At 46.0% G+C, this 140230-nt stretch overlaps 7 protein-coding genes and 1 pseudogene across 13 annotated transcripts in view; 3 read left to right on the top strand and 5 right to left on the bottom strand.

Moving 5' to 3' along the window:
* Positions 1-3183, bottom strand: part of LOC142884866 (uncharacterized) — a 3359-nt gene extending 176 nt beyond the window's left edge. The window contains exons 1-7 of the mRNA XM_076020819.1: positions 2572-3183; positions 2264-2425; positions 2071-2192; positions 1826-1991; positions 1527-1642; positions 1347-1457; positions 1-1213 (exon numbers count right to left, since the gene is read on the bottom strand). The exon at positions 1-1213 is cut by the window's left edge and continues 49 nt beyond it. Coding sequence (XP_075876934.1) covers positions 1-1213; positions 1347-1457; positions 1527-1642; positions 1826-1991; positions 2071-2192; positions 2264-2425; positions 2572-2836 — 2155 coding nt within the window. The 5' untranslated portion in view covers positions 2837-3183. The remainder of the gene's footprint in view (positions 1214-1346; positions 1458-1526; positions 1643-1825; positions 1992-2070; positions 2193-2263; positions 2426-2571) is intronic.
* A 465-nt stretch (positions 3184-3648) lies between these two features.
* LOC142884888 (profilin-2-like) lies at positions 3649-8271 on the bottom strand. 2 transcript variants are annotated; one of them, XM_076020862.1, is made up of 3 exons: positions 7847-8271; positions 6746-6938; positions 3649-5607 (listed from the first exon to the last, which is right to left on the bottom strand). In XM_076020862.1, exons 1-3 carry the CDS (start codon positions 7973-7975, stop codon positions 5510-5512), a joined length of 420 nt encoding a protein of 139 aa, XP_075876977.1. In that variant the 5' UTR covers positions 7976-8271; the 3' UTR covers positions 3649-5509. The 2 variants fall into 2 exon arrangements, with proteins under 2 accessions (XP_075876977.1, XP_075876978.1); XM_076020863.1 differs by having other exon boundaries at positions 3649-5249.
* A 2098-nt stretch (positions 8272-10369) lies between these two features.
* On the top strand, positions 10370-33867 carry LOC142884864 (TSC22 domain family protein 2-like). 2 transcript variants are annotated; one of them, XM_076020817.1, is made up of 4 exons: positions 10370-12803; positions 23456-23530; positions 31139-31190; positions 31790-33867. In XM_076020817.1, the coding sequence occupies exons 1-4, from the start codon at positions 11083-11085 to the stop codon at positions 32225-32227; spliced, it is 2286 nt and encodes a 761-aa protein (XP_075876932.1). In that variant the 5' UTR covers positions 10370-11082; the 3' UTR covers positions 32228-33867. The 2 variants fall into 2 exon arrangements, with proteins under 2 accessions (XP_075876932.1, XP_075876933.1); XM_076020818.1 differs by lacking the exon at positions 23456-23530 and having other exon boundaries at positions 10371-12803.
* Positions 33868-34026: 159 nt separating this feature from the next.
* LOC142884880 (UAP56-interacting factor-like) lies at positions 34027-38501 on the bottom strand. Of its 4 annotated transcripts, XM_076020851.1 has the most exons (11): positions 38298-38501; positions 37957-38103; positions 37701-37861; positions 36215-36369; positions 35924-35996; positions 35643-35698; positions 35477-35551; positions 35056-35182; positions 34843-34885; positions 34656-34750; positions 34396-34537 (listed from the first exon to the last, which is right to left on the bottom strand). In XM_076020851.1, the coding sequence occupies exons 1-10, from the start codon at positions 38368-38370 to the stop codon at positions 34698-34700; spliced, it is 963 nt and encodes a 320-aa protein (XP_075876966.1). In that variant the 5' UTR covers positions 38371-38501; the 3' UTR covers positions 34396-34537; positions 34656-34697. The 4 variants fall into 4 exon arrangements, with proteins under 4 accessions (XP_075876963.1, XP_075876964.1, XP_075876965.1 ...); XM_076020848.1 differs by lacking the exon at positions 34656-34750 and having other exon boundaries at positions 34027-34537; XM_076020849.1 differs by lacking the exon at positions 34656-34750 and having other exon boundaries at positions 34027-34537; positions 37701-37858; positions 38298-38499.
* Positions 38502-38588: 87 nt separating this feature from the next.
* On the top strand, positions 38589-44807 carry cpdp (CPD photolyase). 2 transcript variants are annotated; one of them, XM_076020824.1, is made up of 10 exons: positions 38589-38749; positions 39558-39925; positions 40020-40168; positions 40258-40440; positions 40557-40715; positions 41113-41311; positions 41575-41727; positions 41819-41940; positions 42295-42454; positions 44206-44807. In XM_076020824.1, exons 1-10 carry the CDS (start codon positions 38730-38732, stop codon positions 44352-44354), a joined length of 1662 nt encoding a protein of 553 aa, XP_075876939.1. In that variant the 5' UTR covers positions 38589-38729; the 3' UTR covers positions 44355-44807. The 2 variants fall into 2 exon arrangements, with proteins under 2 accessions (XP_075876939.1, XP_075876938.1); XM_076020823.1 differs by having other exon boundaries at positions 38628-38759.
* Positions 44808-47555: 2748 nt separating this feature from the next.
* Positions 47556-53655, bottom strand: LOC142884876 (neuromedin-U receptor 1-like). The gene is made up of 4 exons (XM_076020840.1): positions 53513-53655; positions 50534-51240; positions 48682-48918; positions 47556-47884 (listed from the first exon to the last, which is right to left on the bottom strand). Exons 2-4 carry the CDS (start codon positions 51219-51221, stop codon positions 47619-47621), a joined length of 1191 nt encoding a protein of 396 aa, XP_075876955.1. The 5' UTR covers positions 51222-51240; positions 53513-53655; the 3' UTR covers positions 47556-47618.
* Positions 53656-55350: 1695 nt separating this feature from the next.
* Positions 55351-68922, bottom strand: LOC142884283 (sodium- and chloride-dependent GABA transporter 2-like; annotated as a pseudogene).
* Positions 68923-86191: 17269 nt separating this feature from the next.
* Positions 86192-123063, top strand: ephb3a (eph receptor B3a). Its single transcript, XM_076020816.1, has 15 exons — positions 86192-86483; positions 93464-93528; positions 96761-97433; positions 100538-100693; positions 103542-103877; positions 105770-105894; positions 107008-107164; positions 107714-107822; positions 108169-108221; positions 109296-109418; positions 110167-110414; positions 114754-114969; positions 115359-115508; positions 117662-117855; positions 120730-123063. Exons 1-15 carry the CDS (start codon positions 86426-86428, stop codon positions 120839-120841), a joined length of 2775 nt encoding a protein of 924 aa, XP_075876931.1. The 5' UTR covers positions 86192-86425; the 3' UTR covers positions 120842-123063.
* The last annotated feature ends 17167 nt before the right edge of the window (positions 123064-140230 follow it).

The following is a 140230-nucleotide window of genomic DNA, read 5'->3' as shown; positions in this document are numbered from 1 at the left end:
GTGGTTGAAAGGATACTGTGCGTTGCCCAGAGTCACGTTGCGCTTGGCCCGCAGGTTCAGGTTGTCGTGGCCCTGAGACGGAGCTTTGTGGGGCATACTGAACCACTTGCTGAAAATACCTTCCATGTGGACGTGAAGTCTGGTCAGGTACGTTTGAGTAAAGCGGCTGTGGAGAATTCACAGGTGGTGATAAATAAAGACTTGGATTCATCGCGTACTGGGGAATCAGAATTCTGCTCAACTGTGGCCTAGACGCCTCTGAGGGAGCCTGGTTGTGAACATTTCGCAGAGGGTCAAAGTTCTGCCCGCGAAACAGTTGTCTCAAAGCATGAGCATCTACATAGCGTAGCGCTTCTTGCCCAAGATGTGAAGGCTGGATTCGAGCGGGCTTGTCGTGATTTGACGTTTGTGACGCAATTAACCAATAAAACGGATTATAACGATCTGTGAAACCGGGTGCAGGATTTGGCTGTTCAGTTTGAGTGGCAGGACTGCCCCCTGGTGGTTGTGTCTGCTCTCCATTTCTTGCGGGAGAGGCTTGGGGCTGAACAGGTGGGGATGCTACTTGAGCGAGAGATGGCAGCCCTGTATAGATGAACGGTGCGTTTCCAGGCCAAGCAGGAACAATGTGATGGTGATGCTCATGAAAAGCAAGTTGGAAACAACAATTGCCAGATCCAGATGAGCAAGACTGAGCGCAATACACAGGCCGCATGGATGAGGAGTCTTGGGCAACACCACCGTTTTGCTGCATCGTGGGAGGTGGATCAGAAACCGGACCGGGAAGTGGCTGTTGGTTGACAAGCGGAAGCAGAACCGCCTGGGCTTGTTGAAAGAGCGGTGCAAAGGGAGCAGGCTCAGAGTGTGAAGGGTTTTGGGAATCAGTTGGTCTAGTCAGGGAATCAACGTGTGGGTAGAGGAGGTACTGCTGCTGGTAGGACTGCCCAGACGGCACATTGCGCTGCACGGAGTCTCGGGGTGCCACAGGTGTTTTCTGAGAGACTAGGTTTACTGGCTGGGTGGGTGGCATGAACTCTCTGTACACCTCCACCTGATGAAAGCCACCTTGAGTGTGGGGGTTAACTGACTGGTAGCCTTGGCGCCAAGCCTGCTCCGCGTATTGTTGCGCAGGTGTTCCTGGCAACATTCCTTCAGGAGTTGATAGTCCACGATCTACTTGGAGATATCCAGAGGAGAGTGCTGGTTGACAGGGCTGTAGAAGCAGAGGGGGTTTAAAGAGTCATTAAATCATTTTTTTCTTCTTCAAATAGAGGTTTCATAGTCTAGCCTCTGAAGCAGCTCCCCAATCCTGTTTAGTCATTACACAGTAGTACTAAAGTGCTCACCCCATCCCAGTTTTGACAGCTAGTGGGATGATAATTCAGCTGCTTCGGTACTGGACATGAAATGTTAGCTTCCATAGTTCCTCCCCGCAATTCCAGGATGTACTTTTCATCCTAAAAGTACAAACAAAAGTGTGTCATTTCCTCGGGTACAATTGGAACAGACTGAATCTACTGCCATACCTCTTTTTTCAGGCAATGATCGTAGGGCACGGTGACGTTCACAACTTTATCAACTTCAGTTAAACCAAACCGACACGTCTTTACCACAGTGTGCAGTGGCTCCCAGAGAGCCGACACTGTGAGATGATTAAAGAACGAAGGTCAAGACTCCATTTGTTTAAGACAAATCATATGCAATCCTGCACTTTACATACTTCAGGCTAATTTACATTCAAAGTTGTTCTCAAAGAGTTCTTTTACAGTTTAAGGGATGGGCACACAGGATCATATTTAAAAAAAATATAATAGTCAAGCCTTACTTTTAACTTGGATTTCAGAACTAGACAATCCCCAGTTTAGGTTTATTTCAATTTTCTCAGGATGACAGGTGAATGTTTGTGTGTTAGCTGAGGGCGGCCTCATCATTGGACACGACATCTTCACTGGTAGCCCCGACAAGCGTAGAGGAAGAACATAACAGTCCTCCTGCAATGCAGCAGAAAAGCAAAAACGTACTGGTATGCAAGTGCTACTTTCCATACAAAGTATTGAGGGTTGGTCCTACCTCAACAGCAACAAAGCAACCATCATAAGGTGCAACCAAGACTAAATCCCTCTGCATGGCTTTAATGGTGTAACCACAGCTTGATGGCAACGTTGACAGAGGCAGCGGGGACAATCGCTTTCCTGTTGAACAGTTTTAATTGGCAGATTAAGAAAGAGAAAAAGCAGAATCTTAAAGAAAGGTGAATACTTACCCCTCTCCACAGACAACAGCATTCGTGGGGTATCTTGGATGTTGAGCCTCATGGAGTTTGCTGTACATTCAACCTTTGGTTCCATGGTTAGAATTTGTTGAGCAACTGCATTATTCATCCTCACAGTGTCGAAACTCTCTTCATAGTTCTTTGCAAATATACCTTTTAGAGATTAAACATGTTGCACAAGAAACAACTGCTGTTGAGTAGACATTTTAAACAGCAATTAACATGCCAAGAACTTATGTTCTATTTTGCATAATTTACAGCACATTTCCTTAAAGAAAGAAAAGAAAACATGTTCATACCCATGTCCGCTTGATAATCCGTGTCACTGTCCAGCAAACTCTCTGGGTCAGTGGATTCTTGTTGAGAGCTTTCCAAGATTAAAAGCTTCCCATACCACATCCGATCAGACCGACTATGGTTCAGTGTCAAGTTTTGCTTGAATGTATCCAAAGCTTTAAGCTTTGGCAGTCTCGCACAATGATAGCCAGCAATCAAAAGAAGTCCTAAACATAAACCCTTACTGGCCCCGCTGCACGCCATCGAACCGAAGACAGAGAAGAGCATCGGCGGAGGGCCTCACAGAACGCTTTAACTGCAAAACTCCTCTGTGCCGGCCGTCTCTTAAGACTTGGCACGAGGTCTGGAGACTAATTGAGCATTGTGAAACACCTGGGCACCAGGGCAGTCGCCAATTGTCCAAATGCACTGTGGCTAATTAGTTTCTATTGCCACAACCTATTATGGACTTTGCCATATCATGCAGCAGAAATATGACATTTAATGGAGGTCAAGCTTGTTGAAAAAAGTTGTGATAAGTTTGATAAGAAGGGCAGAATTTAAAAGTGATTGCACTTTTGCATCGTTTCTTCAAGGTCCCTAGTGCTTAATCCAGTTCTCTATTTATGGATATACCAGCTATGTGTCATCAGCCATAATCAGACAATATTTCTATTCAGGGGAAATGCTATGTATGTCCAGGTGACAATTAAAAATATAAATGTATTCAAATGTGTGACACTTCTCCGAGCACTCAAAGCACTCTCTACATTTGCACTTTCTGCTGGTGGTGGTAAACTACATGTACAGCCATGGCAACTGGCACACACTGATTGGGATTGACATAGGGACTGGATTATGACAAAAACAAACCTGATCTCAAGTTATTGACTTATTTGGAATATCACAGGCACTACATTTGTTGAATAAGCACTCAAGACACGTGACATGCTTATCCAGGAAAGAAAAAACTGGTTAGAACTTTATTTTGAGCTGCCCATAAACAAAAGCAGTCTCATCCATCATTGTGGCATTTGAAAGAACATGTTTTTATGGCAGAATTTCAAACTTGAGGGAGAAAAAGACAAAATACCACTAGGTTGCTTTTCTCTTCTTTAATTCTGTACATATCCAACAAAGTCTGGAGATTACAGATGCCAAAAAATTCCTTTTGGAGAGTGCCATTGATAGTTACTTCTTGCCGGGGCAGCAGTTAAAAAACCAACTTATTAAGTAGCAACAGATCAGATCAATTTTATGGCACAGAATACACATTACTTTCAAAAAATGTTCACAAGACAAATTACAAATGTTCTTATTCCAACCAACACCATTTTCATTGTTAAGTGTACAGAACATCTTTTTTTTCCTCTTTAAATATACTTCTACGGACCATACTATGACAATTTGTGAATACACTTGATGACTAGAGCACAAGGCAAATTACACCAAGATGTTGAGTTCAACATCCCAACTTCACTGTCCAAAGTGTATTCATACTGTTGTAAAACGACACTGCAGTGGGCACTGCTTGATGGGTATGAAGTTAGCAAAAGAATTAGTGAGTCAATGTTTGCATGGCATTGAAAGTCAAGGAAGCGGTTAAATCTGTAGTCATGAGGTCGTCTATGATACACAGATGACAGTTGACGTGATCGGCAGACTAAACTCTCACTCTCATTCTCTGGTGACAAAATGCCCAAAATGAGAGATTGGGGGGGGGGGGGGCTGACAATAAACAAAAATTGCTAAAGACTTTAAAAAAAAAAAAAAAAAAAATACAAATACAAATACAAATAAAAAAAAGATTGACATTTTAGTAAAAGCTGATTGATGTATTAAGTGGCAGAACGCCGACTGCCGAACTCCCAGATGTGGTAAAATATCACAATCAACTCAGCAATGCCAGCCTTACACCATACTCATTAAAACAGCTCAACACTGTCAACTTTTTAAACCACATAAAGCTACAACAGCAAAAAGCAGGTTATGGCGGGGTGGGCAGGGACAGAGGTGCACAGCATAGGGCCTTGTCAGTGAATAAACTCTGAATTTCGTTGATGGAGACTTGTAGACTGAGGCAGACGAGAAGATGGTTTTGGCTGGAATATTACAAAGGGACAGATAAAGAGAGAGATAAAACGCATGCAACTTTTAAAAATGCCCACATGCTGATGGGAGAAGGGAAAGAAACATATTTTAATAATAACAATGCTCACAAAGCATAACTATGCAAACTGTCACCACTATTACATGTGTACTTCCCTTGGATTAACAGTAGCCGGTTTCCAAGTCAAGAGGGAGGCAACTCCAAATGGATGTTACACTTTTATTTGCATTCCTTTATTAATAACACTTCCATGAACATGTGAATGCCGCAGTGCAAAAAACATGAGAAGTACAATGTTAAAGTGGGGAGGGTTTCTCTAACAAAGGGGAAATCAAGAGGAAAAGTGTAATTTGAAGAGTTGAGAAAGCTGCTGTATAAAAGTCGACTTGGGGAGGAAGTAATATCGTTTGCCATCTTATCCTGGGAGTAGTGTCAACACAATGCGATGAGTGGGAGTGCGCTGCTATGCTGATGGATGGGTGGGGAGGTTGCTTTAATATCCAGCCTTCTTCAGGTAGTCAGCCATTGAAAATGCTTTCTTGTTAAGATTTCCACCATGGACCGCCTCCTTCCCCATGACTAAAACCAATACTGGAGCACACACAGAGGGGAAAAAAGAGGAATGAACAAAAATTGAAGAGTCTCCCTCCCTCCCTTCCCCCGCCACCACAATGGCACAAGGGCAGGTGGAGGGGGCAACGGTGACACAGTATCTTACCACACTCTTCATTGCAATTAAAATTTTCATTTTGACAGCTTGCAGAAGAAATGTTAACAGCAATATTTCTTTTTCTTCTTTTTGTCCCACTTTTTTGTTCCCCTTTTAATTTTCTAGAAGAGCTCGTGAAACATTAAAACCCTGAATCTCTCAAGTATTTTGCCATTGAGTAAGCCTTCTTATTCAATCCGCCTCCGTGGACCCCTTCTTTGCCCATTACAAGAACCAAAACTGTAAGAGAAAAAAGGAAAAGATAGAAAGGGACGGTTAAGAAACTGAAAAGAGGGGGAGGTTTAATAGAAATGCAAACGCCAGAAGAATCAAAGGTGACGCACACAGCCACCCACTGACACTCTATGTAATTCATGAATTTAATACTGAATTTCCTCTTTTATAGTACATTATTATATATTACATTATTGTATATTGGAATTCAGGTATTCCAACAGTCACTATTTCAAAGGCAGAATTTAAAGACCCAAGACTCCGAGTGAGGAAACACCTCTGCTGCTTCTCTTTTTCACTTGATAAAGGATTCAGGAAGCAAATCACTGATAAGTGCCTCCGACGCTTCGTCTTTATTCGTAATTGTTTGGACGTTTATATTTTAATGTTTCTCTTGTAATTGTTTTTTTTAATCTATTGTTCTTCACTATGTTGTATGCTGCTGCCATTCTTGGCCAGGTCATACTTATGAAAGAGGTCATGATGTCAACGTATCTCATTAAATAAAGATAAAGAATAAAGTTAAAGACTGAGCAGGTGTTCCAGAAAGAGGGGCAACGACCAATACAGTCGTCCCTCCAAGTGTTTGCAGTGTGACTAAAATTTAGAGAGTTTTGTCCTTTGGACTTTCCCCATGCACAACATAACAAGTGGGAAGTAGTTGGGAAAGTTGGACAGAAAAGAGAGCAGGAGGGGAGGATGAAATGATTTTTTTTTTTTTTTTTTTAAGGGGGGTGGGGGGGGGGGTGTTGTTGGGCACTGAGGACCACAAAGGCAAATGGAGCAGGCAAACCCTGGTTTCACAAACATGTTCCATATAAATTCAGAGACTTGTGTAATTTCTTTTCATTATGCAACTTGTTTAACATACACAAGGTGTCACTTTGCCTGGTAAGATGTCGAATCTTCAAACAAATCACAGTAAATTACAACACACCACGTTCCATGGTCTGTCAACCTTCCCTTCATTGATTAAAATGCTGGCCAAAATTTGTACGGTAAAAGCATCCGTGAAGCAGATTTAGCATATTAATATCATTACCATGACAGCATATCATAAAGTTTTTACTCACAATACAATATATCTCTGGTCAATTACCAACGCAGAGGTCATTTTCATTTCCATTTCACGAACACTCGTTACCTTTTCCAGCTTTCCCCACAGAAACGTTGTATGTCGGTTCTCCTCCTTGGCTCTTCGTCCTTATGTCCATCGTGAAATCGCTGTCATCCAGGAGGCTGTCTCTCAGCACCGAACACTTCTTGGAGCCCAGAGTGAGACCGCTGGTGTAAAATGACTCCCTGTCTTTACCGACCAGCACATCAATTTCTTGGGACTGAGGGGGGGAGAGAGAAAAGACACGCGGGCACGCACGAATGGTCTCGTCATTCAGATTTAATAATACTAAACCTGTTCGAGATTCAGGCATTTGAATTATCCCGAGAATGGTTTGACAATTAAAAATAAAGTCAAATGCACTTAGTGTGAAAGACAAACGCATTTTTGTTCGTAGTTAGGCATTAAACAGCAATTTAACACCCGCAATTCTATTGATCCAGTCTTGTTTTCACATTGCAGGCCTTGTTTGCAGTGAATAGATGCGAAGTGACGTTTGTACAACGGGTTCATCGTATTCCGTCTTCCCATCAATTTGGGGGAAGGGGGGCAAAAACAAACCTCGACCCAAACGGGCAGGGTTCGATGATTTAATAAAGTGCCAGTCTGAGTTGCCCCCCTGTCTCTGACCACAGGCAGCCGACAAAGCAGCAGCCGCGGCAATGGCAGCAGCTACAGCAGCATAGCGGTGGCAAGTCCAAGCCGCCTCACACACAAAAGCACGCTCGTTTCACAGGCAGACGCCCCGTCTACGAGAGCGCCACGGTTCATTCAGACAGAGGCTCTGCCGCTTTCAAGCGTTTCCCACTTAACGTTAAAATAAAATACCCCCCAATAGTTCGGGCCTATTGAAAGAAACCGTCCACACGAGGTCTCTGTAATCCCGCAGCGTGCCCCGCCGCCCCACGGCTGCGGGAGAAGCCGACAGGCCAGCCCCGATGCGGCGCCTGCGAGCTAGCTGCCTAATGCTAGCACCGGGAACCGTTAGTCAGCTAGCGGCTCGGGAGGCGGCGGGCGAGCCGCTACTCATCCTGCCGAGCGGCTGCGTGGGCGACGCACAAAAACAAACAAGACATGCGAAGAGCCCCAATATTTTCACGCGCACCACCCTTACATACGTCTCCTTACCGTGATATTGTTAAAAGTGCCGCCGGCGTGCGCTGCCCAGACATATTTGGCGTCCATGTACCCAACAATGGCGCTATCCTGACAGCTGCCATCGGCCATCAGGTTTTCCACGTAGCTTTGCCAAGACATGCTCAAGAAATTGATGCTAGGTGACTCGAGTTTGTTTTTTGTTTTTGTTTTTGTTTTGTTTTTTAAAGGGAGGGAATAGGGTTGTAAAAAAACAAAAATAAAAGACGATAATCCCTTAATCTTCGGAGTTGAATGGACCGGCGAGCGAGAGCCAAACGGGCAGAGGCGGCGACGGGCGAGTTCGAAATCCTGGATCCGAGCCGCACTCCGACGTCGAGCAGCGCCAAGGCTGGGGCAGCAGCGCAGAGCCAGAGGAGTGAGGCAGCGGCTGGGTGTAGTCCCGATCAGATCACTCCGCACAATAAGCACCCCGCCGCCTTTATTGTATATGGACATTATATGGGCGGACGGACAGACTAAAGCAACAATCTGGATTGTTTTTTTTTTTGTTTTTTTCCTCCCCTGCCCAGAATCGCGAAGTTTAAACGAAAAGACAATGTGGTGAGAAATGTGTTAGGCACATTTCAGGAGTATTTAAACCTAGAACTTGTTACTGGCCGGACATGTCATAGTAAAATTCCCTGAAGAGATTTTATTTTCACCTTGGTTTAAAAGAGCTTACGCGCTTGAATATTAACCTCTCATTCCGTAATAGCCCGTGTACCCATCTGTTCAGGGTTTTTTTTTTTGTTTTTTGTTTTTAATTTTTTAAATTATTATTATTATTATTATTATTATTATTATTATTATTATTATTATTATTATTATTATTATTATTTAAAGAAATGGACTTCAGCGATCTTTGTTCCACTGAGTTTGAGCTTTAATGATTCCTGAGCTGTGGAAGCCGCTTGGGTCTTTGATGTGAAGTCTGCTAAATCATCTAGAATCTCTCATAGTACTTTGATTTGTCAGGTACTGTGCAAATCGAGGTATCAACAAGCTCTTTTATATGTGTGTACTGTATGTTTATTATTATTTGGAGTTATGATTCATAGTATCCACAAGGTCTGGTATAGTGATTTTGTTTTTAAATTTAAATATGCATATATAATTAAAAATATATATTTTAATTTTTTTCAAATCAGTGCATTCATGAGTTGCTCCATTAGGTTAAAGATTCATGAATCTCACTCAGTCATTTATTATTGCTGATGAGGGTCTCAAACTGCAGAATCAGAATCCTTCCCACACGGACCCAAAGTTCAGCCTGATAGGAAATAAACATGTCATATGCCTGAAACAACACTGCCAGTTGCTGTGCTCGTGGAATAGATATGTCCGTGAAGGATCTCAGTCAGCAAGGTCATCTAGATGAGAGGCGAAATGTCTTCAAAATCGCAAGAACAAGTCCAGTAGCTCCAACTCAACCCTTCCACATCTCATGGAAGTAGCGTGTAGGAACCTAGAATAGGTTTGAGAATAAGTGTAGATTGATTGATAAGGATAGAGACAGATAAATAGACAGACAAAACACACTTACTGAAAGACAGCAGTGTGGTAGAGCAGAGCAGTGAAGACAGGGAATAGAAGATAAAAGCAAGAGATAAATGTATTTGAATTTGATCATTTATTTCCCTCTGTGTTGATGTTTGGTGTTATTTGAAGGAGTCCACACAACAAAAAAGCTTTTAAAAACATTTCAAATCCCCTTTCTTCAGACAATATGATGAACGTTGTCAAGTTGTTTTTTTTTTTTTAACTGCCACATAAACATTTTAAGGGTTATTGATCTCTTTTGTAACATCTTCCAGAGTTTATCAAATTGCAAAAAAAAAATCAGAAATTATCACTGGCCACAACAGGCAGTCTCAATGTTGGTTTGGGCGTACTACTACTACTACTACTACTACTACTACTACTACTAATAATAATAATAATAATAATAATAATAATAATAATAATAATAAATGACAACCAGATATTAAATACAATATTTATTCGTTTCAGGAACAGATCTAATTGATTTAATCGATAATAAATGAATGATTTATATTTCCAGCCTGGTGTGCCAAACAATTATTATAGTAGTATTATAGTATAGTATTATAGTATTTAGCTCCGTCAGATTATTGATATCAACGTAGTGTGGTACTGCAATCCAACTGCAGCACACAAAAGAAGCACCAGAGGGAGACAGAGGAAAAGAGGAAATCATACCGTCAGGCGCTCTGTTTGGGGTCCATTGAAATGGAATATATGCGAAAAAGGTTGGGGGGGGAAAGTAACATGCGGGAAATTTCTATTATGTTTTACAAATCCAACAAAATGTTCCTGTCGTTAAAATGTTGATCATCATGCAAATGTATTCAACCGCCTAATTTCTTACCCGCGAGACGTTAACTTTTACGCTGGTTATGAAGGCGGCTTAAAGTAGGATTCTCAAACGCCTCCTACGTACCATATCACCCTTGCGCAGCGTATCCACTCCACTACCCACGATGCAGCGCGGTCGGATACAACATAGCCATCTTGTCAAGAGTGGTTGAGAGAGAGGGAGGTCCATGTAGACGCAGTAAAGAGCCCTGCTTGTTTCGAAGCGTCATATTTCCCTTTGCTTTTCTCTACCGTTGAAGATGAACTAAGGGTCGCCACCGAACAGGAACGTCAAGCCGGCGAACTAAGCGAGGACGGACTCGTTTTGGGAATGTGTCTCGTACTTCTTGTTTCGACGTAGCGGTGGTGGGGGGGAGTGTGCGGCAGCCAGTTGGCTTGACTTGCTAGCTAGCTCGCCCGCTCCGTGAGTGGAGGGCTGCAGGCCCTCCTCAGCCTAAAGTAGCTCCCGCAGCTGGACAGCACGCTCTGCGACAGCGGCCGCCTGACAACCTCTACAGCCGGGACGATAGCAGGCCAGCCGGACCGCCCGAGTCCCCCCCGGATCCGCGACCGCGACGGCCGCTCGTACCCAGAGTGCGAAAGTCGCCTTGCCGGACGAGACGAGACGAGACGAGACGGAGGGCGGCGTTGCGTTATGAGCTCATGAAACGCAACAGGAGCCCGACAGAGAAGAAGAGGGATGGCGTAGATTCGCCTTGACCACAGGTAGCTAGTGCTAAGTAAGTATAAATGACTGTGCTGTCTAGCACGATCTGAGCTTCCGGAAGGTCGTCCCTTTTCTGACGGAGGATCAACGGAGCCATACGAGGACTCGTAACTAGGCTGTCAACATGTCGAAAATGCCGGCCAAGAAGAAGAGCTGTTTCCAAATCACGAGTGTGACTCAGGCCCAGGTGGCGGCTATCGGTGCCGCGGATGATACGGAGAGTCTGGAGGACCCGGACGAGTCACGGACTGAGGATGTGTCCTCGGAAATCTATGATATGTCGCGAGCTGAGTACGACCCCGCGTGTGACAGGAGCTCCTCCGAGGAAGCCCTCAACAATGTCGGGGAGCTGGAGGCGATCGGTGTCACGGCATCGTCGCAGCACATACCTCAGTTGTCTGCGATATCAGGCAACACCGTCGGGGAGTACCGAAAGATCGGAGTGCCTGGATCAACTCAAGCGGGTCAGCAGTCACTTGGGATGGGTATAGGCCCCGGGTCACCCCACGTCAACCAGCCTGGGGCAATTCAACAACAGTCCTCTCCGGCGTCTAACGCTGCTGCAACAACCGGTGTGTCCCTAAACACGTCTCAGGCTGGTCCAGTGACCAGTCCTGCCCCCCCTGCTGCTGCGGCTGCCTCCTCCACCTCCACGGTGAGTTGCACGTCACGCTTCAGGGTCATCAAGCTAGATCATGGTATTGGAGAGCCTTTTCGAAGAGGCAGGTGGACTTGTACAGAGTTTTATGAGAAAGACTCGGAAGGTTCCGCCGTCAGCAGGACTGTAGATAACACGAGACACGCTGGCACCACGTTGGATTCCGCTGCCGACAGTGGGATCGGGCACACAGGGGGGTCCACTGTCGCCTCGTCAACCCATTCAGGTCAAGGCTTGGGCTCTGCGGCCGACTCATCTCACTTGTCGTCCCGCATAATTTCGGTGGAGACGGTCCCGCAGCAGCAACAAATCCATCAAAACTACGGCGCCCGACCGCAGAGTGTTAGCGGCCTGTCTGCACAGGGTGCTATTTCCAGCAGCAAGCTTCCGGCCATGCCACCTCAGCCGACAGTGGGAGGTTTCCAGTCCCCACCGCAGAACCTGCTGCCTGTTGGACAGAACGGCCTGCCACAATCTGTTGTTCACATGCAGAAGTCCCCAGTTATGCCTCCCTCAGTCCAGCAAATGCCACAGGCTCCCCAGCATCAGCACCAACATCAACAGCCCCCCATAGGCCATCACTTGACAAGCCAGTCGGAATACTATCAGCAACAGCAGCCCACCGCTGCCTCTGGAGGCCCCCCTGTGCCAAGCCAGGTTGGAGATGCTGCAGGTGTCTCAGGGCAGCAGGCCGGAGCAATAGGTGGCATTGGAAGTTCCCTAATGGTTGGTGTTTCCACTCTGCAGCAGCAGGCTGGAAGTCAGTACCCAGTGGCTGGGCAACCTCAACCCCATGGCCTTCACTCTTCACCGCCCAGTGTACAAAATGTGCCTGCCATTGCAGCGAGCTCCAGTGTGCCCGCCACTGTGCCCACTGCTGTGATCAGTGCCTCCAGTGCAGTCATGCCAAATGTGACGACCTCCGGTATGCCTCCAGGGCAGCAGGCCCTCAGCAAGACTTCAGTGACTTTGGGGGTGCAGGGTCTCCCATCAGCTGGATTCGGACACTTGGAAGGTGTCGCCGTCGTTGGTGGAGGGAAGCCAGAGGGCCTTGTCAACGCACAGTCTCCTGTCTTCTCTGGGAAGGAACCTGCAAAGCCGCTCATGCCAGAGAGCCTTCAGCTCACCACCCCTACGGTCAACAGTCTCTTTGGGATCCAAATACCTGTTGACGGGGATGCTGACAGGTAAACCATCTGTTAATCCTAATGAGGTGTTAAAAATGCATCACAACTGTTGTTTAGCATCAGCCAGTATCCACGTGATCAGAGTGTGTTTGTGCAGTGTTTGACCAGATTGTCTGTTTCACAATGTCGTGGGAGGTAAAAACCTAAAGAGTTTTTGTCATTTTAGCTTGAAACTATTTTGTTTTTGTTTTGTCAGTTGAGTTCAGGGTGAACGTGCATCAGAGTTTCAGGGAGAGCGGCGGAGAGAAGGAAGAGAGACGTAGCGTACAGGAAGGAAATGTATGTTTGTTGTTTCTTGTTGGGGCCTAACGAAGTCCCAGCTCTACCTACACAAACAACAGTTTGTCAGCACAGCACTTTCATGTTCGTGTGATTCTTAGAGTTCATATTTGAGTTGCGTGTGAAGGCGTTTGGTTGCATGTTGTAACTACCTCTCTCTCTCCTGTCACCGAAGCTATTGAATAACCCACATGCGTCACTTCCATTCAAAGAGTTGTGTCAGCTTTCCCCTGCTCTCAGGCCTTTTTCAGACCACCTTTAACTCATTTACACAACACACCTCAAGGAATAATAGATTTTTTTGTTGTTGTTGTTGTTTTTTCTCAATATTTGCAAGTATCCGCTCCTGGTCCCAGCAGACTTTCCTCAGGAATGAGATTACAGGGGTTTAAAGAGTTTCAACCAAAGAAGTTATTTTGACTCTAAACCGCACAACTTGAGCAACGTGAGCTTCAGATGACCAAAATCTACATGCAGAATGACTGTCGGGCAACTGTTCAAGACAGTTTCCCCTCTGTTATCAGGATAGACTGCTCATGTTTATTTGCAGGGAACACACTCAATCTGTTATTTCCTCCAGATTACCTTGACTTTACATGAGCCACTGTTTGGATTGTATCATTTTGTCTTAAAACTCCAAGATGTGTTTTTGATTTGTTGGACATGTTGCTGATCTTTCTGGGCCTCAGCGTTTGAGTGTTTTGTGCCACTTGAAGTTGATGACACACTTGAGCGGAAACGTTGGTGTCTGAAATCTCTTGGTGGTTTCTACTTGCGTTGTTGAAACAGAATGTAGACCAGACAGGATATGCAGACTGCAGAGCACTGGCACAACATTACTTCTTTTCTTTTCACGTGTGGGTGTGTGGAAAACCTCCTCACGATTGTTTAAGAATGAACTGTGCATAAGGGAAGTCTGACAGTCTGTTTCTAATGTTTTCTATTTAAACCTTGCTTTTTAAAAATATATTATTGCTAAGAAGTGGAGTTGTGTATTTTGACCGCCAAACAGCGACAGGGGCATCTGTGATGCTTAAAATCATTGAAAACTCTCTGAGGCTTTGAATTTAGAAAATAAATCTCTGAAATTGCAAAAGAAGTGACAGGTGGACAACAGCTCGTGCAGTTGTTGCAGAAGAGAGAGACAGGACAAAATTTGCATCATTCATGGCTGTAACTTGTGGAGTGACTTAACACCACCAGCTTCCTCTGCAGGTCGGTTGAGCTCTCCCTTAGGGTTAGGGTGAGAAGTTCAATCACCCAAGAGCAACCTGCTCCTCTGCATCGGGAGGAACCAGTTGAGGTGGCTCGGGCATCTGGCTAGGATTCCTCCTGGGGAGGTGGGTCAGACATGCCCAACTGGGAGGAGGCCCTGGGGCAGACCAAGGACATGCTGAAGAGATTATGTCTCCTGGCTGGTCTGGGAACGCCTTGTGGTGGCCCCGGAAGAGCTGGTGGGAATTGGCTGGGGAGAGGGCGGTCCCGGTTTCTCAGTCAAGGACACTGTCCTCAGCCCACACCAGGAGAAATAACTTTATTTTTGTGATACCTCTCTCAAGTGAAAATCAGCTATTTTGCACAAATCTGCAAAAATAATTTGGATGCAGACACTGAGCAGCAGGGATGTTTTAAAGTCAGATACTTATGCATTGCCACTCCTATATTAAACCACATTTTTCAGTTTTATTCTGTTCATTGAAGTCATGCAAAGACAGGAACCACATGTTTGTAATAATGGTCCGGAACAGCCATAAGATGTTAAGTTGGAATTTAAATCTTGGATTATATATTTAATCGTGTCCCTCTGGTGTTTATTTGGTTTGGATCTACACCTCGTGTTTCAACTGCAAATGTGCAAATTGCAAAGAGCTGCCGTAACTCCCGTCCTGGTCTAGATTAGAAGACAGCTTTAGTTCATTGTTGATCAAAACATTTGTCTCTGGCTATTGTCTCCAGTGTTTGCTGTTTGGTGTCAGCCCGGCGTGAAACATAAACTGGCACCAGAGAGTCAATAGGGTGCTGATGAACGACCGGGAGCGAGCGACTGAGCCAACCTGTCCTACCTGGTGGAAAAAGAACATACAGCATATCTATATATAGCATGTGAGAGGACTGATAGTAGCATGTTGTCTGTCATGACAGCCGAGTCCTATCAGACATTGAGCAGTAGTCTCTCCCCTGATAAGGGACCTGGCGGTCGGGTGTGTCAGCTAACTGTGCTCTCTGTCCCGTCATGTTTTATTTGACAGTACAAGCGAACCATTGGATGATCTGTTTGGGTCGTTTGCATGTGGTTTGAACACCCCTCCCCCCAATCCCACTGCCAACTGCCTCCTTTTCTTTTTCCTAGTTTAATAACCTTTTTGTTTTTGTTTTTGTTTTTGAGAGCCAATGGTGCTTTGGGGGCACGGCCTGCCGAATAGCTGACAGATGAGGCGGAACAGCTGCTCATGTCCAGATGAAGTGTTGAGTGATGTTTCTTTTTCGCAGTCATCTTCTTTCCCCCGCAGATACTTTGCCTCCAGGTTCATTTTGCCTTTTAACTGCATGTTTTTGTTTTTGTTTGTTTGTTTTGGATGACCCATCAACTCAATCCATGTACAGCATGGCTAATATCTCACAATTCTTATGGTGAAGGTCATGGTGTGAGCCCAACTCGTGCATTACATATTTGTCTATAATGTACTTTTATTTCATTGTTGTCTTTGGTCTGTTTAGCTGAAGCTTGTACATTTGTGTCAGGAGCCCCTCTGCTGTTTGTTTGGTGCCGCTTATTCCATTACTTAAACGGCTCCCGTGGCCTTGACTTGAATCTCGTCTGAGTGAGTGAATCTCGTGCACATTGGCGTCGACGCATTTGTGAAGCCACGTCGGCAGATCCTGAACTTCAGGCTCTTCAAGCTCTCCGTTGAACTACTCAACCTCTCAGTTATTTATTGTCTTGTGCAGCAAGTTAGGGTTTTTTGGTTTATTTATTTATTACATAGACCTTAGCAAACAGGTTGTTTCTGAGTTCCTGATGATGTCTGCACTACAGGCATAATGTCCATTAGCTTTTCCTGAAACCCAGTCATTGTGGGCGATGGTGTATAAGCTGTGTGTCCAGCCACGCTCCTTGTTCTTAAAAGCATGTGGACGCACCCATGGTCCGGGAAAACAAATTGACAGTTTACCAAAACCCAGGAAGCACCAGGTGGAAAGAGGAGCATTGTGTTGCTGTATTTACATTTAACACTGCCACATACACATCCAGGAATATTCAATTTGTGTCTTTGGAAATGTAATTGAATATTTTTCGAGCATTGCTATTGCGCTGTTTTGTTTGTCGATTGTAGGGTTTGAGAATATTTAAATGTCACCTGAGGCCTGTGGAAATGTTGGCTCAGATCACTTGACAGTGGTGAAGAAAACCTTGTCATGGCCTCAGTCAGCGTGATGGCTCTGTGAGGGCAGCGCTCTGACTTCAGCGGTTGGCTGCTTCTGCTTGATGTGCTGATATAAAGTAAACATTTACAACCCTTTTACAGTCAATACCTTTTGTAGTGAAAGTATTTCCACCCAACTGGAGGTGCTGACTGTGTAGGAGCAAACTTCTCCGCCCCACAGCCATCGGCAAAAATTGCCTTGCACTCAACCATGTGACTCCTCGTGTGCGCAGCCCAAGTGTTTAAATTTGCAAAGTGATGTCATTTGGTCAACAAAGGCCTCTGCAGTCACAGATATGTTTCCATTTGTGAGCAATGCGTCGCGAGAATCGCCCTTGCCACTCATGGACGCACGCGCGCCTATCTCCACGTCTTGCACAAGCTGGAAAACCACTGTCAGGCCCATTTGCTAATGTTTGCCCCTTTTCTACCTCCACCCTGTGTTTTTCCCTGCTCGTAATTAAAGCAAAGTCCTGGAGATAGAGGCTGCAGATTGAAGAAGCTGGTCTCATGCTTAGAATGTGATTCACTGGGCTTAATGTCTCCCACATGGCCTCCACAACTGGAGGTGTAAAATAACATTAGTTTACTGTCTGAGTTGGCTTCCTTCCCCCTCCCCTCCCCAACTGCTGCAAACGCATTGCGTCTGCAGCGTGTAATTAAAACCATGCCAGGGGAGGTATAGTTGGTCATCTCTCCATATTGCTTTCATGAAATGAGACCCCTGCAGGAGAGCGGGGGGTGGGGTGGGGGCGTTGCCGCTGCCCATGAGATATACTGCACTGGATGTCTGCAACTCCGAAACATGAGGCTGGTGTGAGGGGTGGGCGGATCAAGGGGCGTGGCTTTAGAGCTGGATGGGTCCGTATAAGAATATACTGTGTGTCAGAGTTAGAGGTCGGAGAGGAGCTCGCAATGAGCAACTGAGCCGGGACATTGTCCATCACAGACAGCAACCAGTCTTGGAAAGATCTGGAATTGTGTAGTGTGTGCTATATGTGAGGGAGGGGGGGCGCTCCCTCTCCTCCCTCCCCACCCTCAGCTCCCTCTCCTCCCTTCCCTCCCTCCCCCCTGTTTACTGCTGTATCCTGTTTTCAGTTCCACCTTCTATTCATTTTATATTCCTCCGCTCACTCCCTGTTTCCGCTCTGGGGCTCTCTGGTGGTATCACATGACACGGGGTGGGCATGCTCTGTCCAGAGGGCCTCCCAACCCTAGAGGTACACAGATGTTTGTCTATGTTTGTTTTGTTTTTGGAACCTTGATGGTAATTAGACTACTGAATGTGGCTTCCTGTGAAATCTGTGCAGTGGAGGAGGTTGCTCGGCTCGCTGTTGCTGGTTATTTTCAAAATTCTATTTAAAGTGTTTTTTTTCCCCAACTTTGTGTATTTTTTAATCCTCATTTTTTCATTTTCACTTTTTAAGCATTTCCACAGATTAACATTGAGCAGTGTGGGAGTTTTCCCCTACTATTTTCTACTGCAAGTGGAATTTGCATGTAACTTTGTGTTTCCAATAGAAATGGGGTTTGTTGCATCCAACACAATTTCAGTCCAGAAACGGCCACTTCCATGATATTGTCTTTAGCAATACGTCCTGTTTTTCATTCCTTATTTGCCAAAGTCACATGACCATGCTATCAGTTAATGGGGTAAATGTAGATATAGGTGGACCTATTTATTGCAACATGCTTTGGAATAAGTCATTCTGACGTGTGTCTATCAGTGAAATGTTATGAAATTTAACAGCTGCACAATCTCTCAGCTTTAAAGAGACTATAAAACCTTACAAACGCACCCCAGTGGCTGCATTTGTTTGAGCTGGGTGTGCCCAATAAAATTGCAACTGTGCGTATTTTGTGTTGGTGAAAGGATCAAGCTGTTTCCCCATGCCATGAATCCTTTCTCAGCAGTGCGCGTGTGTGTGGTTTCCTCCAACTAGTATCAGACAGAAACATGTACATTTTTTCCTCTGCTCCGCCACTGCTCAAACATCCATGTGTCACAGTCATCACCTCCAGCCCAGGTGCCCGGGGGCTCAGTGATGTTTCTGAGCCTTACCTTCTCACTCCAAAGATTTTAATGGCTCGCTTTGCACCGGGCTGCCGATAAGTGTGGCTAGGAATATCCTTGTTATCTTGTTTTTGGAAAGTGGTGCTCAGCGTACTTGAAGTGTAACCAAAGGTTTGTTCTTGTAACTTTATATCTGTTGCACAGATGGGGACAACACATCATTTTTGTTGTGTCCATCAGCATGTTGGGTTCTTGATTTAAGGTGCTACATAGATAATGAAGATAATCAAGGACGCGTCGCAATGCCACAATCGCATTGGCCGCTAAAATGCAATTTCCCTTTAACCGACCAATGGGAGAAGTGAATCACTCGTAAACTGTTGGTAAAGGTTTGGCTTTAGTTTCTCTGTCCGACTCTCCTGTGTCTGCCCCTTTCCCCCTGCAAATGTTACTGTTGCACAACTGTTGCTGAGCGTTAACTTTAAATAAAGTCCGTCTGGATATTTTGATGCCAACAACAGTGGTGGCTTGTCACAGCGGTGCATTATGTAAGAAAGCGGCTTGTGTTTCAGTTGCTTGCACCCCTCTAGTTCTTGGAAGTACCTCGGCAGTACCCTGAAAGAGGGCAGGAGCTGCAGGCCGCAGCTAACAGGTCGAACTATGTTCCTGTGGTCGCGGACGGGATAAGGTTCCTCGGTGTCCCGACGCCAACCTTTACGCATTGACGTCCAAGCTCTCAATATCCGCTGGTGGCTGGCCTGTAATCTGGCTGCTGCTCTGAGAGCTGACTGTACCCAAAAGCCGCTGAAAGAACGTCCCACGGGACCGCTGGAATTTAAATGGTTTTGACCTACTTCTTGTCCATGGCAGATGGATGGTGCACAGAACCTGAAGCAGCAGGAGCTTTCAACAGCCTCTCCCCTCCACCACTTCTCCAGCCAGTACGACCAAGAGGCTTGCTTACGCTGAATAAAAATCACTCGAGACAACAACCAAGACCGCCGTTTGTTTGCTGCACAACTGCAGCGCTGCTGTTCAGACTTACAAGTTGTGGCTTTTACACACGGAATATGTAGAACGCCCCCGCCCCCACCCCTCACCTCCGCTGCTGCCTCAGAGGTGGCGCAACGTCAACCCTTTCCCTCGTGACACCTTCACACTCGGCAGCGCGCTGGTTGGAGCAGCAGATCTGCTTTTTGCTCAGTGGAGCAGAATCGGCGTGCGTCGTGAAAACGTCTTTGCTCACTCACCTTTTGAGTTGTAACATTTGATGAAGAACTTGGAAGAGCCTTCTAACGCTGCAATATAACTCTCTGTTCTAGCGTTTCCAAATGCCGCCCTCTCTCCCTCTCTTTTCCGCTGTATTCTGTTTTTTTGTCTGAGGTCTTGTGTTCAGCCTTGCGCTCCTTCCTTCATGACCTGAGGCTTCCTGTGGTCTGCCAGTTAATAACGTTGGTCTAGTTTGTCTCGTCAACGTGTTCGAGGCGAGCCTGATATACCTGCACTGGACCTTCCCTGTTCTTCTAAAAATACAGTGCCAGAGCCGCAGGAGAACTTCTCCCCGGGTGAAGCTCGTTCAACAGTGTTGCTGTTTTTGCCGGTGCGCAGCGAAGTAGCCGTAGCAGGAGCGGATAAATGGGAGGCACTTTTTCAAGACGCGGGTGAAATCTGGCGTCTGGAGGCATTTTCTTACCTCTCATAAAGTTTGTGAAGCGGCCCTGGAGGGGGTTTAATTACTGCTGTAGCTTTCTTCTGCTTTAACTCAAACCCATTTACATTTTCGGTAAAGGTCCTGTTGATTTTAACTAGCATGAGGCACCCATTTTTCAATAGAATTGAACACGTGTCTTTCATATACCTTCAGATTGCCAGTGGTAACAAATGCTTGTTCATCTTGTCACCTGTTGCAGTGGGCCTCTAACACTCACTGGCCCCAGTGTTCATGAGTACGCCACTGGTGCAGCGGGGAAGAGTTGAGATGTGCTGCGTCGTTGTCGCGCTACCCCTCCTGCCCCCTGTCTCCCTCTCTCTCTCTCCCTGTCTCCCTATCTCTCTCTCTCTCTCTCCCTGTCTCTCTCTCCCTGTCTCCCTCTCTCTCTCTCTCTCTCTCTCTCTCTCTCTCTGTCTCTCTCTCTCTCCCTGTCTCTTTCTCTGTCTCTCTCTCTCTCCCTGTCTCCCTCTCTCTCTCTCTGTCTGTCTCTCTCTCCCTGTCTCTTTCTCTGTCTCTGTCTCTCTCCCTGTCTCCCTCTGTCTCTCTGTCTCTCTCTCTCCCTGTCTCTCTCTCTCTCTCTCTCCTTGTCTCTCTCGCTCTCCTTGTCTCCCTCTCTCTCCCTGTCTCTCTCTGTCTCTCTCTCTCTCCCTCTCTCTCTCTGTCTCTCCCTCTCTCTCTGTCTCTCTGTCTCTCTCTCTCTATCTCTCTCTCTCTCTGTCTCTGCACCCAGCATTGAGCCGGTCTTGGTTTTAAAGGGTTTGGTCAGAGCTAGACTAAGAGTTGAGTATGATTTCTATAATTTAACGGATAACGTGAACTCTTTCAGTAAGATATGGGCTGTTGGAGGGGTGTTGTGCTCTGTGGGAGAAGAGAATGGTTTGTCTTTACATGTCTGATTAGCTGAAATTGTTTTATTATTTGTAAATCCTGTAGTGGTTCAATAAAGTAGATTCCAATCTCTCTGTCTCTGTCTCGCTCTCTCTCTCCTTGTCTCCCTCTCTCTCCCTGTCTCTCTCTCTCTGTCTCTCTCTGTCTCTCCCTCTCTCTCTGTCGCTCTCTCTATCTCTCTCAGAGCTTCTAATTGTTTGGCAGAACGGGACAAACCCTTCGTCCTCAGCGGCACCCCGGTGACATCAAGCAGCAGGAACGCGCACATAGGTTGCTTGTGTCTGCTGACGGGTCACACGGTCGCTTTGGGGCAGATTTGGGCAGTGTCTGAACATGCGCAGCCTCCTGCTGTTTTTCGGCTGGGAGGGTCAAAACAGTGGAGGGGCATTTCTCTCCCCCCTCGTCGTGCGTCGCGCACGGACAACGAGGACGACTCTGACACGTTCCCCCCACAAAGACGGCCTTTCACGGATGGTATCGACGCGTTATATTTTGGACGCACAATGGGAGCCTTTGAGAGACGGGAGCTTGCTACTTGAAAATAGGGAGCGATGACTTGTTGGGCTCCAAACCTCATTCATGAGGAGTTGCGCCGTGAGCTCTGAGTCATCTGACCAAGCTGCTCCCCGCCGGCGCCCGGCGTCGCTTTATTTTGGCTGTGCAAAAAAAAGGGAGGTCTATCCGCGGAGGTGCGCTCCTGCCACACGTGTGCACGTTGTTGTTTTTTCTGCAGGTTCCTCTTGCGCAACCGCCCGCAAAGTAAAGCAAAGCGCAGTCATAGGAGGAGGCCTGTGAGAGTGTTTGGTCATGAGGTAATGTGACAAAGGGAGTTTGTGCCAGCGATTTCTAGGAAAAGACTTTTTGGCCGCTATAAAATTCACACATGCAGTAAATCAACTCCTCATTCCTGCGCGGTGTGCACGCGCCGCACCCACGCAGCTCCTCCTGCCCTGGCCAGGCGATCTTTGTCGGGTCTATGTTGTGTATGTGCACTCGAGCTCGTGTCGGTGTGTATTTACATTTGTGCAGATGAAGAAGAGAAGGAGGGAGTGAAGCATGGAAAAGATTAAACGAGTAAACTTTTTTCTTAGTGTGTGTGTGTGTGTGTGTGTGTGTGTGTGTGTGTGTGTGTGTGTGTGTGTGTGTGTGTGTGTGTGTGTGTGTGTGTGTGTGTGTGTGTGTAAAGGGGTCATTGTGGGGAGTTCCTGCCCCCCTTCCTGACTCTGACTATACCCTATATCCTTTTTCATAGAACACAATGTACTTTTTGCTCACCAGGAACACACAGAAGACATTTCATAAAAACCTCACAGAGCAAAGTGAATGATTAGATCTTTGAATTCTACATTTTTGCCAAAGTCTGAACTCTGAATGCTCTCACTAGTATAAACACATACTGTAGGTTTGGTTGTAAAAACAAAAAACAAAAAAAAAAGAAGCTAGCTAAGCACAAACTGTGGCCAAGAAGTTGTCGGTGGATGGCCTGGGGGAGGCCCTTGAAGTTTATGAGGCAGTCCGACCTTTGAACTGACTGTTTCCTTGTTGTGATGCTGGAGTTTTAAAGTTAATTCTAGTTGTTTTGTCTGTAAAAACACAGGATAGAGAAAACTGACCAAAACGCCACAAGCAGTTTTGCAGCTTCATTTCATTCTTACAGAGTTACTGTGGTGCTAAAGAAGCTGTGTGTGATGTCACACACACATTATCTCACTTTCAAACACAAACCACAAACCAACCAAAAGCAACAATGGACGTTGTCTTGTGTGCACGTTATTGCAGCGAGTGGACGTCTTCTCTTGGTATTCAACTTTGACCTTTATCATCTTGTACCCCTGTAAATTACAGTTCAGGCTAAGCCTTTAGCATGCTGTGTTGTCTTTCTGTCCGCCACCACTAGTTTATGGACAGTTTCAGGTGCAGGAAGGGGCCAGCAGCTCTGAAGGCAGCAGCATCTGTTTCATCAAGGAGCTAATGCAGATCAGGCGGTTATAAACAGAGGGTTAAATATGCCGTTTTCCGCAGGCCTGTGAAGACTTTTGTGCTCCACTGGAGTCTGCAGGCAATTATCAATCTGAAAATGGGTGTCATGTGGGCCCTTCAAATATTTTTTTCACTCACGTGGTCTGAAGTCTACACTCAGGTGTCAACGCCTTTGACAGCCTTAGTTCAAACCCTCCATATGGTTCATGTAATGGGTGTTTGCCACAGCTGGACGGGTGGTGAGGACGTTGGAGGGAGAGCAGCGTGCTGAGAGCATGTCAGCAGCGGAATCAAACCCCAGTCTGCTTTCACTGTCTCAACTGTGATTTCTTTCTCCTCTGCGTGGTTGACACAGGAACCCCTCCAAGGCTTTCTACCAGGCCTTCCAGTCTGGCAGCAGATTAAGGGACTCAAAGGCCCACAGTGATAGGTACGGTACAATACTGGATTGAGCTGGATGGGCCTGCAAGAGTGTAACAACATGTGTGCAGTGTTCAGCAGCAACAAGCTTTGCTTTCTTTTTGTTCTTTTTTTTGTTTTGCACTCTCTCTCTCCACGTGCATGGACTGAGTTTGAAAACAAAGCTTGGCAGCCAGTGCAGGATTGGCCAATTGGCTTCTTAACAAGTTCTCCGTCTCTGTCTGTAATTTTTCTCCCAGCCTTTGTGTTTTCTTTGACACTTTAACAGTTCATTTTGTTCCCTGTCACTCAAACGTTTTGATCACTGGACTGTTGTTTCCATTCGTTTTGCCATTTGTTGTTTTATGTGAGGGCTTAACGCCGAGTTCACCGGGTGCAATCGGTGGGGCCTTATGAAATCCAAATTTCCAAGTCCTCCAATGTTTTTATATAAGATTCTTCTTGATTTCACACAAGGACTTCAGAGTGCCAACTCCACAGTTTGCAAAACAGCATCTACCTCATGTAGCAGCCCTTTGGACTTGGCTATGTGTTACATGGTGAACAGTGCTTTATTTTATTTATAGATTTTGTTTTTGCAGCTTCGTCCAGCAAACTGATTTTCAGTTAAATGACTATTTAATGTGTATCAGCAAATTATATTTTTAAGACATGCGCAAAGCTAAGGAAATAACACTGCTAGTTTCTTAAAAAAATAAATTGACTGTGAAAGCGCATGCTGCCTACACCAGAAGATTTAATCAGCAGCCTGAATCTGACCTGTGAGTGGTACTAGGAAGGACAGCAGTCATGGCAGTGGCCTGGATAGCTGTTCTGAAGCTCAGCAACCTCGGCAGTCGTCGCCCTCACTCTGCCCAAACCTCAGTGAAGCCAAAGTTGGACAGGCTGTAGATACAAAAACCCATAGTGCAGGTTAGTCAATGTAAAGTCACCCCCCTTCCCTCACGAAAATTCTGTTTCTTTTAACATTGAAATCCTGTTGATCAGGATCAATCAAGAGTGATTCAGGAGATTAAAGAAAGCTTAGCTTAGCAGCTAACAGGCAGCTGGAGCTACAAGTAGAAGAAGCAACGACCCAAATGGAGAATGCAGAGAACTTGATGCCCTCTGAGATGAGTATAAATTCATGATTCAACGGTCTTCGCATTGTTATCGACATGTCGGTGATCATATTTGCTGCAGGTGCTCGTTGTGCACTGTGGATGCTGGTGCCGCTGTCCGGCCACACGCTGCACCTCTCGTCCATGTGGTGAATGCACAGCGCCGAGATTACCGAGGGCTTTCACCTCGCTGATAACCATCTCCCCACACTGGTTTCAGTCCCTTTCTGTCCAATTGATGGCGCTCGGTGTCATTTTTCAGAGCCTGAGGTGTGTCCTCTGATTGATAAATGACACCTCGGATGTTCTGACTTGTGCTGAAGCGCGTCGACGTGCGAGAAACCTGCAGGACAAGCTGGTGCCTTCACCATGTTTATGATGCCTTTTACAAGAATGGAAAGGGGAAGCTCGGAAGCTATCTGGGTGACAGGAAATGAAACTGGTTTTAGAGAAATATGTACAGCTGACACACCAGCTACTGAGGTACTTCTCACACATGTACGCACACGCAAACACAAATACACTGCAATTTTAGCACATTCGCAAACTGGACAGCCTCCATTCCGACATGTGGGCTGACTTTATGGTTGTTATTGGTAAACTAGGGTATTGGCCTTCACTATTGCTCACCTGCTTGTTAGCAGCCATTTATTGCTTTATTGATTGATTGATGGTCAAGTGTTTTTCTTCCTCTGCAGAAGGCAGTGAAAATAAGTGTTTGCACCACGGCGGTGTTATGAGGCCTGTTGTCCTGTTGATTGGTGCTGCAGACGCATCTGCCCAGAGCTGCTCACGTTCCTGGGACGCTGGAGCTTTGTTTGAGCCGGTGGCTACCAGATCTTGGTGACTGAGGTTTTTTTCTTGTCATCAGTCCTCTATGACAGTTTTTTTTCTTCTTTTTTGAAGTTTGAGTAGAACTGTTGGAGTCATCAGAAAAAAATCTATTCTTTCTAAATTCCATTTGTGAATGTAAGCACAAAGAGGAAAAAAACCTAATGCCTGGAATTCTTGCTCATCCATGCCGTCAAGCGCCAGCAGAAAACGTTTTCAGTCGGTCAACAGATGCTATTAAGTCCTGCCCCTTGGACCAATTGGCTGCCACTGGGATCAGCTGTCAGTGAAACATCTGATTGTTCCGCTGCGATCGAGGCTCAAGGGAAGTTGAGTTCCAAAGAAATGCACCTTTCCAAAAGTCTCTTGACGCCGAGGGAAAGCATTTATTCCTTGTGCTCGTCGTATCCTACGCTGTTAAAGGTCACCGACTCGCAGACGTGGGAAAACTTATATGACTTGACTGTAAGTATTTTGGGCCTCGCCAGCTGCACTGTGGAACTATGTTGGACGCATTGCGTAAGATGTGCTGTCAGAGCGAGACGCCCAGCGAAGACGTCCTCGCGGCTCGCTTGACGCGGCCTCTGGCGCCGTTCGCAGTATGTCTTCCCCTCTGTCATTTTCAGCCTCATCAATCTTCAATCGACGTTTGTCTCAAATGACACGGCGCGGCCTATAAAACTGTGGGTTGGAACATGCGGCCGTTTGTTGGCGGCCATGTCTTCATCTCCTGTGTTTCAACGCTGGCAGCGGCAAAAATTCTCACCTGCTTCTTCCTCACTGAAACATTCTTGTTCACTTCTTATCAAGTGTGACTAGTGTGTTAGTTTTTATTAACATATATATTCTTTCACTTCATTGCAAATTGGCGTCTTGATTTCTGAGAATTTAAACAAAAATCTATAGCCGCTGGTTTTTGCTTCATCACAGACGAAACTGAAAACTTCAATATCAAAGAACTTGCATGCTCCACCTTGACAAATTAACAATTCTTGAAGTGCAAAACTCTGAGTGGAAGACTTTCTCCTGAAAGTTTGACCTACTGGTGCACCTGTTGTCCCTGGGCGTTGGATCCAGCTTCACCTCTCAAGCGGGGAACTTGCATGGTCACGTCTCAGACGGAGATGGTTAAACTTGCTCACGGCGACCTGCAGCTCTCAAATGCACCTGTAACCCTGGTAACTGACTGCCACGTCTTGTGGAAATGGGTTATCGGCCCTTCCTCCTGCTCTGGACCTAAACTCTGCCACTGCGCTAATGGACTTTATATTGACATTCCTGTTTTATGGCCCGCACCATATTTAAAATTCCAAACTCTACGCGGAGCTTATAAACGCCCACCGCTTAATGTGGAAGGTGAAGTTTACAGAGGCATCGGTTGCATAATCAGTAGCAGAGCATGTCCAAACCCTCATTGGCATTCTGTTTCGTGTCAACCCACCCCACCCCCACAAACCCCCCCCCCCCCCCCAGGCCTACGGGACTTGACTTTAGCCCTACTTACTTTAGCACTTCTTGTGCGTACTGTTTGCATTGTGGCCATAGGAAACAGGCGGGAGGAGCTCCATTATGCGTTTGCCATGTTTTTCTCTTGAGAGGCAGGCTCCTGGACAAGGTCTTGGCTCCGACTTGAAATCTGGAGACTTAAGCAAGATCATGTGCAGCGCTTTCAACAGGCACGCTTGCTCTCGAGCCCCTAAAAATGCGACTCACTGATGCTGCGGTTTCCAAAAATCTCCCCCTTCAGTGCCAGTTTTTTCTTGGAAATTCTACGTGGGGCACCAGATGTTGTCCTAATATGGTTTGGACTCGATGTTACTGCTGCTTCCTTCGCTGTGAGCAGGACATTGTGTAGCCGAGAAGCCGCCCGAACCGCCGGGACGACAAAATCATCCCGGCGCTTTCAGAGCTCTGGACAATCCAGAGTCTTGGCTCCAGCCGCAGTGAGACTCTGTCTGTGACGCTGGTGCCGCACTGTTGATATTTTCCAGTCTCCATAGTTATAAGCTCATCACTGGCCTGTCACATGTCCCAGCAACAATGCACGTGGGCGTTTGTAGGCTTTCCTTTCCTTTTATTGTTTGTGTCAGCCCATCCCATTGTTTTCACAACTGGAGCGCCCCGAAGGAGCAGCTGGACAGAAACTGTCGTGATGTCAGCGAGGTGATCTGGACAAAACAATGTAAATCACAGAATCACTGTCGCTGCAGCAGAAATGTTTGTTTAGTTTCGCCAAAATTTGCAGAAAATGAAATCACGACCACTTAGTTGTTTCTTTCAGTTCACAAGATTAAATAAAAGAGTGATTTCATGATTCGTCTTTGAAATTGTGTTCAATGTGGTCAATTTTAACGACAATTTCTTACTGTAAAATGAAGGTATGAATTTCCTTTCCCGTCTTTTGGTAGCAATGTCCAGAAACACTTCCTGAACACTAACCCTCATCTCAAATTTCTCCCATCTGTCCATATGTCTTTCCAACTCTCATTAGTTAAATTAACCAACACAGATGAACCAAATCATCTTGAATCCGTCTAATTTTTGTTTTTATCGTCGATTGCTATTGTTGCTGTTGTGCACACGTGAGTCCTCCGTTTACCCTAAAAGGAGAGAGCCCACGGCTCCAACAGCTCCAACAAGTTGAGCAGCCTGGTTTGAGAGCGTCACTAAACATGGCGTCCGAGTGCCTGACTCGAACACTGGTGGTGAAGCCACGTTGCGTCTGCTGTGTTGTACAACTGCACGGCGCGGTGTTGCTCCTCCACCGTCTGGAAATTTCTTATGACTTGGCTCGAATAAAATAAAATGAAAAATTCCCGTGTCCAGTGGGGGGGGAGACAGTCGCAGAAGATGCCTCGCCCTCATGAAACACTGGGGTTTGGCCGCCGCCGCGGTGCTTTTACGACGTGCGGGTTATGCAACCTGTCTTGAAAGGGTCTCGTACGTCGGAGCACTAATGAGCGCTGTCTTGATGTCACGTGTGCGCCTGTGCAAGCCTGAGTGACCTCGTGGTCGCGGGCGTCTGCTTTTCCTCACACACATCAAAGGCGGCGCTGCGGCTCTTCAGCAGCGGCGCTAACATTCCCGCGTCAACCCCGCACGCCGATGACAATCTAGCGGGAGCTTCCCTCACCCTCGCACACATGAATCAGGCGGCGTTGAGGAGCAGAACACCATGTCCTCAGCTGGAAGCATAATAATGACAAGGGCCCATTGGCCACGCGCAGGTAGTTTCAAACCAAAAGCGGGACGATCGGTGTGAGCAGCGCCCTCTGCTGGTCTCGCCTTTCACTGGTGAGGCACTTTAGTCTCAACAGCATGTGTCTTTTTTCCATTTTTGGCGGCTATGGCCCCTGAAACAGAGAGTGACATTTTTTTGCAAGATAAAACTGATGCTAATTTATGATTTGATGTTGCTTAATGGACGTTGCATTCTCTTCTTGTTGGCCACCAGAGGGCGGACGGGGAAATTTTTCTTTTGACGTTTTCAGTGGATTGAGTAATGATGGTCTGAGGTGAGTTTCAGTTTACTTTGGCAGTTGACATGTGCAAGTTTTAGTGAAAACAGTTGACTAGTATGAGGCAGCGATGGGAACTTGTTTCCTCTGTGGCCCCTGATGTTGCTGAGGTCCAACATCTGTGAATAAATGTAACGGCAATCAACAACAAATCCAATAGTTTGTTAAAATATGTAAAATAAGTCAAATTACAGTTTTGTCAGTGGCAGGATTTTTAACCTGACGCAGTCAGTAGCTACATTTCCATTACCCCTAGAACTGCGCAAAACTTAAAAATCGCAATGAAAAACTGGTCATGGAAATACCTCACGCTCTCATGAGGTGGTTTTCAGACGTATCGATATCGAGGTATATTGCGAAAGTGTCATGGAAACACTTTTTTCGCATTTACGCGTTGCCAGTACGGGGGTCACGTGACCAATTCACTTCAAGTGAAAATGGCACGTTATGTTTGGACGGAGGTGGATTGTTTTTTACAAGTTATCAAAGAGAAAAATATAACAACCCTTCTTGAGAACAAACAAATGCAAACAAACAAAAGCAAACGTAAATCTCGCGGGGCAAGATTTTACGAGAATTGCGGCGTGTGTGCTTCACACCATTCAATGGAAACACTGCAAATCGCAATTGTAGTGTCTTGAAATTTTTAGAAATAACACTTTTATTTTGTGAAAAACTTTAATGGAAACGCAGCTTGTGTCGATCACAGTCTGGAGATCATCTTACAGTTTTTTCCTGAGAGTCCCAGGAGGTCCTTGAAAAATGTTTTTTTTCGTTGAAGAGGGGGGGCAGCACGCTATTGCGCTACGCTAACTCGGCAAAGTTACGTGCCAACAAAGTTTCGTTTGGGGGCGGGGGGTTATGACTGGCTTCACGCGGGCTGGACAGAGACACGCAGCGGGCCGTGGTTTTCCCATGTCTGGTCTATACTAAACCATACTGCCAGTCTAGTCAACACGTAACTTTTAATTTTATATTTGTCGGCAGAAGTCTTTTAGGAAAGGTTGGAGTCCCAATGTCTTCCTGAGGATGTCTGAGCAGCAGGTCACCGCTGTTATCATGAGTTCAGGTGGCAAAGAAATCTAGCAGCTGGCCCGCTTAGCAAAACAATTAACACTTTTCCCAGTCATTCAAGTGTAAAGACTTCTATCTCAAACCAGTCACAGTGAACTCTACTGATCCAAGTTGTGGAAGAGGGCCCAGTGGGCGGGGCCGGATGGGGTTGGCCCGCCTCCTGTCAGCGGCTCTGGCTGCAGCTGCCGGCTCGTGTTTCACAGCTCTAAATGCGGCCGCATGTAGCGGAGCTGGCCCTTGTCCGCTGCGCTGCGTCGCTGATGCTGCTTTAGGTCTCCGCCGCTGGTGCCGATGCAGCCGCAGCGCCATGCCGTGCACCTTCTCCTTTAAACCGCCGTCATGCTGCTGTTGCAGTCCCGGAGCAGCGGCCAGGTATGAGCCTGCCTGCAGGCCGCTGCTCTCCGTCCGGACTCGCTGCAGGTAACAGGGAGGAGGCTGCAGAAACTTTTAGATGGGATTTGCAAGGCAGTCAATGGGAAATAATGTAGTCTTCCGCTTACGCAGTTAGTTTTTTGTTTGGTTTATTTTAACTTTATTTTAAATCTATTTCATATAATTTTTCACAACTTTTGTGGACTGCAAATCCCAGAACGCGCCGTCTCTCGTTTTGCTGTTGTTGCGTGGTTGCATACAAAGCGCAGGACTTGCAGAGCAGCAGGACTGACTTTGGTGGATTCAATCGACTTTATAAGAAATTACGGATCCTGGTGTCTTCGCATGAGAGACCTTGAACCTGTATAAATTCCTCAGGTGTTTACAGGATGATTGACAAGCTGCCGTGCAGCCTGCTGCACAGTGACCTGACCTATTTTGGAGCTCTAATGTACACGATATGACCCACAGTGGTGACAGGGTTTATTTGCACGTGTGCCCCAGATTCCTGCGGTGGGCTCATGGCAGCTGGGTTGATTAATTAAGAAATGCTATCTTGTCCGTTTTTTTTTTCCTTCCCTTTTCTGTATTTAAGGTGGTGCTTTCTTCTGGCTGTAGAGTTTGTGTGATTTGTTGAACTCCCTGGAAGGAGTGTGTTAAAGCTTTACAAAAGAAGTACAGGTCTATTTTTAAAGGGACTAATGTGTCTTTTTTTCCTCACAGGGCCTCAGGAACCAACATTGCTGCCATCGATAATAAAATTGAACAGGCCATGGTGAGTAATTATCTCACATCTTGCAGAGTTCTAAAAGGGTTTCAACTCGGTGTGAAGTTGCGTTGCTAAGTTGAATACTGCATTTAGAGAGTGGCGCCGCTTCCACATATTTTCATTGTTTTGTGCCTGTCTTGTATGTCCTTACTTTTAACAGCAAGCTATCTCACATTTTACTCTTTCACATTGGATGGATGTGTAGTTTTCATCCAAAAACCTAAAACTATGGCCTACCTATGTAACTGCCATATAATAGACTTCCACTAGATTACTCCCACCTGCTTCAATTGCTGCCTTGATGGACATTTCAGGTCTTGTAAAGTTTGATAAAGGTGGTCCCAGAGGGCGGAGCCAGCACTTAGCTGGGGGTGCGGTTAGTACATTGTGTCACGTCCCGAAGGGCAGATTTCTTAGCTTAACTTAACTTTCTGAAAAGTGAAGCAAGCCAAAGGTCAAGGATGGACTTGTTGGAGTTTGCTGACAAACTTTAGATGCATGTCATTGTTGGAAACATTGATAAAGCACATTTCATAAGCGTCTTTCAGCTTTGCTTTATTGTAAACCTTAACACACTGATTCTGTGAATTTCCGGTCCCCCGCAGGACCTGGTGAAAAGCCATCTGATGTATGCAGTGCGCGAAGAGGTGGAGGTCCTGAAGGAGCAGATCAAGGAGCTGTACGAGAGGAACTCTGTGCTGGAGAGGGAAAACGCCGTGCTGAAGTCGCTGGCCAACAGCGAGCAACTGTCCCAGCTGCCCTCCCAGCCGGCCACGGCGTCCAGCAGCACGCCTCCCCAGCAAGGACTCAGCCAGCCGCAGCAGCAGCAGCAGCAGCAGCAGCAGCAGCAGCAGCAGCAGCAGCAGCACACGTTTCAGGCCCCGCCTCAGCAACAGCAGCAACAGCAGCAGCAGCAGCAGCAGCAGTCACACCACCCCAGCCCCCAGCAGCAGCAGCAGCAGCAGCAGCAGCAGCAGCAGCAGCTCCAGACTCCGCTCGACCCCGGCCAGCAGCAACCCCAACCCAATGTCACCTCCGCTTGAAGAGCGTCTGCCCTGCGCTCGCTGCACGGCAGAAATCTAAGAAAGACAAAACGGACAAAACAAAACAAAAGTGCATCCTCTCTAACAAGTTATTACAAATTAGTGTATGTGAAATTAAAAAAAAGAAGAAGAAAAAAAAATCCAAGAAACTCTGTCTTCTTAGCCACCAGCTTGACCACAAAGTACAGTGCTCTTGTGTGTGCGCGTGCGTGCGTGCGTGCGTGCGTGTCCGAGTGACTGTGAAAATGTGTGTGCATCTGTACTGTGGGCCTTTTCCAGTGTTAATGCAATCATGGTGATGGAACGAGAGAAAGAGAGATAGTGTATGTATGTGAGGTGGGCGGAGCCAGAGCGACGGGGACCGCCAGAGCTGGGCCGGGCCGGGCCGGAGGACCAGGACCCCGGGCCTGCGACCTGAAGGACCCTGAGGATGGCGGGTGTGGTTCGGCAGAAGGGTGACATCACCTCGCAAAACGGGACGAATGGGAGCGACTATCAAACAGAGTGATTATTTTTTTAAAGAGAGAGTTGACTGGGTAAAAGGATGGGGTTGTTTTGTTGTTGTTTTTTTTTTTTTTTAAAGCCTTGCTGTTTCATATTGTGAAGTTGAGACCTGGGAGAAAGTGGTCTTTGGAGCGCCACACCGCTGCCGTTTCATTCTAGTCTGACCCTCGCATCCGTCTTCTTGAGTTTCACTGTTTAATGTTTATTTATTACAGGGCTGCTATTTTCACAAATGAACAACTTTTCCCCAAGAGATGAAAACAAAATGATGAAAACAAGCCCATCTGACCGAAGCCCAATGCTTTATTTCCCGCCTTTCATTCAGCCAATCAGACAGAAACTTTCCAGCTTTGGAAAAAAACAAAACAAAACAAAAAGAATCTGTGAATATGAATTGAAATTCTGACCTAAAATGCTTGAACACTAAGTCTCACTCCCCTCTGCCAGCTCCAGTCCAGAACCAACATGAATGTGCGTTTGTGCAGTATTAAGAGCTGTGATAGGTGGACGCTCGCCCGTCGACAACCAATCAGATTGTGAGACTGCGGAGGGCGTTCCCTGAAGATGTAATATTTCTAGAGCTCCCTGCAGTGAATTATAGTGGCCACGCCCCCCTCCAACATTTCCCCCAGATGGCACGATGGGAGGGGGGGAGCTGTGAAAACATCCAACCTACTTTGTAACCAAAGATGCAAAAAGCTGTGTAAGGAAAAAAAAAAAAAAAATCTGTTATTTTTTAAAATGCACTCATTTATTCTCCTTGTTTTGTTACTTGCTCCTTCTCACACAACACACACACACACACACACACACACACAAATTTGTTGCTGTTCAGCATGTTTCTGCATGATCTGTAATCTTCAAACCACTTTCTTACCTCATTTTTATTCAGCACTTGTATTGTAAGATAGTCTGTGAACAGTGTAAATGAGAGCGGGGGCGGGACAAGAAAAGCCGAGTCAGCAGAGAAATCAACCTAGTGTTGCAGACACTAGTCACAGAAAAAAAAAAATGAAGTGAGCCATGTTTTTTTTTTTTTGTTCATTTAAATGGTGTTTGAATTTCATATGCCAATAGTTTTGTTACATTGCAAATTTTAATGTATTTAAATAAAAGCAATATTCAGATTCCAAAAATGATGTCCGCGTCTTTTGATGGTGGGAATAGATGGAAAAGGAATTTATGTTTCCTCGGGTGTTAAATCCATTCTGGACTTTTCTCCTCGAACACATCTCGGTCCCTTCTTCCATCTCCCAGCGCAGTGGCACACAGCACATTGAAAACTCGAGCAACTCTTTCAAGACAAACTGCTTTTATTCGAAGAAACATTACAAAACAATTCTCGAAAAATGTCAAAACGTCGTGGTGAATGTGTGATCCAGCCTCCATCGGAGAGATGGGTGCGTCTCCAGGTCACCCGTGGGAGAGCTCACGTCTTCCCGTGTTGCAAGCGTGCCAACAGTTACAGGGACAGCATATGGAATTTTTTTTTTAAATCTGTACAAACTCTTCCATTTATCCACTAGTTCAAGTTGCACTCAGTTGTCACACGATGCTCCTCCGGCTCCCATCAGTCAGAGGGCCCAACTCGTCCCGTCAGCCAGCCAGTCAGTCAGGTGGGATTGTTGTCGAGGGTCAGAAGGGGATGAAGGGTTTGGGAGCAGGTCAGCGTCCCTCCTCTTCCTCCTCCTCCACCTCCACCGGCTAGCCCACTGTGACGAAGCGGCTGCCTTTGGCGGTGTGCGACGTAGTGGTGCGGCGGTCTTTGAGGATGCGGAATCGCTCGTTTAAGGTCATCGACGTTTGCTGTGGAGCAGAGATGCGCTGTAGATTTTTTTTCCAATCAATAACCGCACCACATCACACACTTTGCAACACTTTGTTGCACTCGTCGCAGATTGGCGATGAGTGATTTTGCAGCGACCTGAAGTGGCGACAGTCTCTTAAACTCTCTTATTGTGCCGTTTCAACGTTGCACTGCTGACAGATGGCGACGACAACTGAGTGCTTCCAAACGAGCTTACAGAAAGTGAGAAATGCAGCTTGCCTGTGGGTGCCAACATTAACTAGGCCACCATCCACAAGTCATGTTCATGTCATGTGAACTGTACCTCGTCCACACTCCTTCCTTACACTTCGGGATTGTTCTGCCAACTACAACACTATAGTTTTGCATCTATTTCACTGTTCATCACCCTTCTGCACTCATACTATGAACTTTTCATTGTGTAAATGATTATAAATCTACTATTTAGCATTTGTTCATATGGTTTGGAGCAGCAATAGCTACGTGTTGAATGTCCTGATGCGTCAGTAGCTCTTACCGGTTTCCCCACACTGTTGATGTCAAACTGCAGAGGCACTCCTTTTGGAATTTTCTTCTCCACTTTTTCCACTACTGCTGGAGCGGAAGGGGCGGCCGGTGGGTGCAGGGTCCAGGCAGTAGGAGGTCTGAAAGTCACGCAATCAAAATAAATTCATGAATTACATGGACATTTTTCAGAACAAAACAACATAAATTGGACTTTGGCAGTGGCTTCGTCTTTCTTGGTCCCCGATTCCTGAATATTCACAAATAAAGTAGATAATTTCATCTCTGCTTCCTTCTTTGAATTCTCCCCTATTGCATTTCATGTGTCAGAAGAACCAATTGCAATTCCATGAGTGTGTCCTAAAAATATGAATAAAATGATCCCGAAAACAATACGTCTGCGCACATGCAGCGTGATTGTGTGACACACTCACTCTGGCTGAGTCCTGGCAGTGGGGTTGTCGATTGAAACCGTCAGGATGCCGCTGCTGGCTGCGGATGTGCGCCACCTGGTGACGAAAGCGTAGCAGGACGTCACACAGTGAATGGAGCAGCACGCAATGAGTATTTTATCCTACACAGTGGACATGGAACACTCACTGTCGGGTTCTGACTGGAGGAGTGTGAGGATTTGACTTCTGCACCTGGGCCTGTATCTGCAGAGGGGGACACCAACAGTGGCAAAGTTAAAGGCCCAGTGCGTAACATTTACTGGGCTCCATCAGCAGGGAGTGAAATAGAAAACAACTATGGGCGTCCAGCACAGTCACCAACAGCAATAACTGCTGTGTTTTCATTCACGAACAAGAAGCATTTACATTCATCTCACCATTAAATGGCAACAAAGAACCTTAAACCCAACAACACATTGGCTTGTGTACCTTCAGTCCTCTGCGGAACAGAAAGGTGGCCTGCCGGGCGTCTCTCTGAGCCTGCTGGACACTGGGCAGCAGTCTGCAGGGGCCAAACACCAAGACCAGTGTTAGTCACACACAAGTGTGTATTCAGCGCAGGTCTAAATACGTCTTCTGTGTGCACTGCTGCATATGGAGCTCAGGTTTAGAGAACAACGCGCAAGTGTCAAAATAAAAAATATAAAAAAACATAAATATAAAAATAAAATCGGCATATATTCAGTTTCAGACTGCCTCAAGCCAGAAATGTTCTCTCACCGTCTCTGCAGCTGAAAAGGTCTTCTGACCGGCGTCATGCTCTGTCCCCTCTGCACATCAGGCTGTCTGTACGGCTGCCTCTGCACCTGCACCTCTGGCTTCCTGTACCGAGGATCTGGACGCTGAAGGAAAAGGTTGGCTTTCTGTTTTGTTTTCTGGAAGAAAAAAAAGAAGAGAGAGAGGGAGAGAGAGGGGGGGGGGAGAGAGGGAGAGAGATAGACAGAGAGAGAGAGATAGATAGACAGAGAGGTAGAGAGAAGGAGAGATAGATCGGCACAGAGGAAGAGAGAGAGGACAGATGAGTTCGAGCATCAAGAAATCATGACAATTGAAGACAGGTGAAAGCAAGCAGGAAACTGTAGCTGCGTTTCCATTACGGCTTTTCGCAAAATATATAGATAGATATTTCTAAAATTTCGACAAAGTTGCGATTTGCAGGTGTTTCCATTGAACGATGTGAAGCACATAAGGCGCAATTCTCCTAAAATCTCGTCCCCCAAGACTCCACTTTAAGGAGGATGGAGGTACAAAACATTTTGCATTTTGCAGCAGCTATTTCAGTTGTCACTGCTGCTGTTATCATCAGGAGACGGGCGCTATATTTTTCTCTTTGATTACTTGTAAAAAATACTTCCGTCTCCTCCTCCGTCCAAACATAAGGCGCCATTTTCACTTGAAGTGAACTGATCATGTGACGCCGTACGTCATGTCCGGTGGCGTGTAAAAAAAACTTTTACGATAAACCTCTATACTGATACGTCTGAAAAACCACCTCATGAGAGCGTAAAAACCTTTCGGCGATATTCGAGAGGTTTTTTGAAGTGAAGTCGTTTCCATTACGATATTTAGGTTTTGTGCAATTTTAAGGGTATAGAAAACGCAGCCAAGTGAGAAGCCAGTTAAGTATGCTGGCATGCTGGAAGACTGTGCTCTGCTGAGCTCTGCATTTACTGTAGCTTGAAGAGAAAAGAGCCCTGGGAAGCTTTGCAGGTTGGAATGACCTTCTACAGAGGCCTGGAACAAGGCGATACCAGGGGCTTCATTTAAAAAAACAAAAAAACAAAAAACAAGTGTGATAGGAGACGGCGGCTGTGGATGTCTGCTGTGAAGTTCCAAGACAAAGTCAAAACTGCAGTGTGCCATCAAGGTCAGCGTTTGGGAGTGCTCGCTTGTTTTTGAAGCGTTAACGTCTCCCGTTTTCGTTCCGTTTGTCGGAAGCGGGAGCTCAAGGTCCTACAGAACTCCTGCAGAACTGTGACCATCGTGTCTGCCGAGGAAATACGTGCTTTGCGTCACCGTCGATATGGAGGAGCGAGCGCAGTACGACTGGCACGACGCAGGTAGTGACGCTGCTCAAATCAACACCCTAACGCAGGTAAACGTTGCCACGTGGTCGACACGCCCCTCCCCAATGGATAACCCCTCCAAAACAAAGTTTCAAGAGTGCAGAAACAACGGGCCAGTCCCAGCGCGACTCCTCCAGTACCTGGCTGACTGCAGCTCTGGGAAAAGTGCCTCGTTTGAGCAGGGCCAGCGGCTTCTTGGCAGCCAGTCCAGTGATGACCCCCTGACCTCGGCGGCGACCCTGCGGTGGAGGGAGCCTCCTGCTTCTCAGCTTGGGTGCTACTCCTTTGGGTGCGCCACCTGCTGGTAACCGCGAAGCATGCACAGTTAAGAGCAAGGCCGAGCTGATTGAGGGGGGAACATGCGCTGGTTATCCAGAGGGGAAGAGAAGAGGCGACCTCTCAGGACAGCTCCGTTAGACTTGGTCGGGACGCCCGTCCCTTGGGTTAATCGACCCATCTTCTTCTTCTTCACTGGTCGGCGGGTCACTGTGGCCTGCCTCCTCTTGAACTGTTGCTCCTTTTTGTTCAACCGGATGATGTCGTCTGGTGTAAAGACGAAAAAAACAAAACAAAAAAACAACGAGAGCCAAGATAAACAACAGAGCCTGGATGCTGGGATCTCATTCGGCGAACTAGCCGAGCGATCAGTGAACCTGCATACCTCCTGGTTAGCTAAAATTAGCCACTATTCCATTTCAGTTGATGTCTGTGCAGTGCTCGTCATTGGTCGTTCTTACCTAAAGACATGTCGACTTTGTCCGGAACTGTCTGCATATTTCCTCGACCTCCCGGGTGGCCATGTATGTCCATGTCTTCGGAAAACGACAAAAAAAAAAAAAAAAAATTCTAACACACAGTGATGACAACAATTCCAGCGACCGACCTACTAAATGAAGAAACGATACTACTAGCTACGCAAAGGTTTCCGAGGAGCGGAACCTCCCCCACCGACGTAAAACAGCACTGCGCATGCGCCCAAGACACAGCCGCTGTGCTCTGTGGGAAACTGAGTCAAAAACACTGCATTACAAAACCGAGCGCGGCGTTCATGTAAGCAGTTGTGTAAGGAAGGACTGCTCTCTGCCGTCCCGTGTGTTTCTTTCGCACGGTTGCCGGACACAGCTTCGTTTCGTTTGGTTCCTCAATAACCTGCGCGCTGTTTTCACTTCATGCCACACTGCATTTGGAGGTAAGTTGATGTAATTTAGAACTTCGGTTTGAATGAAGAGCTTCTCTAGCTTCGTGGAAGTGAGCGACTGTCGCCGCATGCAGTCGAGGCTCCCGCAACAAAATAAAGTCTTTGTTTTGCGACGTTGCTCCCTCTACACCCCCGAAGTCACTTCTAGGTTGTATCCTCGGCAGACATCAACCTCAAATTGAGTGGCATTTTCCCACTACCGATGATATGCAAAGCCCTGCTTTAATGGACAAAGACAGTTAAAGTTAATATTCTCTGTCTGCTTCATGTTTTGCGACTCACGGACTTGATTTGATGGCAACCCTTGATGCATTTGTTCTTGCATCAATTTTCTGTGCATGTCTTGCACATGGGTACATGTCACTCATTTTCCTCTCATTACCAGGTGCTGGTGGCATGTTCTGACCTAACAATTACAGGGCGCCACCTAGCGGATTTCTGTGGGAGCTAAAAAATAAATAAATAAATAAATAAATAAATACATACATACATAAGCCAAACGTGTCCATGGTTGAGTAATCGGCAGGAGCCCCGAGGAGGAGGAGTATATGCTGCAGCATGAAGCTGTGCTGTGCTTCTCCTCTGTTGTTTTTCCGCAGATGGATGCCGTGGCTGTCACGTGTCTCAATTGGGTGGAAATGTTTCCGTCTGTGAAACTCCAATCTTAACAGACAGTGATTAGGAGCAAATAAGTTAAACTTTAATCTTGGCTCAGTTACCCCCCCTCTAAATTTAGACGTGCGTGCGTGCGTGCGTGTGCGCGTGTGTGAAAATGTCATGTCCTTTCTTTTCTGCTCAGCTCATTGATTCTGCATAAGACCCATCCAATCCTGATTGCCTTAGCCCGCCGCTCCCAGACGCCCTTCCCACTACTATCCTGCTGGACCAAGTCACTCGTCACTGTAGCGAGTATGTCTGACAAAAAACGCAAGTCGCCATCTGCTGCCAATAGCCGTGCTGCAAAGCAGCAGAAGCTGAATCCCACAAAGGAGGAGAAGAATGTGAAAGCAAGCGGTTGGCTGTTGGGCCACCTGAAGCAAATGAGGAAGGACAACTGGGAGATGAAATTCAACAAAAAGCGTCTCCGTTTCATTTCGGACACCCAGAAGATAAAGCAGGGCTCAGAGGGCGTCCTCTACTGGATGTCCAGGGACCAGAGAGTACAAGGTAAAAATTTAAAAGAAAAAGGCCAGGGAGAAATTTTCCAGATTGCATTTTTCCTAGTTTCACATGTTTCTTGTGTTCTCTCTCTGTGTTCTAGATAACTGGGCGCTGATCCATGCCCAGAAACTTGCTCTGAAGGAGAACCTGCCTCTGCACGTCTGCTTCTGCCTGTTTGTCCCCAAATCAGAGCTGTCCACTTTGAGACATTACAGCTTCATGCTGAAGGGTTTGGAAGAAGTCGAAAAGGTATCTGGCCACATTTTCACACTGTCACCTCAACGCTCAACCAACCAGCTGTCCAGCCGCTTCATCCCAGTCCTACCACTTTCAAACAGCAATGCAAAACCCTGGACATCCAGTTCCACCTGCTGCTTGGCGCCGCGGGAAAAGTCCTCCCTGGTTTTGTCTCAGACCGCAAGCTAGGGGCGGTGGTCACAGACTTCTCACCCCTCAGAGAGTCACTGCAGAACCTCGAGGACGTCAAGAAGCAGCTTTCGACTGACGTCCCCCTCATACAGGTGAGAGGAATCTGCTGCTGAGGGGGCCGAGTGCTCCTGATCAGTGGCTTTGCTTTGTTTCCATCCACGTCGACACTTGTGTCTACTTAGCGTCTGCCGTCTGTCCTCTCTTCCAGGTTGACGCACACAACATCGTCCCCTGTTGGGTCGCGTCCCCTAAGCTTGAGTACGCTGCCCGAACAATCAGAGGAAAAATCACTAAACAGTTGCCAGAGTTCCTCACTGATTTCCCTCCTGTAAATAAACATCCCCACACAGCCACGAGGACCGCCAAGGTACGAGCCAGAGTGTCACACAAGATCGTTCCTGTTAGAGATAATGTGGTGTGATGTGTACAAAAACAAGATGTCTTGCGTTTGTTTATAATACCACAAATGAAGCGTCTGAATTCCTATCTCTAAAAATAATAGCTTAGGAAGGGCCTTCTGAAGATCAACAGTGTGATGTGAAGCCCGGGGACAGTTTCTTTTCAACTCCTCGCGGCCGCCCATAAATTATCGATGAGTGAATGTAAACAGTTGACCTTTTGATTTAGCGGCTCTCTGTTAAGGCGGCCGAAGTTTGTTTTGTCGCTTCGGCGCCGTGATTGATGCGCCTGTTCCTGGCAAATCTCGACAAAGCAGATGAATATTTTCGCCGAACGCTCTGTCTTCCCTCACCTCCTCCGCGTAGCCGGTGGACTGGGAGAAGACCCTGGCCTCGCTCAACGTAGACAGAGCCGTTGGGGAGACGGAATGGGCTCAGCCAGGCGCCAGAGAGGGGACGGCCATGTTGGAGTCATTCATCGACGTCCGCCTCAAACTGTTCGACAGCCACCGCAATGACCCAAACGCAGTGGCCCTCAGCCAGCTCTCCCCGTGGATCCGTTTCGGTGAGTAGTCCCGGATGGGCTGCGTCTGGCGCCGCGATAACAGCATTTTCCGTAAGGGTCGGCGCTTGTACCCCCAGGGGAATTCTTAAAAAGAGGATTTTGTATTGTCAGAGCAGCTTCTCTAGAGCCGTCTGACCACGACCAGCGGGATGAACTGAGCTCCAAGCGTGTCAGTAAATTGTTTGATGTTTCCTGATTGTGTTTTCGGGATCGCTCTGACTGCTTCTCTCCTCTTGTCCTCTCTCCGCTACGCGACTCTGCAGGCCAAATTTCAGCACAACGGGTGGCGCTGCAGACGCAGCAGAGTGGCAGAAAAGCCGGCGTCTCCGTCGCTTCTTTCATCGAGGAGCTGGTGGTGCGCAGGGAGCTGACGGACAACTTCTGCTTCTACAATAAGAACTATGACAGTGTGAAGGGTCAGTTCAGGGTCGGATTCCCGGACACTGATCGCTCTGTTGTCCTGGTATTTACGCATTAATACATGTGTCTGTTTTTCCAACCTCTCAGGCGCTTACGAGTGGGCTCAGAAGACCTTAAAAGATCACGCCAAAGACAAGAGGGAGTACATCTACACACGGGAGCAGCTGGAGAAGGCAAAGACGCACGACAAGCTGTGGAACGCCGCTCAGGTCTGTGCACTTTCCTCCTGCTTCCTTCCTTCTGGCTTGATTGGATAAGCACAGCGGACACATTGTCGAGCAGGTCCTTGTGGTGAAGTCATGGTGGTCTGTGCGTGCAGTACAAAGCCAAATGCTTCACTGTTTGTATTTTATGATGCGAAAGCAAGTAAAGCATCTGCACAACGGGTGGTTTGCATAAAAACACAAAAACTCTGTCCATGTTTCTTATTCTGTGAGTACATGTTGTGAGAGTTGTGGCTGCTCAGCCAGACACTCGGTGTCTGTTCCCACTTGCTTATATAGAAACTCTCTTATTTAAATTTATATTTTCAATTTCATTTGTTTGTTGCTTGGTTCGCTCAGTACCAGATGGTGTCCGAGGGGAAGATGCACGGTTTCCTGAGGATGTACTGGGCCAAGAAGATTCTGGAGTGGACCACTTCTCCTGAGGAAGCGCTTTCAGTGGCTCTCTACCTGAATGATCGCTATGAGCTCGACGGCCAGGACCCAAATGGCTTTGTCGGTGAGGACAAGGACAAGAAGCTCCAGTTTTGAAAAACATATACAGACCCTTTTCAAAAAATTAGAATATCATGGAAAAGTTCATTTATTTCCATAATTCCTTTCAAAAAGTCAAACTTTCATAGATTATAGATTCAGGGCCCACAATTGAAGTGATTTCAAGTATGTATTTGTTTATTTTCACATAATTTGGGCTTCCAGCTCACAAAACCCACGAAAACAGGATTTCAAAAAATTAGAATACTGTGAAGAAATCACCATTTACTTCTCACAAAAAAGAAATAAATTAAGATCACATCAAATCAATCAAAATATTGTACTTTCAAAACGATATGTCAATCTTTAATACTTGGTTGGAGATCCTTTTGCCTTAATAACTGCCTCGATGCGCCTGTGGCATTGCCCGGGGGTTATGGAAGCCCAGATCTCCTTGATGGTTGCTGTCAGATCTTCTTTGTTTTTGGGTCTGGTGTCCCTCATTTTCCTCTTGATAATACCCCATAAATTTTCAATGGGGTTGAGGTCCGGCAAGTTGGCTGGCCAGTCAAGCACTGTGATGGCATGGGCATCAAACCAGGTTTTGGTGCTTCTGGCGGTATGGGCAGGGTGCCAGGTCCTGCTGGAAGATGAAATCTGCATCTCTATACAGATCCTCAGCAGAGAGAATCATGAAGTCCTCTAAAACATTCTGGTAGATTGTTGCTGTGACCTTGGATTTAAGGAAGCAGAGTTTACCAACACCTGCACTGGACATTGCACCCCAAATCAAGACTGACTGTGGATATTTCACGCTGGACCTCAAGCAGCTTGGGTTCTGTTCCTCACCCGTCTTCCTCCAAACTCTTGGACCTTGATTCCTGAATGAAAGGCACACTTTACTTTCAACCTTGGACCACTGGCCAACAGTCTAGTCTTTCTTCTTGTTGGTCCATTTGAGACGCTTCCTACGTTGGCGCAGGCTCAGAAGTGGCTTGACCCGAGGAACCCGACTTTAGTAGCCCATCTCCCTGATGCGTCTGAACGTGGTGATTTTTGAAGCTGTGACTCGCGCCTCATTCCACTCTTTCTGTATCTCTGCCAGGTTCTTGAATCTTCTCTGTTTGATAATCCGCTGAAGCCCACGGTCATCTCTTTTGCAAGTGCACCTTCTCCCGCCACATTTTGCCCTTCCACTACACTTTCCACTGATATGCTTGGACACAGCACTCACTCTGTGAACAACCAGCCTCCTTGGCTATAAACTTTTGTGGCTTACCCATCCTATGGAGGGTATCAATGATGTTCTTCTGGCCAGTTTTCAAGTCTGCAGTCTTCCCCATTTCAACCAAACTGAAGCAATTTAATGACACCTGGGGAAACCTGTGCAGGTGCTTTGAGTTTAGTAGATGACACTCAGTTTAAAAAAATTCATGCCCTGCAAAATCTGGGCTGATTTCTTCACAGTATTCAAATTTTTTGAAATCCTGTTTTCGTGGGTTTTATGCGCTGGAAGCCCACATTATGTAAAAATAAACAAATACATACTTGAAATCACTTCAATTGTGGGCCCTGAATCTATAATCTATGAAATTTTGACTTTTTGAATGGAATTATGGAAATAAATGAACTTTTCCATTATATTCAAATTTTTTGAAAAGGGTCTGTGTGTATATATAGAAAATGTTGATGTGTGTTTAAATACTGTTGAAACGTTGATATCCTGATATAATTTGATTGTGTGTTTCTGCCCCTCCTGCTGTTTCCCACTTGTAGGCTGCATGTGGTCTATTTGCGGGACCCACGACCAGGGCTGGAAAGAGAGAGAAGTATTTGGAAAGATCCGCTACATGAACTACAAGGGTTGCCTTCGGAAGTTTAACGTTGCCAATTTTGAACGGAAGTACCTCCCCAAAAATCTTTGAGTGCAGGAAAAAGCATTTTGAGGAAGGGCGCAGCGAAGCCGAGGAGTGTTTCCCTGCTTTCACTGCATGTTTACTCCAGAAAGCATTCTAAAAACTCTGGGAAGTTGTCTTGTGTTTGGTTTTAGATGTCTAGTTTCATCGAGTTCGATGCTGTACATTGTTCATGCTTGTCATCATTGCACGCTGTGGCCTGTAGGTGGAGAAGACTTCTGGCCTTTAACATTATTGTCAATGTTGACAGCCTGCAGGCTACTGGTGCTGGTGCTGAATACTTCTTATATCCTCATTTTAATGAAATCACTCTTTTTATAAGTCGACTGCAGTATGTCATTTTAAGTTTTATACCTTTATGGTTTTTATTATTTCTTATCAAATTTTCATTTTACCTTATAGTACGTTTCAACGCACAGGCTTGTTTCTGTTTGTTTTGTTTTTTGAAATAAAGTTAAAAAAAAATAATCTTGAATTTTTCTTGTTTCATGGAGAAATTTTTTTCACAAAGAAATGTGAAAATCAGTTTTTATTCATTCATATATAGTATTTATTCAAACATAGACCCTTCACAAGTGTAGCTGCTCATTAAGAACATAATTTCAGAGCAAGTCATCAACCCTCAATGGTCATTTTATTAGGTACCCTTTACTCTCAAGGTGCACTAAATGAAATGGCCTGTCTGTACAGTTGGTTAAGTCAGATCTCAGCAAACAAGCTAGAAATTATTTTGGTCAAAAAGAAATAGTTGAATTAAGTCCAAAACTAATATATACACTGTTCCAGGTTTATATTTTCAAGGACTGGCTCAGAGAAATTTTCCAAATGGAGGTTTACAATGATGTAATTAAGCCGTAAAGCAAAGGGGAAAGAATCCTTCCAACCACTTTAATAAACTGCAGCAGTACTGGATGAAAGAAAAAAAACAATCCCTTTAGGTCACAACAGGGCAAACTCCCTCCTACATGTAGTTCAAATAGGTTGAAGATACATTTTTTTGTTTTATGGATCCTGTGTGTAAAATTTGGCTTGATTTATGATTTTTATATTAGTAAAAGCTCAACATACTGCCCATAAATACATTAATAAAAGTGTATACTTGCAGTACAATGAAAGTAATATGGGTTTCCTACTCTTAGAGGATTAGAATGGTTTTTGTACATACAAGGATATACATAGAGCAAGGGTCTTGCTCCTTATTAGCTGCCATTTTTTAAGGAAGCCCGCTTGATAGTGCCCTAAATACAAAATGTGTTGTTAGGTTGGCCTCCTTAAAGCGGTAAAAGTTGCAAAGGGCACCACCAGGTTCATCCCCTGGAGAGCCTGGATTTCTGTATTTCCAAAATAGCAAAACCCAGAGCGGAACATTTCTAGTAATTTATTGACTTCAAGTGGAGCGAAGACATATAGTTATATCAAGTCCGAAGTCCTTAAATTCCATACAGCAGGTCTTTAACAGCAACATCCCACACTACACAAACACAACAAACTTACACCAACATGGCTTCTCTATTGTGGTGGATTTTATCTCAACAATAGCAAAAAACAAACAAAAAACACTAAACTAAACTATAAGCTGTGGTGCTTGCGCACAGGAAATGGAGTTGATGACGAGTCATAGTCATGACACGTGGCAAATTATCCCCTCCTCCTCCCCCGCCTCCTACACAACTGCTACTTTCACTAAAATGGCTTTTCAGTTCCGTTCAGAGCATCAGGTCCAGTCTCCGTTATCTCGTCATCTTCAAAACCCGCCTCATTCTCACACATCTTTGATTGTTCTTTCATAAAAACGTGCACTTCATGGTGGATTGCTGCACTACAGTTATCACAGTTAGAGCATTTTGGCAGTTTAAGACTTTTGTATTGTTTTCATGTAAAAAGAAAATAAGAAAATTGACTAACATGAAAAAGGAAGTCAAAATGAAAAACACCACATTGTATTTTTGTGACTTTTGTCACTAAAAGTCAATTAAGACAGAGCTAGTTGTTGAGTTTGTGACTTGCACAAATGAAAAAATACAGTTGATTCTAATTTTACAGGGCCTAGGACCTGGAGACTAGGAGCTACTGAGGCTCCTGAAGGAATTATAAAATTGCCAATTCATTTTGTTACTTCAGATCCACCAAACAACACAATAGGCATAGAAGCGGTTCAGCAAAGTTTTCTCCTTTGTGACTCATACTCAGTTGTGTCGTGTAACTCACAAACTCATGCCTTAAAAAATTTGCGGCATTTAATAAGGAACCAGAGAGGATTTGAAAAGGTTTATAGCAGAGGAGCTTTGTTACAACAAAGAAATAATCCACCTTCAGACGAGTGTTTCTCTTTTTACGCTGATTCCGAAACACAAAACGCAAAGACGCCCTTTGCCTGCTTCCCTTTTTGATGTGAGAGTTCCAAGGGTGACAATAACCGCTGCACCTGGTATTAAATGAGCCGGCCGGTATTGCGACGGGGGCTTTAAAACGAGTCTGTTTGCAGAGGTGGGGGGCAAACCCTGTCCTCTGCTGTGGTGGCGGAAGTCGTGGCTTAATTGCTGTCGTTAATTGACGTAATCATCCTTTCCTTCGAAAATCCTCCCCCGCATTCGTTCAAATTCATTTTTAAATTGTTAGTTGCTATTGTTCTTCTGAAGCTGATTTGAGCCGTTGTCATGGAAAACTCCTTGCAGGCCGCCGTCAGTGCTCGTGTGCGGCACTTAACTCAGGGTTCTTCCACAGAACACTTTGCTCACTGTGTGGACGTGGAAATGAGCGCTGCGACTAATTACTCGTATTTGTTCCCGGGTGAAGCTGGTAATGGGAACAAAGACTCTGCTGGCGACGCAGCGATAGCATTTACGATCAAAGACTCGTCATGCAAACACACCTATATATTCATACAAGCGTACTGTGGAGGATACAACTTCTTATCATTTGCTTTAGGCTAATAAATATTCACATGACCCATATACAGAAAATTTTCTCTCTGTAATTTCTAAAGCGTAAATAATAAATAGAATACATGAAAAGAAAACACTGGGTTTTCGGTTAATATACAAAGCAGTCAGTACTTGTGAATATCTGCCTTGGACTTATTTCAGCCAGCTTAGATGCTTGTGAATGTATAATAACTATATCTGAGGTCTTGGCAATCATTGGACAGTCTGGTGAAATTGTGACACTACTCGAGGCCTTGATGCAGCTCCTCAACACTGAGCTCGGCTGGTCCGAGTGAAAAGGTTCGCCTCTTGTAGAATTGGGTGAAATCAACTTGGCAATGGTGTGTGGTTACTCGCTCAGAATGCTGCGTTGGGTCATCTTCAAGCTGGAACGAGAGGAGAGCCCCTTGGAGCGGCAGGTGATGTGAGCAAACATCTCCCTGAAGCGGGTGGACATAATGTTGTAGAGGATGGGGTTGACTGCGGAGCTCAGGTAGAAGCACACCCCGGAGACGATGTGGAGGCTGGCGAATGACTCGTTGTCAATGTATGTCCACATCATGCGGTCCACGTGGAAAGGAGCCCAGCAGAGGCCGAACACAGCCACCAACACACCTGGATGTGCAGGAAGGGACAGTTTAGTCGATGGCGGAGGGGTGATGGAGGCGACGCACAGCTACAGCCATCCGTTATTTCTGTACTTGATTAATCCATGGATTCATTTTCAATTTGATTTAGTTGTTATTGAAACAGGTGAAGACTAATTTAAAAATGTGGAATGTGAAAAAAAGACATGCAGAAGAACCATGGATGTTTTATAAGAACTAAATACCGGACTGTGGCAATTTTGTCCAGTGGCCATTTGAGGTACTGCAACCAAAAAACAACACAACATTTTTCCTGATACGAAAAGAAACGGCAGTGAAATGGCTGACAGAATGACTACGACCTGAAACACAATTCATAATAAATCTTTCTAACGTAGCGTTTTAAGTTACAGTCTTTATCTTTCAAAAATAATGTATAAAGGCCAGAAAATAGAAAGAAAAGAGTTTATTCCCATGCTGTGTGCTGCCTCGCTTCGTTCTGATTGGCTGATGCGTCCTGATGCGTATCACGCGACAGAGGCATGATGGGAAGTGATACTACTGCACCGGCTATATGGGGCCCCATAATGTGGAAACAACCCGTACCCCAAACCTTTTGGGTGTAAGTGCTGGGAGAGCAGCTCATTGAAATCAATGGGCTGCCACATTGGATCCCGTTGGCTTGAATGTGATAGCTTAAGTGTCCAAACAGCAGAATTCACATTAAGTGAATTAAAGAAACTCAGCTTGTTTCAGGGAAATTGCTTTTTTTTTGTTTGTTTGTTTTTTGGTGCTGTTGGTGTCGATAAATTGATTAACACCTACACAACATTTTGGTGACTTGCACGTTCCGCCTGCTCAACTTCTGCTTGTTGGATGTGGAGAGGCTCTCGGGTCCGAAGCTGCTCCTGCTGTTGTGCGCCTTGGTCAGCATCCTCTCCCGGTGCAACCGCAGGCCGATGAGCAGGTAGAGGACGCTGATGATCAGCATGGGCAGCAGGAAGAAGGCCAGCGTGGAGACCAGAATGATCTGGTCGTATATCCACTTGGGTTTGACCACAGCTGCGGAACAAGTGAAAAGGATTATTTTTTTCTGTTCAGTGTAACGTGAGGTGACAGTGATGAAACACTCTAGCCATGCCGCTGAAAACCAACATGTAACTTTGTGTCGTTGCTTGCTTCAATTTCTGCTGCTTTTCTGTACTCAACTTATGAGACGGACATCTTTATCAAAGCGATTGGAGAATCACACCAAAACACTGCTGCTGTCTGATGTTCTACCACCAATATTTACGTCTCCAGAATTACTTCAGTTTTTGCAGCGATTGGCTGCAGCTTTGTTGATTGGGATGTTATTTTCCGTGCCTGCCTCTGGCGGCCAGCCAGTCAATTACGCTGCCGCGCGGCCTCGACTTTCCAATCTTGGTCCGGATGAGCAATTTAGTCGAGAGACGGTAGGAGGGGAAAGAAAATGCTCTCAAGATGACATAACCAACGTTCTCATTCACCAGCTCCATGCCTCCATCTCAAGCAAATGTATCGCTCAGGCCCACAGCCTCGGAAAACAGCACAGTCTGTTTCAAGACCATCAAGCCATTCGTCATATGTCATAGATATGACTGAAAAAATCTAATTGTTAACTCCAGAGAAGTATTATTAACAGAATGATTGTAGTGAAAGGCAGTTAGATTATAAACTCTAATTATATTATAAACTCTAACAACGTTTTCTTGGCAGAAACAATTTTGCTTTAGAAAGAGTGCATCACAAAACATGGGTGTGGTGATTAGAGGTCTGTGACATCACGAGGGGTAACGTCACATCTTCCAACTATGTGACCACACCAGAGATGTGGAAGATCCAACAAAGCATCAATTTTCCAAGGTTAGCCCAATGAGCTGAAAGTGGGTGTTTGCTAGAATGATTTCCTGCCGTCAATGAGTTTTAAATATCTGGGATGTAACCACCAACATCCTGCAGGCTGCAGCAGTTGTAAGGTGGCTTCCTTGTTTGCATTCAAATTTATTGTCTGGGTCGCCAAAGTTAATAAATTACAACATAGACACTGAGTTTGTATTACTGTTATATAATTACCAAATCAGTCAAGGATAAAGATAAATCAGCCGTGATAAAACAGTTTTAGGCAACAGCTGTGTCATTTTATTTTTTTCGCTTGAATGTCAGTGCCCACCTTGGTGTGGAAGCACAGGACAAACTTGACTTTTGATGTTTTTGCCCCCAAACTCCAGGCCCTGCGTGAGAAACGCTCAGTAGATCCCCTGGGGCAGCATCATAACAGCCCCCAGTGCCCTTGCCAGATTTTTCGCTGGTGGTTTTTGCTTCCTGCCAAAAGAAAACACGCCATGGTCCACCTTCGAATTTGAACCATCAGCAACAGACGTGAGTGAAGCATTTGGTGAAGCATTTTATGGCACTTGTCACCTCACAGAGGCTTCATTTCCCCCAAACAGAAAGCTGTTTTGCTCCATAGTTAATTCAAGAGGGCAAAGAAAATGAAAGATTCACTTTCATCATTTGTAAGGAGCTCAGTGGTTGTGCAGGACAGAATCACGTCTTGATTTTCATTTTTTAGCATGTCTACATGTCTATGTTGCAGCAGAAAGGACACTGAGTGATCGTGTTTAAAAATGAAAATAGAAATAGAAAAAGCACACACAGCACATGGCCGATGTGGGGAAGTGCCTCCCGAACTTTGGCGGTATGACGTCGATGCCGTGCACGCTGGTGTTGGGCACGGCGCACAGCAGGGAGAGCGCCCACAGCAGCAGGATGACCTTCTTCACGTGGCTGCGCGTGGCCGTGCACTTGACCTTGAGTGGGTGCACCACCGCCACGTAGCGCTCAACGCTGAGCGCCGTCACATTGAGCACAGAGGCGAAGCAGACGGTCTCAAAGAGGAACGTGCGGAAGTAGCAGCCGCTCTCGCGCAGCAGGAAGGGGTAGTTCTGCCACATCTCGTACAGCTCCAGCGGCATACCCAGCAGCAGCACCAGCAGGTCCGACGCCGCCAGGCTGAGCAGGTAGAAGTTGGTGGGCGTCTGCATCACCCTGTAGCGCAGGATGACGGTGCAGGTGAGCAAGTTGCCCAGCACGCCCACCAGGAAGATGGACAGGTAGATGACGCACACGGGCAGGAAGTCGGGCGAATGCAGATAGCCCCGCTTCCCAAGCAGGTACTTGTCCTCGCTCAGGCACAGCTGGCGCAGATCCTCAGCGCTAGCGTTAGCCAGAACCCAGGAGGCGTTCATGCCGCACAGCACGGCGGCCTCGGGGCAGCCGCTGCCGTTGAAGACGCCATCGTCAGTCTCGGAAAGAATCACGTGGGAGCAGTTGACCTCCGCCATGCTGCCGCGCGCTGCTTCCCTGCGGGGAGAGACGGGAGACCGTCAGAGCGGCGCCCTCCTTCTGCCATTTATTGAAATGCACCAGTTTTTCAGTGTCTCCGATCGCTGACCGGGCCGCTAGCAGTGCCGAGTTTAATGGATGTCACCACGTCAGGTGTTGTTAAGGTGCCTGCTGGAAAACACTGCTATTTTAGAACGCTATCATACTGGCCTGAAATATTGATTTTGGCATTTTTAAATGTGTAGACAAATCTGGCAAAACTGGTCAGACGTAAACGAGCCCTCATTGCGAGTGTGGCTCCTGACAATTTAACTCTTCTTTACTATCTTGTCATATCCATTCATCCATCCATCCATTTTCAATTCCCGCTTCTTCCTGAACTCAGGGTTGTGTGGGTCTGCTAGAACCTCTGGACAAGTTGCCAGTTCATTAAGCGCCATCATGTAATATGAAATATATATATTTTTTTATTTTAACGATTTCAAGAGGAAGAACTTGTGCCGTACTGAACTGCGCTAATGGCATGCGTTGAAAGTAAACTTTGGAAGAAGATATACACAAGTCTTAACTGCAAGAAGAATGCCCATTTGCTGCTATACAGTGAATAAATGAACGATCAAGCAAACAAAGGAATGAACAAATTAAGCTTTTAGTCACCTATTATGTTTATGTCATAATCATCATAAGGAAAGCCATTCAGACATCTAACACATGAGAAACTATTCAAATAAAGGCCAATTGGACATTTAACACATTGCAACATACAAAAAAAAATCTTGTTGGCTTGCTTGTCAGATAAGGTTTACTTTCGCAAAAGTTTGCAAGTGAAAGCATGCCAGCTACCTACCACCACTACAAATGTTAGCCTAACATGAATCTGTCCCTATTGCTCTCCTTCAAACTATTTCCATAAGCAATCGCTAAGCTCCCTGACAGGTTACCTTCATCGTAAATGGAGCCATAAACATCTTCCGCCCTTTTAGCCATGACGCTGCCTGCGCTGGCCGTTGCTGACGCTCAGGAGAAGTCCAGAATGTAAACACATCAGCAACGGCAGCGCCACAAGATGACAGCATACATTCATCAGATTAGACTGTATTTTGCAAGAAACCACAATGCAAGTATCAGCAGGTCACATGATTAATTATCAGAAGAAAATAACGTGGCCAGAGCTCAATACAGCAGGTGAGGCAAGAAGTCCTACTGCGTCAAAAGCTGAACAGGTCATTCTCAAGCTTTGAAACAACTGTTTGTTTTTTTTCTTTTTCATAAAATCACAGACTCTCATCTCCCAGAGGTCACTTCTGTGTGGGTGTGTCTACATGTGAGGGTGTGCCTCTGTGACATAAAGCACCTGCGCTTCCTTCGACGAGCAGCGATGACTACAGTGCTACAGTAGGAATAAGCCTTCCGAGCATCCACCACATGCATTCACATAGAGGAGAAAACACACTCACGCAACAACAACAACAACAATAACAACAACGACAACAACAACAAAACACCTTAACAGCATGGGTTTTGGGCAAATCTGGAAGGGAAAACTGGCTCAGAGTGATTGCAGTAAATGTGAGGCAGTGAAAGCCAGGATGTCTCGCCACGTTCCGCCGCCACTGTGTCACCATCCTGTTTGTCTGAAGTCCGTCGTTGTGTGTGTGCATCCACTAAAGCGAGGGAGAAGCAGAATATCGCTTTCTGTCAGCTTTTTTTCTGAGGTGGGGGGAGGAGGGGAACAATAGAAAACAATAGACTGCTGCTGTTGCTGGGCGTCGCTCCGTCTATCAGACATTTCCTGCCATCACACTTTTCTTTTCTCTGGGTGCTGATTTGTTTCAAATGTCCTTGCAGAAAAACAACCTTCTCTTTGAGGTGGTCCATTCCTTAACCCTCCATCCGGATAAAAAATCTAAATAGGGGACAGAATGGAGGAGGACCCCTGCACATATGGAGCATTTGCAGTGAGCAGCAGCAGCGACAACTTTGCTGCATGTCCATAAGTGGAAGCAACATGGAGACAAAAGGAGCCTAATGATATTACTGTATACAAACAGAGGGGAGGCTTGAAGGCATTTGTCACGGCTTGTTTGGCTCCCTTTGCGTCAGAAGCACTGAACCTCCTGTTGATATTTCCAGGGATGAATCTCAACCACGGCAAGTCTCTCATCACTCGCTCCGCCGAAACAGAAACCCCAGGAGAAGCCGGCGAGGCGCTTCCGTCAGACCTTTCTGCACATGGGGGTTGTTTAGTCATATTTAAGATTCAATATTTAAAGAAAGAGGGGAGACGCACCTGTGCTGCAGTTTGGGAGCAGTTTACCACCGTCCTTACAGCGGGGACAAGGATGAAGACGAGGAGAAGTGTGAGAGTTGAGTAGTTGCTGTCCTGGTTGTCTGCCTCCCGTTCTTCATCTCTTCTGCACTTTATCTCCACTGCCCCGGTGCTACACTGAGGCACAACTGCTGCCGCTTCCCGTATTTAACTCTCCCTCTCCCCACCCCCCTCTTTCCCGCCCTCTCCCACTCTCTCTCTCTCTCCTCCTCGTAGCCTGCAGCGTTGGTCACTGGAATCTTTTTTTCCTTCCTTCAGTTGTTTGTTTGGTCTTAGATATTAGATGCTGCTCTTTATTAAGTTAGGCATCTGCATGGTCATGGTTGCATTTATATCTGCATGCGTGTGTGTGTGTGTGTGTGTGTGTGTGCGTGCGTGTTGGTTTCAGGGTTAGGGCCACACCAGTGTCACACAATGACCTTCCACGACCTGCCTGCTTATCAACCCACCAGCCAAACTACATTGCCCTACCTTCCTAACCAATAATCAACCTACCAACCTGTCCACTCACCTTTCTGTCAACCCACCTGCCCATCGATTCATGCACCTACCTACCTACCTACCTACCTACCCATGGACCGCCTGAACTAGCCAGTCTATCTTTTCCTCCCCCCCTCTTTGCAGCCGCCTGTGCTCGCCGTGTACAAGAACCCCTTGTATACAGCAATTTCCTATCCCTGTAAAGGATGGCCAAAAAAAAGCCTCTCATGTATTTATGGTATTGATGCAAAAATGAGACAAGAGATTTAGTCTAGTACCTAGGAGGGGGTTCAGTGCACCCCCCGGAGATATATTTCTAATCAGTGTTTTTTTATAGGAAAAAATGTGCTGAAATAATATTAATTCACTAAAATTACATTAATAGACATGGAAGTCTGAAATTTGGCATGGAGTATCCTGGGACATAGGGGTAAGTAGCGGAATAGGATTTTAGGACTTGCCACAACTGTATTTTTAAATGTGACCAACATCAACCCCAGAAACACAAACAAATATATTGTCCGCTTGACAAATAACAACAAGGATTATTAATTACCAGCACTTTATGGGGGATATCACTGCCTCATCTGTATATAGACAACTTCCCATGTCCCTAAGCCCCAATTTGAGCCCAAGATGACCTTTCTGGCTTGAAAATTGCTCTTTCTATAGCCAAAGTTCTGCACTATACCTCAAATCGGAGAAAATAGGAGATTCGGTAAGTAGCTTTCCAGAAGCCTTGTCTAGTACAGGTATCATGCACCCCCATGTGTATTTATATATATATATATATGTATATATATATATATATATATATATATATATATATATATATATATATATATATATATATATATATATATATATATATATATATATATATACATATATATATATATATATATATATATATATATATATATATATATATATATATATATATATATATATATAAAAGAACAAATAAGGTGTCTGAACCTATGTTTTGAGGGTTAGGAATCTCATTGGAACTATTCTTAAAGTGGCCACACCATGCTGGTGTGAAATGAGTTTCACCGTTACAATATAATCACATTTTTTTTTTTTTTACCAAGTAATCGATACCAATATTGTGCATAACTATACAAACAAGGTGTCAAGCCAGATGTTGAGTTTTTAAGAAAGCTTTATAAGATAAAGCGTAACATCACAAAATCCTCAGTAATAATTAACAATAGTATTACATTGCAGGATCCAACCCTATACACAAGCAAATATGTAAGAAAACAGTGTACAGTGACCACATTATACGCTGGCCTGCACCATGAAGAACAAAATGCTCAATCATCATCGTCTTCATAGAACTCGTCCTCTGATTGCTCCATCTCTTCCTCTTCTTGTCCATGCTTTCCAGTGTCAAGGAGATCAACCAGTGAGGTTGGTAGGACTGGACCGCAGGACCACACTGGTTTCAAAACCCCTTTGGTCTTCAACCATCCCTGCCCCTCATCATAGGGTTTTGGGTTTTCCACAATAGCTTCATCAGCTCGCTTGTATAAGGCAATACGGTGATTCACGCATTGGATGTGTGGCTTCAGAGCAGAGTAGCATGTCGGGAAGGCGAGCCAGGTCAAGTTTAGATTTAGTAGTGAGTTTGTCATCCCTCCCTACCATTTTCCGCAGCAAGTTGGCACGGGCAACGTCCACTGAAGACTCACGACTCTGTCCATACAGCAGACAGATAAACTGCTCCAACTGCCTCATCACCTCAGCCTTTACATTCCAGTCATCACCAAGCTGACAAAATGCCTTGTGAAACCTGGGATTCTTCTCCAGCTTTTTCAGGGGCCCCACCTTCCCCTTCCCTTTGAAGGCACTGGTGCAGTCTTCTCCACTGAACACATAGAATCCCAATCCTCACTGATTAGGTCTTTCTGTAGGAATTTCAATAGCTTCTCAAAGCGATAATTTGAGTTCTCATGCCCATTCAGTTTCAATTGTTCGAAATAGAACAAACGTATGGAAGATAGCTCTAGGACCTCTTTTGGTTGCATGACATGAGTTTGAATGTGTTCCAGTACTGAGACAAATGCTTTATCATGGGCATTCTGTTTGGTATCCTTTGTTCTTTTGGCTCTGTGAGTTCCACGCTCATAGTTGAAGAATGCTATATGGAAGGATTTAAAGCATGAAGGGTGGTGTTTGGCCTCACGAGCAAAGGGGTCTTTGCCTTTCACCTGTCTATGGACGAGTTTGACCCATTTTCTCTGCCCTTGATTCAATTTGCTCCCATGCATTTGTTTTGTTCCTATAAGATGAGAAGAACTGAGGTCTCTCTGTTTTGTGATGACTACCTTTGATCACAACCTTTTCACAAAAAATGCACTCTGGTGGGAAGATGGGACCAGACGACAATCTATGAGGCGAGCGATGCCTCTCTGAGGTTGACGGTTCTGATTCTGTATTATCTCTGAGGCGATGAAGGTTGGCAGTAAAGCACTGATAACAGTTCCGGTGGTACCCAACACTTTCCAGGCCATTAGGTAAAGTTGAAGGGATCTGGTCACAGACAGACTGCATACGATATGGAGACTCATATGATTGTTGGAGACGTTTGTCTCGGATCTTATGAAGTTGTTGTAGTTTTTCTGCAGCGGTTCCTTTTATTTTTGTGGGGGATGTAAAATGACCATGATCTGACATTGATGACACATGAAGGATGCATATAAGTGATTCACTTTTTTGTGCTTCAGGATTTAAACTTTTTTTTCCTTTATGCATGTTGGCTTAATGTCTATAACCACCACTGTTAAGAGAATTGAATAAGAAAAACTATTATCCAGTAGCTGATGTTATGGGTGCAACCATCTCATTTTACAATCATTGTTTGAAGCTAATATTTGTTTTAGTAGATGTACAAAAGATAAGATACCCTAAGAAGAAAAATATTTATACAATAACAATAATAATGTGATAACTATATTCAAGCAAGGAATATTACATAATGTGTAGTCCAAGTCAGTCATTATATTCCACATGTATACAGTAGCTGATTTTGCTTCTTACCTTGTTTGTTGGGAGAATGATGTAGAAGCCAAGGTATGTGGAGGAGGGAGAGTTTTAATTATATGTAATGATTAGATCAATGCACAACTGCTGTGCAGTCATAGTTAGCTCTGTGCTCAATAAGTTTGACCTGGGTCATGGATAATGTTAACCAGTCACACCTGGCCTGAGTCAAATTAATAATACATACATTGAAAGTACATTCATTTTCTTATGGAGGCACTGATTTGCACACATGCGTCCCACTGGAATATGTGGTCTTTTAAAGATCCTTGGCCCTCAAAACATAGGTTCAGACACCTTATTTGGTCATATAAGTGCAATATTGGAATAGATATATTGAAAATCGATGTTTCCATAATGGTGGCACTAATTTGCATATGAATAGTAGATGGGACATGTTGACAACTTTTTAACATAGCTCATCATTTTCAGCACCTTTTTTCCAATAAGGAAACACTGATTAGAAATATATATATATATATGTATGTATATATATATATATATATATATATATATATATATATATATATATATATATATATATATATATATACATTCTACTTCTGGAAAGCTACTTACCGAATCTCCTATTTTCTCCGATTTGAGGTATAGTGCAGAACTTTGGCTATAGAAAGAGCAATTTTCAAGCCAGAAAGGTCATCTTGGGCTCAAATTGAAGCGTAGGGACATGGGAAGTTGTCTATATACAGATGAGGCAGTGATATCCCCCATAAAGTGCTGGTAATTAATAATCCTTGTTGTTATTTGTCAAGCGGACAGTATATTTGTTTGTGTTTCTGGGGTTGATGTTGGTCATATTTAAAAATACAGTTGTGGCAAGTCCTAAAATCCTATTCCGCTACTTACCCCTATGTCCCAGGATACTCCATGCCAAATTTCAGACTTCCATGTCTATTAATGTAATTTTAGTGAATTAATATTTGCCATAACACTATTTCGCTAGAGCCCCAAAAATGGGTTTTGGGGGGTTTTGGAGTAGATGGGACATTCTAACAACTTCTTAACATAGCTCATCATTTTCAGCACATTTTTTCCTCTAAAAAACACTGATTATAAATATATCTCCGGGGGGTGCACTGAACCCCCTCCGAGGGACTGTACTAATTGCTTTGACCTCTTCAGCATCCCTGACCTGAGTAAGTGCTTGTGGGTGTGCAGGAGCGGCTTTGATTCATGAAAGTGTGTCCCAGTTGCTGCGCTGCTTTGTGGTTGCTTTTGTAGCGCAGAGCATTGCAACAGATTATAGGCTCCCTGCGGATTAATAGCGAGTTAAGAAAACGAAGAATTTCTTTTTTTCTTTTGCACGGCCATGTTGCGCCTATACAGTAAAACGTAATTGTGACCTGGAAAATGTAAACAAGGCAGTGATGAAATCCTCAGAAATCAAGCAAGTGTGTCTCAGATGTGACGGTTAAAAATATCAACTGGAAAAGTGGATTATCAATAGACGGAGAGACACTGGTGTTTAATTTCCAGCATATCTGGGGCCGTTGTAATTATGGAGTGGAAATGCTGGTTAATTAAGATGAAGTTGATCTCATGAATGGAAAAGAAACGTTTCCTGTCCTCTGGGACTGAAAACGATCCTTGTTCCCTCTTTGTTCCTGCAGCACCATGAATCAAGCGCTCTTGGCTGCGACCAGCAGGAACGCTCAGTCGCGCTAAAGTGTGCCAGTGTGTTTAAATTCTCGCCTGACCATTTAGTACACGGTTGGAAAGATTTTACAACATTTCCATGATTTACTCTCGTCTGTAATCCTGTCCCTGTTGTTGCAACATAAAACTAAAATTTCAGCTTTAAAATCTTCTGAATCTTACTTGTCCACCGTTCTAACAACCCAAGATCCGATTGCAGTTAGAGTTGATCACTCTGAGAGACTCTGGTTCCGTCGCACCTGTGGTCACTTGCAGCAGGAGACGGTAAACAGAATCAACTGAGGCAATTGAATTTAACTCCCTGCGTCAATCAAAGCAGGGCGCTAAGTCTTTAAACCGTTTATCCTCAGAGCTTCAGGCCTCATGGCCCTCTTTGCACTTGGTCATTTCATGCGTTTTTCGTATTCCGATCGGCAAAAAACACATGAAGTAACCAAGTGCAAACAGTCCAAATCCGTTTTGTCATCCGAATACCAAAACCACCTCTGGAAGTGGTTTTGGTATTCGCATCGCATAAAAACGCATTCGTCATGGACGTGCGAACAGAATGCGAGCTCAGTCCACATTAAGGACCGCCTACTCCACTCACCTCTCGGTCGGCGCCCCACCTCCCTGCGTCGTCATTATAAAGTTACAAACAAGAAGCCAAAACAAATTGTTTTTGTTAGACTCGTTTATTAGCATGCTAATAAATTTCACTCCGCATTAGCGTATTTTGTCAGTGGAGCAGCGGTCGCAGTTTCCCACATATGAGGTTAAATGTGCGACGTTGCATCCAAAAATTTGCCAGCCACTGTTGATCCGAAAATGAAGTCGTCACCACTCTGTCCCACCAGTCGTTACTCCTCGTTCGGATCCATACGAGCTGCAGTAACATTTAAAACCAGTGTAATGGGTGTAATGCGATCACAAATGGCACGCTCGAGACGCATGTTAATGCTACGTGCGAACAGATGCTTCGAGATCCGTTCTCGTGATCCAATCCCCCAAAACAGTTACAAGTGACCAAGTGCAAACAGGGCCATTAATTATTTAAAACACACACACACACACACACACACACACACACAGACACACACACACACACACACACACTGGTTGTGTTGTTACATGTGTACAGGGAGAGATCATTGCATATGCTGAGGATTGGGAGACTTGCCAAGTCCAGCTCGGACAAGAGGAGACTTTGGGGTGAACTCTGACCTCCAGGGGACGTCAACTCTCAGTTGATGGTGGCTGCTGCGCTCTCACTTGGATAAAGTGGTGTGTCGTTCAAAAACAGCTTTTACAGCCGATGCTGGTTCTCCAGCTGGGAGCTGCCTGCCTGCATGCAGTCCCACTTTAATTGTGGCCGTGTGGCAGACAGAGGTGGAAAACTCTCCCTTCAACTTTTCTTTTTTGCGTCAGAGCTCAAAGTGTTTTGTCATTAAGCGGCCGCTTTTTTCTCCCACTGCCCCAAATACCTTTGTGTCACAAGTGACAAGGCACATCGTAAAAACGTTGCAAAGTGTGCTTCCTGCGAGCCTTTGGAGACATCGATCCACGCACACAGCTTGGTACTTTGCTTTTACTTGCGTTTATTCTAATTTTATGTCCGCACTTGTCGTGATCGTCCCCAGGCCTCTGTGTGAGCAGTTTGTTGGAAAGAGTCTCCCTTTCAGTAGAAGTGCTCATTGGAAAGAAGGGCGGGGTTTTCTCTACAGCAGCACAACAAAAATCCAGGACATCCAATTTTAATGTCAAAGAACTGTTTCGGGGTTTCACCTGTGTTGGCATCACGTCAACATAACACCGGGGCAGCTAATGTTTGCACCTCTGTTCTAATTTACTTGATGTAGACTTTTAAACATTATAATAAGCAAAATGAGTCCTGGAGGTGCAAACTCGGTTAGCTGGGCATTCTGTTTGTTTTGCACTTGTGTGTGTGTGTGTGTGTGTGTGTGTGTGTGTGTGTGTGTGTGTGTGTGTGTGTGTGTGTGTGTGTACGGGCAATAAATAGCTCCTGCAGGCCAGTATGTAATTAAAACCCCTAAATTCCACACGGCTCCACCTCTGCAAGATGGCTCATGCATTAATCTGGTGTATTTCTGTGGTTTATTGATGCCTCAGTGTTTTCATGAGATGAGTTAGTTAGTGAGTGCCCCCCAATCAACTTAAACAAAGAAGAGTCTGGGCCTTGGATGAATAGAGTTTCTGTGGAAGTTGGGAAAAAAAAATCCTCACTGCAACTTTTTAATTAGTCAGTCAATTCAAATGCAAAAAGTAAATGTTCCAAAAGCCTCCCTGCCGGTGACTGGACCCAGTGAGAGCAGCATGCTGCCACTTCAGCGCCCATCAGGGAGGGAAAGGCCGTCGGAGAGCTTCCTGGCTCACATTGACTTCACATAGGACTGATGTCCAAGCCAACACAGTGATAGATGAACAAGTTGGTCCAGAAATATGATTAACTGTTGCTGTTTTGGTTCTATTTTTAACCAGAGTGCATAGTTAAAGTGCAATGCTTTCGCCCAAAGGGCTTTAGTTGAGCTGGTTCACATGGCAAAGCAGAGAGTTTCCTATCTACCAAGAACTTACGTGAACAACTTCTGCTTACAGCTGGAGCCTGAAGGCCCTGTTTGCACTTGGTCATTTCATGCGTTTTTCGTATTCCGATCGGCAAAAAACACATGAAGTAACCAAGTGCAAACAGTCCAAATCCGTTTTGTCATCCGAATACCAAAACCACCTTGGGAGGTGGATTTGGTATATAGAGTATATAGACTTGTTTATTAGGATGCTAATAAATTTCACTTCGCATTAGCGTATTTTGTCAGTGGAGCAGCGGTCGCAGTTTCCCACATATGAGATTAAATGTGCGACGTTCGAGATCCGTTCTCGTGATCCAATCCCCCAAAACAGTTACGAGTGACCAAGTGCAAACAGGGCCTTAGTCTGATTACAGAATGTGACTCAAATGCTGGTGACCCCAAGGCTGATGTGACAGCAGAAAGGCCAATCCATTAACCCGAATGGACGAGAACATATTTTATGGACATTAGACTGTTGTGTGCATCAAAACATAATTTCAAGAAATTATAAAAATGGAAACTATAGAATAAAAAAAAAAAACATCCAATGATCTAAATACCGAAAAGGGAGAGTTGGAGGGTAGGAGGGGGTCTCTCACAACGTCGATAAGCACTGAAACAATTCATTTTCTTAGTACTTGTGCTCACTGGACGACTTCAGTGACCCTCGTCTTTTGACTCTTGTTAATACGTATTTGTGTTTCGCTGATGTGCTGCAGGACCGACAGTAGGCAGCGCTGCTCCAACTGCACATTAGTCCTTGACAACTCACGGCTGATACAGTAAGCAAAAGATTTTTTTTCCACTTTATTCATTACAGGAATGCAGAAAATACAGCAGCATCATGGCACTGCGTCACCAGTGAGCCCGACATGGCACAACCCTCTGACCTGTGAAGGGCCTGAGTATGTATTTATGCAGGACGCAGTGGAAGTGCAATCTATAGCAATAGGTCTTTCGCCCTTGGGTTAGACTGGCTCTCTGGGGTCAGGCTCAGCCCCAATTATTGTATTATATATTAGTTCAGCTGCACTGTTAGTTCTGCGACTGCACAGAACGTTAGGCTGCTTTGTGTCAAATCACCTCCCTAAAATTTTGGATGCAAGCGACGTTTACAGAGCAGAGACGTTACTGTTAATAAACACTGGGAAAATATGTGTCAATCAGCAACCTTTCGAAAAAGGGTGTTCGAACTTTATTTATTTATTTTTTTTCTAAGCTGGCTGTCGTGGTTCCATCGTGACTGGTGGAATGTGAGTGGAGCCAAACATCTGCCAGAATCAAATTTATTGTTGAGTTGAGGTTAAAGGTATCTTAAAATCAAGATCGAAATTGATTTTGTTTGAAGAAGTTGACCAATAAATCTTTTTTTCAACCTTCAACAGATCATGTTGTGCATCTGACAGTTTTATCTGACGCAAGGCATCAAAAATCTTTTAACGACCATGAAACAGATTCCTTAAAAAGTGAGTCTGTTCACAGCAGCTTTCCGGTTTTTTATTTGTCCCTGATAATTGTAAAATTATTATTTTTTTTAATGAAAAAAAAAAAAGCATTTGTTGATAATTTTGCAAAAATAATCTGGACTGAATTGACAAGAGGTCTTGCATGAGCATCTGGATAATTTTCAACAGCTTTGGTACTCTCAATAATGTAGTTTCTTTTTCTTTTTCAATTGGAGAATGACTAAACTAAATTGGTGATAGTTATGACCACAGAGCCATGATTGAATGCTTAGACTTGTAACAAGCAATTTTATTTGCAATATTCTTATTTTTCTCTGTCCTAAAAACATACTGACCAGTGACCCCCAAAAGCAAGGTACTCATAAAACAATGTCCAATTGGCTGCTGTGTCTGCCGGGGCTTTGCTGTCCGCTGCCCAGCGTCGCTGCTGTGTTCCGCTGCCGTCAGGGGCGACTACTTGGCTGAGTTTGGGTCCGCTGACGTGTCGCTTCAACCGGCCATATGTGCGGTTTATGTGCGTGCGTGTGTATGGTAAAGCGTGTTCAGTAATTTCGGCATAAATTTGAGACGTTAGTTTATGCAATTGTTTAATTAGAATGTCACTTTCTTTTGTCTTTTGGCAGTTTATTATTATTGTTTATTTTGGTTTGAATTTAGTTGACTTGCCCAATAATAATATTAAGTTCAGTTCATTTATTTGTTTCTTTGATTTCTTACCTGAGCACTCATTTGTTTCTTTCTTTCTTTCAGTTGTTGGAGATGGGTGGTGGTGTTGCTGGTGTCCAGAGAAGTATGTTTTTCTTTCAGGGTGTGTGTGCGTGTGCCACGTATGCTGGGTGATTTTCTTTGGATTAGTTTTATTTTGGATTTCCTGACCCTGGCACCAGTCCACACACTCGACTCTAACCCTCATTTGAGTTTCTTCTTTTGTTCATTTTGTTCCCCTTTTTGTGAATGAAGGAAACTGACTTTTTAGTGTCCTTTTTTTGTCCGTTGAAATTATTTTTTTCATTCGAATCGAAATACTTTTTTACCCTCGTCACATTAGAATTTTTGAAGTCTCTGTTTTCCAGGACTTGTATGAATTTGTTATTTCCGTGATCCCACTGCCGTTCAGGATGCCTTTGTTTTGGTTTACATTGTTTTTGAGGTTTTAACCCAACAACAGCTGTGTTTTACCTGGTTGTCACAGGAATGCCAATCATTTCTTTTATTTTGTCTAATAACGAGCAACTGCCTAATATAGAGCAACATTTGACAGAAAGACGCAGCTTTTGGTGACGTAGTTCCCTGTTGGTCACACAAGTGCCTATTGCTTCACTCTTGATCCTAATGCATGATAGTCTTTGTTAGCGTGTCACTGCTGTCTGACAGACCAGCAAAATACAACATTAAATGAGACAAGTAACAAAAGTGACACAGTCATAGTTGAATTTTTTGCACTACATAAAGGTTCACTCCACTTAAAAACCCTCAACCGCTATCACCAACAGAGATACAAGTTCAAAGGCAGTATTTCATCTGCAGCATTGAAAAAAAAAGTCTGGATTTCAAGATAAAGGATCCCATTATATTGACAACAAGAAATCAAACCCAGTCTACCTTACTTGCACCCTACTGAAAAAGAGCATAGTGTAAAACACTGTCCTGTATTTATTCCCAATGATGAGTCATCAGGCCTTCGGAGGCTTCTGTGAAAACAAATAAACAGCAGGAAGTGGCATGTAACAAAATCCAATAAAAATAAATTTTTAGAGAAAATAAAGCAGCAAGTCATTGAACCAACCCTGTATGATGGTTTAACACTCCCCAGCAGTGTTGGGAACAGTTCACTTTCTTTGTGAATTAGTTAGTACTTACGAGTTGTGCACTGTTATTGACTGACTCACCACTAGAGACAACATTTCCTGGGGCATTGGCAATGGGACTCTCTAAGTTGGAATGTGTGGATCCAGGGTCACAGTTCTTCCCCTCTGCTGTGTCATGAAGCTCAGCTGACGGAGTGCATAAAGTTCTCATCCTCTGTGTGAAGGCAAAATTGTCCCGTTTAAGGCCCTCAATTTCTCCATTTTGTACTCTTCATTTTATATTAGTCACATTACAAAGATGAAATATTGACTACTCGACATCAAATGTGCATAAATAAGTAAATTATTGGTTGAGTAGCCCATTTACAGATAGACCAATATGTAGCACTGACGAGAGAGCTATCAATGGATATATCTACCTGTCTCAGACTTCCTGGGGTTTTTGCAATGGCATAGAAAGAACAAAGAGGGATTGGGAAAATCGAAATAAAGGCAAGAAGTATCCCAAAGGCATATCGCCACCAGGGGTATATGTAGGTGTCATCATACTTCAGAGCGCTGAACTTGACCAAAGACATGATCAATAATACCTAGAAAAACAAGAGTAATTGTAAAATAAAAATGAGTGGCTGTGTAAACTGTTTGATGGAGTTTTGCAGCATACCGACGACTTACACTGCTAACCAGTGGAGTGATGAACTTCCAACAATATTTCATATAGCAGGAGGGGTAGTACCCAATCATGTCGTTCAGTTTGTCATAGTAAAGATCCACACCTGACAGAAGGAATCACAAAAATGACACGCACAAAAAAAGAAATCACACCATCCTTAACACTTTACCAACAGATAATTCCATGACTGTAGCATGCCAAGGTTTGAATGTGTCCGTACATAGCGTAGAGTAAGAAAGTGCATAGTTCATCTGTGTACTTTTTGAGTTTTTTGACTGTGAAGCCTCCTTTGGTCAGAGCAGCTCCTGCTTTTCCGACTCACCAAACAGCCATGCCACAGTGATGACTTGCAAAATAAACAAACATAATATTGGAATCCCACTGCAAGCATAGTAATCAAACAGCAAAAACACATAAAGTCCTCCCTGCAGTGAATGAGACGACACGGACGGGGAGATTGACATGTCTGTTCTAATGTGGCGCAAAGCGAGGGACAAAAAAAGACTGACAGATTTTGACGAGGCCTCACTTCAGTCACCATCGTGAGGCCACCGCAGAAGCACACAGCACAGATGAATAGCAGGAGCACTTTACGACGGTGGCCAACGAAAAAGAAGGACGGGAACATGTCTGATATGGACGTCACCAGACCTTCCAGACAGACAAACTGGGGAAGAGAACAGTGGCGCTGTTAGCAAATTTCAGACGTATCTTGTAATTTGTTGTGTGTTTTTTCAAAAACAAATCAGTCAGTAGGCAGTTGACAGTAGTTGCATGCATCCAACCAAGATTTCTGTTTCGTGGTCACCATCCATTTTGGATGGTTGGATTTCACCAAAGGCAGCCATGAGCAGAGGCGACCTGCTCAACCACATTAGTAAGTAAGTAAGTAGGTAGGTAAGTGAGTGGGTAAGTAAGTAAATAAATAAAAATGAAAAAAATCTTAAAGGTCTAAAGATGCATACAATCATTTGCACACATTTTTTTTAAATGACCTTTGCAAAAATCTTTGTTGTCACACATATATAAAATCAATCAGCTCTCAGCAAAGACGCCATCCAGCGGGCCAGATCATATAATAACATGCTTTCAACAGATTTATTGTAGGAAACAATGCAGTGTACCTCACTGTCCAGGCCGAGGAAGATCACAATTAAAAAGAATAGGACAGCCTAGAGGTTGGGTAAAGGCATGGCAGCTACAGCTCGAGGGTAGGCCAAGAAAGCCAGACCTGGACCTGCCCCAAGCGTAGGAAGAGACACATTCAGAGTTTTGTATAGGAAAACCATCTGTAAATATTTTATTTGAATAATGTTGCACAAATGTTGCCAAAGCCTGAAAGCTCCAGAATGTACAGGTACTACCCAGAAAATTAGAATATCCTGAAAAGGTTGTTGTATTTCTGCAATTCAACTTAAAAGGTGAATTTGACATATTATATAAAGGAATAATATGCAAAGCAATACATTTCAAGTTTTTATTTCTTTGGATTTTGCTGATCAGGTCTTGCAGCTTAAAAAAAACCCCTCACATTTTATAATAATTTTCTGAGTTTGTGGGTTTGTGGTTTTAATAAGCTGGAAATCTTAATCAGCAAAGTTACAAAAAGGAACTGCTTGAGATGTCAATTTGTTGGTTTCATTTTGGCAATGTTGAATTGCCAAAATACTTGACATTCTAATTTTTCGGGTAGTACCTATATTTGGTGGCTCACTACCAGGACGCCACTCACTGTTTAGCAATTCAACTGGCAGGGAGGAAACATGGCTGGTCCAATTTGAATATTGTCCACCTATTGATCATCCAATTACTTTGCAAGTTTTTTTTTTTAATGGTCCAGCGTTTTTAAGAGGTTTCCAACGCACCTGATTCAGCCACCTTGGAGATGTCCACTCCCAACTCAAATGACATGAAGCCAAGGACGGAGAAGACGGCAAAACCGGCAAAAAAGCTGGTGAGACTATTGAGCATGCTCAGGTATATAGCATCTCTGTAATTGGAGAAGATTGTAATGTGTCAGGTCTCACAGCTCAAGGCGGAATTTAAAAACAGAACAACAAAGACAATGTTTTTACTTGTAGCAGTTGTTGTATTTGTTGTAGCTCCCCATGCCTGTCACGCAGCTTTCGCAGAGAGCATTTGAGAACAGCATCTGACTCCCAGTGTCCAGCCACACCTTCACAACAATGAAGGTGCAACAATCAATCATCTGCATCATCCCTGCATCAGTCATTATACAAAATCTCACCTGAGGATCAGCCAGACGACTTATGTCAGGGTAAAGATAGTAATGAATTCCGTTCAACGCTCCAGGGAGTGTCAAACCTCGAATCAGCATGACCAGCAGCAGGAGGTAAGGAAAGCTGGCCGTAAAGTAGACCACCTGAGCCGGAGAGGTACAACTTTAATGAGGGTAGATTTTGAAGTGAAAATCTATAAGAATGATTCGTGCAGTCGGTCATGTGAGCGCATCTCGGGCGTTATTCTTCAAAATAAAATGTGATCACGTTTCTGTTTGACTTAAGTTGTCAAGAGCAACGTGTAACGTCTGGGGCAACAAAAATGCGTGTGTACCTTCCCTGATGACTTGACGCCCTTAAAGACACAGAAGTAACAGATTATCCAGCTGAGCAGGAGACACCCAACCAGGTCCCAGCGCAAACCACCGACCACCTCAATCCCTGCGGACAAACCCAGGACTCTTCTCCTGTATGTGGAGATTCACGTTATATACGTGTGTCTGTGTATGTTTGTATGTATGTGTGTATGTTTCTTTTTAATAAACTGGAAACTTTTGAGTTAAACTTACTGCCAAAATTCTTTGACTGATGTTGTTGCATTTGCACTGACGTGGCCATTATATGACTCATTCAGATGGTGATCAATACAGTTTTCTTGCAGTGGATAAAAAAAAACAAAAAAACCCACAAAATTTAAAACGCCTGGCTATTTGTAACCACTGTTAAAACAACAATTTCTTTCTCCTGAATTTATAGTATGTTCTAGTTTTTTTTTTACCTGTGTTCCAGGTGTTGTTGCAGCTGACCCAAGGGAGAACAGTGTGGAAGGAGGAGAACAGGTAGAGAAATGCCCAGGCCAGGATGACAGGATGTAGTATGTCACCATATAAACAGCTATCACCTGAATGCCGTAGCCTATACCTTTCATCAAATATGAAATAAGGTGTTATCGCTTCAAAATATGTCCCGAGAACTTCTGGCAATGCTGCCATAGAAGTGTACCTTCCATTAAAGGACAAATTCTTCTCCAACATGTAACCACGCCCTGACCTGTCAACTGTCCCACGGATACCTCCAGGAAGAAGCCAGGGATTCCAAAGGACACCAGGAAAAACGTGTAGCGAAGCAAAAGAAGCTCCTGCAGGTGACAATTCAGCCACACAATGAACATAAAAGGAGAGAAATACAAACAGAAAGTGCAGCTATGCCACATTCATACATTTTTTACCACCTCCATTTTTAAAGCATAGATAGGGAAACCTCCAAACGTTGCCAAGGCCAATCATTTCTCCAGCTGTGGCCAAAATGAACTCCCTCTTGTTGGCCCACTGTCCTCTCTTCCGATACGTTGGCGAGGAATTAAGGGCACGACTGTCCTCCTTGATGGACTCTGGCTCTTCTTTGGGCTTCATCATAATTCTCACTATTCTGCAGTGGATGTGACTGTGTAGAATGATTGTGGTATAAGCAGGTTTGGACCAGTACAGCGATCGTCAAGTTTAAGAACCTGGAGGAAAACCATAGAGGTTGAAACTTTATAATACTACTACTACTACTACTACTACTACTACTACTACTACTACTAATAATAATAATAATAATAATAATAACTATCATTATTATTATTAGGCCCTGTCATGTAAAACTCAAAGAAAAAAAAATGTATTTGCAATATTGGACATTGGAGATATTTACTCATTTGTTGATTCATTTTTACTTGGTGAAAACTCTATTGGAGGTTTCTGGTGCTATTCTGCATGCCTCATGGTTTTCCACTGGAATGCTGTTGAGGTGTGCTCTCTCCACAAGCATGTGGAAAGGGCAGGGATCCCGGAACAGAGGTACACTCTATTACATTTGCAAATTAAAAATTTGCAATTGTAATAGAGTTTATATTTGATTAAAGTTGTGGTGGATAACGAGTTACGGTCCAAGCAACAAACATCCGCATGTGCCTTCCCTGCTAACTTGACACCCTTAAAGACACACCAGGAGCAGGTTATCCAGGTTAGCAGGAGGCATCCAGCCACATCCCAGCCCAGCACACACTTTCCTTTTTATTCAAAACAAACAAAGATAACAATATCCTGTATCTTCCTGCTGCTTAATACCAATAAAACTGAGGTCATTATATTTGGCTCGCGAGAGTAATGACCATGGGACCAATGGGACAGAGCCTTTGATGGACAAGGTGGTCTATTTGGTACTACACCCAGTTCTACTGTGAGGAACCTTGGAGTCACTTTTGATCAGGAACTGACCTTTAAATCTCATATACAGAATGTAGGGAGGTCAGCTTTCTTCCACTTAAGAAACATTGCCAAAATTAGATGTTTTTTGTCCTTCAAAGACGCAGAAAAGATAATCCATGCTTTTGTTACGTCTAGGCTAGATTACTGTAACTCGGTACTAGCAGGATGCCCAAATTCATCCCTTAGGACATTACAGTTAATCCAAAACTCTTTTTTTTATTTAGAATTGAATTTAAGATTCTAGTTTTAACTTACAAAGCTCTTCATTCTTAGGCTCCTTCTTATATTAGGGAACTAATTGAACTGTATCATCCTCCAAGAGCCCTCGCTCTGAGGATTCAGGACTTTTAGTTATCCCAAAGATTTCTAGAGTTAGGTCAGGAGGTAGGTGTTTCAGTTTCCTGGCACCTTTATTTTGGAATCATCTTCCAGCCTCTGTGAGGGGGGCAGACACAGAAGTAGACTTAAGACCTTCCTTTTCTTAAAGCTTATAGTTGGATTCCATCCACTGTCAGTTAAGCTGCTATAGGCTTACGCCGTGGAGGGAGATCTTTCGCTCCCGTTACAGGGATCGTTGCTCTGTGCAGGCGGAGCCTCTATCACTCTCCTCTCCCAATCAATCTTGGACTCTATCTACTCTGTCCAAACTAGCTCTCATTATGCTTTGTACAGTATGCTCGATATGCATGATACTGCCGCAGTCTCTGTGTCCCCGGCAGGTGATGACCACTGCGCCAGGAGCTGGATTGTGCTGTCCTGGGGGTCTTGCTGTCATCGCTTCGTCCCACCACCACGCTGAGGACCTAGACTTCTCCTATTGGCAGATTGCTCATTGAGATAGGCTCTTGCCTTCCAGAGCATGGACATTTACAGCCCTCGTGGACAGCAGCCTTGAATTATTTCCTATTCTTTGTATCTATATCCGTTTTGCGAATGGCTGGTTGGTGTATCTGTTTTTCACTCTGTCCTGTCTGCCAACCTGGCTCACTCTGCTCCTTTCTCTCTTTCTCTGTCTCTCATCTATTACTGTATTTCACCCCAACTACTCATAGGCAGATGATGGCCCTCTGGAGTCTGGTTCTGCCCTAGGTTTCTTCCCACAGGGGAGTTTTTCCCAGCCACTGTTGCATCTTGCTTGCTCCGGGGGCCCGGTTGGTTCTCTCTGATTGTATAAAGCGCTTTGAGACGCCTTTGGTTGTGATTTAGCGCTGTACAAATAAAGTTTTATTATTATTATTATTATTATTATTATTATTATTATTATTATTATTATTATTATTATTATTATTATCTTTGAGGTGGGGTCTTATAATTCTACATTGTTCAGAAATTACTGTCATTTTTTCCCCAAAAAGGATCATGGCATTGTTGACATGTTTTTCTCTCTGCAGAGTGGAATTTACATTTTCCTGCTATGTGACTATTATGCCGCCATCATGTTTTTTGCCATTGCTGAATCAGTCTGTATCGGATGGGTGTATGGTCAGAGCACAAATTATTATTATTTCTGTCTTAAAACAACAGCTGATGACAAACATTTTTCTCTTTGCACCACAGTAGTGGTGCATCATTCACTGTTTAGACTCATGCCTTGAGTGCAGAAAAGACACTGACTTGAAACCAACCTGTGTGTCAAAGGTGCTGATCGATTCTTCGAGAAACAATCAGCTATTAATGGCGATTTTTGTTTCTTTTTATGACCATAATGTGAATAAACAGATAGAACTATTTTCAATATGCTTGAATTTTTTGTTTACTTTTTCAAATAGATGGTAACCAACAAATGTTCAACATTATTCCAGCTAGGCCTTTTTTCCAGTGGGCGCTTACAACTGGGCATCTGCATGGCTCCAGGCCAGGGTGTTTTCATGTACAGCATTTACCTAATCCTGTCAGACTGTCCTAAGTTGACACACTCACAGGTGCAGGACTGTGTCGTAACAACATCTTAACAATGTTCTTCCTCAACTTGTTTCCTCCTTGGAGAAATGTTGATGTTGCAACCCTATTCACTAGACGGTGGTCTTTCAACACTGCATTGTTTGGTGGTGTAGTGACCCATAAGTGAAGGCCATCAGTTTGCCACTGACTAGATCTTCGAATGCTAAGAATGTGTGCAATGTGCTCAGGTATTGCTAACGGTCAATGAATGTGCACAATCCAACATTTTTTTTGGTTGCTTTTTTTCTGTTCAGGGCACTGACCAGAAAGAAAGAAGCTTCGTTCCACTGATTTCCATAGTGTGGCGCCTGCATGAGGGGCACAGCAAAGACATGCAGGTGTGAGAATGTATTTAAACAGACAGCTGATTTTGATTTGATGACAATGATAAGTTCTGCCTTGCTGGTGAGGTTTGTGAGGTCATATAACAACGGAAGCTCTTCGGTCAAACATATATACGTTTGCACAGTGGAGAAGGGACATACGGCAGACTTGCAACCGCACTTCCCCTATTAGTAACCCTCGGTACCCACACTATTTACAAGTCTGCAGTCGTCCGCTGAGCGCCAACGTAGAAACATCCCATTTCTTGAACAACGAAACACACAGCGCACAAATCAGGGTAAGAAATCTAGACCTGGTTAATGCACAGTTGTTGATCAGGAGAGCCTGTATACAGTTCCTGCAGGCTGTGATTTGTTCAGTTTAAGTTTAAACACTGGCATGGCTTAAAATCTGTAACATTTTCCTTGCCAGATTTGCTTTTGTCAAACAAAAATAAATCAAGGATCTTTGATTCATGTCTGTTTAACTTGTTTGAGCTCTTAGAACTTTTGCTTGATTGTAACAGCAAAATTCTTCTCTGGTCCTCTCTCAACTTGTACTTTAGTGGATTTGTGTGGGTTTTTTTTTTTTTTTTAATGTAAATCTTCTGCCCCGACGGTCTGGATGCTGTGCTCCTGTTTGAGCATCACAACGTCCCTACGTAGTGTTTGCCCATGCTGTAACCAAGCAATCTGCTTGTGGGAGGAGATCACAGCCACATACCCTCATGATCCTGTCTGGGGTTCCAACGTTCCCCAGGTCGAGAAACTCTGGAGTGCAGGCTCCTAGCAGACTCCTGTGTCTCTGGCAGGGCGTTGGCAAAGATATGTTCTGCATCGAGACATTGCATTATTGACTGGTGACATTTGCATTACTCACATGTCTTTTGGTGTCCAAGTTCTATGCTATCCAGAATGATGGCTCAAACTGTTGGTTAGTATGTCCAGGTTACACCGTGACACAACATCAATCTGTCTCCATCTCCACCTCTCTGCAAATATGAGGACTCTTCATCTCTGTATTCTGACTCTGGCTTCTCTGTGACCTGAGTGTAATCATTAGGACTGAGCTACTCCTCATAGTAACTGTAATGATATGCATGTAGACTCCTACCACGCTCAAAGACAGTGAGTTTTTTTTTTTTTTTGTCTTTGCCAACTTGAGGAGAACTTGACAGAGTTGTTGCTTGACAGGAAATGACATGTAATCCACATTTTTGCACACTTTTTGACTTTTAAAGGCTGCGGTCTTTCGATCAGCTGATAAACTGCCTATTTCAGTTAAATTGCTGTTTTTGCTAAATTGCCTGCTCAAAGGTTTTGGTCCCTTGCTCCCATTTCTTCTTTTTGCATTTTGAAGCTCTACCTAGAACCTTCTTTAGATCCAGCACTGCAAAATGCAAACTGTTGCAATTTCTTAACTAGTCTTGAGATTTTGACCAGGAGTGTATTTATAGTGTGTTTTATGTATTTATATAATGTCTGATCTGTTGTGATCTAGCTGATCTGCTCTATCTGTAGGTTTATTTTAATCGTTAGTCTTTCATTCAAAAATGAAGTCGGTCACTGATCATGTACTCTCTGTGTAATCTGTAGTGGACTTTATAGAGTTAGTTCAAATGAATTTTACTGTCATTTTGCTTGCTGTGATTAATGAACAATCAAAAGGGGGGAAGTGCGGTAGAACAAATTGCTGTAGGTTTAACTGACCTAAGAAAGACGCGACCTTTCCTGAACTATGGCCAATCTCTGCCTCTTATCTCTGAAAGAAGGAGGCTTGTCTCCTTCCGCCTGCTTCTGTAAACATCAAGCTCATTTGACAAGCTCAGGCAACGCCCAGGAGGCTGAGCATGCATATGTTTATCCAACACTATATAAGAGCTGTGCATGTTGTATTCTTTGAACATGACCGTTGGACACTTTTCTGATCCTGTGGCAATGTGTTACAATTCTATAGAGAACAATGTTTTTGGGCAGCATGATCAGCACTGTCATTTATTACGTCTGTCAATTTGTTACGCAGCATTTTTTAAATAACTTTTTGCTCTGCGAGTGGCCTTCACGAGCCCCCAATGCATCAGCGCTTCCTTCGTTCACGATATATTTTTTGCCACTAGAAGGCGCACACAGTCCACCAGAAACAAGTTGACGTTCGGTCACACCACTGCACTACCGCCCTGATGCCAGATAAATTCTCCCCTCTCCTCCTTCCTTCTCCTTCCACCCGACAGAGGAAGAGTTCAGAGCGCAGGGTCGCTGGTAGGGTGAGAGTGGGCGGGGTCAGCGCGAGTGCCGCCAGTCACATTAGTTCAGCAGCAGCAGCAGCAGCAGCAGCTTTATAAACTGGAGGAGTCATCTCTGTCATGAACAAGTGCAGAACCTCTGGGCGGTTTGTTCCAGCTAATTAGCTCATTCACACAACAAACCTCTCTGACTCACACACATGCAAATCAGGCGCACAGCAGGCATCACTCATGTCTGCTTGCAAAGTCAGTCAAAAATATAGGAAGTGACATGTGCCACACCGGGAACACTAATTTATGATAATAACATTTTTTTTAAATATAATTTACAAAGCTGAGGAGTGATTCAGTTCGTACAGTTTTAGAATCACATTTAATTGCTTTATTCTTTATTATAAAACAAACCACTATAAGGGATGAGCCCCTCGGTGAACCTTGTGACCCCCGACCCCCTAATGACCTTACACACCAGCCAAATGTTTTCTCCTGACTGATTAAAGCTGAGAGCAATGTCGGGATGTGGAAGTGATTCCTTCAATCAGGGCGTCTTGGAGTCAGTCACAGAAAACAGTGCGTACAGGGCTGCTTTCTGACTGTGTTGCGCTGACTCCGCAAATAGAGATTTATTTCCTGGCATTTAGCAGCCTTAGCTCGCAGCTCCTTGTGTCTGAAAGCATTACGACAAGAATCGGGCAGCATTAAGTCATCATTGACAAAAAAATTAATTTTGTTTTGCCGGAAGCAGCAGCCTCGTTTGAGAGGTCTTGCCCTCAAATCTCGCGGGAGGGAAGTTGTTGCAGGGTTTTTTTCCCTTTCCTGCTCACTCTATTACAGCTGGAGGAAATATTGAGCCGTCACTATGGACATAAAGTCTTTAGGGCAGTCACTCTTTGCAAACTTCCCCTCTCCAACTCTCAAGGTCCTTAGGGCCATCTTCCCTGTGGCAGCTGGTGTGAAAGGGGAAATGTTTAAAGGTCCCAAGCAAAATTCACTTCACCAATATTCAATAGCATTCTGCACTTCGCGCCTGATATCGAACTCCATTTCTAGCAATAAGAAAAATCCATCCTCTACTTCTGCTGCATTCTTCACTTTCAGAGAACATGTGCTAAGACACACAGTACTGGACTCCCTTTGTGATGTCAGTGAGGGTACAAACACCTTTTTTTCTTTCTTTAGGAGGCTGTAAACCAGAGCTAAATAAGTTATTTTCTGGAAATCTAAGGAGAGCTTTGGATTATTCATTTTGTGAGGCTGCTCCACCGGAGTCTGGGACGAAGAATAAAGATGAGGATCTCGAAACCAGCTGAAATACTGCAGCGTGGCTGCTGGTGATGAACCTGCAGAAAATGAGCACGAAAATATGTGGTTCTCCTCGGTGTCGGAGAGCTTACAGTTCATCTGTGCAATTTTTCTGTTTCACTTTGCTCTAAGCCCTCATAACGTTGCAGACGGCAGCTGTGATAAATCCACTTTACCTGCACACACACACACACACACACATGCGCTCGCGCTCAGACACAGGCGCAGGCGGTGACTAGCTGGTGAGCATTAGCAGCGATGGAGGCAGATATTTCCCACAGGAGTTGGAGCCCAAAAAACAAAGATGAAAGGGAGCGAGATCAGATCAGGTGGCCGGGATGAATTATAATGATGCAGCTGAATTGTGTTTGATATTGATATTCAACAGATGTCTGCCCAATATCCGTCCTGAAACTTGGGCACAGACATGAAAATGCAGCTCGCCTATCGTCCTCATTAACCCTCCGCCACCTCGTGTCTGAATCACATGCGCACATTACACAAGCGCACTCGTTAAGGGGCATGAAGGGGAGCTGGCGCAGGAGGGCCCTCTGCCGCAGCGCAACACAGGTGTAGCCTCTGTACTGTGGCACGACACAGGACTGATAGATTTAGAAAATGTCCACAGAATATGGAATTTAGATGGACAATGTGCACTAAAAGGTTCTCCAGAGCAATAGCAGGGCTCAGCGTTGGATGGTTGGGGACGGCTGGTCACACGATGCTCGACTGGAATTTGCATGACAGTGTTAATTAAATAGCAAAAGTCCAATAAAACGGATGTGTCTTGTTTTACAAATTTTACAGTTCCCTGAGTGGCCGGGTCACATGACTCGGAAGCCGCTGAAGACAAATGGAAAGAAACCTCACAAGGTTAGCTTACATAGATAATTAATCACACGCACGCACGCACGCACGCACGCACGCACGCACGCACGCACGCACGCAGCCTCCCAAAGTGACCTGCCAAAACTGGTGCTCTGTTTAACCTTCCACAGAAGCAGGTGACCACAGCAGGATCCGAGTGGGCATATGAACACCAGGTGTTATCACTAACCTGGGAGAGGTATCACTGACCTTTGTGACATCACACAGGGCCACACTTTTTTTCTGAAATGCATGCTCGAGCATGAACTTCGGAATTTCCTTTTCGAAATGTTGTTGCAGGAAATGAGGCCTTTAGGGGCGAGAGAGTTGGAGGGAAGGAGTTTGCAAAGAGTGACTGCCCGAAAGGCTTCAATTTCCATGGTGACGGCTCAATGTTTTTGCAACAGAGTGAACAATTTGGTGTTATTCATCTAAACCAAGATTCTCCATACCTAAGAAACCCAAGTGCTAACCCTCTGCTTGTAATCATGCCGATGGACAGCTGGAAATAACCATCATGCCTCCTGATTGGTGAATTGTATTTGGAAAATTTTAAAGTGTGTCATTTCAGGTTCATCCTGCATGTCAGTGTCCAGAGATCGTCATTAACACACACACACACACACACACACACACATACACACACACACACATACACACACACTTTAAGTATCCCATGGTGCTTGACGTGCCTGGGGTGCTAACACACCACACAGCAGCAGCCTCTGCTGACTTCTGCTCAGCCGAGGAGATAATATTCATGCTTGAGTAGAACCTTAAGTGGAGGCTGCTGCTGCTGCTGCTGCTTCTGCTGCAGCTGCTGCTGCTGCTGCTGCAGCTGCTGCTTCTGCTGCAGCTGCTGCTGCTGCCGCCTGACTCACATCAGTTGCCACCATGTGGAGGGGTGAAGGAATATTCCAAGCGACTAGTACTTGCAGTTTTTCACTCCAAATAAGGGTCGTCAAGAAGGAACAAAACCACCTCCGAACAATTACCCCACCTGTTGGGGAGGAAAGAGCAGTGCAGCCACAGTCATCTGGAGGTCAGTAGCCAGCAGGTAGACGCCGATGAACAGTGACATAGGACCTGATTTACTAAGACCCAACATAGGAGGCGCTAAACTGCTTGCGCAAGCTGATGGAGTACGCGTCTTGTTGGTTTGCGTGTGGATGGTGATTCACTAAGAGCGCATGCGCAATAGTGGGCAAGAACGGCCCATTTAAATGAGGAAGTTGCGACCGCTCCGCTTCCCGCCAGAGAGAATATAGGACTGCAGAGCGACTGCAAGAGACACGATTGCAGCCACGCAACTGTATCCAGGACCTTACAGTGTGACAGAAGGTGAGAATTGTTGCCTTTGATGCGCACGTTCTATTGGGGCCAGTGTTATAGAATGCCGGTCAGCGCTGCATCTGGACTGACAGTATACGTCACTGGCACGAGGAATTAAAATAATTAATTAAGGGGGAAAAATAAAAAAATGTAAAAAAAAGTTTTATTGTGCACAACATAAATATGTACAAAGTCGAACTAGTGCCGGCGGGCACTGACTCACACAGGGCCTGTTTGCACTTGGTCACTTGTAACTGTTTTGGGGGATTGGATCACGAGAACGGACCTCGAAGCGTGCCATTTGTGATCGCATTACACCCCCCCCCCCCCCCCCCCTGCCGAACCTATGCAAATGCAACATGCGTCATTTCCGTTTTTAACGACTGAGGGCAGTAAAGCGCAAAACCACGGCGAGTTTTACATGACAGCGAATAAGAATCAACTTCCTGTTTGCGGACTATATCAAGGCTGTGTCTCAAGTCAGGTTCTGCACCCTTGAGACCGAGTGTCCTCCGTCTGAAGGAAGCGTTCTTAGACTTCCCAGCCTAGAAGGACGGACCAAACCCCTCCTCCCCGGTCACCACTCGGGACGGTCTAGCCTTCGGTGTATTTCCTCGTTTCGTCACCGCCGTTCCCTCCGGCTGGCCAACCCCGGAAGTGACGTTTTTATAGTATCAAGCTAACCATTGGTTCGCCATCTAACGATGCCGTTGGAGGATCAAATAAGTAAAATCCTACGTTAAAAACTGGATACTTTACGTGAAACTTATATTTAAATTTACATGTTGTGTCTTAACCAGTACATGCCGCTAATTTCAGCTGACTTCCCAGGATCCTACGATGCTTTGCAGCAGCACGCAAAGCACCATGGGATACCTAAGTGCGTGAAGGATAGTAGCGGTGTATCCTTGGAATCGGCTAAAACTAGTGCGTATTTCCGAGGGCGCATTTTCAGCGTCCTAAGCACCCTTGGGAATCGGGACAAGCCTTCGTGCAGTGCGATGACGCAACTTCCTTTCAAAATGCGTACTTCAAGGATGCAGAACCTGAATTGAGACACAGCCAAGGTCACTCGTTTTAATTCTACTGCAGCTTGTATGGATCCGAACGAGGAGTAACGACTGGTGGGACAGAGTGGTGACGACTTTATTTTCGGATCAACAGTGGCTGGCAAATTTTTGGATGCAACGTCGCACATTTAACCTCATATGTGGGAAACTGCGACCGCTGCTCCACTGACAAAATACGCTAATGCAGAGTGAAATTTATTAGCATGCTAATAAACAAGTCTAACAAAAATGATTTGTTTTGGCTTCTTGTTTGTAACTTTATAATGACGACGCAGGGAGGTGGGGCGCCGACCAAGTACGTACACGGGAGACGTGAGTGGAGTAGGCGGTCCTTAATGTGGACTGAGCTGCATTCTGTTCGCACGTCCGTGACAAATGCGTTTTTATGCGAAGCGACTACCAAATCCACCTCGCGGTTTTGGTAGTCGGATGACAAAACGGATTTGGACTGTTTGCACTTGGTTACTTTGTGTGTTTTTTGCCGATCGGTACATCACATTCACCTTCTCAGTCGTCATGCAGTCCCTCCCTAGCAGATAGAGCAGGATGGAGGAGGGTTCTGCAATTCTTAACAGAAAAAATAAATAAATCTGGAATTGGGATTAAATTTATTTAAAAAGTGTGTTCTCTCTCAAAATTGTTAGCTACCCTTTGCTAACAATTTTGCAGCATTACATAGCACTCGATTTTGAGCCATCAGTGTGGAGCTCAGACTTTTTAGAAAATACACACACGAGAAACAAAGTCAATGTGTTGCCAAGAACAGAAGCAGCAGGCGCACGGTGTCTTTCACTCCCAGCCGTCCGTTATCTAATTTGTTACAGTCCTGTTTGATCGCGTCTGTGCTCCGTCTCGGGCTGATGAAAAACAATTGTCTGTATTAATTTTTTTTTTCTGCCTCCACTGTTTTACTCCTCCCCGCCTACCGTCCTGCGGCAGCCGAGTTGGCTGCGCTCGAGGCTGCTCGGGGATGTGAACGGCAGAAAATTAGCAAACACGCCAGAGCCAGTAATTGTTAAATTGCAGCAAATGGACCCCTTGCGAGTCGAGGAGGAGGCGCATGGGGGAGGGGGATGGTTTGCCTGCTCGCACAAACTCAAAAATCAACGCAGCTTAGCCGCAGCCCAGTTTATCTAAATTCCAATAGTGGGCTCAGTAATGGAAAAAAAACAGTGTAGAAATGCCATTTCAAATAGGCCCCTATGTAATCCCCGGGCCCACTGGGGTCCATTTAATCAATGCTACAGACATGAGCATAGAGGAGGAACAGTCTGCAAATGGAAGTGGAGTTCTGAGTCAGCTCGCAGGAGATTAAAAAGTAGAGGTGGATGAATAATGGAGGAGGAGAATGGTGGGAAAATTGCCGAATGTGGCGAATCATCAATAACGCCTCCTGTGAATAATTTTAAAGGAAGAAGAAGAAGAAGGAGAAGAAGAAGAAGAAGAAAAGACGAATAGGACCCTCTGCTGAATTTGTCCGTGTCCAGTAAAAATGAAATTGTTCCTAATGAGTTTTTCACTCTTTTGGGCGAAGCTCTCCGGAGCTTCTCAGACGGCCAGAAATCTCCAGCTGTAGCTCCGCCCCTCCATTATGCCAGGCCCCCTGCAGAGGAGCTGCCTGGAAGTGAGGCCCACACCGACGGCTTCACGCGAGCAGTCGACAAAGACCATCCGGCCCCCAACCTCGCCCCTCCAGAAGCAGCGCCGGCTCCCCCATCTAATCAGTCTGGGGCGGAGCGCAGCAGCGACGGCGGCGGCTGAAAAGCCCAGCGGAGCCTGGTGGCCTCCAGCGCCAGCCAGCAGCCACCTCAACATAATCATGTGTCATTATTCCCGCAATCAATGGGGCAAAACGCCACTCGTGCACTATTTCATGTGGCGTTTCTGGAGGCGCTCAACCCCCCTCCCCACCAACCACCACCACCTCTACACACAAGGAGCTGCAGCCAGACAATGACAGACACTCGCATATCTGCAGAGTCATGGAAATAAAATGTTTCTCTCTCTTTCTCTTTGACTGTCACTTTTGCCCCTCATTAATTTTGTCCCCCGGTGTTTGTTGACGGTTCATTTTCTCTCATCAGTGGCCGCAAGAAAATGAATTGGGACTTTTTGTTTGTCGTGGACAGAGGGACCGGTGTTGGTTTCATGGCAGGTTCTTCTTGCCTTGTTATCTTGGTGGTGACAGTGTCCTGCGGATCGCCGGTGTTCTGAGATGTGCACAGCTTGTGAGATGAGTGCTTGTGCAGTCCTGAACTTCCTAAAGGCCGGTGGCTCGCAAAATAGCCAAATTCCTGACTTGGACTTCATGAGCTTTTCAGTGCAGCTGGTTTGAAAAAGAAATCACTTTCATCCACCTTGAAAAGCTCCCACCTAAAACTGATCTCAGGCAGCCTTCCTGTCATGTGATGAAAGCAGGACGTTGCAAGCTGATGTTAAAACAAAAAAAAGAAAAACAATATGCAGATGAAGAAACAAGAAGAAGTTCAGGAAGTGAGTGAGAGGCAGCTAGTGCAGTTTTATCCAGAGGGGACAAAAGTATTCAGATTCTGTAATTCAGTAAAAATATCGATATTTCTGTAAAATTACTCTGGAAAAACTACTGATTGAACTCCTTCACTCCAGTAAAAGTGAGAAAATACAGGTTCTGAAATGTAAAAATTAAAAATTGCCATGAATGAAATGATTCTTTTTTGCAAAAATGAAATATTTCTGACAAAATAATAGGTTTTATCATAGGTATAGGTACAGAACTGACCACAGGTCTTGCACGAGTTTTTGGATCATTTTAACAACTCTGCTACTCTCAATGCTCTAGATTTTTTTCTTTTCAACTGCATCACAACACACTTGTAATCAGTACTTGTGACCAGCAAGCCATTATTGGATATTTACACAAAAAACACAAAAAGAAACCAACAAGTTGACCTCAATTTAAAGAAATAAATGTAATTTGACAGTAAAGCAGCAGAAGCAGCAGCAGCAGCAGCAGCAGCAGCAGCAGCAGCAGCAGCAGCAGCAGCCTGACGGATGTAAATGTTTTCTCTTTTCAGGACGAGCTCACCATACTCATTTGTTTATTGCTCTAAGGCTAACGGGGGGAGAAAAAAACATCACATCATCAACATTAATCTGCATTTTCTTTTTTCACTCCAAAGACAAATATTTTATGTGATGCGCCGGAGGCAACGACTTTAGTCGAGTCGAGAGGAAGTGCTCGCCGCTTTTAGGGAAGAAAGAGCTGTGTAGACTAACATAAATCCACACGCTCACATCATTCTTTGTGCACACGAGTGTTTATTACACTCTCTCTCTCTCTCTCTCTCTCTCTCTCTCTCTCTCTCTTACACACACACACACACACTGTGGTGGCCTGGACAGACTCCATAACTCAGAAGCAGTTTTTCAGGAGACAGTCTGGCTTTGTGGAGATATTTCTGTCATCCCCTCTTGTCAGCTTAACACCACTGTTCCACAGAGCTACTTTTCATTTCCTCTACCTCTTCCCCAGCTCTCCGCGCCTCCTCCCAGGGCCCCGTAAAATATGTATTTCTCTCTTTTTTTTCTTGTCACCAGTGAGCCCAAGAACTGATTTCTCATCTGCAGCAGGATAGAGGGAGACTCTCCAGAGCATCAGTCCTTTATTCACCTGTCGCTGTAACAGCTGAAGAACACACACACACACACGCACACACGCACACGCACACGCACACACACGCACACGCACACAACCATATGCAGACTACACTTTGCCGTCCGTTGGTTGGTTCCTGGGATTTGACTGTCAGGTTGTCATTCCAGGGTGTGGGAACAGTCTCACTGGGACACCTGAGGACACTGTGGACATTCTGAGAGCCCGGAGTGGACCGTTCTTTGTACTCATTCGCCATCTCCCAAATCAGCTGGATGTATGTCACATGCGCAGGGGCGTGTCTAGTGGCAGAATGAGCGTTGGAAGAACTTCTCTAATGTGACAGTGCGGACCGTAAAATCCCTCTGGTTTTCACAAGGTTTCACTTTCCTTTGGTCTTGATGAGTGAAGGGCAGCCCTGAGAAGTCGCCTCTGTGCGACTGGCTGAGAATGACTCGGACTGGAGCTTTTCAGGATGGACTGTTTCAGACTTCAGCAACCTCAGCAACTCTGCAGCTTTGCAAGGGTAATATCAAACTGGGAGGGTGACTTGAAACACACGGCCGCAAGAACTTCAAGGAGCCTTGGGACAACTTGCAAAAAAACAAAAAAAAACAAAAAAACAGCTTTTGTTCAGCGGAGTTTGGCAGAGTGGATGTCTCACTCTCTCTCTCCTCTAAGAAATGTGATCTCCTTCGTCACACAGACACAATATCTGTTCATGATGTCTGTGCTGATGTCACTGTCCCTTTTGTCTCCTTCCTTTTAATAAAGAGGATTAGAGTGAGCTGTCCATCACTGGTTCCATGGGTGGAGACTGGCCCAAGGCCTGCTGGGAGCTGAACTGTAGTTAATTAGTGCATAAAGCCAGGGGGTGGGGTGGGTGTGGGGGGGAGACAATGGCAACTTTAAGGGCGGAGGCGACTTGGGTGGGTGGGGGTCTGAAGTGTGTGTGCGTGTGTGTGCAGCAGGAGGCGGTAGATAAAGCAGTAGCAGAGGGGGATCACAGAGGGATGAATTAGCAGTGTGAAGGGGAGCCTTGTCCCAGAGAGCTGAGAGCGACCAGCAACACACACACACACACACACACACACACACTTGCCTGGAACCCGCCGCCAGCGGACAAAAAGGCCGAGTGGGTCTTGGTGGAAAAGGAGCTAAAAGGAAACAGTGCGAGCCAGCGAGACTGCAAAAGGTCAAAGTATGACATGAACTAATGGGGCCCGGCAGTCTGTCAAGGCTCAGCTCTGCACTGAAGATATCACTTTGATGAGTGAACGCAGTAAACTGCGTCTCCTTCCAGAGGCCCCCCCATCCTCCTCTCCCCTCTCCTCTCCTCAAGAGAAAATATTCTCCAGCGATATTCCCATGACACTCAGTGTGTGTCTGTGATACTTTGCAGTGAGTTCAAGTTCTCATTTATTTATCCCAGGGGCGAAATGGCGCTTGCTTATAGCAGCTTCTATGAAAATAGGACACACCGTGTGATTAAAAATGGACATTCTTGCGACATATGCGGAGCAAAATTGCAGGAATGTGTCAACCGTGCGTGGCAGCTGGATCACTCCAGAGGTGACTGCTGCCTGCTGTCCTTAAGAGCCCTGACAAAGACACGGGAGAGACGACAGGAAGTCAGTGCAAACCACTGGCAAGAGTTCCAAATGGGTTGAAATGGGAAGCTTCAAGTCATTGCAAGTCGGCTAAAGCATTCAGCAGTCGTTTTGAATGTGACGTTTACTCACCTGGATCCTCTGGGCTCAGCCAAAGTTGTTTACCTTATTTGTCAGTTGGGGTGGGGCTGGACTGTGTCCTTTCAGTCCTATTGTGCTACATTTTGCTAGAATGCAAAGCGTGTTTAAAACAAAACCGGTTTCGTGACTTGTTGACAGTACCTGGATATGTAAGACGAAAAGAATCAAACGATTCACAATCTGGGAAGCCACTTTTACGTGATGCAGGCTACGATAAGATACATGCAAATGTTGTTGTTTTTTGTGTGTGAGTGTGTGCGCAAAAGTACCAATATTGATTTAAAAAAAAATACCACCAGAAGAAGTGATAAACTCTAAGGAAGTAACAAGAGTTTTCTATGTTAATCTCAATTTCCACTGTCAATTTAATTAGCAAACAATTAGACGTTAAATATAGATATGCTGCGGTCAAACGGCGGAGGGACGCTCCTATCACAGGTGCTTATTATGCAGCATTAGCCTCCGAGGCCCCCGGTAACCCCCTGGAGGCGCTGTGCATCCATTGTTATTCGCGCTCGCATCGACGCGCTCCGTCAATGCGGCCGAAGTCCATTTAATGCCGCCATCGATCGGCTTTTAGCGGCGCTGGGCAGCACCTCTAGGCGGGGACACGCAGTCGCCGAGGCTGGTGGCCGCTCCGCTGGACTCCGCTCCGCGCCGGACCGCCAAGCAGCCAACCAGTCGCCCTCACACTCCCACCTCCTCACCCTCCCTCCCTCACATCATCTGAGTCCCCCTCCAACGGCGGCGTCAAGTAACACAGAGGCACATGGGAGAAACGCGGAAGTAGAGGCACCTTTGATTTCAAAATAAAATATTAATTTGCTTTTCTCTAGCCGAGATTCACAACTCGTCACCTTTGTAGCAGATGACTTGGCTGCTGATCAGGCCGCTTGTTTGCTGTGACGTCACTGGTTAGGATAAGGTCATCATGCGAGTTCTACAGGAAGCCAGCAGCTGTTTACCAAAGGTGTGAGTCACAGTACATTGATCAACAAGAAAGTACGGAAATGAAGCATAATTGACTAATTGAGAATCGAAAGAAAATATAGCCTATAACCATTCAAAATTGATGTATGGAGAAATGCAAATAAGGACATAAACACCATATTGATGTAGCTATACCTAACAGAATCAGACAAAAGCAGACAATTATATTCACCATTTGAAAAAAAAACAAAAAAACAAAAAAAACCCTCAGGCCATCTGAATGTAATCTAATGTAAAAATGTAAATGACTGTATAAACAGTATTTATGTGATTAAACTCTTTTTCCATTTTGACAGATTGTTGGTTCTTTGGCTTTTTTTGTTGTTTTATTTCCCCTCAAACTGAAATGATGGAATACGTGTTTACTGTACTGTAACTCAGGTTCATCTTTCAAACACAGTGACATTAGAAGGAACGTGGCAAAGGAGTCCCACGAGGAATTAAAAAGGAACAGAAAAAATATTTCTGTATAAATGGAAAACGTAAAACAATTAAAAATGCATTTCAAAATTATTGTCAGGCGCCTCAGATAAAACGAACCATTACTTTATTAAGAACATTATTATGAAAATAAAAACCGGAACCTTGCTTTTAATTCTGTCCGCCTTGAATCTAATTGAGTCCCCCTTCCCTCCTCAAGCCCAATCCCCCCACCTCTGTCGTGTGTGTGTGTGTGTATGTGTGTACGTGTATGTGTATGCGTGGTTGCCATTCCGACGCACTCCTCCTGTGTCAGAGCAGCAACAGCCTCGCAAGACGTGGACACGCGGATCGGTGCGCGTCTCAAGACTCACACCGAGGGTCTGGGGGCGTCCAGCAGCCAGAGAGATGCGCCCCTGGACAGAGGTTCAGTGTGGCTGAAGTCAGATAAAGAAAAGATCCGAGGCAGAGGAGAGGCGCAGCGCAGTGTAGCGGCAGCAGCAGCAGCAGCAGCAGCGGCAGCGGCAGCGGCAGCGGCTTTCTCTCGGACCTGGCTCGCTTGGTGGACCCCCCCTCCCTCCCCCCCTTTATGTATTCTTTCTATGTGGTGATAATGGGGCGGTGAGAGCCTTCATCATCACAACCGGAGGCACGAGAATGGGGAAAGGAACAAAAAGCTCCGCTGCGGCGCTCCGTCTCTGAGTCCCCCCAAGCATCCAGCCGTCCGTCCGTCCGTCCAGCCAGGGTCCGTCCACATCCCGCTCTTCATGTTGGAAAAGCCTGTTTTCTGACAATGGATTACTTGCTGTGGGTGTGCAGCCTCGTTGTCCCCGCGGTGCTGGCTGTGGAAGGTACGTCCCAGTGGTTATTATACCGCTGATTCCTCCTCATCCACTTGTGTGTCCCCTCAGGATGAACAATGGGGACGTGGTGACGCGTTATTGCCAATTAAGCGCCACTGTTAACATACTGTGTGTGTGTGTGTGTGTGTGTGTGTGTGTGTGTGTGTGTGTGTGTGTGCGTGCTTAAGGGTTACGATGCCAGCCACAGGAAAAGGGGGGGAGAAGAATGGATCCTAATCACATGGCGTGCGTGCGTCTGCACTTAATTAAAAACAACGCTTAATTCGCGTCTGATGCCGTTTTCATGTCGGGTCGGTCGGTTAATGTTGCGCGCGGGTGAATTTACATCTGTGAGCAAGACTCGGCGCCTTGTTTTGCTTAATTAAAGCTGTTAATAAAAAGAATAAAAATGCAGATCCGCTCCGTTAAATTGGCAATCCCGCCCCGATATCAATTTGCTCCCCTGATCGTAATCCGCCTTCACATGCAGAAGCACGCCCCGTTTCTTCCCTAATCCCCGCCGGTGTGTGCGCGTGCCAGCGTGCGTGCGTGTGCGTAAAACGTATGTGATGTGATGACACCCCATTGTGGCTGAAGGAGTGCCCTGTTGCTCAACGCGGCCCCCATATTGTTGTTGTTGTTGTTGTGGTGGTTGTTATTTGGCTCCCCACCTGCCCCACCTTTATTTCCTTCTCCCCGGAGGTTACACCCCTGCATTCACTCACACACACACACACACACACACACACACACACACACACACACACATCACATCACATCACAACAACGTTGTGTCACCCCCCTCCCTCCCCCAACCACAACCACGACCACCACTCTCACCCACCCACAGTATATGGAGGTTCTAAACCGGCCCAGTTGGGTCCCAGCTGCCCTCACTTAAACAGGCCCGGAGCCGATCAATCCTGCCACCACCAGAACCGCTGGTGCCGCTGGCAGCAGCACCGCAGGGACACATGTGAAACACATTAGATGACAAGTGTGAATTAAAGGTCAGCGGCTTAACAAGTGGCCGCAGCCTCCCCCCGGGTCTGTGCATCACCTGCAGGGAGGGTGGGGGGGTAGCGTGGCCCACTCCCCACCCGCCTCTTGAGTCTCTGAGCTGTGGTTACATTTTCCTGGCCTCCCCCCCTCCCTTACTCCCCTCTACCCTCTACCCCCCACCCCCCACTCTGGTCTTCTCCTCCCTCCTCTGTCCAATCTGCCTCTGCTGGACCGTGGCCAGCCCCCATCCCTCATCAATTCTGGTGTCAGCAAGTAAATCAATGCAGCCACAGCCGCAGCCGCAGCAGCAGCAGCAGCAGCAGCAGCAGCAGCAGCAGCAGCCTCCCAGTCCCAGCGTGGCTCTGGCGGCGTGATGATCAGCGCTCCCCCCCGCTCCTCCTTCCACTGCATACACACACACTGACATGCACACGCACGCACACGCACGCACACCAGCTCAAACGGCTGGCTGCTAGTCAAAGCGCAGGGGTTAACTAATGTTTGTCCTCTGAGGGTAAACACGAAGGGCGGATCGTTGAAGTGGGAGCGGCGCTGATTTCTCATTTATTTCCCGTTTTCCCTGTTTTTTTCATGGAGAGCTGGTTATTTATTGAGCGGCTCACTATCAGTTCACTATCATTTATTCATTTTTTCCCCTCTGGTGATGGTGATGATGATAATGATGATGGTGATGGCGACTTATCACTGGACTTCCCCGCCTGGTGATGCTGCAGTAAGCCTCATGCGCCGGTGACACTTTAAAGTCGTATCACTCTTACATACAGTCGCCGTTGGACTGTTCGTACTATTTTCTTTTTACTTTGAAAGTGGCCGTAAAGCTAATGGATGATCTTCCCCCCTGCTGGAATGAGTTGACAGTGATGTGTTGGCCTGAATGCTGAATGCATCATTCAAGTTATTTTGTCTCTGCTTTCCTTCAGTCCAAATGCCATCGGTTGGTTTTGAGCTAGTTCAGAGTCGGGAACTCCAGGACAAAATGTGGAGCCGGCTCAAAAACTTGAAAAAAAAAAAAAAAAGAAAGAGGCGAAGCTGCTTTTTGCACGTACGTGATTTCTTTTGCACCTATTTATAACCCCTTGCATTTGATCAGACCTCTGATCGCTGCTGATGATGTTTGGCCTTTTAATATTTCATATGTTTGCTGGCTTTGCCCGTGTCAGTGTGGTACGAGGAAGAGGCCCCCCTTTCATGATGCACCCGTTTCTCACAAAGTGAATAAAACATTATGCATGTGTGGTTCTCCCCAAACGCACCGGGGGGAATGCAGAGTTGTGTGGCATTTTGGCTCTGGCAGCCCATGAGGCAGGGGAGGAATAAAAGAGGTGGGCGGGGGGCAAGAGGGAGGCAAATGCCACGGGTGGCGATGCTGTGAAGTTGCCGCCGCAGCGTTGTTTCTCCGGAGTGACTCTGCTGCTGCTGCTGCTGCTGGAGTTTTATTGGAGACAGAGGTGCAGGGAAGGGTGAGGTCTGGATCGGCAATCTCGGAGGTGTTATGAATTTGACCAGAGTGGCGAGGAGGCCAGAATGTTTTTTAAGGATTGTGGGTTTACATTAGCTGTGGACACCAGAGCTGCCAGCCCACTTTGTTTGTCTCCTGCCTTTGGAAAACAATGGGTTTCAGGGCGTCGTGTTAGCAAAGGGAGTCGGATGTTGTTTAGCGCAGTCTGTTCCGTCTCCATCCACAAGGTCCCACATGGAAATCGCTCGGAAACTGTTCAGTCGTCACAGCGTTCCTGTGTTTTGTAAAAGTGAAAGTGGGATAAAAAAAAAAAAAACACGGTGCACTGCCTCACTTGCGTCCATGCTGGCCTCCATCGTTTTATATAAACCTTTAAATGTTTGACACAACTTGTCAACTGGCGATCAGATTTTTTTTTTCCCAGTGGGAACGGCGTGAAATGCCATTTTCACAGCATTCAAAAATCTGTGAATTTCAGTCAGGAGGGGACTTGAAGTTGTTGGGATGTGGTGATTTTTCATTGGGTGCATGTCATCCTGCTCCATTGACATGCCAGAATTCAGAGAGACACCTTGAGGGAGATCGAGTGTTTACCATGAGAGTGCATCATCTTCCACACATGCTGGATGATCAGTCGGCCGCCTGCCGCCTGCCGCCTGCGCGTCGTGTGAGGTGAAGCCTTTTTCAAGGAGCATCGACTCAGACCTGTTGTTAGCGGCGGCTGAGTGTTTCTGCCTCGGGGCGCTGGGAGAGAAGAGGGGTGACGCAGCGGATGGGACACCCACGGGACCCCCCACCCCACCCCACAGAGTCCAGAGACGTCCACTCAGCTGCGAGCTCCCGTGGGGGCCGGCAGTTTAGCCAAGCAAAGACAAGAGAGGCTGATTGGCTGATTAGTTCCTCCTCTCTGGCCCGAGCCGGGCTAATCAGTAAAACAACCTTGTTCACAATCATACATTTGGGCTCGACAGCTTAAATTATTAAGATGCTGTTAGTTGTGTTCTAACACACACACGCGCACGTGTGCGACTAGAGGGCCAAGACTACTTTGCAAATGAGCACCAGCACTGGATTCTTTTTTTTTCCTTCTCTGTTTTTTGTATTTACAGCGGCTCACAGTGCATTTGCATTCGTCATTACTTATTGCGCTGAGGTTAATGTGATTTCCATTGGCAGCAAAAGATGGAGGCAGCTCATAATGTTTTTTAGAACGCATTGAAAAAAAGCCTTGTTTAACCACTTCCACGTGCACACAGAATAGAGCGCCTGCCGCACAGCTGCGGTTCTCCGAAATCATCAATTATTTGTGATGTATCATAACTTAATCACAGATTCTTCTGGTAATTAAAATGATACCAAATTACATTGACAATGGCAGCATGCAAACCTCTTTAAAACAGAATACAGCCTGTTTTCATTTAAATATGATTAATTCTTCAATGATCAAGCATTCACACAGCTCTGAATGAATAGCTAATAAGCATTAACTGGAGGCCGGTATTTATTTCGGCTTGCTAATTTCCTTAATGGCTAAAAAGCAACTTGTGATATATTTGCTCTTCATTTACCTTCTTAGCCCCAGGATTGTTGATTATTTTTAATAGTTAACACTCATTCACACTGGACTTAGCAAAGATGCAAAGATTAAGAAATAAAAGGGGAAAAGCTACTTTAACCACACACCTGCCCTAAGTCACATATCTCTGTCATTATTTTTACAAACTATAAGTGTGTTCAGTGAGAAATAGGAAAAACTGTTATGTATTTTGTAATGGAAGGGAGGATGGGCTTACCCATTACACCCATGCACCCATACAGATATGAAATCAAATCACAGTGCCAAAATAAATAGATAAATAAATAAATAAAACAAATCTAAAGAGGAATACATACATTAATAAATATAAATATAAAGGTACATTTTGTCTTTGCCTTTTCCTTTTGCCTTCAATTTTTGGTAAAGCAAAGTCAATCAGATTGCTTGGGAGGGGGGGGGGGGGGGGGTCTTTCCGACCCGGATTACTAGTCGATGCCTGATTGCTCCATGGCTAGCATAGCTAGCTCCTTGGGCGCATTTCCACAGGTGCTTCTTGGTTTGCCATGCCTTCCGTGTCCCCGGATTAACATGTTTGGCTTTCTTGTATTGACCATCTTCAGTTCTAAACTTGTAATTGTGACTCTTTATGTTTTTTACTACGTACAACACATCTTTATATGATCACTTCATATTATGCAAAAGTCAGTGATGATCCAGTTTGGAAAAATCTATGATGATGACGACTACTACTATGACTTCTAATACTGCTACTACTACTACTACTACCATATGGCTTTACAGCCATACAGAAAAATGTGCATGATTATCAACAAGTATTCGCATTCTAAACAAATGTAACAATTCTTGAATAGCAAATAAAAGTGAGAACAAACATCCTAAAAGTTGATGTTTCTTTACATATTTTGTAATTACTATCTATTGCTTTGTAAAGGGCGTCCTCAGCCAGAACCTAATGTTGTTTGGGGGTCATGGCGTGAAAAAGATTGGAAACTCCTGCACTAGCAAGCTCATATATTCCAAGCTACTGTGGCACATTTCTTTTTTTGCCCCCGTAGTGGACGTATGTCGTTTTACTTTATCTTTACATATTTATCAAACAAATATTGATGGACCTGCTTTTAGCTTGCCACGTCTTTATTTCGCTCATGTTAAGCAGCCGCTCACAAGATCCTCTTATGGCCACCAGGCAGCGGTGGTGTTATCAGTCCTCTCGTTTGATCTCCGGTAAACACTGACAATATTGACAACTGCGTCAAACACCAATCAACACCCCCCCACCCATCCCGCCCCCTCCTTATTATCTTAACATTGTGTTTTTTTGTTTTTTATTCTAGCTTTTGTCTCAGCCTCTGACAAGGTGGACCGGGATCTGTCAAACTTGACGTTATTTTGAAAAGCAACTCTTCCTACAAAGTTATCACATCAAGCCTCACTTGTCAACTCCTGTCAGTCCTCCTTTTTTACGCGCACATACGAGCTCATTTGCATAGACACAAAGCGCTAGCTGGTCTTTTTTTCCCGCTCGCTTTTGGTCCGCAGCGTAAACACGGCTGCATGATGCGGTTAAACAAGGCGAGATAACTTCTTTCCACCATGATCTGTAGTCTGTCTTCCACCCCCACCCCTCAACCCCCACCCCACACCCCAACGCCCCCCCCACCCCTCTTTCAGTTTACAATGGAAACAGTCATTTAATCTCCTCGGCACGCTGTGGAGCAGCTCTAATCTATCCTGTTGGATGTAGAGATCAGTATTCATTATCTCTAAAAGAAGAAGAGGAAGAAAAAGCCTTTGTGGTTCCTCTAATGAACACAAGGCGCAGACTGTAAAGGCGGCCCACAACTCCGATCTCAGCAGCTACAGATGGACCGTCGATGTAGCCACTTAAATAAACAACTTCTCTTTATCGACACGCAAAAAGCCAAGGACACGCCGTGCTCCTGCCGCACTGGCTCATGTCCGTTAAGGCGGGCGCGCGATTATTCCTTTTCTTTATTCATTAATTTATTTATTTCCCATCCGTGGAACAAAGACGCGCTTCTCTGAGAAGAGTGTTGCTGTTGCTGTTGTTGTTGTTGTTGCAAGGCAGGCAGGCAGGCAGGCAGGCAGGCAGGCCGTGCTATTTGTTTACCCTCTCACACCCTCCTTTTGCGCCTCCGTCGACGACTCATGAGCAAATGGTGCACAGCAGGCGGCGTGTCACCGAGTCTCTGTGAAGAAAGTGTAATTGTTCCAGTAATTATGTGATAACAGCAACAGAACAATGGTCCCCAGCTGTTTGGCGGACCCAGCGAGGCTGCGTCGCCGTCTCTGGCCCGGGCGGCTGTTTGACGCTCTGACAACAATCCCGTCGTTCAGATTTGCGGCTCTGCCTCTCGCCTCCCCGCAAAGTCGTAAAAACACCCAGGTGGCCCGGAGAGCAACTGCGCTCGTCACCTGCTCAAGCGTTTCCTGCTTCCCTTTGCAAATGTGGCTTTTCCCGCAACTTTTTTTTTCAGCATATGGACGTTAGATCCACGTGGAATCCCGAATACGCTCGCTTTCGTCAGTCATTTTACCGGGGTTCGCTCGTCGTGACCCTCTGCCCCCGCAGCTCCACAGCCAGCAGACTCTCCTCAGTCACGGCGTCTACCCAGCATGCTCTTTGTTCTGCACTCTGCAAATGAATATTCAGAAGGGGGCGAAAAACACAGACGCAGCGCAGGAGAAATGCTTAATTAAGGCGGCATCAGAGAAAATGCTGCCATCGTGGGCGCTTTCGGAAAAAAAAAAAAAAAAATCAAGTGCAGAGTGCATGTGAGTGCAGGTTCCAAACGCAGCAGCTTTTACCTGCGTCCTTTTGTCGAGGAGACAACCGCTTGAGCTCCTTAATGCTGTGCAACAATTTGGCTTTCTTTGCACTAAGTCAGCCATCCACCCACTCCTCTCTTGTTTTTTTTCTTCTTACAGAAACACTTATGGACAGTCGGTGGGCAACCACAGAACTGGCTTGGACCACGTTCCCAGAGAGTGGGGTGAGTAAATAAGATTGTGTGAGTGCGGTTCTTTTTTTTTTGTTTGCTTCCCCCTCCCTCTTTTTGTTCCATTTGCTTGTTAATAGAGGCCAGTCTGCCTTCAACAGCACACCTCCCACTGTTTAATATCTCTGTTTTTTTTTTTGTTTTCTGTTTTTTTGCTGTGTTACGTGTTTGCTTGCTTGGATACTGGAAAATGCCAAGAAGCAAATGAGAAACACACCGCGTGACACAGCCGTGTGAAGGAAATCGGTGTTTGTTTTTTTTTGGTGCTTCTTATTTCCTCATGATATGAAAATGTCGAACGGCTCGAACGTAACAACACAAGAACGGCGGGTAAACAAACAAACAGACGGGTGTCGAAACCTGCGGCGGAGCAAAATCCCCGCGGGCGTGCGAGCGGCGTTTGGGTACGTCGGCGCTTTGCATGCCGTCGCTCCGACCGGATGGAGAGCAGGGTAATTGAAAGAATGTGTCGGCGTCTTTTGCAACAGCAGGCCCAGGAGTGCGATACAAGGCCGGAATTAAGGTTTTTCAGGAGGTGAACACCCCCCCCCCCCATAGGACCGGTGAGAAAATAAAACAACATGAATTTGACCCCGGGGCTAACAGCCTGACAGACCTCCCCCACTCCCGGCCAGTGTAATTTGTCTTCCCTACGTGAGCGCAAAGTCAGTCAATGGAAATGGTGGGTTGCCATGGAAACGGTCTTGGGCAGAACCTCCTTCCCCCTCCCCTCCGCCCCGAGCAGGGCCGGCTCTGAATGTCCTAGCATCCGCCGAGTCATATGTCACGACTGGCGAGCTCCCCCTCCTCCTCCCCCCCCCCCCCCCCCCCCCCACACACACACACACATGCACACGCGCACGCACACACACACACACACACACACACACTCTGCCCCTGACAGGCCCATACGTTCGCGGAGGAACCGCAATTATCATATTTGTCAGGTGGCGCGTCAACGTGTTGCCCGGTGATTTACGGCGGCCGACAAGGCGACTCTCGGGCTCATCGTTTGGGGATAGATTGTGCGGCGGGAGCGGCTGGACGTGAGATGACTTATGCATTATTTTTCCTCCGGTTGAAATAATCAATTCCTGGGAAGCTCATTTGTTATGGAAACGAAGCGTTGGGATCCGAGCGGGGGAATTAGGCAAAAGTCAAAAAAAGATTGACTCCTCACAAGGTTATTTCCTAATGGACTAAAACTATTGAGCGGCGGAGCCATTTATCATAGTCCATGACTTTAGTTACCTCATGCAAAAAGACCCGTGTCAACAACATACAGAGATGTACATCGGCGCGCTCAGACAGTTGGACTGGAACGCTGTCACTGCGACGGCTCCTCTCAAAATGACTCTCAGCATTATGACATCCCGTCCACCTGTTATAAATAAACCAGTGCAGATGCAAAGCTCTGCCCTCTGGATTTATGTGTAGGCCTGGTAAAATGCAGCCTATCTGTGAAATATATTCCGCGTAACCTTAAGTGCCCGGGAGTGCTGCTGAAGTGCAATTACACTAACAGCGCTGCGCACCGAGGGCCATTTTAACAAATAACTCTCCGTCGCCGTTCCATGTGTGTTGGATAAATTCTCCATTTTGAAAATCTTACAGTTTATTCTGCATTTTTTCAACTCAAAACGACTTTGTGCATCATCTCGACGACCGCAGCTGTTTCAACGGTATTCGGAAGTGTGTCTCAGTTTGTCTAAAGGTCCCACATCATGCAAAATTACGTGTCTTTATCCGCTCAGCGAATCTCCCTGGAAATGTGGGTGGATGTAAGTCAGGTTGGTAGGATGGGAAGGCAGGGCAAATGTGTGCTAAAATGGTTTTGGGAACTTTTTAAATAATTTCTTCTAATTTCAATTAGCAGTGCACATTGTCATAAACTATTGAATTTAATATTGTAGCTCTTATTGTTTTTTTCTTCTCGTAATTACCAAATATGATTCTAAATTTGTCATTTTGACTCAATTTTTTTTCCTAGGTATTTAATTGTGTCCTGTGTGAGGGTCCCAGGAAGAATAGACGTTACTCCCACAATGACGTGATGGCTAATAATTCCTAATAAATCAAACACAAATAAACAAATGGTCCAACAGAGCATTGTTTTTCTGGACATCTATGGATTTTTTTGCCTGGATATTTAATCAGGAACAATAAAAAATAGTATACTGTTCGTAATACGACGATTAATATCCGCAGAGGGTAGACAACACTGTGTGATATTAGCTGTGGGAAGTCCCTCCGTCAGCACCGCCGCTCCCACAACAGGCCCGCAACGCTTCAAATGTGTTGCGGAGGGAATACGCTTTGCTATTATTAGTCCAAAGCGATTGAATATTTCTGAATGATTCATGCAATTAGAAGTGTTTTAGCTGCAAATTATTCCTCACAGGCCACATGCACACAATACTGACTGCGCGTGTGTTGCATTCTGATGCTGTGTGTGTGTCCTCAGCCTGAAATCTCTGCAACGGGAACATAGTGCTTTTATCGTGGCTCGATGTTAATTAAACACAGAGGTGGGAAGTAACAAAGTACAAAAACCTTGTTTCTGTACTAAAGTAGATCTTTCAGGTATACTTCATACTCAAACTTGTTACTTTTGTGTTCAAAAGCATTTAAAAGATGCAAATTCTGTTTAAAGTAATTCACTTGTTATTTATTATAGTTGCTTGAATTGAAGTGGAGCTATTTGAACTCTGCTGTTGTGTAGTTAAATATAAAAGTGGATATAAAATTGGATCATATTTTAAGGGAGATTATTTGAGAGTTGCTCAGCTTTGAGGTCACTGTTCAGTTTTCAGCACAGAGAAAAATAAACATGTTGACATTTGGTAACAAAATAACATTGTTTTTTCTTATTAAAATAGGCAACTTTCAATAATGGCTCACTGTCACACCTAGAATAATATAATGTATTAAGTACCAAAGCACATTTTTCTCATTTTGCCACATTATCGATGAGTGTGTTGTTACAGTAATGGCAAAAAATACTTTTTACTTCTCAGAACATCTCAGAACCTGTCCTTTTTTACTTTTACGTGAGTAAAGGAGTTGAAGCAATACAAGAGTTTTTGTTTTTTTTAAACAAGTATCCGTACTTTCACTTCAGTACAGAATGTCAATACTTTTGCTACCTCCGATTAAACACATGATGGCTGGACTGCCGCCCCTCATTTAAGAGCTTCTCACGGTTCTTCATGTTCTTCTCCCGCAGTGGGAGGAGGTCAGCGGCTACGACGACTCCATGAGCCCCATCAGAACCTACCAGGTTTGCAACGTGCGGCAGCCCAACCAGAACAACTGGCTCAGGACAGACTTCATCCCCCGCAAAGGAGTGCTACGTGTCTACGTGGAGCTCAAGTTCTCCGTCCGTGACTGCGCCAGCATCCCAAACATCCCCGGCTCCTGCAAGGAGACCTTCAACCTCTTCTACTACGAGTCGGACGGGGACACGGCCACGGACGCCAGCCCTCAGTGGCGGGAGAACCCCTACGTCAAGGTGGATACTATCGCCCCCGACGAGAGCTTCTCCCTGCTGGAGGCGGGCAGGATCAACACCAAAGTGCGCAGCTTCGGCCCGCTCTCCAGGGCGGGCTTCTACCTAGCCTTCCAGGACCTGGGCGCCTGCATGTCGCTCATCTCCGTCCGGGTCTTCTTCAAGAAGTGCTCCACCACCATCGCCAACTTTGCCGTCTTCCCGGAGACGGCCACGGGGGCGGAGGCCACGTCGCTGGTCATTGCTCCCGGCGCCTGCATCAGCAACGCCATGGAGGTGTCCGTCCCGCTCAAGCTCTACTGCAACGGCGACGGCGAGTGGATGGTTCCCGTGGGCTCGTGCACCTGCGTGGCCGGCTACGAGCCCTCCGCCGACAACACGCAGTGCCAGGGTACGTTCAAGGATTCTAGGATTCAAGGAGCTTCATGGTCATACCAGCTCACCTTTACAGTTGTGGTGTGAAATTAGAGTTTGAGAAGACAGACACAAGTATAACAAAAATTAAGAGAAAGTCAAAAATCAAGTACTTAAAAGCAAAATGTAAACATGAGCAAAGATGTATGCTACTGTTCAAAGGTTCGAGGTGACTGACTCACTTCTGCATTGAGCTCCATTACAACCAGTTTCATGAAATAATGATCTTGAACGCTCTGCGATCATTATGAGTGCATGAAAATCAGTCAAGATGTGCTTGACGAGGATGGGAACATTTTAGTGTTTCATGAAAACCATTTCCAGTGTCTAATTAAAAGTGATTGAGAGAATTCCAAGTGTGCAAAATTCTGTGAGCACGCTAACAGTAGGTGGATTTAAAGAGCCTGGAATACCAACCATGATGCTTCGTTTATTCTTTTATGATTCAGCACAAACAACTAACTTCAATTATAATACAAAGCTTTGTTTTAGAAATGTTTGCTTTTTAAGCAATTTTAAATCATTGAACTTCTGTCATGATGGCCAAATATGACACACTTGAAATTCATTCTCTAAAATTACATCCAATGAGACATTCAAGGCAACAACTGTCAAAGCCATCCAATAATGTGTTTCGCACATCCTGTCTGATTTTCATGCACTAGTGATGTAGAGTAGAGCTTTCCAGTAGATGATTTCACAAAGCTGCTTACAATGCAGCCCAATGCAGACATGAGCCAGTGACCCCAAACCTTTCAACAGCTCCATGCAGAACCTGACATTAGCTTCACTAAATACTAAATATCGCGCATGACAGCAGGAGGCAGTCCCTAATATTGCACCTACACGGTAACTTAAATATTGCACCTTTGAAGACGTGTGTGTTTAACGCCCTGACTGTTCATTCAAGACAAACCCTCTTTGTGTGTGTGTGTGTGTGTGTGTGTGTGCGTGTGTGTGTGTGTGTGTGTGTGTGTGTGTGTGTGTGTGTGTGTGTGCGCGTGTGTGTGTGTGTGTGTGTGTGTGTGTGTGTGTGCAGTTGCGCCCCCCGCCCCCGATCCACCCCCATCCCTGCTCCACGTTTATTGTGTGGCTCCTGAAAAGCGGGTGAAGGAGGGTGGAGGAGAGTATGAATTAATGAGGTGTTGCAGCGAGGAGCCGCATACAAATATTGTGAGTGCAGGACAAGGAGGAGAGAGGGAAGATAACGGCCGGCGGGAAGCAGCCACCAAATAAAGAGGCAGACAGTGAGGGAGAATGCAGATAAATGGAAGGGAAGAGTGGCCGCAGAAGAGAGATATTAACAGGGAGAGAAGGATGGCGGCGGCTGGAAGGTGTGAATTTGACAGAGATGGGATGGTGGTGAGGCGGGTGGGTGCAGCCAGCAGAAGAACAATGTGATGTGGAGGTGTGGGGGAGGGGGCGCCGAGCGGAGCGCCGTCTCACCTGGCCGCCAGTTGTCGTGTCCAACATGCGCGGCGAAGCTCGTTGACTGCCGTTTGGCGGCTCAAGGTTAAAAGCCCAGATAAAAACTGCTCACGCGTACGTCCCGGCGCCGGGGAAGCGTAATTTCCTCTGCCGCCTCCCCGTTAGTTAATCTACGGGCGGCGGCAGTGGCGGCGGTGGCGGCGGCGGCGGCGGCGGCCGCTCATTAGTGCCACTGAGCCAACGACAGCCAGCGGCACGGCGTGAGCATTAATCAATCGGACGTTTCATTTCTTACCTCCTGGTCAGTCGCCTGGCAGGCAGTGCGTGTGTGTGTGTGTGTGTGTGTGTGTGTAATGCAGACAGGAACAGTATCAAGACCAGGAGTCATACAAGGGGGTGATTCAGCAGCCTCTCCAAAAAGAGGAGAGGAGAGGAAAACAAACAAATAAAGTAAAATGATGATTCTCTGTGTAAGAGAAGCGGAAAACACAACAGCAACCCGCCCGAGAGCCTAAAGGTCTCGGTGAATCATAAGGGGGGTGGACGGGGACGAAAAGAGAGAAAAGCTCCATTTCCGTGTTGTCTCGTCCGACTTTTTTATGGCCTGGTTTCAGAGGAAACAGCGCGAGGGGCCATTAGCCGTGCTAGCTGCGCTCACAGCGCCGTTTTCTGGGAATTGGGGAGGAACTTCAGCTCTGAAAGACCACTTAGCCTAACTAGTTAATCACACTCTCCCCTGTACCGGCTCCCTTTTATGAGCCCTCATGCTGGCAGGACAGATGTTTGCCAGAGACCACCGTTCCGTCTCCTCCTTTCCCCGTCTGGAATGTGGAAAACTAGCAAACAGCAGGGGGCTCCGGCGGCGGATACATCCAGACCTCTTGCCGCTAATCCCTTTATCTGAATCCTACTTTTGTCTAGGCTTATGCCTGCTTTATCCTTAAGACCTGATATCAGCCAACCTTCGTCGTGACACTTGTGGAATTCAAATGAAAGCGGCCGTGTGGACGCCTGGCGGGAGGATCCCCTCACCGCGCGCGCTCTCTGATGACTTTTACGTCGGCTCCGATCGTCCCTTCATCTGAATTGATTTATCGGCTTATTATGGGCGGCGCTGAGCGGCGCACGTCGAGGCCTTGTTTGTATTCAGCGGCGCGCCTCGCGGGGCCGAGCGCCCTGGAGACACTGATTGATGGTCTTAGGGTGTATCCCTGTTTCTCAGAAGCATTCTCCATCCCTGTTTGTCTGACAACAGCAATCTCCAGTCAGGGGTCTATCTTCATCTTTATCATCCTTCTCCTCCTCTTCAAGCGTGCCACTCGGGCTGTCATCCCGGCCCCGCTTTTTTTTTTTTTTTTTCCCCAGGGGGCGGGGGAGATTAATGTCACTTGGAGAGCACGGAAATAAACGAGCAGATGCATAAATACAGATAAGACCTCATTCACCGCCGCTCCTCACGCACGTATCAACATTTCGTCTGTAAATACGGAGCTCTGGCGGAACTGAACAGGTGCAGCTTTTGTTCTCCAACTGACGCGACGGCCGCTTGTCTTTGAGATGAATTACAGCCCACAGTGTTATTTTTTTTCTCACTCTTCCACCTCTTTTGTTCTTATTCTCTGTGTTTTGTTTTGTCTCCTGTATGTCGTCCAGCTTGCTTCCCTGGCACCTTCAAATCGAAATTCGGGGAAGGGTCCTGCGCTCCCTGCCCTGCCAACAGCCAGACCAGTGCCCGAGGAGCCGATATTTGTCCCTGCCAGGGTGGTTTCTACCGGGCCGACAGCGACCCACCTGACTCCGTCTGCACCAGTAGGTCTCACACAAACTGAACCTGGAGCTAAATCACCTCCCCCCATTTGGTCTCTTTTAAAAAAGCGTAAAACATAACGTATCTATCTACCACCGTCACTGGTGGGTTCAAAGTTCAGCTGAAAAAAGAGCAGCTAGGTTTTAGTTTGGTACATTTATAATGGGAATTAGTTTTATTTAAAAAAAAGGATAATCTAAGTTGCTGGGAAATTCACTGAAATTTATTGCTGATATTTGCAGCTTGTATTTTAGCCATGTCATCTAGACACAACTGCCCAAGTTCACTTTTAACTCTCTGCTGGCGTCGATGGCTAGAGAAGGTAGCGAGTCCTTGTGAATATTGTCTAATTCCACTGTTACATCGTAGCCACAAGATCCTCTGACTGACCCAAGTCAAGGGTGAATAAATCAGTCACCGACAAACGTGATATGTTTGCGGAATCGCGTTGCTCAATCATATTTTTGGATCACACAGTTGGATCCATTGTATTTTAGGTGCAACATAGCATCACGAAAAGTTCAACTTCTCCAATTCGTCAGAATCGTGTCGCCTGAGGTGACGTCTGGTGGAATCACATCTGTACATTGACCTGCTATGTAGTCTTGCACCGTTTGTCGCGCATTCCTGACCAAGTTCAGCCTTCTTGTGATGATTTGGTTCAAATTCTTTCATGCTTTCTGAAAAACTTTATTTGTAAAGGAGGTTGAAATATATTTTGTATGAATATGTGTTGGAAATGATTATTGATCCCATATCTGGGATCCCATGGCTACAAATAGCCTTATTGCTCTGTGCTGTCACATTGCTAGCCTACTACAGCGTCTTCAAGAAGTTCCCTCATTTCTGTCTTCTATTTTCCTTTGGCTGATCCCCTGGAAGCTGCACTGAGCCACACTGCCACCCATGACTTTTGGTGGTACTGCAGCCGCAAGCTCTCTGAAAACGGAACATGAATTATGACTGTATGTAAATTATGACTGAGCGTGAATTATGACTGAACGTGAATTATGACTAAACGCTCCGTCTGCGCGTGCATTTAGCATTGAGCCTAAAAGGGGCCATTAGTCTCAATTTACCTACGGGCTCAAAATACCTGGTGTTACGATATAGAAACGTTCTATTTGGACCCCTGCTCAATACTTCCTCCTCTCTTATGTTGTAGTTAAACTACTGCACCTTCATCGTTTCTGTGACTTCCAAAACAAAAAAAACAAAACAAAACAAAAAATCACCATTAAAGATGACAAGTGTGCGGTGGATGTCGGCAGCGCTAAGCAGGGTGTTTTGTTGCCGAGTGCCGTGGACCTCCCAGTACACTCAGGCCTCGGAAAGAAAGTCCCAGCAGCCGCGCTGATGGAGGGCGACATGTGGCTGCCTGGACCGTGCAAAAATCACCCCCCCGGGGCCTCTAGCTGCGTTAAGTGACACACGGGGCCCCGCAACTGTCTTCCCCAGATCCTTGTCACAGGAACACTGTGGACGCTGACCAGCACACATACACACACACACACACACAGGCGGTGGCGGTGGCGGTGGCGGTGGCGAGGGACACAAGCAGCACTTTGGATCAAATGCGCACATGCACACATACATGCGCACGCACACACACACACACAAGCTTGACACTTGTGTCCCTGCGGGCTGTCAGGGTTCGTGCCAAGGCAGCCTGCGCTTTGTGTCCCGAGTGCCGCAGTTGCACAAGAGTCAATGACCGGCAGCTTGGGCTCAGCGTGGGGTTGTTTTTTTAAAAAATCGCTTGGTGTCCAATCAGAAGAGGATCTGGGTCAGCTGAATAAGAAAGGACAGGATGAAGGCTGGTGGCGCTGCTGTTGTGGTCCAGCTGTCCGTCCAAGTCCCTCCACTTTGAGACATGTTGGACGCTGAGAGGAGGAGCTCTCTGCTTTGGCACGCGATACTTCCATCATTGATTATCCCCAAAAAAAGAAGCAGCATATTTAGCCCTTTGTTTGCAGTCTCCCATTGAAACTGATGCTCTCTTGGACCGTCTACATGTTTGGGAGATGGACATTTTTTTTTTTTTTTTTTTTTTTAGCAGAGGGCAGAACCAACACCTGTGGATTTGCCCTGCTACATAGTAACCCTCTGTGACATCACAGAGAGCTGTCTTCAACAGCAGTGTGCAGCAAGTGAATTTTCTCATTGACTAGGGACGATTACTGACAGCATGCCGACACAGATTTTTGTTAGAAGTTTGATGTAATTTGTCACTGCAGGGCCTTTGATGCTGCAAACTACCTGGACAGAGTTTAGTCAGACACTCTGTGCTCGGCATGTGGGCGCGACGTGCTTCAAGCACCAATAGGGAACCTTGAACTGGAGCCATCAGCGCTTGCTAAACATCCAGGCCTCCTCTTTCCTCCCTGCGAGGGGATGAAAAGTGTGTTTGCTGCTGCGGCCTCCTCGTCGTGCTTTATCAACACAGCGTGGCTCATCACAGCTCCACGATGCAGCCATGTAAAATCTGTAGGATTCATAAACGAGCGTTCTGCCCTGCAATCAGTTGAGTTGTTCTGCTTGTGCACGACTAGTCGTATTTATCCTCCCTTCCCTGAATATGTTTATTTATTCATACCAAACAGGAAAGCTCCCCCGCCCTCTACCCTCACTCCTGCTGTTGTTGTCATGTTGTTCCGTGCACTCAACCTCGTCCCAAGGAGTTGTAAAATAAGCCACCACATTTTCTGCACAAACGGGGGAGAAAAGGATTACACTCTGAGGTGGAAACACTTCTTTTAGTTGACTCCTTACCAGAGTCGCTGAGGGAGGACGGTGTCACGCTGCTTCCTGCTCTGCCTGCTCTAACACCCCCCACCTGTGTCTGCCCAGCCATCCCCTCGGCGCCGCGCAGTGTCATCTCCAGCGTGAACGAGACCTCGCTCTCGCTGGAGTGGGAGGAGCCCGACGACGCGGGCGGCAGGGGCGACCTGGTCTACAACGTGGTGTGCAAGAAGTGCCTGCGTGACCGCAGCCCGTGCACGCGCTGTGACGACAACGTGGACATCGCCCCCCGCAGGCTGGGGCTGCTGCAGCGGAAGGTGGTGGTGAGGAACCTGCAGGCGCACACCCGCTACAGCTTCGAGGTGCAGGCCGTCAATGGCGTGTCGGGGAAGAACCCGACCTCGCCGCGCTACTCCACCGTCAACATCACCACCAACCAGGCCGGTGAGTGGCCCTGTGTGTGTGTGTGTGTGTGTGTGTGTGTGTGTGTGTGTGTGTGTGTGTGTGTTGGGATGTGCAGTGTTGGGAAGATAAATTTGCAAATATAATTGGTTGCAATTACAAGTCCTCCTTTAAAAATTTCAATTTTAATTACTTTACCAAAGTAATGTAACTTATTCCATTTTGATTCCATTTCTAAATTTTGAATAAATGTTTTCAACGGTTTACCCCTGGCAGCGTTAATCTTTCAGCAGAACTCTAAACAGAGAGAGACAATTCAACTGGCAGGCGAGTGGTAGGGGGCGCTGCAGTTCCCAACTTGACTGGAGAACCAATCAGAAGCGTCAGTGTCACACTTTTGTCAGTGGATGGAAACAGAAAAGGACAGTGCTCGTGACAAGCTAGTGCACGAGAAAACCGTGCAAAGCAACAAAAATAAGATTATTAAACGTAAAGCTCAGCCCTTTTTTTTGTAAAATTTGGTCGGATGTAATTAAAATGGTTATTATTCATTATTCCACAACTAACTGTAGTTTAATTATATTATTTATTTTTTATTATCTTTATTTTGTAATTGAATTACGCAACAATGTCACGTGTAACTCATGACACCCCAACACTGAGGGGGAGGAATCAGTCGATGACACCGCTCGTGTCCAGCCGCTCCAGTTAATTCATAGCGAGACTGCGATCAATAGCACTTAACATCACGATGAATCCGTCCGGTTAGCGGACGGTGTGTTCAGTCAATGCCACTGAGCGTCTTAATGAGCTTGTGGCGTCAGTATCAACAGCAGCGGTAAACATTGTTGAACAAGCTGAGACGGATGGGGAAGAAATAACTCCCCCATCCTCCTCCTCCTCCTCCTCCTCCTCCTCTTCCTCTTCCCCCTCCTCCACTGCGAGGAAGGAGCCGAGGAAGTGGATTTTGTTCCGCCGCCGTCGGCATTTATCCACCTAACGTCGGCGTCAAGCGGCAGCGTCTTTCCTTCTGCTGCTGCTCATCTGCAGCGTCGTCACCTGGCCAACGGCTCAGCAGCTCCTCCTGGGTTCACCTTCACTCAGTTCCGAGTCGACGACCCTCTGTTGGAGTCACTTGCAGGCCTTCCCGGATCAATCGAGCGACGGAGCGAGCCGAACTCGGGTCCAGTGCCCAGTGTTGTCGCCTCTGCTGTGGTAGTTTTGCCACACGAGAAGCCAGTTTCACGTCTCAGTTTTCAGTGATGTCGTACATAGTGTTACCTAAATTGCATAATTCCAACAATATTGTCAAAACTGAAAAATAAATAGACATTTTTAGACATTATCCACAAAGTTATATGTCCAGCAAAAGTAAAGCTATGTGAGCTTAAACAAGTTTGTCCAATAAACAGCGCATTGTCGTAATTTTGTATAAGACACAGACGAGACGATAACAAAACAAACTATTAATTGAAATTTTACCTTTCCCTCCTTCAGCCGTCAGATCTCCGGGGGTTAATTGAGTCTGTCCGGTTCTCACGAGTGCTTAACCAGTCACACTTCAGCGTAAGGCGTAACCGCATCACAGACTCGAGATCTGATTGGCTGTTGCAAACTCACTGTGTGTCTGTTCACTTACAGCAAACAGGGGCCTGCAGTGTCGACTCTGAAGTCCTCAGGCAGATTTCATAGAACCTGACAACACAAGCTAGCTCAAATATGATTGGATAAAAACTCTACCGTAATATATGAAAATGAAAGTATCTCAACCAAGTGGAGGATTTGACATGAAGGAAACAGATCATGGAGAGTAACTTTATTATCATAATTTTGTGAGAAGGAACTTTTCTCGGTATGTGTAGGACAGCAGAGAAGCCTTGCCGGCCTTGTTGGCCCGCCACTGCCTGAAACCGTCTCTGTCGTCCAATCCGCAGCTCCGTCGGCCGTGCCCACCGTCCACCTGATGCGCTCCACCGCCGACACGCTCAGCCTGTCGTGGCTGCCCCCCGAGAAGCCCAACGGCGTCATCCTGGACTACGAGATTAAGTACCACGAGAGGGTAAGATCCGACTTTTCCCCCATCATCTTAATGTCGATGACGGACGGATTGACTCTAAAAATATTCTTGGCTGCGCCGAGGTGGCTGAGAAAAGATTTTGTTGTGCGGCGATTCAGGCGTTGCAGGAGTCTCTGTTGGGCGGTAAGAGAAGACAGTTTGCATTATGTTGGCAGAGCGAGCGGGGAAACACGGCCCAGCAGCTTTTCAGGGTGAACTACGGCAGATTATGACTGCAGCCTCGTCTTTTATCTCCTACACCGACCCTCCTTAAAGGCAGAGGCCGTGTTATTCTGCTGACGGGGAGGAAATGTGTTTGTTTAACCAGATCGGGCTTGCGCTTGTACCACTCACAGTTTCTGGACCATCCTGGATCAGCTCCTTAGAGGATAACCGTGTAGGAAAACAGTTTTAACGCCCTTTTCTTAAAAATGCAGCATATTTAGCCCTCTGTTTGCAGCTGCCTGTGGAAAAATAGAGGCTTTGTTGGACCTTCTATGTGTTTTGAAGGGGACAGAAACAAGGCTTGAAACAAGGCTTGGCTCAAAATTGGCGTGAGGATTTGTAACCGAAGGTGTTGATTCCCTTTGTGACATCAGAAAGTGCCAATTTCCTGAAGACATTGTTCTAAAGTCGGACGCGAACGTGATCCCGAAACCAGTGATGACTGCAATGTGCTCAGTTTTATCAGGACCGTGTTGGACCCAGTTCAATCACTGCTGCAGCTCGTATTTAAATAATTCTCACCAGCCGGCTCCGCCGGCAGGGAAGGAAACCGGCGGTGAAGAGATGTGCACTGAAAAGAAAAGACATTCCCCACTATTATGGGCTTTTTCCTAGATAGACACAAACTTGCATGGCTTGAAAAAAAACATTCAGGTAAAAAAAAGAAGCTGAGAGGCTTAAAAGATTTAAATAAATAAATAAATAAATAAGGAGCCGCTGTAGAAAAAGAAGAGGAATAATGAGTGCCATCACTGCGGCGTGAACAAAGCAGCTGCAGGGGAACTTCCCCCAGTCATTTCCTGTGTACAAGCAAGAACAGCTTTTATTGTGGAAGAGAGAACAGCATCACACACACACACAATGATGCAGTGTCTCTCTGTCTGCCAGCAGGGCCAGGCCATGTCCCACACTGTCACCTCGCAGCAGAGCTCGGCCAACGTGGAGGGTCTGCGGGCCGCCACGCCCTACGTGGTTCAGGTCCGAGCCCGCACGGTGGCCGGCTACGGCCGCTACAGCAACCCCATGGACTTCAGCACCAACCTGCACAGTACGCTGCTTCTTCCTCTCAATTGCAATTTTTTTTTCATTTTCAGTATTTCAGTCTTAGAGTGTGAGTGACTACTGCCACTGACTTTGTTACTGTGCTTAAGTCGATTTCTCAGGTATCTGTACCTCACTTGAGTATTTCTTCCTCTGTCTTTTCATTTTCACACAAATAACTCTACTTTATACTTCTTACGTTAGGAAAAAAACACGTTTGTTACTTTTGTGTTTAAATCTGTTTATAAGATACAAATTCTGTTAAAAGTAATTCCCTTAATGCCATTGTTGTTGCTTGAAGTGGAAATAATTGAATCATGCTTTTGTGGAGTTAAATATTAAACTGCATCATATTTTAGAGGGGGATTATTTTAGAGTACCTCTGCTTATCAACAAATATATTGTTTTGTTAATTGCAAAAAAAAAAACAGAACGTGCACTTTCTTGCTTTTCAGTACAGTACCATCATATTTTTCTTTCACATGAGTATCTGTACTGTTACATGCCACCCCCGCTGCTGCATTTCATGTCCCGCTTGTGCGCGTTTCCCACCCAGGTGACCCCCAGAAGTCGGTGCAGGACCAGCTGCCTCTCATCGTGGGCTCGGCCTCGGCGGGCCTGGTGGTCATCGTTGCCTTGGTTGTAATCGCCGTGGTCTGCCTTAAGTGAGTGTTTGATTTCATTTTTTTTTTTTTTCATTTTTTCGCCTCCCTCCGCTGTATAGCGTCTGATGCACATCAATGATTCATTTTGTCAGTCAGATCCTGAACAAAGAGGATGATTAAAGTTTAACGTACAGTTGGACGCTGTTTGATCTGCTTCAGGAAATAAAAGGGCAATCTTGGAAAAAAGACATATGGGAGGACAAGTTGCTCGCCTCGTTTCCTGCTTGGCAGTTTGATCTGAAGGAGGAGCTGGATATTAGATTTATTAAGCGTACCTGGAAATGTTCGGCTCTGATTATGTGTGTGTGTGTGCGTGTGTCTGTCTGTGTGCGCGGCTTGTTTACAGGAAACAGCGCAGCGGCTCAGAACTGGAGTACACAGAGAAACTGCAGCAATACAGTAAGTTTGGCGGAAGCGTGTCGTCGGCGGTCATGTGCTCGTGTCTGCACAGTTAAAGCGGCTGATCTAATCAATTATCTCATCACCTGATCGAAGCAGGAAACCATCAGGCTGTTTATTTAGATGAAGCCCTGACCGAGCACGCTCTGTTTCACTGGTACAGTTTATGGTAAAGAGGCAACGTAAAGCTGGCGTTGATCTTAATCTAGGAAAATGTACTGGGCATTTTTTCCTGAACTCAGTGTGGAACAACTAAATAACAGCATTATGAAACTCATTCTTATGCTCTCACAGTCACATAGCACTGTTTTTCTGGCTGTTATGCAAAAAGAAAAAGCCCTTTTTACACCTGTTGCACAATTTCTGCTAAAACCAGCACACACAGGTGACACCAACTGCGAATATATAGCAAGGTTTTGCAACAACCACCGGCAGAAAGTCTCCCTGCTGCCTCTAGCTGCCCACGTTGTGGGTGCACGCTGGGAAATGCAGCAGAAACTGATTCAATTCAAGCACGATTTTCCCTATTTAAACATTCTGCGCCAGTCACGTTTGTTGACTTCCTTCCTTTTAAAAGAAAATACAACCGCTGCACCACTGCCACAAACTCTGATCTCACCATTGGGGAGAGCACGCACTGCAATTAGCAGCAATGGAAAATACAGCCCAGCCACAAGTTCAACTCATTAAGTATTGTTTATGCGCTATAAGAGTTTTCAGAAGCAGCCGTCCTGCCTGCGCTTGCAGTCTGAAAAAGAGGAGATAAAATAAAATAATGCAGGCAATATAACTGACTGCTGGCCACTTATGGCCTCTGCAATACTGAACTGGATTTTCACAGATGCAGACCAATAAGTTGAGGTTCAACCAAGGTTTTAAAATGAGCATGTTCGAACTGTTTCCTCCCTGTGTGAGGTGTCCTGGTTCAAAAGGACTTTGCTGCACAGACCTGCACTGATGTGTGTAATCAGCACCAAAGACGTGAAGGTCACACATGACCGTAGTTGCTGATCCTTCTCCCACACACACACTCACGCCCCTCTCTCTCTCTCTCTCTCTCTCTCTCCCTGTCAGTCTCTCCAGGGGTCAAAGTTTACATCGACCCCTTCACCTACGAAGACCCCAACGACGCCGTGCACGAGTTCGCCAAAGAGATCGACATCTCCTGCGTGAAAATCGAGGAAGTCATCGGCGCAGGTAACACACTCACCGCCGTCTCTGTCCAAGAGCAAGAAAAGAAGAGAAAAAACACACACATGAGAAGGCGGTGCATTAAAGATGGAAGGGGACGGGAGAGTGGATGTAGCAACACAGCAGAGGAAGGAGAGAGAGAAACACTGGCGAGGGTTGTGCTCGAGGTTCTTTCGCGCCACCAGGATGGGGGGGTGGGGGGGATCAAAGAGAAGACCTCCCCTTTAGTTTCCTTTTATTCTCTCTCTTCAGCAGCTGCTGTGTCCTGACTTCACCTTACAATGACAATCTGCTCCCGCTCGCTCAACCCCGCCCCCTCCCCCACTTTCCTCATCTGCCTTGTTTTTTTTTTCCACACACAAAAACAAAAAAAACAAAAACAAAAAAAACACCAAAAAAAATCCAAATCACTCAGGCACGCTGTGCAGACCCCCACGGTTCCCGGCCCGTCCTCTGTCTCCTCTCCTCCTTGGCCCCAGGTTGCTCACTTGCTCCGTCCCCCTCACCCCCTCCCTGCCCAACATCCTCGCCCCCTAAGCCCCGCCCCCTCCCCTCCTCCTCCTCCTCCTCCTCTTCCACCGCCCACGACCACCTGCGAGGAACCCGCCCTCGGCTCCTCTTCGAGACCCTTCACCCCTTGAATTCGACCTGTAACACCCCCCCCCCCCTCCCTCACCCCCACCCTCACCCTCTCCTTGCTACTCGCCCTCCCTCTGCCCCCCCACCCCCTCCCGTCACTCTCTCCCGCCTGCAGGTGAATTCGGCGAGGTGTGCCGAGGCCGCCTCAAGCAGGCCGGCCGGCGGGAGATGGTGGTGGCCATAAAGACGCTGAAGGCGGGCTACACCGAGCGCCAGAGGCGGGACTTCCTGGGCGAGGCCTCCATCATGGGCCAGTTCGACCACCCCAACGTCATCCGGCTGGAGGGCGTGCTGACACGCAGCTGCCCCGTCCTCATCATCACCGAGTTCATGGAGAACGGAGCGCTGGATTCCTTCCTGAGGGTGAGGATGGGCGGGCGGGTGAGGGGGCAGAAGAGTTCACGTTCTGTGCTTATAGAAAAGTACAGATACTTCAGGACTGATTCAACTGTTTTGACCAAGTAAAAGTAAGAAGATTATGAAATGTACTGAAGTAAAAAGTCACAATTGATTTTTTTATTTTGATAATGAAACAGTACATTTGTTTATAATTTTGACAGCGTCACAGAATAATCTGAACTGAACGGACCTGAGTGACCCCAAAGCACAGTCACTCTAAAAATATGATCCACTGTTATATGTAACTACTCAACAGCAGTTCAAATAGCTGCACTTCAAGCAACAGCAACACATTGCTTTTACTAGAATTTGTATCTTTTAAACGCTTTTAAACACAAAAGTAACAATCGGTTTTTCCAATGAAAGGAGCAGAAAGTACAAATATTTGAGTACAAATGTAGAGCACAAAAGTAAAAAGTGGTCAGAAAGGGAAATACTTCAGCAAAGCACAGATTTCTGAAAACTCTGCTTAAGTGTAACAAAGTATTTGTTCTTCGTTCCTTCCCACCGATGGCGGGCGGCGGTGTATCAAAGTTGAGAAGAACACACACACACACACACACACACACACACACACACACACACACACACACACACACACACACACACACACAAACACACACAAACACACATACACACACACGCATGCTCGCACAGAGACAGATCCAGAGACAGAGAGTCGTTTGGCGGCACCTCTGGGTTATCGGAATCTTTTGCTCTCTGTGAAAAAAGCCCCGAGGCTCACACTTGCCGAGTGATAGAGATTAAATGTGCAATATAACGCCCGGAGACAAACCGAGCGTCTCCGTTTGACGTGGCTGACTGATGCTGACAGGCGTTCCAGCGCTCGAAACTCCTGCTGGAAAGCTGTCACACATCAGACCTTTGGATCGGTTTGCTGCTCTGGTGCATTAGAGACTGTTTGCACGATGGCGGAATACATTAACCATCAGAGGCACTTTTTTTTTCTCTTCTTTTTTTTTCCTTTTCCAGCGCAGACCCAGCAGCCACCTACACAAAACTCTGAACAAAAGGCAGGATGAGAAATGAGGTGTCGCAAAGTACATTTCCAGCTGCGTGGGGGCCATTACATGCAATTTACATTCAATAAAACGTGCTCTTTTTTTTTTTTCTTGTTTAGCTGCGCTGCAAAGAACGCTGCTCGCTAAATACGCGTCAAGCAGGTCGTCGCGCCGCCACTCGCTGTGGCGTCGCACCAGAACTTTGTCCGTTAGCAGCGTGCAAATGATTGGTTTGTGTGGATGGGGTTGGGGTTGGGTTTTTTTTTTGGTGCATTTTATGTGTGTGTGTTTTTTTGGTTTTTTTTTAAGATGAAGAGATGTGGCAGTGAAAGCCAAAACCCATCTTGGGGTCACTGAACCTTGAGAGAGGTCGCTGTGCCCTCTGTGACATCATAAAGGGTAGAATTACGCAGCTTAAGCACAAGAAGAGCCAGTTAGACTAAACTGACTGTTGCATCATTTGGAGGCTTTAAAGAGTTGCCAAACACCTTATTGACGATGAGAAAAAAACATTGATAAATAAAATAACATTCATAAATAAACAAGACCAAAAAAAACAACAACATTTTGCTCTTCATTTTGGGCAAAACACATGATGATGATGTGCAAGTCTTGATAGATTTCATCAGAGGAGCTGAGGAGTGATGATTAATTGACTGTATGTTTTAGTCCAATATTCGATTTTGGTTTCTGCTGCAACAAGGCAGAAATGGGCTGCTTTTTTTTTTTTTTTTTTAAATATCTTAATCCTTCCTTCAGACACAAAACAATTTTTTTTGTGAGTTTCCTGTTCAGCTCCAAACAAAACACTCACTCATTACAACAGTGATTTATAAAAGTAGTTTATTAATCTGACAGTTATCCCTCAGTGTTTTCCCCCCTGGAGGTTCAGACGAATAATATCCTCAAGCCGTCCAACACAGTTGCTTCCTTTTCTGTTAGCATTATTATTATACCATCATTAGTAAGCAAATCCCATCCTCTCGCTCGGGGATCAAAAACGTGAATCAACTATGAGATATTTGCCCAGCAGCCGCCAGTTTCTCTCGTCTTCTGATGTTCCAGAGCAGCAGATGGACAGAAAGAGTCAAAGTGATCAATGAAGCCATCGATTGTCGGCTGCGCATCTTCATGTAGGAGTCCAGCCTCGTCAGTCCTCCTCACACACTCCTCTTCCTCAGCTGTCCAACAAATAACACACACACTCTCACACACACACACTCTCACACACACTCACCCTCTCACACACACAAATAAAAGCTCGTCCATGTCCTGTCGTCACCTCTGCTGCTCGTGTCAAACCTGTGACTCAGAAGAACTCTGAGTTTGGCCTCCACGATGAGACTGTGGAATTAAAGTGGTCTTTCAAATTAAAGTCATTCAACTCATTTTTACATAAGTGAGCAGCGCATACAGTGGCCCCCTCATTCCTACATTCCCACAGACATCATTACAACTCTTCACTTCACATTAGTCTCACTGTTTAAAACAGGTCTGTCCTTCGCTTGATAGAAAAAGTCCTTCTAATTTCTGAGGGCTCCATCATTTTTTTGTCAGTATTTGTTTTGTTTTTTCAATTTGTAAATATATCGCAATATTCCGTTGCTTTCAAGGAAGCACTACCTGGCGGTTCCGATTGGCCCATGTCACTGTGTATCTTCAGAGCTAGTGGGTGAAACCAAACATGCCGGCTAACCAAGATATTAGCTTCGTCTTTAGCACCGTTGAAGCCAGAAAGCATAAACTACTGCATTGAGAAGCTCTTTGTCTGAGATGTCAATAAGATGACAATAAAATGGCAAATGAAAACATGACATCGCCCTCAGTCATGAGTGTGCAAGTCAAAGGTAAAGGTTGAAATTGTATGGTGTTTATGTGGATGTTGGGGGCCTTTATTTTTAAATCACTGATATCTAAATCCTGAAGCAAGAAATGTGAAAACTGTCTGAGGTGGAGACGAAATCAGTCCAAAATAGTTTGAAAGTGTTGCTTCTAACTCGTGAGCAAACTGTGTTTTGTGTGTGTGCTGCCCACCCACCCACACATACACACAGGCACATGTGCACAACATATGCATGGCGCATCAGAAGCAGTGCAGATGTGCACGGTGGCACCTCGGCTCTGCTCGCTCTGCCAGGAGTCACGGCTGTTTACTCCTCCGTCCGTTCTGCTGTTTTGGCTGCGCGGCTCCAGAGCTCAGTGTTTACGGCTCCGTCCTGTCATGTCTTCTGTTCTTCGTAACCGTGGATTCCAAGACGGGATTGATTATGTTGGAAATACTTTTATCCCCCACCCCTCGCCACCACTTCTTCATCGCGCGCCCCCCCCCCCCCCCCACCTCCTTCTTCTCTCCTCTTTCTTTTTTGAAAGATTCAGGTCATGAGAGGAAAAACGCTGCAGCCTACTTTCTGCTCCGCACACACTTTAGCGCTTTTTCCCTTTCTTCTCCCCACCCGCAGAGTTTAGGAGCGCCAATTTATTATGATCTCAGGTTTATCCCTCTGTGTCACGGGCTGGCAGACGCGGCGGATGGCAAATTAAAGCCTGAAAGTTCTGATCTCCACGTTTGTTTAGCACGTCTGGAGCGGCGTCATAAAAGGGCGGGAAAACGTGCAAGACAAGGGCTTTTTTTTTTTCGCCAGTCGGACGAAATGAAGCTTTGAGCTGCGGCACAGCGAGTCACTCGGGTTCAGTCGGCTCTAATGTTCTTCAGGAGCGAGGGATGGAGGGAGGAGGTGGGGGAGGGGTGTACAGAAAGAAAAAATATGCAAACAAAGCGTTGTGCTAACGAGGACGCCGGTTCCAAGTCGGAGGGTTAAAAAATAAATAAATAAAAAGCAGTCATCACCTGCAGCTGTCAGGGTCAGATTTGATGATTTTTAGGCCTTTCTTTTATTTTTATTTTTTTTATTATTTATTCATTTATTTATTTATTTATTCGTTCCCCCACCCACGCCACCGTCGTGCAGACGCAGCGCTGAGCCGTGATGTGTGTGTACAGAGGGACAGCGAAGAGCCTAATTAATCAGCTAATTGGACAGCGTGCACTAAAAGGTCAGCTGTCAGCGACTGTCAGCGGCGCCCATTAACGTTATGACGGACGCCGTGTTTGTGCAGCTCGGTGACTGATGGGCCTCCCACTGCTATCTGCTGCACGCCGGCCACCGCCTGGTGCAACTTCTTCATCCTGCTTCCCTCTGGTTCAATTAACCACACCATCCTCCCCTCCTCTCCCTCCTCTCCTCCCTCTCCCTCTCTCTCTCTCTCTGTGTGTGCTGCAGCTGAACGACGGCCGCTTCACCATGACGCAGTTGGTGGGGATGCTGCGCGGCATGGCGGCCGGGATGAAGTACCTGTCCGACATGAACTACGTGCACCGGGACCTGGCCGCACGCAACATCCTGGTCAACAGCAACCTGGTGTGCAAGGTGTCCGACTTCGGCCTGTCGCGCTTCCTGGACGACACGTCGGCCGACCCCACTTACACCAGCTCGCTGGTAAGGCTCTGCCGTCCGGGGAATTCCCATCTCGTCTTTGTGTTTTTCCAATTTTCCAATTTATGAATAAATAGAAAGTGCCTGGTATTGGCGAGTATTTTCTATCCCATTTTCTTTGTATGCGTCCCTGTTTTTGTAGGTTGAGTTATGTTTTGCTTTTCTTTTTTTTCTGTAGTCACGTGGCTGTTGCTGATGTAATTGTAGGATTATTATTTACAAATGTGTTGATCAGTGTCTGATAAGCTAATGAGGGCTGGGCACAGACAAATCAGTCAATCAATCAACAACAAACAAAAAAAAATCCAGGGATTCACTGGTAACAATATGAGGCCATCTCCTCATGAGTGTGTGTGTGTGTGTGTGTGTGTGTGTGCGCGCGTGTGTTTCAGGGGGGGAAGATCCCCATCAGGTGGACGGCGCCCGAGGCCATCGCCTTCAGGAAGTTCACCTCCGCCAGCGACGTGTGGAGCTACGGCATCGTCATGTGGGAGGTGGTGTCCTATGGGGAGCGGCCGTACTGGGACATGAGCAACCAGGATGTGAGTCTTGCCTTCCAACAGTTTTTGGTTGGTTTTTTTGCCTCGTCTGAAGTGTTTGTATCAAAGTTTTGTTTTTTGTTTTGTTGTTTTTTATGGCCGAGCTGTCTGGGCTTTGATTTGCAGCGTGACATGTTGGACTCGGGTCCGCACCAGTGCCTTTATCTCCCCGCTACAGAGGCGGCTGCCACTGTGTGGCTGGGTTCCATTTTCTTATTTTTTTTTTATACCTTATTTACTGCCCTTCCTCTCCTCATCCTGCACGAATCCATACTGCAGAGCCCTGACAGTGGGACGGAAAATACATTTTCTTACGCTTTTTAACCTTTTGGTGTATCTGCTCTGTGCAGACACGCAACTACACAGCAAAGGAATCAGCCCTGAATAAAATGCAGAAGCACTTTATTACTAGAGGAATATCTGCTCTGCATTGTGCTTCAAAAAAGTGTGTGTGTGTGTGTGTGTGTGTGTGTGTGTGTGTGTGTGTGTGTGTGTGTGTGTGTGTGTGTGTGTGTTTGTAAACAAATATATACATTTACACTAACAATAGCAGCGATACAGCAAAATTTTATAAACGTGTGACGTATTACATGCAGACACTTGGCAACGTGCTGTAATGAATGCATCACAATGGAGGGCTGCTGCTGCTGCTGTTGCTCCCAGCAGCTTCACTGCTGCTGCTCAATAAGAGGCGAGAGTCAACAAAACAGCAGGTGTAAACAGTGTCGGTAAGCGCCGGGATGTACAAAGCAAGAGGGCAAGAGGCGGGCGGAGAGCAGTGCAGCGCAAAGGTTTTATTGCTCCCATACGACTTCATTGTTGCCGGGAGTGGAGAAGCCACCTGGGGCAGTCTGGCGGAAGGGAAGCACAGTCGCCGGGCGGAAATCAAATCGCTTGGAGAATATTTTCATCCTCCAATTATTATCTTTTCTATCCGTCACACCAGTTTCAGAAGGAAACGATTCTCGAGGTCCAAGAGACAAAAAAAAAAAAAAATCCAAGAAAAGAAATAGAAGTGTGAGTGAAGATGGAGACGTGTGGCAGCATGGGATGAGAAAATATCCTTTAAGTAGGACAAATTGCTGTTACAAAAAAAGGATTATTCTGGGGCCAAATGCCGAGTGGAAAGAAAGAATCACAGCCAAATGTCAACACTTTGCAGGAGCATCAGTGGCTGAAGTCCTTCACTGTACGCAGTGAATGTGACATTAACGGGCACATCGACTGCCACAACAGGACAGTGAAGTCACTTTAAAGGCCCAGTGTGACACATTCATTGGCATGAAACCGACCAGAAGATACACATGCATGTTTTTTTATTGAGATGAAGTCCTTTGAAATAAACAGCAGATGCATTTTGTTTTTACTCTGCATTAATAAACAATTATGTTGACAAAAGAACAGCAGGTCCACCTATAAAGAGTCAGTTATTTCCACACTGTAAGTCATTTAAAAGACACAAGATGGACTCTTCTCCCTGCTGGGAAGTTGACCAGGTTCAGGCTTACGTCAGCGCCGCTACAGGAAAGACCTGAGATCAAGACAGACGGCGGAAAACAGGGATTAGCGTCAGGGTGACCTTTCCTGCATACCATTTGCTGACGGGAGAAAAATGTCTGCAGAGTGACGCGGATGTTTCCCGCTTCCCACCAATCTCTGGTTCGAGATTCACCCTGGCTGAAAGCGGAAGCCAGCGTGAAAGCACGGCCTCGGGTGTGTTTGTTTGTCTGCTAGCCGTGCGTCGCCCTGCCTCTGCGTTTGCATCGGACTCGCTGGGCCTTTAAAGATTTCCGCTGCGTTACACGGAATAAAAAGCTGTGAGAGGAGATTTACCGAGGGGTCAGCAGATTGTGCTGGCAGGTCGCTCCAGAGCAGGAGGGCGCGGACAGCAGAAAAAAAACCTCCGACAGAATGCAATAATTAGCTGCTGCTCAGCCGACGAGCAGGGACTTTGGGAAGACCAGCAAGTGTTTTAAAACTTTATCTGCGTGAATAGAAAAGAGCCGATGTCAGTGATCAGCGGCAGGGAAGGAGACTGAACATCAGACCCTTGAATCAGCTCAGTTCCTCAGATTGAAACTCAACTGAGTTTGCTGGAAACCGCTCTGTGTGTCACATTTGACTGAGCGCCGTGACTCTGCTGTGTGTCGTGTCAGGTGATGACGGCGGTGGAGCAGGACTACCGGCTGCCCCCGCCCATGGACTGTCCCATGGTGCTGCACCAGCTGATGCTGGAGTGCTGGATGAAGGAGCGGAACCTGAGGCCCAAGTTCTCCCGGATCGTCAGCACCCTGGACAAGCTGCTCCGCAACGCCGCCAGCCTCAAGGTGGTGACCAGCAGCTACTCAGGGTGAGTGACTCCACACAGCTGTGTCCCTCTGAGAGCTTCACAGGTCATCTTCACACTGGATGGACACCTTTGGCGTTTGAACTTCATGGGGGGGTTGGCAACAGAAAAAGAAATCACACTTGAATCACACTTGATCTGCGCTCACTGAGATATCAAGAGCGCAAACTTTTACATCCACGATGAAAAGCTCGAACAGAGAACATTTTCAGCTGGTCTCACTGGCTCAGTGATGGACAGGAGAAAAGTGTAGCTGTGACAAAAACAGCAAGTGACTGTTGTAAGCTCGCCCTTATAAAAAAAGTCCACTGCAATCGCACTGCATGATGGTGCCGTTGCAGGAAAAAATAGATAAAAGCAGCACCATTAGGAATGTTGGGTAAATGTTCAGTCACCGCAGAGAATCTGGATCTCTTTCTGTTTCTGGAGCTGCGTCGCTGCACTTCGCTGCGACTGTGGCCGCTCTTCAATGGGGGAAAAAACACACACACACACACACACACACACACACACACACACACACACACACACACACACACACACACACTCACACACACACACACACACACATCGGCGCTGTGAGTTTCCCGCGTCACGGCTCTGTGAAGGTGTTCCACAACAGCAGCAGACGGAGGCTCATGAGAAACAAGAAAAGAGCCGAGATGATGCAACTCTCCCTGCGTCTCCCCCATCTGGGAATCTGTTTCCTGTGCGGCGGCGGGTGAAATCTGCTCCCGGTGCTGAAACGGCGAGCCGAGCTCCTCGACGATGGCGGCGACGGAAAGTCGAACTTTTAAAAATAACCTGACGGAGAGGAAACAGACGTTTTTCTGGCTGCATTTTGTTTCAGGCCTCTGGTTGATTCGAGAGGATTTTTTTTTCTTTTCTTTTTTCTTTCTTTCCCTGCCAGAGACACATCCGGCATCAGACACTTGACTTATTTATAGCATGTCGTCCTGCAGTTGACACCTTTTTTTGTCTTTTTCTTTTTTCCTCCCAACTTTGTTTATGAGCACTTTTTTTTTAAACTGCTGTGTTTGTTCTGGATTTTGTTTGTCTGGCACTCTGATTAGCGCTTGTTTAGATGTGAGATCCGCAGCTCCGCGCTGATGCATAATGAATCAAGAGCGCATCCCCGTCCCAGACAACGCCTCACTTCCCTATTTCTGCTCCTCCTCTCCCCCCCTTAACACCCGCGACAGGCATAAAAAAAGAAAAAGAAATGCAGAATTCATACGTTGTGCATCCAGGTTGTGCGCCAGCTCCTCGGCACGCCGGGCTCCCAAGGGCGACTCCTCTGCCAGGGTTTGGGCTCAGCGAAGCTAATTGTGCGTGGAAATGTAATGGCTGACCTCGGTTTAATTCCCCTTATACTTGGCTGCATGCTGGAATGTAGGTGATAGTGCAGACGGCAGCCAGAGTTGCTGGTGTGGAAAAGCAGGAGGTGATGAAGTGTGAGTAATAAGGGAGATTGAGGAGAAGCTAAAAGAGAGGAATGTGTTTAATTAGGTTGCTAATGAGCTTTTTAATGCATCAGGGGAGGGCGGGCGGGTGGCGCCGTGGGAGGGGACGGGAAGGTGTGACGACGCTGGCTGCGCACGCCGCCACGCGACGTGTCGGCGACACGTCGATGATTAATTTACGGCCTCATCTGTGTGCGGCAGCCGGGGGGAGATCCACAGATCGGGGCTCGTTTGCATCAGGCGACGCTCGCTGACGCTCACCTGCTCGCCGCCGACTGCTGGTCGATGGCAAGGCAGATAGAGGGGGAGGTGGGGGGGGGGAGTTGGGGAGGGGAAGGGGAGGAGGAGGAGGATATGAGATGCGGCGCTATCGCCCGAGCATCTTCAGCCACCGCCGGGCCGCAGCACCGAGCAGCAGGGGCAGCGTTTTATTAAAAAGTGGGAGCATGATAAATAGACCCGACCCCCCCACCCCACCTACTTACCACCCACCCCCACTGCCCTGTTAGAGGGGGAGCTGACCACTGAAGGAGCTCCACGCCTGCAGGTTTCACTCCGGCGTTATGTTTTTATTTTTTCCTTCAAGTTATAGTTCACCAGCTATTCAGTTATTAGAAGTCTCACCCAGTTGCGACTGCATCAATATTTTCTAATCTGTGTAACTGTTCCAGAGTTTCACAGCGGGGAAGGAATTCCTCCCGTTGGTGGCCTGTTGCGGTTGTAGTTGTTTGTCACCGTGGGGACAAAAAAAGCAACAGGTGAATAATCATAAAGATGTTTCAACAATGTTCGTTCGGAGCTTTCGGCAAAGTCGGCCGCGTCTGTTTCTAGTCCATGTAACCGAAGTGAAATCCATCCAGTCATCTTCTATTCCCACTTCCTCCTGCACTCAGGGACAAGGGGTCTGCTGGAGCCTCCTCCAGCTGTCATAGGGTGTTGCCAGTTCAACCCAGGGTCACATAGAGACAAACAAAAACAGACAACCATTCACACACCTAAGAACAATTTAGTTTCCTATTGACCTCACATGCATGTTTTTGGACTGTGGGAGGAAGCTGGAGAACCCAGAGAGAACCCACGCTGACACAGGGAGAACATGCAAACTCCACACAAAACTCGGCAGCGGACCCACAACCTTCTAGCTGTGAGGTGGCAGCGCTCACCACTGCGCCACCGTGTCGCCCCGAAATCAATGAAGGAGAAAAAATACCAGCGTCCGAGTCGTTCAGGGGCCTGTCAGGTTTTTCTGTTACTTTTTTCCATTTCTTGGTGGAATTCTCTCAAGCTCCCTCCCTCCCTCATTGGTCCCTCCTTGGTTTTGGCCCCCGTCTCTTCCTCCCTCAATGCGAGCGCTCAGCGGAGAGCCATGGAGCCGCTCCTCCAGCCGCTGACCTGTGTGTCTTTGTGTTGGCAGGGACCTGCTGCGGCTCGGAGGGACGCTGCCGGGACACAACAGGAAGAGTCCGGACAGCTGCCAGGAAATCGTTCGGCAACAAATGAGCCAAACGCTGCCTATCAGAGTGTGAGGCGGCAGCGCTGGAGCGGATCCCGGGATGGCGGTGGAACTAAAGTAAAAAGACTCTGACTCCGCTGAGAGCCCGATGTAAAATACAAAAAGAAGAAGAAGAGGAAATAAAAAAGAGAGGAGGCTCCGACTGGAGAGAAAACCTGGGAGATTCGTCTCCACAACCGCCTGGACTCTAAGAACTTCCTGTTGCAGTGTGTGTGTGTGTGTGTGTGTGTGTGTGTGTGTGTGTGTGTGTGTTCATTACACTTGTGGATTTGTGACTTTTGACATCAGCCAATCTCCTCTCTTACTCCCCCTCTCAGGTTGTGTTTGCATGTCTGCATGTGTTTTCTGCTGGTTGGAAAAAAAAAATCAGTCTTTCCGTCTCTTCCTCCTCAGACCAGAGGGGAAAACACACACACACACATACACACACTTTCACATGCATACACACATGCACACACACACATACACAATGATACAACAGTGCCAAGATCAAGCAATCCTTTGCTTAAAAAAAAACAAGAAAAAAAACAAAACTCCGCTCTGTAAATTTTTAATCCAATCGATGAAACTCATTTTTATAAATAAACCCTTTATTTGCTTCCTCTTAACTACCGTCTTCCACATGTACTGGGAGAAATACGTGTTTCAAATTTGAAAAAAGAAGAAAAAGAAGGTGGAGAAAGTTATCCGAGTCTTCACGCTGTGTCTTCGTCCGAGCGGAGGGGCGGGACTGACACTGTGCGGGACACGTCGCGTGCATGCCAAAGTGGAAAAAAGAAAAGTACAAATCAGTTCCACACTTCCTGTTGCTTTTTGATGTTTTGTTTTTTCTCTCTTTTTCTCTCTCTCTCTCTCTTCCTGACCGGACTTTTTAAGGTCTGTGTTTTTTTTTCCTTGAGCCAGATTTTTATTATTCATTGTTTTTGAATGCTGAGTTAAGGCTGTACTACTGCAATGAGACTTTTCCTCTCCCAAGGCACCAGGAGGCTTCACTTTTTTTAATTCCAGTCTTCTTTTTCTCATATGGAGACGGAACTGGAGGAACTGTTGGGTTCCGCTTCAGGAACCATGAGTGGAACTCATCTTTTTTTATTTTGGGGAGGGAATGGAAATGGTCCGTGGTTCTGCTGTGTTGTATTTTTTATTATTATGATTATTATTTATTTTTGGGGACTTTTGGCAAATGTGCTGCAGATCAGTGGGAATTAAAGCTGGGCGGCTGAGAGCATCCCGACCTTAATATTGACCTGACCCACAAAGCGGAACAAATCGCCCACTGGTCCATTTCTCCTGACGTCTTTTCTCCAGGACACGCCAGCCGCCAGCGCTGCAGCCGACTGCGACGACCGTCCGTGTGTACATACGACACTATATTTCTATTAGACCCGTCAGCTCCGCAGTTACAGCCGCCCCGAGCTGCTTCCTGTCCTCTCTATGACCCACATGTATATGCTTGGTTGTTTATTGGGAAGAGGGACAATGGGACGGTCACTGCATATCCAAAACTCTTGTATTGTGACAAAGAAAGAAAGAAATTGTGCGTCTGCCCGGGTGGACTTTGTTCCTGTGCAACTGGAAAAGGTGTACGAAACTGTAAAGACGTCGGAAGGGGTAAAAAGAAACGGCCGGAAAACTAGAAGAAAAATAAGCATTTCTCTTTCAGTATTTTTACGATAATCATATGCAAATAAATTATTAAAGGGATCTCTGGTATTCTCTTTGATTTCTCAGTGGGTTCACCAGGCTCCAGTTCCAGGTCTCTTTTTTTTCCGGCCGAGAAATGGTGGGAGCGAGAAAAAAAAAGAGGGAATAGCAAATGCGTACCACCTCCTCCTCCTCCTCCTCCTCCTCCTCCTCCTCCTCCTCCTCTTCCTCCTCCCCCTCCTCCTCGTCCTCGTCCTCTGTCGGAATACCGCAGCAGCCTGGGACGGACTCATTAGGAGTTCAGGTTAATCAGGGGCCACTCTGTGTGGCTGGCCAATTAGCGGGAGCACAGGACCATCGTGGGAAATCCAGCCGCTGCCGGAGAGGCCGCTGGGACCAAAAAGTCCATCTGGCTTCCTGCCCCGGCGTTATCAGCGCTGCTCGGCTTCTAAGCTGCCTGCCAGGACACAAACTGGGTGCCACTCAAGCAAAAACAAAACAAAACAAAAAAAACCCAGCAACCCCTAATTGTGTGTGTGCACTGGCTGGAGAGGTGACTATTGATTCTGCTGTGACGAAGCACCAGTGGCAGAACCGGGCAGTATCGCGTTCTCCACATGTTCTGGAATCCACTCAGATCGTGTACATTGAAGCCCTCGGGTGCCCTCAGTTTCTAGTGTCCAGGGTTGGCAGCAGTGACGAAGAAGTTGGATTGGCCAAGTTTCCCCATAAAAAAGTGACCTTTAATGTAAAGCAGAAAAAAAACTGAAGAAACTGCTGACAAACTTTGAGAAGGTTAGTCCCATAATCCACCGTAGCACCACAAAACTGCACTAAACTAAAAACCAACTCAATGCAGTGGTTGGTTTTTATGAAGTACATGGCAGCCCAAGCACGACATGAATGTAGTGTTACGCCGTACGTGAGATGTTTGAAGGGCTCAAAGATGTTCTGCCTTCATTTAATGGAATCGCAAAACAAATAAATTATCCTTTAGCAAAGCTGTCGGGGCCAGGCACACAGCTCTGCTGAACTCCTGTGTGTTGAATAGTTTCAAATCTAGTCCAGCCCACTTTGTTGCTTCAATGTGACTTGTTTATTGTGAGCTGGACTTGCCACTGATGGCCTGGTGGCTACCAGGGTGGGGTGTGAGGTTTGGTTAGCAGGTTAGCCAGAGGTTTGGACACAACAGTCTTGTTGCTGTAACTGAATTACAGGCTTACATACATAACCTCAGTGGACCCTGCATTTAAGTGCCACAGATCTTACCATTGGCTTCTTTGTTTACAAGGCTTTCACTGACTTCCTTCGCATTTTGAAGTCGGTTTTCATCACTTTCATTTGACTTCATCAAAACTATGTTGTGTATTTTTCACGATTTGCATGTGCTAACTGTATTTTCAGCTTCAGAGATACAGATCCTTGATCACGCTTGCCATATGCTAAATGCTTTGAGGTTGTCAAGCTTCTCTTTCACTTTCGCTAGAATCTCATATGGAGATTTTTGACCTTGGAAGAATTTGGAAGATTTTTATATATATTTTTATATATCTATCTATATATATGTATATATAGATATATATACACATATATGTAAACCTCTGAGGAAAAAAGTCTCCCTTCGAGTCGAGGGGGGGGAAAGTATTTGCTAGTTATTTTCCATGGCATCTGAGCGCTGATGTCAAGAGTGAAATTTTGCATCCTGTTTAGCATTAAACATTTGAAGCGCTTCCAGCTTCGCAGGCTGCTCCGGCCTGCCGCACCAGCGCCACCAGAGGAATCATTCGCAGCCTTCCGTCAGACCAAGCCCAAATCTAATATTTTCCTCGGCTGCACCTTGAAGATTTCCTGTGGAAAAGGGGAGGCAGAGGGGGAGGCGGCTAAACTGAAGGAACGTATCTCATTATTTTATTAGCGACCATTAAGTGACGGGAAATAGGCTGCGACAGTTTCTTGAAGAGATTTTAATGAGGGAGAGGACGGGGGAGGCAGGAAGTGACGGCGGGATGACGGACAGTTTTTATTCCGCGGCTGCCAGTCGCTGCTCAATGAGCAGGAGTCTGCGGCTCAGCGTCGAATCCCGGAGCGATCCCGATGATTACCGCCGGATTAACGGCGGCTCAGCCGTCAGACTGGACGTGCAAAAATCTAAATCTGCGAGCGGCAGGCAGCGACCCAGCCCAGGACATGCAGCCCTCGCCATGCCTCGTGCACGCATGCATATTTCTGACATGCAAAATGCCCGCGTGCGCTCGCTAACCCTCAAACTCAGATGCAGATCTGCTGGATTGGCACTGATTTGTCAGATTTAGCTGCATCTACTTGTGCCCCCCCCCGCCCCCCCAACACACACTTCTGGAGGCACCAGTCAGTTCCCTTCCAAAGCTCAAAGCTCTCATTTGCCATCCTGTCCAAAGCAACTTTTAATTCTTCCAATTACAGGGGAGGTGGGGGGAGGTGTAGGGGGGTCCGCGAGCAGGCGGATTTGAAGCGAGGAGGCCTGGCAGGAGACTTTGCTACGCATCAGGGCTTTTTAACAGAGTAGTGATTTGCTGGTGCTGCTGCCGAAGCTGCCTGCGCCGGCTTGTCAATGGAAAACTACCCTCTTTATGGCGAGGCGGGCGCAGCACTAAGCCGAAAACGGCGAGGAGAGACACAAAAATATTGAGCTTTTTTTTTTCCTTTTTTTTGGCTGAAAAAAATTGCAGATACGCCGCCTTATTTCTAACGCTCAATGTGGAGGAATTTCTGCATCTCTTCAAGGCAAGAATAAACGAAAATCAAAGTCCTTTCAGCGCGGTCATTTTCATGCAAAACGGCAGTGTTTTAATTGAACGCTCTGGAAATGATGGAATGAGGGGAAAATAAAGAAAACAGTGCACTGCAACAGGTCTGCATGAAGCAGTCTACAACAGAATGCTAAATCTTTTTAAAGTTGATTTAACCAGTGATTTAAATTTGTATTTCATCATCGTCTCACAGTTCCCTAAAAAACAGCAGCAGCCACCTGCGAAGCACGGCACCAAAAGAGGACCAATTCCACTTCTCATTTTTAAATCTCCCACTTTGGTTCTTATGATACCTTCCATTACACCTCCTGAAGTTGTATTTTCCAAGTTCACGACTTTCCATTTCAGCATAAAGATGAGAAATAAAAAGTCTGAAAAACATGAACATGTTCAATCCAAAGGTTCTCCTTGCCTGTTTATTGGCCATTACATCTGTTTTTTGTGCCATTTAAAATTTTATGGAATAGTATGGGCTAACAGTGATACCGATAGCATCAGATCTGTTTTTTGTTTTGTTTCTTATTTACGGAAAGAAAGTTGTGTACTCACACGTCAGTACTAGCACCGAGTCATGTTAAGGCTGAAAATAAGGCGCTATGGGCCAGATCCACAAAGAATGGAGCGCAGTGGCTGATCTGATTGAGTAAGTTCAGGATTCAAGTGGAAGTGAACTTGTAACTTATCAATGTTTCGTGTTCTTAATAAATAAAGGAATAAAATAAAATAAATTGATAAGATGTGTGTAGGATATTTTTCTATATACACACACCTCATCATCAGAGAAAGTCGATCTGACGCCAGAAACACTTTGTTTCCAATGAGGCATATTTGCATAGAAGGGGGTTTCGTTTTGCGCGAAATGACTAATTTAAATACATTAAAAAAAAGTCTTGCACAGCCCTGCTGTTACCTGCGCATCCGTGTCCATGGTTTTCCGCCGCTTTTCACGGTTACGTCCGCTCTGTAGATACGATGCACTGTTTTTGGTGCTATTTACACTGACTTTCTGGCGCAAAAGCCGGGCAATCGCTTTGTGGATCTGGTCCTATATTTCTTTTTTTCTTTGTTTTGGTTTTTTATCAGAGACACGACATGCCCAGACTTAAATTTGGAGCATTAATAAAAATGTAATGTTATTATGATAAAACTATATTAAAACTAATAAACTTAATGCTAATGTTAGCCAAATAGCAGTCATTAGTTGCTAACTAGATGCTGAAGGGTTTTGTCAAGAACAGTATTGCAACGACACTGGAACAACATAAACAGTAAGCTGTCGCAGTTTAAAAGTCCTTATTAACATAGATCAATTCTTGCAACTGAAGCACTTGACGCTCCTGAAGACACCCTACTGGCAAAATGAAGGGGAAGAACTGAAATGAGATTGAACCCACGAGTCATTCCCTCTTTGTGTGATGGAATTATAGACCAAATAAACGATTGTGTCTGAAAACTGTTGGGACCTGGTCAGGAACCCTACTGGGCAGTCAGAGCAGTGGTTTCATTAATCCACTTTCAAACATTGCGATCAGGTTGTTTGATAATTAAATGTATAATGCATCTCTATAAAAGTCGACCCCGACCGGAGCGCTTTCTCTGGTGCCGCGCTTTAATTACTCCACTTCTGTATTAAAAGTGAGGCATCCATTACTCAAAGACATTCTTCTTATTCACACACTCACTAATTAACCTTTAGCAACCTCTGGAAAAATGGTCCGTCATTCCCTTCGCTCCCCGGTGAGTTTTCCAGCGGATCTGTGACTCGCAATAAAAAGCCACATTCTTCTCCTTTTAATCCAAATTAATGGATTACATTTACCAGTTCATATAACCAGATTATTGTAATCTCGTTAAAGATAATCCCACCCCCCACCCTCCACCCAGCTTCGGCCTGATCCTCAAATTCAGTACTGGGACACTTTGCCGAGGCAGCTGCCGCCCAGCAGCCACTCTGCTCTTTGTTGCTGCGTCACGTCTGGTGACAAACAACAAATGGGGAGAAAAACATTCCAGAAACATTCAATTTTCCCCTCAAATGATTTGAGCACATTTAATTAGAAAAGCCACAAAAGTGAAACACTCTCTCTCTCTCTCTCTCTCTCTCTCTCTCTTTCTCTCGCTCTCAGTCTCTCTCTCTCCCTCTCACTCTCTCTCTCTCTCTCTCTGTCTCTCTCTCTCTCTGTCTCTCTCTCTCTCTCTCTCTCTCTCGCTCTCAGTCTCTCTCTCTCCCTCTCACTCTCTCTCTCTCTCTCTCTCTCTCTGTCTCTCTCTCTCTCTGTCTCTTTCTCTCGCTCTCAGTCTCTCTCTCTCTCTCTCTCTCTCCCTCTCTCTCTCTCTGTCTCTCTGTCTCTCTCTCTCTCGCTCTCTCTCTCTCTCTCTCCCTCTCACTCTCGCTCTCTCTCTGTCTCTCTCTCCCTCTCTCCCTCTCTCTCTCTCTCTCTCTCTCTCCCTCTCTCTCTCTCTCTCTGTCTCTCTCTCTGTCTCTCTCTCCCTCTCTCGCTCTCACTCTCTCTCTCTCTCTCTCTGTCTCTCTCCCTCTCTATCATTCACACATGCAGAAGAAATATCTGCGATGGTAAACACAGCTTTCCTCCCAGGAGGCTGCAGTGAGGCAGCGGCCAAGCGATCAGGACGACGCTGTGGCTTCCGATTCACCACCTCGCTGCTGTTTGGCCAGAGCATGCGGCCTGCTAAGTGTCATGTGATGCCGTGGCCATTCATGATTGGCTTCTGGGGGCATTAGACAGATGGCGGTCAGCTCCAAGTGCAGCACAGTTCTAGTTGGCTGGAGCGCTGAATGAATCATTTAGTTCTTATGTTGTCAATAATGAACCCAGGTCTTGATTTGTCTGTTTTAAAATATTGCCGTAGATATTCAATGTCAATCTGACATCCTTACATGACGTCATCATACATAACTGACTGGAGGGAAGCGGGAACTATAGTCACCATCAACCTGTGAGTTTCCAACATCCTTTGCTGTTTGATGAAGTAGGTCTCTAAGTATTTAACTGCTGAAAATACCACAAATAAACATCAACCTGTTGCTGAGTTATCCCATTATGAGGCTAATAGGTTTGGCAATGACAGACAGCTTCTCTGCGTTGTTTTCAAATTCACAACCATTTGAAACGACTTTATCCATCCCCAGTTTAACACAATATTTCAACCTGATGTGGAGAAGCATTTTGTTTTGTCGGGTGAGGAAATGAAAAGGGACAAAAACTCTTACGACCCTTTTTGCACATCTTATAACCTTATTCATTTATTTTTATTTTTTTTCAGATCTTTGTTTATCTAAAAAAAATTCACAATAAATATTGTACCACAGATTTGACAAGTGACACTGTAAACGTGTCCAATTCTTGCAAGATTAAAGCAAATAAAATCTATGTTTTGTTTATCTTGCTTAAAGATTTCACCGAAAATATGGCACTGCTCGTTGCTTATCGAGGCCAGACTGTGATCTCCTTACAAGCCCACTTGTTAGCGTCGGCTAATCGTGCCGGGTGAGGACGTGGCACTCTGGAAATAGTGGACATGTTCAGGGAGGCGAAGCAACGCAATCCTTTGCGGGAGTGCGGGGGTGGTGGGGGAAGGCGGAGGGGGGCGGGGGGTGGAAGTCCCTTTGTGACACTGTAGAAAATGTAACAGCCTGATGCAGCTTCCAATAGAGCCACATCTGACTGCCAGGGTGCATTTCAAAGGTCTGGATGAAAAGAATCGGGGAGGGGAGGGGCGGGGGGGATCATTAGCATGCATGTGAATTGGGGGAGGAACGGTGGGGGGGTGGGGTCACAGGGAGAATGGACAGATTATGCATTTGTATGTTTGCTGATGAGATCGACGGGTTTAGGTTCCTCTGCCACGCTTTGAATTACAAAATCCCCACCCAGGGAGGCCAGAGAGAGAGGAAGGAGGAGTCCGACACTGGGCTTCTGGGTAAACATGGCGCAGGGTGGGGGGTGGGGGTGGAGGGGAGTTGGCCGTGCTCCGCTCTCAGAGCAGATGTCTCAAATTGGCAAAGAAAATGGAAAGAGGAGAGCGAGGGCTGGATTCTGAACTTAACTCCTGCGTCTGTGAGTCTGCAGAGCATCGTGGGACACCAGGAAGGACCGGGGGAAGCGGGGGGGTTAGGGGGGGGGCACTCTGCTGAGTCATTGATCAAACTGGTTAATTTTTTTGTTTTTGTGTTTTTCTTTGTGGAGCGTGGTGGCAACCAGGGCGTGAGCGGGCGGTGGCGGGGTGGTGGTGTGGTGGGGGGCTTCAGAGACTCCACTCCTCTTCCATGTTGGGGGGCTTCACGGTCGGCCGGCAGGATGAGGAGAGACGCAGCGGAACGCAGCTTCCTCCTCCAGCGGCGTCGGCGTGTCAAATCCGGCGACGGGACGTGACGAGGTCAACGCTCCGATGTTGACAGCGGGAGCTTGTAATTAAACGGGAAAAAGTGTTTGTAACTGCAATGGAATGCTACCCCCCCCCCCCCTCTCCCGTCCTCCTCTTCCACTTTTCCCTCTACTTCTCTGTCTTCTTCTTCTCCTTCCTCTTCAGTGGAAAAATGGCTTACAATTGTGGTTGTAAAAATCAAAATCTCCTTCTTCTTCTCCTCCTTCTTCCTCTTTCCCCCCTCTATCACAAAGAGACACAAACAAACACACAGGCACAGGCAGATTCTTATCGCCTGAAACTACCTGTACGTTCTAAATAAATGGCCTGCCAAGCGTTTGATGGCTTGGCTAGAAATCCCAAATGCTCTCGCCGCCGCGGCTGCTTTCAAGTAATCATCCCCATGGTAACACCTGACACCAGCTATTCATCACGCAGCCAGTGTAAACTCCGGCGTGTTCACCACAACTGGTCTCTCGTCCCGCCGCCCGCCTTCCAAAATCGAAGCCCCGCCCCCAACGGCGGCCAAACATGTTTTCAGTTCTCTCACAGACAGGCTCAGCGTCGCTTTCCTTTTTACATCGGCAGTCATTAGCGCGAATGTAAAGGCCAGAGGTGAGTTTGCTGAGATAGTGGCGGTGCAGCGGCGGCGCTACGCTAGCAGACGGCAGCCGTGTGCAGCGTGAGCGCCGCCACTGGATGAATATTCAGGAGTCAGAGCCTCATTTCGCAACAGAAACCCGAGACAGCGCTAGATAAGCACGTCCATGCGTCACACAATCACAATCCGTGCATATGTAGCTCTTATATTTTTTTCTCCCCCCCGTCTCGCACTCCCCTGCGTCTCGACCATCTGTCAGCGGTATTGATGTTTCTCGCCGAGGGCTCCTGGGGTGCAGGATGAAGGAAAGCGGCGAGCGCTAGCAAGTGTTTAGCGATGCACTGGCCTGGTCCGGGGGCCGATCCAAGACGGCCTCACTGACACGTGGGAAGGTCAGGCCTGCGCTGCGCCTCGCGGGTTTCTTCGTGAGAGTTCCGAAGGCGGCTACCGGGGTCATCGCTGTTAGACTGAGGCTGAAGGGAAGTAGCAAGAGAGTTTGCAAAAGTTGCTGGCCACTAACTCTTTAAAGAGAAGAAAACATGAGGTCTCGCCCCAGAGAGAAAACAGCGAGAATACACAACATAACAATAATAAGGATCCAGCCGTAACTCTGATGATCTCAAAGCCAAGTAAAAATGGGGTGAAAGAGCGGTAGAGTGGTATAGCGGTGAGTGGTATAGCGGTGAGTGGTATAGCGGTACGAGGTGAACAGGGACTGAACTTCAGTCGCCCAGTGTCATTAGTTCTAGCACCACAAATACTAGCACACAATAAAATTAACTGAAGCTCAACAAACTTTGAAAGGTTTTCGCAAATCCTTAACTTTTAAGATTGGACGAGTATAGTATAACAATATCTTGTTCTACATTCTAGCATAGTCACTTTAACTGCAGGCACGACAACAGTCCAAACTACATTGGTGTAGTCAGTGTAACGGACCGAATACTAAAAAGATTTCATTTTAATGTAACATGAAATATGAAAAACATGAATTGTTTTGCCATTTTCAATTTCAAATTTCAGTCTGTGTTTTTTTTTTTCCTTTCTCAGATCCTGATACAGATGTGTGTACTAAAATTGTTCTGTACTATAGACAGGTTTTTGTAGTATTATGAACTGGTTTTAGTACCAGTTTAGTGCAACACAATTCCAGGGCTTCCACAAGACAATGTTGCACAACACAGTATCGCCCTTCCCAGCAATAGAAAGCCTTATTGGCCAGCACCACCAGCACCACCAACCTTTTGTCTGATCCTCTTTGTGTTTTGTTTTGAAAGGGCTTCAGGTTTGTTTTCAGCAGGTTCCTCCCCATCTCAAAGGAGATAAATCCAACAAATGTGGGGATGTGTCCCATCTGGCAAGTCAGGCCCGCAGATCCAAACACAATTCTAAGGTATAAGGTAGGGAGGTTAAACCTGCCGAACATTAGCATATTAGCTTTAACACAGCAGCTATTAGCACTTAGCTCTGAACCCTGCAGTTGCCCGACACGTGTCGTCTCAAGAAAAACTTTTTTTTGTTCTCCCTCCTTCCACCCAAACTTCAAGTTTTTAAAAGTCATTACTTGGCACAAAGAGAGCTGAAATTTTTGAGGTTCATTGTTTTTTTTTGTTTTTTTGCCTTCCCCCCCGCCATGCCGGAGCTTCAATGAGAGCGGCAGAAGAAAGCACAAGTGCGATAGAGGTTCTCAATCTGTGTGCTGCAGATAATGAAGCGCTATCTGTTAGCCAGCCGAGAGCAGCAGCTCCGGCCGGACCACAGCGTCCGCTGTCACACAGTAGCATGCGGGTTCCCCTCAACCCCTCATCCCTCACTCCAAAGGCACACCCTAAATTCCTCCAGGTTTAATGTCTCCATCAAAAGAAGATCAGAAAGGGGGTGGGGGGGGGAGGGGGGATTAGAGCGACACAACAGAGGTGAGTGTTGTGCAGAGGAGAGGAGTCGTTCGCTGCTTCACGCCGCTTGCGATAGCGCTCATCCCCGGCAAAACTGTAGCCATGGCAACAGTGGGGAAAAAGGGAAGTGTGCGGCATTGATAAGAGTGTGGTGGGGGGATGAGGGGTGGTGGGGGGATGAAGGGGTTGACAGATCATTTTGGAGGAGTCTGACCTCCTCGCAACAAGGACCGGCCGCCTTGTCTGGAAAATGAATACCACACGCAGATGGCGCAAAGAGATTGACAGCGTCCCTCTCTCTCTCTCTTTCTCTCCCCCTCTCTCTCTCTCTCCCCCTTTCTCTCCCTCTCTCTCTCTCTCACCCTCTCCCTCCCTCTCTCTCTCTCTCTCTCTCTCTCTTGGCAATTTAACACGTATCCGACTACAAAGTGTTAACTTCAGACGCCTGCAAGGGTTTTTTTCTTCTTCTTCTTCACGCTGTAAATGTCGGCGACTCTGGCTCTCTTCTTTTTCTTCTTCTTCTTCTTCTTCTTCTTCTTCTTCTTCTTCTTCCAGTCCTTTTAGGATTTATCAGCCATGCCAGGCTTAACCCCGCTGCGCATTGTCGGCCCGGAATGTCCACAAAAACTCACGCCGTGTGCGCCTCTCAGCACGGTGCCGCGGTAACACAAGGCGCCCCTCGCCCCTCCAATTTGTTCAGGACCGGTAGTCTTTTTTTTTGTTTGTATGTTTATTTTTAGGAGATCTCCGTGTCAACAGGAGGTGAGTAGCCACAGAGGAAGTGCGAGAGCGATAGCGGCGGGAGGACCGCCGGGAATCCCTTGCTTCGCTCTCTTTGTCTGGGAACGAGGCAACAGAGAGCATGGGAGGAGGAGGAGGAGGAGGAGGAGGAAGAGGAGAGGAAGAGGAGAGGAAGAGCGGCGCGCAGTAGGAGGAAGGCCTGCAGCCACGCCTCAGGAGCGGATACAGCGCCTGCTTTCACAAACAACGTTAGTTTTTTGCACCGCTCTGACTCTGGTGGAGTGAACTTCATTAGTGAAAAAAATGGACACTAATTGAGCCCCGGCTGTACAGAGGGGAGGAAGAAGGAGGAAGAGGAGAGGTGGAGGAGGAGAGGTGGAGACGGGTGGGAAAAGACGAGAGAAGTCTCTAAGCACGCAGCTGCCCAAGAGCTTCAAGTCTCTCTGATCGTCCCCCCCAGCGCCGTCTGTTGGCTCGCTTGTTAGCACGCTGAGAGATTTGTAAGGATAAGGAAAAGTCAGCGCATAACAGGGGGGTTCAGGACCAGGAAGAAGAGGAGGAGGAGGAAGAAAAGGAAGAAGAAGCGTCAGGATGGGATGAGCCAGGCCAAGCAATTTGTCCATCACCTGTTACAAATGTCCACTTTGCACTGATAGCAGATGTGTGCGATGCTCGGCCACAACACCTGCTAGTTTGCAGGGGAGGAAATATAGTTTTGGGATTGGGGGGAGGGCTGGCGGGGGGCACAGCCATTCGGCAGCTGCGGCTAAATGAACGCAACAAGACGGAGAGCCGACTCCACCAAAGCATGGAAATGGGATTTTCACTGTGCTAATGAAAATGGAAATTTGCACGCACGCACACACACACACACACACATTCGCACACACATATACAAAATAAACTATACAGCCTGAAGGCAAAGTAGAAACAGCTAAATACAATGAATTTTACGTGCACAAGGGAAGTGCTGCTGCTGCTGCTGCTTTTTTTTTTTTGGTTTGTTGAACCCAAATCTGAGAGAATTTGAACGAAGCCACTCGCTCGACATGTTTAACCATCGAGTTTTACTGTGCCATGGCACCGACTGTTTTCGGCGTCGTTGTCGCACACAGATGGTCTCACACGTCTCGCACAGCGATCACGATAATTGCCGTCACATCTGCGTCACGACCGTTTACTCGTTTTCCAGTCGTCAGTCTCGCAGGATGGACGGCAAAGCACCTAGTTAGTACTGGGAATATTGTTATTTTTGAATATATTATATTTGTATTTTTTTTACAAAGAAAATTACATGAATATAAATACGTCACAATTTTTCAATTACCTTCCTAAATGAGACGAGCAGTGAGGCTAAATGGCTAATTGCTAAAATGCTAAGATCCAAGTCTTGCACTTTTGTTGTTACACTTCAAATTGCGGTTTGCATGCAGGCTCATCATTTTTAGGCAAAGAAGAGGCACGTGTCTGAGCCGGAGACTGATAGAAAATGAGAGAAGAAGAAAAGAGTCGGGAAAATGCAGCCTGAGAAGAAGGATTAAAGGGAATGACAGAGGGAGGGAGGGAGAGAGAGAGAGGAAATCACAGCATTGGTGTGCACAGCTCAGCTCCAGTTGATGTTTAAATATTTTATTTATGCATCCGCGATATATGTGCTTTATAGCCTCGGCTATATCAAGGGTAATTATATTCCAGCCTGGGTTGTATCGCAATGAGAATTACTCACCCATCGCCACTGGAGGGAGGTGGGCCCTGTGTTAAATCAGCCCCGAGTCAAAGAGGGAAACAGGTCGACCTAAGTTCAGTCAAAAGTTTTGTGGTGGATGCAAGACTAAAAAAAACAACAACAAAAAACAAAGCAATTATCCATATAACTGAGTTATATAGCACCTCTCTCTCTCTCTTTCTCTCTCTCGCTCTCTCTCCCTCCAAACAACCTCCCTATTAACAGCAAATCACTCTCGTCAGCACCTACTGTTTCTTTTCTCTATTTAAATCTTCAGAAATTAGCTGCAGCCAGTCACAGTGTGCACGAGCATGTGCAGCCCACACCGTAACGACTGAAAGCCTTTAAAGTAGATTAATAAAGGAAAAGAATTACAAAAATTACATGAAAATTGCATCACACTGGCACCGCTCGACACAAAAAGCCATACAGCCGCCGTGGGCGCTGTCAGAGATCTGACACGGCCAGCTGACTGTAAATCTCCCCGATGCTTGGAAAATGCAGCTGTGGCTCGGCGGTTGCGAGACAACAACATACAGAGGTTTGGTGTAGTTGGATCATTGTACCGCATCTGATTGGCTCTTGACCGGGTGGAGACAACCGAAGGCTTTAGTACCGATGTTTGGGCTGTCGCTGGTGACTCACAACACAAACAGCTCCGAATCTTGTGTCTCTTTTTCCTTTTCTGTGAACAACCTTGTGCGAGTCTGTATCAGGACACCACTAAACACCCAACTTTAAATTACCATAAAGGTTGTACGTAAGTTTAGAGTGGGGCTGATCAACCAAAACTTCCTCGTTGGGTTCAAAGACCCATCAGTGAGATGCAGTCTGGCTTTTGGAGACTAAAATTCAATAATCAGAGATGATATAAAAGCCCTAATGGCGCCTCGCTTGAACTCCATCCCATCCTGCCGTTCCAGCCCTTCCCATCCCCCACCCTCCATATCCCAACTTCCGATCGCTTGTATTTAGCGTCTTCGTCCTTGTTAAATGGTCTTTAGCATTCAGTCGGCGTGTTGCCCCACAGAGGACGGAACTTTACCCATAAAAAGGCAAAAGTTAAAACAGCGCTTTTTTGGTAATCTTTTTAAAATAATCTATTGCACATCTGAATCATCACCAAACAGCAATCAAGAGCATCCTCTTCCCTTTACACAGGGATTTTAAGGAAGACTAACGGAGTGTATTTGTCTTTTTGAAGAAATGCTGTTGAGCCTCGACACCATTAGGAGGCGTGCATGAGTCGAACTTTTCATTTTTCTTATTTGTTTGTTTTTTGCAATTGTGTAATTTTCCCGTAAGGTCGCTGATTAATCAAGTAAGGAGTTCAATCTGATCCTGGAAACCCAGGATTGGTGATTTTTCTTTTGAGGTTACCAGAAAGCCACTCGCACGATCAAAACACGATGTGGAAGTTTAGCAAAGTGAAGGGCACACTCCATTTAATTAGAGGCAAGATTACTCCTTCTGCTGACTCATAGCTGTGCGTGTGTGTGTGTGCGTGCGTGCGTGCGTGTGCGTGTACGTGCGTGCATGTGTGTGTGTGCGTGTGCGTGTGCGTGTGTGTGTGTGTGCGTGCGTGTGTGTGTGTGCGTGTGTGTGTGCGTGCGTGCGTGCATGTGTGTGTGCGTGTGCGTGTGTGTGTGTGTGTGTGTGTGCGTGCGTGCGTGTACGTGCGTGCATGTGTGTGTGCGTGTGCGTGTGTGTGTGCGTGTGTATTTGGCTTTCTCCTAGCTCTGATGTGCGGCCCCATTATTTCCCAACATACAGTAATGAAACTCTGATTGCAGCCGCTAGATTCTCTCCTCATTGTAACACATTAACATAGTTTCTCGACGGCTCCAATGAGCTCTTGATGAAAGTGAATTGATTAGAAAACGGTGGATGGTTTCAAAACGCGCCTCTTAATTCCACCTCCATGTGATTGCTCCTCTGAAGCCTCCTTAGCAGAGACACCGGGCCAATTCTTTGTGGCTCCAGGAACCTGTAACACTATACAATTCACATTTACGAGCTGAAAACTGAAAATCTTCCAGAATTTTTCAGCCTTCCCTCTCGACCTTACAGTAGCTTACATCAGACTGGCACCACGTCACGTCATGTTAGCGCTGCAAAGCGAGAAAAAAGAAAAAAAACAAAAACCTTCAATCAGGAGAGTCACTCTCACTCGTCTCGGCCATCGAACACAAAACCCTGAACTCAGATACGCGCCGTCGTCCCCGCTCCCGATTAAAGTGAGGATGGCTTCACACTTACACCCCTGGGAGAGTTTCAGCGCCGATAAAAATCAGCCAGGAACATTAATCAACCCCAGAGTGACGAAACCATCAGCGTGCTCCTGTCAATTAATGTGTATATGCTGACAAGGTTTTTTTTTTTTTTTTTAATCGCAGCCGCTTAAATCAATAATTTAGCTATCAAAGTGGAGGAGTTCATATCAGACCAGAGACCCTGTGCTGCTGGATGTTCACTGCATGAAAGGTTTACTGAGAGTTTCATCGGTTTTATCCGCAAGAGTAAAGACAGTGGTGGTCCTATGTCATCATTATTGTTATAATAAAGCATAATCCTGGTGGTATGCTGTATTATTGTTTCGGTCAACAGTGTTTTTTTCTTGTAGTTTTTTTTTTTAATCGCAGCCGCTTAAATCAATAATTTAGCTATCAAAGTGGAGGAGTTCATATCAGACCAGAGACCCTGTGCTGCTGGATGTTCACTGCATGAAAGGTTTACTGAGAGTTTCATCGGTTTTATCCGCAAGAGTAAAGACAGTGGTGGTCCTATGTCATCATTATTGTTATAATAAAGCATAATCCTGGTGGTATGCTGTATTATTGTTTCGGTCAACAGTGTTTTTTTCTTGTAGTTATTTTATCTAAGAAATATTGCTCAACACCACTTCCTTTTTATCATCACGTTTGTGCTACGGCAACAAATGCATTCTTTCTGTGTTCGGTATTTTGTCTTGACAGTATGGTTCAAAAGACACTATTCTAGTGTGTGTCCCCTGTTTTATTCTGGACAGTTTGTTCCAACAAAATTAATACACTTCCAATTATCTTATGTACCAGTGAAATAAGCCAAATGAACCTTCATTGTCTTGGTTAACATTGTTTGCAAAATCCTGGTTGAGTGAATCAAAGGTTGGTGTGACTTTCCCACTTAAAATTCTTAATATTGTTAAAAAAAAAAAGAAAAGTTTCATTTATATATTGCAACCAGATATTTTTCATAACACCACCCCTTAATGTGTAAATAACTTGTTGATTGATTTAGTTTTTTAAATTTGGTCGCTGAAGCATTACTAGAATTATCCAGCAGAGGTCTTTGTGCGTCAATATCTTTTTTTATTATTCCTTTCTGGCCAAAGGCCGACATGCATGTTCTCTGCCCTCGGGCTGAATTTATGATTCAACATGTCTTATCTATAAATCACAAAGCCAGACTAAGAAGAAGGCCCGGAGGTGCGGTCAGAGACACAGAGATAGGGAGGTCAGTGTTTACCCTGGCCTCGGTAATATAAAGCTCATCTCGGTGCCGGTGTCTCCAATTACGAGGGAGCAGCGGCCGCGCTCGCTCCTCCCTAATAGCTTCCACCGCGTCTGGCACTCTTCATTTCACATAATGAGAGTCTTCAAGATGTGAATAAAGGTATGCATATGATTTCGGCACAAGCACTGGAAATGAGATATGCCCTGGGGCGCACTTCAAACAAGGCAAAAAAAAAAAAAAAGAAATGACAGCGCCGCGCTTTTTAAGCAGACATCTGTTCTTCGTCCCTGACGGCGGCGCTGAAGGAGTCTGGGTGCTCCGAGTCTCGGTGCCAAGGAGCCTCTTGTCTGAGTCCCCGTCAGCTGATTTGTCACCTCTCTGGCCGGGAACGTGGCAACCCCGACGATACGGTGGTTGAATGTCGACTACTTCTGGCTACCGGCTGTTCCAGGTCCAGCTGTAATTGAAGGACTCACACGAGACCACAGTGATGTTACCGGATGATACAACCAGAGCCACCAGAACTGACAAGAGGTTATTGCTACCAACCAGAGCAGTAGGAGAACAACGGGCTGCTGCTGCTGCTGCTCTGCGCTTGTCTGGGAGATTTTTGGTATGTCTACTTTCTTTCTTTCTTCCTACCCCCTGAACACGCTGCAAAACTCGACAAATTTTGAACATTTAGTACAAGACAGACAAGACCTCAATGCAAAGTGGATTGAATGAATCGTGAGATCTTTACACTTTTCATTTTACGGACCTTTAAGGTTAAGTTACTGGCCTGAGCGACATCCCTTCACACTTTCCTCCTGACACTCCAACCTGCTTCCACGTGCTTCTTCACCTCTTTTCTACACTCCACACGTCGCTCTAGACTGTTGACCCCAAGAAAGCAAAAATCCTCCGCTTCCTTTATCGCTGGTCTCGGTAGGTTTTGCCCGGGCGCTCAGCAGAAATGGAAATCGTGCGTGGACGCCTGCGATGAAGCAGAGACGCAGCCGGTTGGAATCAGTGGATGTGACGGTGGGCAGGCTGACGAGGGTCCAAAACCAAAAGCATGACCAGATTGTAAAGTCCCATTTTATTGCCTGTCCAATTTGCAAGCAACTGGGCTCCAGCTGGCCCTCCTGTGTTTTTGCAGCACATGCTAACATGTTTTAGCTTCTCTGCTGCAGCAGCAAAGATGGACGCGATATGGAGCAGGAAAACCGGCCGCCGCCGCCTCCTATCAGTACGGACCATCTCGACCCCCATCTTGTAGTGCTGGAAAAGTCCATCCGGGGGTTCGCCATTAAACGGCTTTTCAAAGTGGATTATGCAATTACCTTGAAATCTGTACGCCTGTAAATAGAGATGTTTGAGTGGAGCGGGAGGAGAGGAGACATCTGGCATCGCAGCAACAAAAGGCCAATGAGAGGAGACGGTGGTCCGAGAAAAGGAGAAATCTCTGGAAGCTCCCCTCATTCAGGAATAAAGGGACTGTCATCCCGCCTCTGCTCCAGTCTATCTTTTAATTAACATCTCGTACGCCCGGACAAACATGCCATCAATAATGCAGCCGTAACATGCTACAATATTAATGTCGGATGAAACGTGGTAATTAGGCGGGAGGAAAACTATTTTAAGCGACCGGCGGAGCAAAGATGCATAATGCAATATTTAAAAAGGAGCCATGAGAAGCAGAGACGTGGCCGGTCCCACGTGTGACTCGGACCAAATGGGATTCGGCGGCGGTGGCGCTGGTGGGTGAGGGCAACATTCTGTTGTCAGCGAGAACAAATGGTGACAAACGATGGCAAATTGGAGTGAAGGCCCCCTGCTGAGCCGTGGTCTGCCCAGCAGGGGGGGGCCCTGTGCTCGCCGGGGGGACAATGAAGACTCGCACACATGTACAAAGTTATCGAAAGGCAATAAAAGTTCAAGGGCCGGCGTGCATGCCGAGGCACCCCGGCCGTGGCACAATGGCGGTGAGTTGGCGGAGACACTGGGAGAATAGTGAGGACGCACAAAGGCTGCGGCGCCAATTTAATCCAATGTTTCACATGAGGGAGCCGCGAGAGGCCTCCTCAGCCTTAATCCTATGAATCTATATGATGGAGCCAGATGGAAAGAAAGTTCTCCTCTT

This window comes from Nelusetta ayraudi, unplaced genomic scaffold (assembly GCF_046127955.1).
Source record: "Nelusetta ayraudi isolate G7.1 ecotype Tasmania unplaced genomic scaffold, CSIRO-AGI_Nayr_v1 ptg000011l, whole genome shotgun sequence".
In the NCBI taxonomy this organism is placed as follows: Eukaryota; Metazoa; Chordata; class Actinopteri; order Tetraodontiformes; family Monacanthidae; genus Nelusetta; species Nelusetta ayraudi.
Note: the sequence above shows the minus strand (reverse complement) of the source record. Positions and strands in the feature narration are given on the sequence as shown.

Excerpts from the sequence above, each read along its gene's own strand:
- cpdp (XM_076020824.1), top strand. The coding sequence starts at position 38,730 with ATGCCACACTGCATTTGGAG. Across the intron at positions 39,926-40,019 it reads CAGGGACCAGAGAGTACAAG|ATAACTGGGCGCTGATCCAT; the intron begins GTAAAAATTTAA and ends TCTGTGTTCTAG. Across the intron at positions 41,941-42,294 it reads AGCTGTGGAACGCCGCTCAG|TACCAGATGGTGTCCGAGGG; the intron begins GTCTGTGCACTT and ends TGGTTCGCTCAG.
- LOC142884864 (XM_076020817.1), top strand. The coding sequence starts at position 11,083 with ATGTCGAAAATGCCGGCCAAGAAGAAGAGCTGTTTCCAAATCACGAGT. Across the intron at positions 12,804-23,455 it reads GTTGACGGGGATGCTGACAG|GAACCCCTCCAAGGCTTTCT; the intron begins GTAAACCATCTG and ends TGGTTGACACAG. Across the intron at positions 23,531-31,138 it reads TCAAAGGCCCACAGTGATAG|GGCCTCAGGAACCAACATTG; the intron begins GTACGGTACAAT and ends TTTTCCTCACAG.
- LOC142884888 (XM_076020862.1), bottom strand. The coding sequence starts at position 7,975 with ATGTCTTGGCAAAGCTACGTGGAAAACCTGATGGCCGATGGCAGCTGT. Across the intron at positions 6,939-7,846 it reads GCACTTTTAACAATATCACG|TCCCAAGAAATTGATGTGCT; the intron begins GTAAGGAGACGT and ends TCCCCCCCTCAG. Across the intron at positions 5,608-6,745 it reads TGTGGGGAAAGCTGGAAAAG|TTTTGGTTCTTGTAATGGGC; the intron begins GTAACGAGTGTT and ends TTTCTCTTACAG.
- LOC142884880 (XM_076020848.1), bottom strand. The coding sequence starts at position 38,370 with ATGGACATACATGGCCACCCGGGAGGTCGAGGAAATATGCAGACAGTT. Across the intron at positions 36,370-37,700 it reads CCAGAGCTGCAGTCAGCCAG|AAAACAAAACAGAAAGCCAA; the intron begins GTACTGGAGGAG and ends TTTTTCTTCCAG. Across the intron at positions 35,699-35,923 it reads TGTTCCGCAGAGGACTGAAG|ATACAGGCCCAGGTGCAGAA; the intron begins GTACACAAGCCA and ends CCCCCTCTGCAG.
- ephb3a (XM_076020816.1), top strand. The coding sequence starts at position 86,426 with ATGGATTACTTGCTGTGGGTGTGCAGCCTCGTTGTCCCCGCGGTGCTG. Across the intron at positions 103,878-105,769 it reads CATCACCACCAACCAGGCCG|CTCCGTCGGCCGTGCCCACC; the intron begins GTGAGTGGCCCT and ends TCCAATCCGCAG. Across the intron at positions 105,895-107,007 it reads AGATTAAGTACCACGAGAGG|GGCCAGGCCATGTCCCACAC; the intron begins GTAAGATCCGAC and ends GTCTGCCAGCAG.
- LOC142884876 (XM_076020840.1), bottom strand. The coding sequence starts at position 51,221 with ATGGCGGAGGTCAACTGCTCCCACGTGATTCTTTCCGAGACTGACGAT. Across the intron at positions 48,919-50,533 it reads CCCCACATCGGCCATGTGCT|CTGTGGTCAAACCCAAGTGG; the intron begins GTGTGTGCTTTT and ends CTTGTTCCGCAG. Across the intron at positions 47,885-48,681 it reads GCAAGTCACCAAAATGTTGT|GTGTGTTGGTGGCTGTGTTC; the intron begins GTAGGTGTTAAT and ends CTGCACATCCAG.